At 35.7% G+C, this 106,350-nt stretch overlaps 2 protein-coding genes across 4 annotated transcripts; both read left to right on the forward strand.

Moving 5' to 3' along the window:
• Positions 1–21,392: 21,392 nt before the first annotated feature.
• On the forward strand, positions 21,393–54,100 carry LOC145681765 (endochitinase-like). Its single transcript, XM_081753377.1, has 9 exons — positions 21,393–21,504; positions 27,587–27,672; positions 29,609–29,793; positions 35,770–35,947; positions 36,552–36,774; positions 43,781–43,907; positions 46,968–47,129; positions 49,551–49,629; positions 53,868–54,100. The coding sequence occupies exons 2-9, from the start codon at positions 27,588–27,590 to the stop codon at positions 54,098–54,100; spliced, it is 1,272 nt and encodes a 423-aa protein (XP_081609503.1). The 5' UTR covers positions 21,393–21,504; position 27,587.
• A 22,955-nt stretch (positions 54,101–77,055) lies between these two features.
• LOC145680361 (endochitinase-like) lies at positions 77,056–103,937 on the forward strand. 3 transcript variants are annotated; one of them, XM_081750772.1, is made up of 10 exons: positions 77,056–77,160; positions 81,953–82,030; positions 84,990–85,174; positions 87,082–87,247; positions 92,116–92,335; positions 94,858–94,984; positions 95,267–95,437; positions 95,963–96,041; positions 99,979–100,178; positions 103,759–103,937. In XM_081750772.1, exons 2-10 carry the CDS (start codon positions 81,976–81,978, stop codon positions 103,765–103,767), a joined length of 1,212 nt encoding a protein of 403 aa, XP_081606898.1. In that variant the 5' UTR covers positions 77,056–77,160; positions 81,953–81,975; the 3' UTR covers positions 103,768–103,937. The 3 variants fall into 3 exon arrangements, with proteins under 3 accessions (XP_081606898.1, XP_081606900.1, XP_081606899.1); XM_081750774.1 differs by having other exon boundaries at positions 103,762–103,937; XM_081750773.1 differs by having other exon boundaries at positions 103,817–103,937.
• The last annotated feature ends 2,413 nt before the right edge of the window (positions 103,938–106,350 follow it).

Consider the following 106,350-nt stretch of genomic DNA (forward strand, 5'->3'; position numbering starts at 1 on the left):
GAAGCATATCCATAAATATTAACAAAGCTAAACATGTCAGAATTCTGAAAATAGTTTAAAACGCATGCATAATATTGAATACGATTCTGTGAAATAAAACATAGAAGCAAAGATGATAGGCAAAACGATTAATCGTCATCCTCCTCATCAGATTCCTCAGCCGATTGTGATTTTCTGCAAGAAATGTCATTACAGAAGGAGCAAAACTGGGAACAATTAAGGTTTGCAAGCTAACATTCATAGGTATCAACATTACAATCTTTACGAGTAGTTATTTTGGACTGGCAGGCAATCAAATTAAGTACTTCTTCAGGAGCTGGTGGAAGAATTATTGGAATAGGAGAGAATCTGTCTTCTTTGATGCACCATCCACATTCAGTTAGGTTCATTTTATTTCCCAACCCTGTTACACTTGCATATAAGCCCGAAGGGAATTTAAGAGGTAGCTGCACTGGTTGCTTATAAATTTGCAAGTTGAAAATTAGAAGAAAACTATTTCACAACTTGTACATGTCTCTCATGAGGATGCTTTAAAGTTATAACAAGAAAAAGTTCTCTAATTTCATTAATTCTGAGGTGTAAGATTGGTTTCATTAAGGCCAAAACAGAAGATCGTAGCTCACTATCCCTATTGAAGTAGCTTAAAGACAGCTTTCTTTCTTTTTCTGACGATCGCTGATAAAATATGATTTCAGCATGTTAATCAGTCGTGCCTTCTTAGAGTTCCATAAAATCTCAGATTGACCTGTTCTTGCTTCCATGTTTTCGAGATAGGCGATGGTTGCAAATATTTTCGACATTGTCCTCCTCTGTCTCTCAATACTCTTAGTACAGGTTTTAAAAGTATAGCCATATCGCATCTAGGTGTACGATTTGGTTCAAACCATTGCATGAAGAAAACATCTTTCTACTACAAGCACAAAATTTTACGGCCCTCTTACATACGGCTTAACAGTTTCAACTACAGAAAAGAGTGATTTAGAGCTCGTTCTCACTGACATCAAATAGAGATGGAGGCTTCGGTGCTAATTAATATTTGAGATGCTCGTGAAGATACTCTCGAATGTAACACTAGCGCAATTCTACTGAAGAGCTGCAACTAATTGATAGGTACATTTTGCTCTCGTATTCTTTGAAGCAGATAAAAGGAATAACTTTTTCTTAATTACCACTTTTACAGATCCAAGGTAAGCATCAACCATCTTGTTTAATGACGCTTCATCAGTCTTTCTTGCTTGATCACAGTTTGTCTAAGTGTCAGCAATTAAACCGTTGGCAATTATAACGACTCTATAGAAAAGCGTCGTCAACCTGGTCCGTCTGGTAAAATATAAGTTACGAAGCGATAATAACTTTTCTTTATGCAAGAATCAACTCAGATATTCAAAAGATCATTAGTCTCACCTTTATTGCTTGATATGTCTTAAATATTCTTTTTAAGACCGTAAAATACATAAATTCACTTGACTAGGTCAACACATAACATGTACATAGCCACAACTATCCCATAATAATCTCTTACATATATTAAAAACATTCTTCTTTTCTGTTAATTTAAAATGAACATTCTACTAAGTATATTACATATTTATGAGCACTTTTTGCCCACGGTACAGGTAAATATTATACAAACTAAAGTATTTCGTTATAGAAAATGTCGCCCGACAAAGGGACTGAATATAAAAGTCATGAGTAGGCTTGGCTTTTATATTCAAGAACCACTGGTCTGATTAGATTAATGTTCGTACATTACATATGTTCTTTATATTTTGATCACACCTCGTATATATCTTCATTACTTTTTGGTTAACCCTCATATATATATAAAATATTAGTTATTATCATTCACATGAATACATTTACAATAAATCTTTGATTTCATTAATATTTCTCTTTTATTACATTATTATTTATTCTTTATCATTAAAAACATCGTCGCTTAGAAATATAATTAACGAGGGTGAAACACAAATTATCAAGATTACTAGTTTCGATCATTATTACAAACGATGATGTGACAAATAATATTTATTCTTTTCGGGCGCATTGTATAACAAATAAGTTAGATGTTGCAATTGTAATGTATACATAGTAGCACTAAGATGTCATAAATAAAGAAGAATTTCATTCAAGGTAGTTATTGAATAATTGATTTTATAGAATGGATCTTATTCTTAACATAATCTTTGACAATTAAACACAAATCAATCTGATATAAAGTAATTTTTTTGCCTTTAACTAATTATAAATTGAATTATGATTCTTCACATTAATAAGAAAGAATAAAAATTATTTGAAAATTATCATTGATTAATGAGAATTAAAGAGAATTAAATTGAATAAAAATCATTTGAAAATCAATTTTCCAGTCTACTTAAAACTCTATTTAAGCATTTCATGTATTTTTAAGAATCGTTTTCATTATTGATATTAACACAAACTTTAAAACGAAAATTCACAAGAATCTATAACCAACATGGGTTTAACCTAATTTCGTTAACGGTAATCATGTTACATTCGCACTGGCATATGAATCTAATAAAGTGCATTGTACCGCACAATCGTGGTTAGGTTCTACATTAGGTTGTACATGTCTTTCATCGTGATTTGAATTTGGATACGAAGTACCATCTCGTGAACAATGATTATGTCTATACATAGGATTGATAGCATCTCTAGGATTTCGACATGTATTTCTATTATTTTTGTGTCTACTTCGGTTGATTAGGTTAGGCGGATTCCTTACATAGCCTTGTCTATTTTGTTCATTTTGATTGCTAGAGTATACTCGTCTTAGGTTCGGTTCATTATTATTCACACTTCGGATATTCAAATTCCGAACAGGGACCAAATGATCTGAATTATTCTTATTTTTACCCATTCCTGATTGTGTTAGATTCATAGCATGGTATTGAGTTTCGTAGCATTGTACAAGCATTAATAAATGACTGAAACTCATACACTGTGTGGAAAATAAGATCTGCTGTAATTTAAATGGAAGCAAATTGCGAATCGATGCAATTATTCTTGATTCCGATTGCAAGGGATTAACGACCTTTAATTCATTATAGACATTTACAACAAACTCTACAATAGATTTGTGCAATCGAGGATTGAAATGTTGATTTCTAAGAGTGGCATCTCTGTTTGCCAGCAAAAAGTCATTTTCGTAATTCGCGATCAATGCCGCTTTAAATTCCTCATATGTACTAATGTGATCACATATTGCCTTAAACCATAAGGAACAAGGTGGGAGTAATACATGGGGTATTAATTTCATGTATTGTGATCGGTCGATAGACATTATACTGCATTCGTCTTGGAACTTCTCTAAGAAAGAACTAGCATTTTCATTGCACTTACCACTAAATTTACTCATGGCTTTGATTTCGCTCATCTTGACACTTAACTTTACCTTTCTTTTCTCACTCCTTGTTCTTGTGGTGTGATTGTTCCGATCCGTAGCGTGCTGTGTCATGATACCATTTATATTTCGTTCATCAGTGATCTTCGGACAATTTTCCTCTAATATAATATCCTCCTCAGATTCCGGCGAAGGCGTATTTATATCCGGTGATTGGGGAAACTCGAAGCGATCACTGCCCAGATTATTGCGATAAATGGTGTCTCTAGCCTGTAACGTTTTAATTTCTTCCTGCATAGTAGCCAACTGGATCTTTTGATGTTTAACGGAAGATTCTATTAACGTTAAATCCTTTTTTATAGCACAGATTTCATGATTTTGATGATCGTGCTTTTCTTGACACTCATCGGCTAACCTTTTTAACTTCTCTTCAAACTGCGAGGATATGTCGTTCATCACCTGGACGATTGTTTGTTTCGTATCGTCTGATTTCAGTTCTATCCGTTCTATTCGTTTACTTAATTCTTCATACTGCTTGCTAGCTTCATTAAATTTCAGTTCTATCTTCTTTTCCATGGTCTGGTTAGCTTCATAGAACTTCAGTTCTATCTTCTGTTCCATGGTCTGGTTAGCTTCATAGAACTTCTGTTCTATCTTCTGTTCCATGGTCTTGTTAGCTTCATAGAACTTCTGTTCCATGGTCTGGTTAGCTTCATAGAACTTCTGTTCCATGTTTGTGTTAGATTCATTGAGCTTCTGTTCCATGGTTTGTTTTATCTCAGTCGTCATTTGCATAATTTGTCGCTGCACAGCTAACAAAAGTCGATCCTCAGATGACAAACTTGGTGTTGCACTAATTTCACCTGGATTACAGGTATTAGATTCCTGTTGCACTATTTCACTATCCATTTTTCTTTTGATGACCTTACCGCTTCGTAATACGGTTAAGTTCGTATTCATAAATGGTAATATCCAAGTAAATTCAGCCCTACTTTCCTTCTTCGGGAACTGAATTTTCAAAAGATCCCGGGTTTGGTAAACCAAATTTTTATAACGACTCTATAGAAAAGCGTCGTCAACCTGGTCCGTCTGGTAAAATATAAGTTACGAAGCGATAATAACTTTTCTTTATGCAAGAATCAACTCAGATATTCAAAAGATCATTAGTCTCACCTTTATTGCTTGATATGTCTTAAATATTCTTTTTAAGACCGTAAAATACATAAATTCACTTGACTAGGTCAACACATAACATGTACATAGCCACAACTATCCCATAATAATCTCTTACATATATTAAAAACATTCTTCTTTTCTGTTAATTTAAAATGAACATTCTACTAAGTATATTACATATTTATGAGCACTTTTTGCCCACGGTACAGGTAAATATTATACAAACTAAAGTATTTCGTTATACAATGTTCATGTTTTCAAAGTGATCATGAAGGGATAAATAGTCAGAGATCTTCTTTAGATCTTGATGATGTCGTGTCTGGCGGGAGGCTCTAAGCTCAACATGTTGTTTTGAAGACACAAAATGTTTTTAGCAAAAGGTTTCTAATTGTTCAATGACTTTCACGGTGCTGGGAAACAACAGGAGTCATCTAGCTAATATCGAGTCCGTTATTCCTCCACAATTGAGTTAAACCTCCAGAAAGTTTCATTGATTTGATTAAAGTTTGCTCAATGATGATGAAATATCCTTGTTCTCTAAATATACTGTACTTCTCAAGATTCATTTTCTCCTCCAAAGCTTCCGGATGACATCCAGAAGTCCTAAAGTGCAGAAGTCCTAAAAGGCACAAGTTCTAAAAATATGGGCATTAGACCTAAATTTTAGGACTTCTGCAATTTAGGACTTCTGCACTTTAGGACTTCTGCCTCGGTATGATTTTTAGGACTTCTGCCGTTTAGGACTTCTGCCTTTTAGGACTTCTGCCGCGATATGATTTTTAGGACTTCTGCCATTTAGGACTTCTGCCATTTAGGACTTCTGCCATTTAGGACTTGTGCCTTTTAGGACTTGTGCCTTTTTTATTCACTTGCTTTAGTTCTGAAATTCGCCACCACCACACGAAATTGGGACGATGCAGCAACTAGTTGGCAATAATGTTACGAACGTATCTAATTCCAATAGTAACAGCTATATTTGTACTACTAAGATTATTATTATCACTATTTGTTCTGCACTTATACATGAATTACATAATACAACCTATTTCATTCTAAGAATTAGTTACATAATTATTTAAGAAATTCGTTTCTTTCGAATGGAGATACGAGAATCCCAAGACAAATTCCTAAAACAAAAATAAATAAATAAATAATAAAAAAATGTTTAAAAAGCATATTTTACCAGTCTTCTGATACCAAGCAAACATTCAGAATTGCAATATATACTGTGCGGAGCGTATTTTATTAAGAGTAGGACAAAAATCCACCGAAGTTTACTTAATTAGGACAAAAGCTCACTAGACATTTCACGAGTGAACATTAAATACCAACTGTATACATAAAGAACGCAGTAAATTTAAAATTGAGCAAAGAACATTTATTATGCGATACAGTGGGTGACATTCACAAGTCTTAAACGGCACAAGTCCTAAAAATATAGGTACTAGACCTAAATTTTAGGTCCTGTGCCATTTTTGCAGAAATTACTACATAGTCATTTAGGGGTGTAGCCTGCAAATTTTTCTAGGGGAGCATGATTTTTATATATTAAAAGTAAATCAAAAGTTTATTTCCAGATTACGAAAGCTTCAATAAGACAATAAATTTATACATATTACACATGTACACAAATACATAATATTATTATATTTCCAGTTAGTTCCTTTTTGAAACCTGGACCTTGACAGAGCGTAAATTTAAAATCACAGCTTGTGGGAAATGTACGAATCAGGTAGTTATAAGAAATCGGAAACTGTTCATGGAAATCCATTTGTTTGACTGTATTTATCTTCTGTACTCTTATATAAAAGAGTAAATATGAGTAATTTTTTGGGCATACTACTACAAGTAGAGTCGTTAAATTTTAATTATAAAATATAATTTTCTTATGAAAGCAGGACATAAGAAAGAATTTTTGGAAATAAGTATCGTAAAAAGGGTGGGGCAAGATTTTTTTAAAGGGTAGTGTATCTCGCAAGTTTCTGAAGCTAGTAAAGTGAAACTTGGCATATAAACTTTCCTGTTTAAAAAAAAAAAATGAAAATTGAACACATAAAAAGGAAAGAGCAAAGGGAGCACTTTTTAATGTTCGAATTCCCCATTACTTACTCAGAAAATATGTAAATAAATTAAGGAAGGATTTGTTTAAGCTAGATGCGTGAAACTCGGTATTTGAACTTTTAACTAAAAGTAATAAAATACTATATGTTTCAGCATCTTGAAAATTACACTTCTAAGGGGAAGGAGGGTCAATTTCTATAATATTAAAATATCCCACTGCTTATAAGATTTGGGCAGAAAACTCTTTTCTTTAGGCCTCGGTTCATCCAGTTAAGCAAACGAGAGTACAAAGTGGCTAATTAATTAGGTTCTTTTAATTATTTTAACATGTTGACGTAGTTTAATTCTTTTAAAACTGTATTCTTTCACATTCTATTATAAACATCCTTCATTTGCTGTAATTATTAAACACGTTTAGTAAACATAAAACAGACTAACCCCCGGTCCCGGCCAGGAATGTGTTTTTGGTGTTAAGTCATCATTTGCCGTCCGTAACATAACCTTTGATTTTAACTTCACGTACTCTCAAGACTCAAGTCTCAGAAATGTAGCATATATGAAATATACTACTACTACTACTACCATTATTACTACTATTACTATACTACTACTACTACTACTACTACTACTACTACTACTACTAATAATAATAATAATAATAATAATAATAATAATAATAATAATAATAATAATAATATGCACTTCTGAAATACGTATGTATCTATGCGTTATTAATTCTTTCATAATCTTAGATCTGGATTTGTTTTTAGTTTGTAAAAATCAAGGCCCTCTAGAATAACTTGCTGGCTACTCCCTGAATGACTATGTATTGGTTTCTGTACACGTATTGTGTTATCACTTGCTAGTCTAGTGTTATTTGTAGAACAAGACAATGGTTCTTGTCTTGGAATATTACTAGTTTGGTGTGGTAGTACAGTGATAGAGTGAGAACTATAATTTAATTTCCCTGTAGGGTATGCTATCTGCAATGCAATAAACTGTATATGCTTCTTCTTCCTAACAAGGATGGGCGATAAGTCCCTGCAATTCCATTACAAATAAGGACGAAATTATTTTATAAACTACTTGGTGAACCTTTTTTAATATAACGCTATTAGTTCTTACAAACTTTTGTTAATCTTATTTAACAATTGCAAAGTGGAATAAGAGAGAAAATATATAATGATGATGATTGTTTATTTATATAAGATATACATACAACAAAAGGGAATCTGTTGGTCACTACTGCGTATCTGCTAAACCAGGGTCAAACTCTGTGTGTCACAAAAGTTAGTTTAACAGAGTTTAAAATAATATATATTTTGTTCCAAAGCAAAATAGGCTTTGGAACAGTGGGTGAGATCCAAAGCTATTGCTAAGAGGTATCAAAAAACTAAAAAAGATTGGCTCTGAGAAACAGAAACGCAACTTCTAGAGACTTAAACATTAAAATGGCTGAGTATGGTGTAGACATTTCGCCTGAAAATGTTCGAAGGGTTCTTTGTGTTAAGGGAATAAAAGCACTCAGGCCATGAAAGAAAGCAAAAATTACTCCAATCATTACAAAGAAGCGTCTCGAATGGGCACGTGGCAAAGAACATTGGACTGCTGATGATTGGAGAATAGGAGTTTCAGTGATGAATCATATCTTCGTGTCTGATGAATGTTCACAATATGTGCGACTAGTGTTGCAAAGGTATAGAAAAAACAAAAAGGAAATTTTGGGTAAAAAACAGTTTGTTACCGTTTTTCCCGAACCTGAAAAAAACGAAAAGATTGGGAAAAATTGTAATATTCGAATGTTTCACACATTATGCTTTTAAAATGAAAACTACACTATTTTATATTTACTGCTTTACAGTTAAGATCATTGAGTAGTTATGTTTCTTGTATTAGAATAGGGAAATTTAATGGCAATAAATATATTTACACCATTCCTTTAAAGTTAGCACCGTGATAGAATGGAGTTATGGCAACAAAAAATTGTGAAATATAATCGAAGTTAGATTAAATAATATAGACGCATTTAAATTATCTTAAGTAATCTTATAAAGCTACCGTTTCATGGCAGGGAAGTGTTAAAATAACAGGGCTGATGATGCTTATGTATAAAGGGGTGATATGTTTATGTACTTTATTTACAAAACACGCATATCACATCCACAGCTAATGAGCTGTATAATTAAACCCATTTTACTGATTCACCCAGATATCATGGAGGAACGAGAAATAAGACTTGACGAATATTTTAGATGTTACTTGCTTCAATTCTTATTTAAAGATACATGCGTTAATAATGATAAATATAACATGATTTGTTCATATGTTAATATAATGATTGATATAATACTTAAAGGTTAGTACAATGAATTACTTATCTTAACTTCTTTCCGCAGTAATTGTTGCTTGCTTGCTGCTAAACCACATGGTTGCTTGTTACACCATCATACTTCGTCTTCGATCACACATAAACTGAGTAGCACTCTAAAACACCGTTAAGAACATGTAAATCTTGTATATTAATGAACATGAGTGTTTCTCTAAAACCTATGAATAAATATGCTTTTCTGAAACTATTAATGAATATGCTTGCCTAGTTGCACTCCACGACACATTGTCGAATGCACAGACACAACTTGAATAGCACTGAAGGCACTGTTGCCAGCCAATGCCAACACAACTCACTAAAACTCACCAGAAAAATCACTAAAAGAATCACAAAGAATTCACTAAACCACTAAACTATATACAAAAAAAAAAAAAATAAAAATAAAATAAAATAAAAATGAAACTAATATGAATAAAAATAATGCACATATGCAAGCTTATCCAAGGGCCAGAATCATTTTAGTTAATACCAGTATGTTAAAATCAAATATCTATTTTATGGATACATGTATTTTCCTTGTGCTGTGTAAATTTTTGTAAATTTTGAACCCATTAGAAAAAATCTTTTGTTCGGAAATATTGGCAAACCCCGGATAATGTAATTTAAAAACTATTTATTCGCCTGATGCTAATCTTATTTGCTGTAACGTGTCTGCAGCATCTATACATACAACGTATTTCGCTAGCAGGAAAAATAGTTAAAGCAACATCTTTTAATTTTACTTTTTAGTTTTCTGATAAAAAATACCTCTTTATTATGTGTATACTTTTCGAAGAACTCAAAAAGAGAAAGGATTTTCTTTACATATACACACATACACCGCATAAGTGCGTAAATTTGAGCAGCGACAAATATATTAAAGAATTTAACATGTGAAACTTCCGTTCGTTATTCTTAAAGACTAGCAGAATACCCGTTCTTCATACGGGGAGAATAATTTCATTTTCGGTATAAGGAGCATCAAAACTGTCACCAGTGAACTTAGGGACCCCAAAACTATGAGTTTGACACTAGTATCAGTCATTTTCACTTACTATTACATGTCATCCTCTTCCTTTAGGAGTAATAATGGGGGCTGAATTTGGATTTAAACGGCATCGGAAGTGTCACTGTTCATCTCAGCCACCCAGAAAGATATGGATTCGACACTGATATCGACAATTTTCGACAATTTTTATATACCCACATCTTCTCCCGCCACAAGTTGCGGTGCTGAATTTGGATTTAAATGTCATCGGAAGTGTCACTGTTCATCTCCGGACCCCAAAAACCATGAATTCAACACTATATCGATCATTTTGGATCATATATATATATATCCGCCTCCAAGTTGCGGGGATGCATTTAGATTTAAAGTGCATCGGAAGTGTTACTGTTCATTTAACCGACTCTAAAAACTATGGATTCGACAGTAATATCGGTCATTTTCGATCATTTTTATATATCTCTCCACCTCCAAGTTGCGGAGATGAATTTGGATGTAAACGGCATCGGAAGTGTTACTGTTTATCAAAGCAACCCCAAAAACGATGTATTCGACTATAATATCGGTCACACACACACACACACACACACACACACACACACACATATATATATATATATATATATATATATATATATATATATATATATATATATATATATACCTTGTCCCCAGGTCACGGTGCTTAATTTGGGTTTAAACGGCATTAGAAGTGTCACTGCTCATATCAGCAACCCCAAAAACTATAGATTCAACACTAATATCAGTCATTTTCGATAATTTTCTATATATAACCCCCTTCCCCCTCCCTAAAATTTCGGCGTTGAATTTGGATTTAAACTGCATCGGAAATGTTACTGTTCATCTCAGTGGCCCTGAAAACTATGGATTCACACTAATATCGATTATTTTCCAACGTTTTAATATACCTCCCCTCGCTCAATTTTCGGGGACAAATTAAAATTTTTTAAACAGCATCGAAAGCGTCACTGTTCACCTCAGCGACCTCGAAAACTATGGATTCACACTAATATGGATTATTTTTCATAATTTTTATATACCTCCCTCAATTTGCGGGAGTAAATTTGAATTTAAACGGCATCGAAAGTGTAACTGTTCATCTCAGCTACCGCAAAAACTATGGATTCGACACTTATAGCGTTCATTTTAGATCATTTTATACATCTTCCTCTCCTTCCCCCAAGTTGCAGTGCTGAATTAGAATTTAAGCTTCATCGGAGATGTCAGTGTTCATCTCACAACCCCGAAAACTATGGGTTCGACACTAAGATCGATAATTTTTAATATATATCCGCACTTCCTTCCTCCAAGTTGCACCTTCAAAGTGAAATGATAAAACCATCTCAGGCCCGAACCTCATCTATGTTGAAAGTTTTTGTCGAGATCAGTCTAGTGGTTCAAGTGTTGTTAAGTTACAAATATATATAGTTACAAATATATATAATATATATAGTTACATTCCTTCATTTCTAGTCTAGTTAGTTACATTCTAGTATACTTTCATTTATATATATGTTTATAAAAAACTCAGCTATTGCTTCTGCACTATTTCAATGGTTCGTACTTTAATACATCCCTTCCTCAACCATGGTTGCGGAATTGATTAAATGTAATGTTCTTGTATTAAATAAATGTATTTTAAATATATATTTCTCATTAATTTCAATTAAGTTGCTTTTCAAAGATCCTCTAAAATTTCAGTGACGCACTATGGGCTATAAGCCATTAACTTCTATGGCCACCCTGCTACAAACTACAGACTTAAATATTCGATAAAGCATTTCAATACTAAGTAGTTGCCACAATACCAATATGAACGTACTTAATTCCAACGGTAACAACTATGTTAGTAACACTAAAATTATTATTAATAATGATAACGAGTAAGGGTTTAGGATGTTTCGGTGTAGGACGTTTCGGTGTAGGATGTTTCGCTGTAGGATGTTTCGGTGTAGGACGTTTCGGTGTACGGACGCTACGGTGTAAGAACGGTTCGATGTAAGGACACTTGCTGTAGAGGACGTTTCGTTGTATAGCCTAATATTTGATTGCATTAATCATATGCTTGTAATGAACAGGCATGAAGTGTCATAGTGTAGCCATCTGGAATAGTGTAAACTGATTAGCATTGTTATTGAGTCTCATTGTTATTGAGACAGGATGATAATACAACGCCAATCCATTCGCAACAATAATTTCTATTCAGAGATGTCCATAGGCGAGCTTTATAGAATAATAATAAAATTTACTGCAAAATATTCAGCATTATTTCTAAATTGAAATAAATATATTGTACAAAGTTCCTGAGACACAGTAATAATATATGCAAACTGAATAATACCTCAACGGAATTTTTGGCGTGGGAGACCCGGGTTCGATTTCCGGTGAGAGCTCATGTGGTTTGGATTCCACGTTAATCAGTATGTGGACGTCTCATATAGCCTCACTGCTGAACGGGACGTTAAACTCAAAATCAACTCATCTCAACTCAAAGGAATTTTGTTGAAAAAAATATAATTACATAGAATCACTCAACTAAGAATCTAAAATTGTTCACAATTCCTTTTAAGACTGTAATCACATCGTCAGATTTGTAATTTTCACAAACGTTGTTCAGTCTCTTCGTAACATCTGCGTACTTCTTTTTTTTCTGACTTCATATCCGCCAATTAACTTATTTTTTCCATTTGAACAGCACTAACAAGGAGACTTACGGAAGTGTAATTTACTGATTTGAATGAAACTTTGCATACTTGTAGAATATCAAAAAATAATCGTCACTTTTTTAAAAAATTTATTTTTGGCAATGGTGCGGGTTTAAGGGTAGAAACCACGCTTTGAACGTTAGAGGTGGCCTCCAAGCATAAACAGAAAGCAATCATTAAAATAGAAGATTAAATGATACGACCAGCTTACTGTCAAGGAGGTTTCAGGACAGGTGATTCAGAACCTGACGTTGAAATTACAAAATTCAAATTGGCGGATCCAATATGATGATTGCAATTACAAATAGTCTTCTGGTTTGAAATGTTCTGCAGTTAGCCAAGAACAATTATAATTGGCAGGGGCTACTGAGAGAAGGCGCAGACTGATTTGAAACCCCTTTTTGTACGTACTTATTTTAACAGGACGTTTGATTAAATCTATAGCCAAAAAGTTAGAAGCCAATGCCAATGCATTTGTCGCGAATGTGAAGCAACACATATTGGAAAATTAAATATTTATAACTCTGATCAATAGGTTTAATTTTTAAATGCAGACGGGACGTACTCTAGTGTTTACAGGGACACAAACAGTAGAAAGGGTGGTACAGTCAGTAAATTCTATGACTCGTAGCTACATCATACAGCCTTTAATTTCTGCAAATAGTGTTTTGTTATCAACACTTTTAATTGTTTTGTAGGAAAACAATGGAACATTTGGTCTTATAGTCCAACACAACCTCTTTAAATTTGAAGATATCCTTGTAAAAGCATCAAATCCGGAAAAATTAACATCAAGTCTTTTGAGATCATGGTTCCAAGAGATTTTTCTTCAAGCGTCTAATGCAAAGTCCATTTTGTTATTAGTTTCGTGGAGTGGTCACAATTCAACTTTGACCTATTTTAAGAACAAAAGAGTAACTCATAATAGAAACAATTTCTGCAGGAACAACTGGTAGGATTCAGCCTCTTGTTGTGTTCTTTAGGCCGTTAAAAATTTTCTTGAGACATTTTTTTGACACTGTCCTTCTCTACAACTATAACATGAATTTATATCTTCGTAATAATATAATTAAGATCTCATCACTGATTCATAATCAGTTTTCTTTTGATAGATTTGCTAATCTTATTGGGTATGCATGATATAAAAGCGGTTATTGGAAGAAAAACCACCTGTGTTTGAAAATTTTCTTTCAAAGATTGTGCAGCATTTTGCGATTTGTGCACAGTTATTGCCGTAATAAGGTGTGTGTGGTGTACACAATGTTTATGCATCACACACTTTTTTACTATATATCATTACCGTAAAACGTTTTCCCAATCAATTAATAATTATAACATTTGAGGATATAAGAAGTTCTGACATAGAGTGAAGCGAGGGGACTCACTATAAATAAGTAACCCTTGCCAATTACAGAAACATTAAATTTTTATTTTATTTATTAATTTATATATTCTACTTTATGAATTTATTTCTCCCTAACGAATAATTTTCATTTTGAAGAGTGGACGTTTCAGTGTAAACATTAGAACTTTTACACCGAACCAGCCTCACACCTAAACGTCCTTACACCGAACAATCCGTACACCGAAACGCCCTGCACCAAAACGTCATACACCGAAACAGCCGTATCCCAGGAGTAGTTAATTACGAGTATGACAATTATTTGCTACAGAAAGACTTCTGTACAAGAAATATATGTGTAAAAATAATTTACTTCAAAACAAGACAAGGAAAGCAAAATTTATGACGTACATAACTAAAACACAATATTATGTTACTAATACGAAGTCAATGGTGTGGAAATAGAGAAAAACAGACATTATGAAAGATCTGGGAATCACATTTGGTAGAAAGTTAAAATTTTGTCAACATAGAAATATATCATGGAAAGAGTAAGAAAGGACAATAGGCTTCATTTATTTATTTATTTATTATTTCAGAACGATAGAATATGTATTTATACAAATAACTTGTAAGAACTAAGGTTCTGTAATATGAAACAGTATATCTAAAACTTTGACTAACAGATTGACAGTATTCTTCTTACGGACGCGATGGTAGCGCCACAAGAGATTTTTAGGACTTCTGCACTTTAGGACTTCTGCACTTTAGGACTTCTGCCTTTTAGGACTTCTGCCTCGGTATGATTTTTAGGACTTCTGCCGTTTAGGACTTCTGCCTTTTAGGACTTCTGCCGTTTAGGACTTCTGCCGCGATATGATTTTTAGGACTTGTGCCTTTTAGGACTTGTGCCTTTTAGGACTTCTGCCATTTAGGACTTGTGCCGCGAAATAATTTTTAGGACTTGTGCATTTTAGGTCTAATGCCGTTTAGGACTTCTGCCGTTTAGGACTTCTGCCGCGTCCCCAGGCTTCCATCTGCTCAACATATACAGCACATTTAGCACAGAAGTGATGCTCAGATACATGGAAGTACGGCAGCATTGATATGATTGCATGCAAATGTAATTCCCAATCTCCAGTACGATCTGCTTGGATGTATAACAGTACAAGGTTGATTTGTCCCATGTATCGTAACCAGGGTTTTGAAGTACGGGATCATCCTTCTGTATTGATTATTTCAGACAGAGCAGCAATCAAAGGTTGAATATCTTCATTGTTTTCTCTTTTATAGACATTGCTTCGGAGAGCACTTCGTCAAAAGCATCTCGGATCTTGCCTTTCTTTGTCTCGTCTTGTTGCTTCGAATGTTTCTCTAACTGAACGTAGAGTGTTATGAGTGTTATGAGAGTCAATAAATGTGCTCTCAATGATCGTGAGAAAACATTACCACTCATCATTTTCACGACAGTGTTTTGGCCATACAACAAACTCCAAAGTTTTTGCAGACTACTACCTGTTATGTATTCGCCAGGAAGGATAAACAAAAATTATTTTAAGTGTTAAAAACAGTTTAACTCGTCAACGCCCAATGTCACCTACAGGTGACACTATTTTAAAGACGTCGTCTTGTTTACCAATGGTCCACAAGGGGGTCCTAGTGAACCACAGTAGCACCAGCTACTTACGTATATATGTTGAATCACCACACAAAAAAGTTTCGAAGTTGACATACTGTACCAGGAAGAAGACGCCTTTCAAATAGTGTCACCTGTACGTGGCACTGGGCGTTGACGGGTTAAAATAAAAAAATAACTAACAACAATAAAACCAATATATAATTGAATACAACCTGACGGATGCTAACACCCAACCTTTAGATAAATAACTATTAAAATAGTTTTTAATAACTACCTAGTCTAGCCATAAATATTGTCACAAACTTTTGGCTTTGACTGTAGAACCTGTTGTTCAGGTGGCAAGGTACAATTTAGCTCAAGGTCAGCCCTGGCCAGTGTGTGTCGAACAGGGAAAGAGAACGGGTGGATCTGCTTCGCTTAAGCATGGAATGGAGTGAGTACAAAAATAGAGTTGCAGTGTTTGCCTTGCATAAGGGTGGAAATTCACCAAGTGAGATTTTCAAACGGCTGAAACTTCTGAAAATCAGCAAAAGATTTGTTTACCGCACAATCCAGCAGTTTACTGAGACCGGCAGTGTACGTGGCCGGCGAAGGGATGGTCGTCCTCGCAGTGTGAGAACAGTGGCAGCTGTTAAAGTAGTGGCTACCCGTGTGCGGTGAAATCCACTCCGGAAGCAGAAGATTATGGCATGGGAGCTTAGCATGGCCCCAAGATCAATATCCAGGTTACTTTTTGAAGACCTGAAGGTCAGAGCTTATCGACGGAGCACGGAGCATTTCTTGACACTACAGCTGAAGCAGCAGAGGAAACTGAAGCAAGACAGCTCCTACAGCGGCACGCCAACAATGGACATCGGCAAATCCTCTTTGCCGACGAGAAAATCTTTACCATTGAAGAGAGCTTTAACCGCCAAAATGACAGGATATATGCAGCAAGCTCTCGAGAAGCTCGTGGGAGAGTTCCTAAGGTTCAGAGAGGTCATCACCCCTCCTCAGTCATGGTTTGGTGGGGGGTGAGCTATGAAGGCCACACCAGACTCACTTTTGTGAGCAAGGTGTAAAAACAAGTGCCAGGGTATATTTGGAAACTGTTCTGGAGCCTATTGTGAAGGACTTGAGTGACACCATGTTTAACAATGATCACTGGACCTTCCAGCAGGATTCTGCGCCAGCTCATAAGGCAAGGATGACACAACAGTGGTTGGAGGCCAATGTATCAGATTTCATCTCCAGTGCTGAGTGGCCTTCTGGTAGCCCCGATTTAAACCCTCTGGACTACAAACTGTGGGGAGTGTTAGAAGACATGGTCTGCAAGAAAAGACCCTTCACTTAAAAGTTTGAAGCGTTCCTTGGTGGCAGCAGTGGCGGATTTTCCGATTGATACTCTCCGTACTGTAATAGATGACTGGCCCAAGAGACTCAAAGCCTGTGTGCGAGCCAATGGTGGACATTTTGAAGTTTGATAGGTGCCAATTGTAAAGAATATATATGGTTATAACATATTAAAAGCAGATTGAAAAATCTCAAACCATATTTCATATATTCACAAAAAAGTGTGTGACAGAATTTATGGCTAGACTAGGTAAACAAAAAAAAAACAAATAAAAAAAGCTGAGTGGGAGCAGCAGGGTCATTTTACTTTTATTGTATTTTTTTATTTTGTTATTTTACTGCAAAGCGATTGAAAATTAAACCTTCTTGGAGCATGAAACTGGAGACAATAGTATAAGTTTTTTTTTATTTATGAGCTGTGGATTGGATAGCAAAATTGGTATTTTATGAGGGGATAATACATTTATTGGTTTTTACTATATTAAACAACCTGACATGATGTGACCTATTCTTCCTAGAAAAAATATAAGCAAGTGGAATCCTCCCAACAACGGAGTAAATATCTCGAAAAGTTATGATCCTATTTTGCAGATTGTTTCTTTAAATGCAGCTTTTGAAACACACAAACATGTTTTCACGATTTTCTAGTTGTTTAGGATCTTGAGTGTAACATTCTACATAATATCTTTCTGAAATGCCGAAATTATAAACTTTGATTACAAATAACCGTTTTGGCTGTGATTTTACTTAAATGATAATACACCAAATCAAAGTACAGTTTCTACAGAGTAAAATAGTGTCTTATAAATTAAAATATCTTTATTGGTTTGCCAAATACAGACTGAAATAGAAAACTAGACCCACATGGGATGGCGGCCATCTTTGATCGCCATTTTGAGGATGAAGCTCACATGGGATATTTTGGGACTTTTGAAGTTTCATAGTAATATTTGGCACAAAGAGGCAAATCCTGAAAAATTTCGGTTTTTTTAAGAATTATTTCAGCTCAAGTTTCTTTTTGGATCTTTATTTACTGTTCTGTTTTGTGTAAGTTTCTGAAAGTGAACCATGTCTCTTGTGGTGCTGACTACTTTATGTACAGCCAGTTCAAGTGATGACTCATGGGATGGAAAACAAACACATGAACACGTAATTACTTTTGCACAGCACCCTTGTATGTCACCTGTCCCATCTGTACAAATAACAAGTCGTTTTTGTAGCCCTTAAGAGGAAATATGTGTCTGTCAGACAAGTATGTTTTTTTTTGTTTGTATTGCATTGGCAACACTGATTCACTCAATGTATTGGTTTTCTCAGTATCTTTCCATTATTTAGTTGTACGTGTAACGCAGTAGTTCACTGTTGGTGTTAATGTCTGAGTGAACATTTATCGATGATTTTAGAAAACCTACGGTGTCTGGGAGGCACACATTTTCGTTATCGTCTATATTTTTGCGTGTTTGTTGGACACACATTTCCTGAAGAGAGAGTTTTTCTTTCAAAAGGTTTTTGTGGATGACTTTCTTTAACTATGAAATAGAAGCTATAGAAGCTATTTGATCATACTATTTTGTTTGTGAGATTTTATATATTTGCAAAATGAATAGACCTAGTACTTCAGGAAAGAAATGTAAAAAAGAAACTGTAAATACAGCACATCCTAATATTACGGCAAAAATTGCTGCAAGAAGAGGAGGATTTTATGTTATTGTCTTCAGTAGGTTCTAATTGAAACCCCTAATTTTTCCCTGAAAGTGAAGAATTACTTACTTACCGTGAGGGCGATACTAGTTCTGATAAAGTGCAAGGCGTGAGTTTAAGTACTAACAGAAGTGTCAATGTAAGCAGCCCTACTCAAGTTTGATGCGATAACGAAGGTCTTAGATACAGAGGTAAAGACAGGTTTGTTTAGAATTTAAATGAACCACCAAGAAACCGAAGGGTTCTTCATCAAAATATAGTAAGAGTGATGCCTGGTTTAACTTCCTGAAGAAATCTGGAGAAAATCCTAGCAAAGTTGATATTTGGTCTACCTTATGTGATGATATAATTCAAGAGATTTCAATATAAAGTTGGAAAAAGGTCGAAACAAATTTGAAGTAGAACAAAAATAAAACTACAGATCAAACTATCTGAAAATAAAGCCCTTATTGATCTTCTAATGTTGTGTTCTATTTGTAAATCAGGACACAAAGACATGTATTCACTAATTTCAAGACACTTTGGGACGACATCTATTTAGAGCTACCATGTCCGTCAAATGTTCCCAAGCTCTTTTGGACAAACAGCACATTTGGACAGGGTAGCTACATGTAGACAGATAGCACATTTGCAGGGTACTAATGTGCAGAATTATACTCTTAAAATGTGTCAGTTTTTTTTAAATATATACTATTTTTATTTAGATATTGCAATATTTTCCGAATTTATATTCCAATAGAACCGAATTAATCTATGTAATTCTTGTTTATGATATTTTGCTCAAAGTACAAAATACACCATGTGATCAAAAGTATCCGGACATCCCCAAAACATACGTTTTTCATATTAGGTGCATTGTGCTGCCACCTACTGCCAGGTACTCATTATCAGCGACCTCAGTAGTCATTAGACATCGTGAGAAACCAGAATAGGGCGCTCCGCGGAAGTCATGGACTTCGAACGTGGTCAGGTGATTGCGTGCACTTGTATCAGAAGTCTGTATGGGAGATTTCCACACTCCGAAACATCCCTAGGTCCACTGTGTCTGATGTGATAGTGAAGTGGAAACCTGAAGGGACACATACAGCAGAAAAGCGTACAGGCCGACGTCGTCTGTTGACTGACAGAGACTGCCGATAGTTGAAGAGGGTCGTGAAGTGTAATAGGCAGACATCTATCCAGACCATCACACAGGAATTCCAAACTGCATCAAGACCCACTCCAACTACTATGACAGTTACCCTATTATGACAGAAAACTTGAATTTCATGATCGAGCAGCTGCTCATAAGCCACACATCACGCAGGTAAATGCCAAACGACACCTCGCTTGGTGTATCAAGCGTAGACATTGGAGATTGAACAGTGTAAAAACGTGTGGAGTGACGAATCACGGTACACAATGTGGCGATCCGATGGCAGGGTGTGAGTATGGCGAATGCCCGGTGAATATCATCTGTAAGCGTGTGTACTGCCAACAGAAAAATCGGAGGTGGTGCTGTTATGGTGTGGTCGTGTTTTTCTTGGAGGGGGCTTGCACCCCTTGTTGTTTGCGTGGCACTCTCATAGCGCAGGTTTATATTGATGTTTTAAGCACTGCTTCCCACTGTTGAAGAGCAATTCGGGGATGGCGATTGCATCTTTCAACACGGTCGATCACTTGTTCATACTGCACGGCCTCTGGCGGAGTGGTTACACGACCATAACATCCCTGTAATGGACTGGCCTACACAGAGTCCTGACTCGATTCCTATAGAACACCTTTGGGATGTTTTGGAACGCCGACTTCGTGCCAGGCCTCACCGACCTACATCGATACATCTCCTCAGTTCAGCACTCCTTGAAGAATGGGCTGCCATTCCCCAAGAAAACTTCTAGCACCTGATTGAAAGTATGCCTGCGAGAGTGGAAGCTGTCATCAAGGCTAAGAGTGGGCCAACACCATATTGAATTCCAGCACTACCGATGGAGGGCGCCATGAGTGAAACTCGGGATTTGAACCATGGACTTTTGGTATATACAGTGTTCGTGATTATTCCCTGCTTCCACCTCAGACCGCTATAGTGTCCGGATACTTTTGATCATATAGTGTACAAAGTTTTATTATTCTACATTATACATACATTAAAAAAAAGATATTGTCTTACACGTGTCCGTGTCCCACAGACACGCATTTTCTGTAAGCGAAAAAAAAATTAACGTTTTCTTATTCTTCCAAGTCTGAGAATATAATCGTTAACCTATACCAGTTAAGAGGAAGCCAGAGGGAGAAAGTTTCCTGGCTTTTCCTCCTACAAATGAATCTACCTATTTCATATATAAATGTTTCAATATAAAAACTGTAGAACGAAATCTTTGAATTTAAGAAATGGGTGCAAGGAAGTTTATTGCGGTGGGCCACATCTTTTATATAAAGGAAGGAACAACATTTACAGTAACTTAGTATAAATTTAGTAGATGAATGAAACTGTTTTTCAGTTTCCACACTTTAAGTTTCCAATAAGACTCAGTATTCTGTTAGCCTTTTCAACAAGTTCTAGCTAACGTCATTTGGGCTTAGACACCTTTGCTCTAATATAAATTTAGATTAACTATCTAATAATTGACCTACTTTTATGTCAATTGTTTATCAAACTTCTAAGATAATAACTCTTGAAAAAATATAGTAAAGTAATATACACGACAATGGACAAACCCGTGCTTTTTTCGTTTTAATACTAACACAAGTAGCAGATAAGTACAACTCAGTGGTTGGGTACATTCTCATATCCTGGTTGATCAAGAAATAGGGTATGTACAAAAATTATCTTTATAAATTAACTTGTGTGAAGGTTTAACTTTTAAATTTACTTAAATTTCAAGCCACAGAGCATATTGGAATATTTAACAAATGAAATCTCTGAGTTTTACGTCCCACGATTATGCCGGTTAGGCTAAAGGAGACGGTGATGATGAGTGATGAATGAAATGGTGGAATGAAGAAAGTAGGAGGAAACGGGAGAACCCCGAGAAAACCCACGCACACGGTGTTTGCCCACCACAAAGTTCACTTGGCGCTGGCTGAGATCGAACCCGGGATCCCAAGCACCAGAGGTGAACGCTCTACCACTGAGCCACCGCGACCCCTGGAATATTTAACAATTGAGCAGTTTGATGTAATAATGGCGTAAGTGAGTTTATGCCCTTTTCATATCAAACGCATTTGTGGCTTTTGCCATGCTTGTTTAGCCTCCCGGTAAAATTTCAATTCAATATCGGAATAAAATGCTGCATATTATAGTGTTTTATGTAAGGAAAAAAAAAACACTACTTAAATTTTCAACATCGCTTTTCTCCAACTGCATGTTTCAGACTTATACTACGTTCTTATTGCATCAAACTCCTCAATTTAAACAGTAACAAAAATAACAAAAACAAGGCGGTCAGATACCTTGTATTAGGTACTTGAATTAATGTTCTCTATTGACAAATAGTGGTCGTTGTGCTATTTCAACTTAGCGGAAAGTGACACTAAACGTAGGTATAGCAGTGATGCCAACCCATGGGAAAAAATTCCATTTTGTGGGATATTTCTTGGACAATTTTCCGAATAGCAACAAAGGGAATTTTCGTCCAATTGGCAGCATATATGGGATTTTTCATATATTTATTTCATTGACGACAACAAAATTCTCTATGAGCGGGAAGGAAGCTAACGACGCTTGAAGAAACGTGAAATCAGTGCTGATTTGCTAAATTTGTTATTCGAAAGTACATGTTACGATGTTAGTCTGCAAGATATTTACGCAGAAACTTGTGAATCTAAAAAAAAAAAAAAAAAAAAAAAAAAAAAAAAAAAAAAAAAAAAAACCAAGGCACGTAAATTGTACTCTGAAGTTTTTTTTAATCAAGAGTGGAGAAAAGTAATTACCAAATAGTCAGTTTCTAAAACGTTCTACAAGAAATAACTGGAGAGTTAAATTTGCGTATAGTTTTATTACATTTAATAGAAGATTATGACACGAAAAATGTGATGGAAATACTAAATTCTGATAACAAAATAAACAAGTTTTCATCAGTGAATTCCATAGCGTCTTTTAATTAACGACAGTACTTATTAGGGGTTTACAAGATCAGAATTTACGAATAATTCACTCAAAGATTGAGGAAAGTAAGTGACATACAGCAGTTTCAACTTTCGTATTTTATAAAGAACCACAATTTTGTAACTAGTATAATGCGTGAGAAATTTAAGAGCAAAATGGAAATTTCTGCCTTTCGAGATGGGATTTTATAAGGTTCTAGGTTGGCATCACTGATATACAACAGTGATGCCAACCTGTGGGAAAAATCCCATATCGTGGGAGTTTTGACCTTATTTTCTCGGAAAGGGATAATAAACAGTATATATGGGATTTTTCGAGAAGATCGAAGTTTACGGCTTATTCATTTAGTTATTGTAAACAGCGACTAACATAGAGAAATTTAATTTTTAATATTATAGCATACTTTTAATTAGTATAATGTGGGAAATTCACACGTAAAATGGGATTTTCTGCCTCTCGACGTGGGATTTCATATTGTTTCAGGTTGGCATCACTGATATACAGATACGTAGCGTGAAGTTTAAAAATGGGCAAGCTCAAATACTTCTAGTAAAGTAATTCATGCAACATATTTTTGGTATTGACTATACAATACAAAAGAAAATAGAACAATGCTTCTGTTTCACATAAAGTAGAACAATGCTTCAAATAAGTTAAAACTGATTTTCATTCACTGTTCATAATTAAAACACAAACTCAAGTTATCCACTTCACGCATAATAACAATAACCGTGCTATTACAAAACATTACTATTACAAAATAGCGCATAATAAATTATATTACAAGGTGAGCTGAAGTGCCCGTTTTTCGTACAGAAAGGATAAAGTCAATGAATACAAAACTATGAATTTTGAATATTACAAAAATTTCTCTCTAGATGTGAAATTATCGAAAAACAATGAAACATTTGTTACAACATTTTTAATAGAAAGTTTAAATAGTGGATTCAAAGAAACGGAAAATTTAATGTTATATGAAATGCCTCTCTTTTTTTCCTCTGTAGACCAAGACACCTCGCATTTCCTTATTTTTGAAGAACTATTATACCGAATTGCATATCCTAAACTTAACCGAATTCTCACATTGGGATCTCTCTGAATAAAGAAACACGTATTTGGGTAATTATAGAAACTGCCCCCATTTTTCCTGTTAGCAGTGGAATTTAAAAATAACCTGAAACATGTATCTCGTTTCTTTTAATTAAATGCATTTACGCTCAGAGTTTTACACTTCTAACTTAAGCGAATTCTCACAGTTTGGCATGTTCTGAACAACGAGTCGGAAATTTTGATATTACCGAAATTGTACGGATTTTTCGCAAGCGTTGAAATGCGTGTTCTTTCTATTGAGAAGTTTATTGTACCAGTGACGACCCTAGAAGAAGGCAAGGGGGAGGGCGTACCCCGATGGCATCTTCTGGACTGTTGTAATTTAAATTAATTAATATAACACTACATGTTCACTAGCGTAATAGTCGACTTCGCATAATAGTTGGACCTTAAGTTTGAAGTAAAAATCTCTGCATAAAAGTCGTAGTCTACGGGGTGTTTGCCTTTGTAAACGAGACTTCCTTCGAAATTGTTTAGCTTGCGCAAATTCGTGTTTATTGACACGTAAAACGTGATCCTCCATTTTATGTTGACACAGTGCTGTATGTATCAACATTCGAAATCGTTTTGATCATAGCAATAATTGAATGGCACCTTTCCTCGCGTAATAGTCGCCGTTGGATTTTCACATTAAAAAATTGGTACAAGAAGTGCGACTATTATGCGAGTAAACACGGTATTATTTTCGATATACAAAAATTCCTGCTCCCGTCAAAAATGGATCTATCCCTCCGTATGCTTCCCAGAAAAAAAAATAATGCTGGTGTCGTTATTGTTATGTACCAAGTTTCATCTCTCTATCTTCAAGGATTCGTTAGATACTCTATTCTTGCCAAAACTATTGAACCTCTTTTAACTCCCCCTTAAACAGATATTTCAAAAAAAAAAAATACTTTTCATCCTTTGCTTTCGAGACAAAAAGAATTTTCTGTTATAATTTCACATTTCTACATAAAGTACTTTGGAATGGGTGTTAATTAAGAAGTACTTTACTCTTTTGTATAATAGTATACCTAGATATACTTTGACGGAAATAGCTACATTTATATTGACTATAATAAGAAATAAATGATAATACACTTGTAAATTAATAATATTCTTTTTCATTTTGTTTCTTTCCGTCAGTATTTAAAAGTTAGTCCTTTGTGTGTGTGTGTTTTTTTAAACTTTTTGTATCCCTCTCGCAACCCACAAAAATAGAGTAAAATTTCACCACTCCTCTTTGAAACGCTATGCTTTGACTGTCTCTTCTTCTTCTTCTTCTTCTTTCCTCAGCGAAGATTGCTTTCCCGGCAATTATAATCGATAATTTCAAAAGACAAAGATGAATGAACGAGTTAAATCTTTAGAGATTGTTATAAGATGCGAAATAAAGCAGATTGTTGTAAATAAAGATTTAAAAATAAGTAAAGATAAAGAAAAAAATAGAGAATCCATATTAAAAGAACCAGATCCAAGATATTTATCCAGTATTGAGAGAAAATGGAGGCAGCGTTGCTGGTAAAGAGGACAGGAGAAAATGAAATAATTGACGGTGTTAGCATCCTGACCACAATTACTAAGAGAATTAGTCTCTTTTGTTTATAGTAGAAATAAGTGTTGAGGAGCAGAAAGGATGTGAAGACTATTACGGATGGGGAAGAGAAGGAGGAAGGAAATGGCGAAAAGAGGAAGGGAAAAAAATGAAAATGAAATCTTTAGGCTTTACGTCCCACGTTTTTGCCGGTTAGGCTAAAGGAGACGGTGATTATGAGAAATGAATGAAATGGTGGAATGAAGAAAGTGGGAGGAAACGGGAGAACCCTGAGAAAACCCACGAGCACGGTGTTTGTGCACCAAGAGGGAGGGAAGTCGCATTGAATGAACCAAGATCGGAAACAGAGAGAACAAGAATGGTGCCAATACCAACAAATGTTGTACAGGAAGCATTATAAGTAGTCCAGCGTTGAATATGAAGGGCAGTGAGGAGCGGAAAAAAATCTAGTGGAGATGCCGAAAGATCAATGTAAGTTCCGTCAAAGGTTCCATATCGTGCGGCGCCATCAGCGATCGAGTTTTCAAGGATACCAGCATAACCATTTGGACCAAATTAGTAAGAAGTATAATTTAGGGAAGTACGACGATCAAGAAGTACAGTAAAACCCCTCTCGTCTGCCCTCGGTTGGTCCGCCACTCCGGTTGATCCGGCCGTGCTAGAGCCGAACTTGTCCCGACTCGTCGGTGACTCACTAGAAGGGCACCGTTTTCTCCGTAAATTTGGGGGGCCCATTCAGATGCAGGAGGTATACATATGAGAATTTTAAGACAAATTGCATTCAAATTATGCCAAATATTATATATTCATACATACAATAGGTTGTCCACTTGAGCTTTGGGGGGGCCCGGGCCCCCCGGCCTCCCAGGATCGGCGCCCTTGCTCACGAGGCCCATTGCCGTTTACTGCTGTACCGGCATTGTTGTTTACTTGCTGTTACCGCGTACCCACTCTAGTGCTCCGTCATTTACTGTAGGCCTTTCTTTCGTTGTGCATGTTTTCTGTACTGTAATGAATAGTTTTCAGTGTTTACTGTTCGTTTGTTTTTACTGTAGAGAACAATACAGTTATTTTTAATTCAGTGATTATTTATTTCACTGTAAATCCGTATTTTTCTGTATTTTCTGATAATGTGACCTTTTTGCGTTCCGACCATACCCCTAGTCCGAAAGTTGACAGATTAGAGAGGTTCTACTGTAGACTTATTTCAAAGATAATCTAAAAGAATTTCGAAGTTCAAGGGGAGTATTAAAGTAAATATTTAGAATCTGCGGCTATGTAGGTGAACGGATATTGATGCCGAAGAGTGTGAAGAAAAGTCGCAAAGAGGGCGTAAGCTTCAGTGAGAAATGTAAGATAATAGAAAGGATAATCTATGAAATCTTCTTTCCGGAGTATATATGCGATTGTACTAAACGTAGGATTTCAGTTGTTTTTTTTTTAACCAATACTACTTCCACCTTCCTCATGTGAGGGGGTTCCGGGAACCTCAAAGTTTGTTTAGGCCCCCGTATTTGTATTAATACTTAGCGATTACTTATAGACAATATTTGAAATGTGAATATTTGAATACGAATACCAACACATACCAATACCATACCAGGATGGAACCTCCCCAAAGTTATACAGAAATCAGCACCACTCCCTGTGTGTTTAAAGCCCCCTCCCGGGAAAAGTCTCTTGAAAAGAACAATTCCACAGACGTCTGCTAAATGGTTTAAGTTTATTTGCAAGCTTGTGTGGTATGATCTCAGCTTATTATTATTATTATTATTATTATTATTGAAAAATCCAATTTCCTTGTAATTGAAGCGAAAATTTACTTTCTGTACCTTTCCGACAAGATCCACACAATATCATTAATCATTTAATTCACCATGGGGGAATTTTCACAAGGCCCGCATTGTTTTAATGACGGCAGAGAAAGTTTACTTTCTACGTAATTAGTAATTTTAATTCTGAGTGCACGTTTCTTTCTACAATTTATAACATGATGTTGTGATTTTAGTTTATCCTAGTATGTTAATGCAGAAAGGACTTACACTTCTTCAGAAAAGACGACTTGCAATTTGACTCGTTTGAAGCTACCATCTAGTGAACAACTGCAAATATTTATTTTAGAAATGTATATATTTTGTTTCAGAATGAAGATGGCAAGATTTACCCTCAGTTATAGAGTAGGCGTAGCGGTTATTTTGCTCGCATATGGTATCAGCGGATATCCTAGAGGTAAGAAACAATAATTACTTGTATGTACATACGTTATATTTAGCATCCATATACTCTAGTAGCATACTTGGTTGATGATATGTAGGTTTAATGGTTGATATGGCTGGCAAGCGGTAAAAGAAAAGGTTCAAGAACACGTTCGTCCAACGTAGTTTCAAGTGTATGTTGGCTAACCAAAAATTTGTCACCATTTATTCAACAGCTTTTAAAGGGTGTCCTATAAAGAAGACAACTTTTGAATTCCCCGCCATTTCTGTTCTAGTAAGTTGGCAGCACTGAACGTTACATGATTTTCATCTGTTGTCTTTGTGGTTAATAGTAACGGAGTGCGGAATAGCGCATGGTCGTCATATGTTTTCTGTACGGGTAGGAATAGGGCGCTTCACGACATATGTAACAAGTTTTCACCATGACAACACACTGTCCATTGTGAAGCTCTCTATTTCTACCCGTACAAAAAAACAGATTATGATCATGCGCTATTCCGCGCTCCGTGACTATTAACTACAGACAACAGATGAAAATCGTGTAACGATCAGCGCTTCCAACTTAGTAAAACAGAAATGGCGGGCATTTCAAAAGTTAATTTCTTTATGGGATACTTTAACTTCACATTTTTAGTTACAATTTTACTTCTTTCATAGGATTTAACGTTAGCACTTGAGTTGGTTGGCAAATAGTCGGCAAAGCGATCAATAACGACATAGGACCAACGATGATAATGGTAGTTGGCTGGTCTACCGTTTTCCACTGTTGGGCATGCAGTCGGTGCTGTGAGGATAAATATTTACAAGTACTGCCCGATATTTAATGATGGAATGGACCATTTAGTTCGTGACCTGTGACCCGGATGACCCAGCAGTTACATCCATGGGCCAGTTTGACCCGAAAACGACGAAACATCGTTAGACACATAGGAAGTACGTGTGAGGCCGTTAATGTAACTCTAACAAATACGATTCTCCCCACTTTGTCATCTCACGTATCCTATAATTTTTATTCTAGCTTATTGTATGCTTCTGTGTATCAAAGAATTGCACTGAAATATAACTAAAAGATTTACCCAAACACGAACGCGTGAAAATCACAGAAAAAAGATAAACTGCTTCTTTTTCTCATGGAGGATCGTTAAAGTTTAATCGAGTGAACCTATAAAAACTTATTGTTCAGAATATAACGAAATGCCACTGAGCCCACTAGTAATACCGTTAGTAGAAACTATCTAGTCTCATGACATAATATGTGATACAGTCATGAACTCTAGAGCTCCTTTGTGGCTAAGCGGTTAGCGTACGTGCCTTGGAAGACCCGGAATCGATTCCCGGCGGGAGCTCATGTGGTTCGGACTCCACGTTAATCAGTAGGTCCTGTCTCATATAGCCTCGCTGCGGAAAGAAACTCAAAATCAACTCAATCATGAACTCTAATAAGAAGAACATAAAAAATGACTACTGGAAAAATACATAGATGGTATCTACTGGAAGAACTCAAAGAGGGATTTGATAACCAATATCAGAAAAGAGGTTTGCCGTTAGATAATCAACGCGTTAATAACTAATATTTGGCTAATAATCAACTTATGCGTATCCAAGGGCGCTCATCAGGGGGGAAAGGTGGGGCGCTTGCCCTCCTAAGAGGAAATTGTACTTGGGAATATCGTAAACCCAATAGAATTTTTACATTAGTTACAGCAAAATTTGAAACTATATTTGAAACGTCGCTTATACTTGCCCCCCTTAGAAACCACAACATGGGCGCCCCTGTGCGTATCCTGTACTTTTGGAATAATTTTTGCCCATGAATCATAAGTTCATATTTATTTTAATCATGTAATAGGTTGTAAAGCATTATTATTATTATTATTATTATTATTATTATTATTATTATTATTATTATTATTATTATTATTATTATTATTATTATTATTATTATTTAGATCTTTCTACTGAAGCTGGAGTACCTGCAAGGCGAGTATGTTACTATGGTGCAGGAGCAATGGAAAGGCCGGGTTCTGAAAAATATGACGTTACTGATATTCCAATTGATCTCTGTAATTACATTCTGTACGCCTTTTGTGGAGTCAACAACATCACATGGGAAGTCAACGTCAATGATCCAGAGGTAAGAAGTAACAAAGGTTTGTTATATGAGTACCTGATATGTCGAGAAAATAATTCGCATCGCCTTTGGATTATGTTAGAATACACTTATTTATTGTGTCTGCTTTCTTCATTAAAAAATTTCAAGCTACATATTTCAAAAAAAAAAAAAAAAAAAAATGTTTTATTTTTAAAAAATATATATGAGGAGCTTGTTTCCGAAAGATCCTATATCCATTTTTTTCAGAATTTGAAATTTTATTGGGAACAGAAAGGTTAGTGGTACTTCTACTTAAATATGATGATAATTTGTGCCTGAAGGCTCTGAAACCATGTTAAAAGACGAACTTTAGAAACACATTTGTTCCAATATGTACTATATCCAGAAATTATTTCTTTCAAAACATACTATATTCTTTCTTCATTCCATAATGTACTGTATCTAGTAATTGTCTGAATACGTATGTCTTCCTTTTCATGTCAAAATGTTCTGTATATCCAACTAAAACATCCAAACAGTTCTTTTAGGCTCCTTTTTTGGTATTCTGAGTGGGAAATATGACATTTCTCATTTATAAATTGTACTGAAAGGATTCATGCTTTCATTTGACAACATCGCATTTGGCAACGTCGTTACAACACTGCAGTAAACATTATTGTTAAGATCATTGTTAATGTCGCTCTTATTGGTAGCAGTGCTCCTTTTTAACTAGTTTTGTACATTAGTTGAGGTCAGTGATGCCAATTTAGCCTATTTTCGGCTAAAGCTAGCCAATTTGGAGAGGCATTTAGCCCAAGGTGACCAGAATTTTCACTTGCGAAAACGGGACGCATACGAATCGGCTACGGGGGGGGGGGCGATATCTGACTTCCAGATTGCGTTTCTGGACTCAGCAGTGTTCTCAATTTACAAAATACACAAGTAAGAGTGATAACACACCGTTTCTAACTTTACGTGTACCACACAACAAATAATGGTTCCCGATTGCAAGTTCTACCCAACAATTCTTTTAACTAGTTGAACACTCGGAATTCCCACTCAATTCCCACTTGAGCCACGAACACTCAATTCCCATTTGAAAATTCAGAAGTTCTAGACACGGCTGAACCTTGGCAACGAGTGTTGGTACGGAAGAGAGTAGAATTTGCATTGACAATTTATATTTTGAATAATAATTACGGGATACCTAGGTCATTTTTACCTAAAAACGGGACATTTAGGCGTCCCGTTCGAGAATCAGAAAAAAACGGGACAACGGTTGGAAAAAAGGGGCTGTCCCGGCTAAAGCGGGACATCTGGTCACCTTGATTTAGCCATACAAATCTACAAAATGTTTATAGCCTTAAATATAGCTTATTTTATGAAACTCTTTTGGCAGTTTTGGCTTTTTTATTAGCCGTTAAATTAATTCTATAGATACTTTTTCTTTGAAAATAAAGTGTAATTTTGAAATAATAACCTATTTGTTATTATATATTATCTTATTAATTGATTTCACTAGACAGAGGGCGTATTATTACGAAAGAAACACTTGTTTTTATTCTTCTTTTCTCTCTCCGTCCACAGATTTACGAGATTGTTCTTGTTTATTAAAGTAAGCAAATAGGATTATTAGTCTGAAAACTCTCAATGCAATCATGATTATTCATGTGCTGAAAATTGGGACAATGGCAATGTATACAAACAAAACCAATTCACAACCCAATGATGGTGCATCCAGTTCCAGTGCCACGGCTAGCTGCGTCTGCGACGTCATCGATGATAACTTATTTCAAGTCAACTGATAGTATGGCTGTTGACTTTTACAAATCAGATGAGTTGTTGATGGATTTTATTGCAATTTAAAGTCATGTATGTTGCTTGTTAGTCTTCAGCGAATAAAATCCAACAATCAAATTTTACTATAACTCACTTATAATCCTAGACACAAAAAAGGGATTTAAAATCTACAATGTGGGTTATATAGGTGTGCAGTTCAAAATTCAGTTATCTTTCAGTGCAGTTCAAAATTCTAGAAATTTTTTGCGTAAAATGCTTATTTCTGAAGGTCATCTAGCCTATTTTCTTCAGAGGTTGTTGGCAACACTGCAAACATTACACTTTTCGAGTTGTTTCCATAATATATTTGTTGTTTGAAGCTGGTTTAATAAATATCATAATGTTATCGAATGAAGAAGAAGAATATAATGACCAAGACGCATGGGATTAATGTGCTGAAACACCACCAAAGCATTCACTGAAACGACACAAATAGAGTGTGAACTTATATGCATTTATCTCATTTAATAAAAAAATAATGCCAGAATGTATGTTTTTAGTGTACTATTTACTAGGTAAGTATTTTAAAAATATAATCTTGTATTACTGTCTTCCGTAATTTTAGTTTCAAAACATACTATATCAATTTTACTTAGTACCAAAATATACTATATCCACATATAAACCCGAAAGGTACTATGTCCATAATTTCTAAAATTTTAAATATTTTATTAAAAATTACTAAGTACATGTATGCACAAATTATGTATCAATAAAATAAATTATAAAATATTCTACCTAAATAAAATTGAATTACCGTTGTACAGCAAAATTTAATGACCATATTTTGTTTTTTTCTATTTCCTGAAAAAATTCCAAGTATGATGTAGTACATTTTGGAAACAGGATCCTCATATAACATTCTGCTATATTCTAATATATCATTCTAATGTATGACAGATATAATGTAGATGATAAGGTTAACCAGTTTTTTCCCTTTGTTACTCCTGTTACTTTTAACGATTGATTTCCGCATTTTGTTTCATAAATAAGCTTACGTTTTAAAACTATTTCAATCGAGAAAAGCTTCATTAGTACTAGACCACAGAATATTGCTGACATGGGAAAATCAGTTTCTGAACAACCAATATAGTATTTGATCATCCAGAACAAGAAATCACTCAGTAAGTAGTTTCTGATCACTCAAAAGAAGAAATCGCTGAGTATGTAGTTAGTGATTGCTCATAAGAAGAAATCATGTAGCATGAAGTTTCTGATCGATCACAAGATGAAATCAGTTAGTATATAGTTTCTGGTCTCTCACAAGAGGAAATTACTTAGTATGTAGTTTGTGGTCACTCATAAGAAGAAAGTTAATATGTAGTTTCTAATTACTTACAAGGAGAAATCAGCTACTATGAAGTTTCTGGTCACTAATAAGGAGAAATCAGTTACTATGAAATTTCTGATCACTCACAAGGATAAATCACTGAGTATGTAGTTTCTGATCATTTATACGAAGAAATCATTCAGTATGTAGTTTCTGATCATTCTCAAGATAGAATCAGTCACTAAGTAGTTTCTGATCAATCACAATTAGAAATTACTCAGTATGTATTTTGTGATCACTCATAAAAAAAGTTAATATATAGTTTCTAATCACTTACTAGAAGAAATCTCTCAGTATGTAATTTCTGATCACTCACAAGATGAAATCAGTCAATATGAAGTTAAGAAGAAATCAGTGGATATGTAGTTTCTGACTACTTATAAGAGGAAATCATTCAGTATGTAGTTTGTGATCATTTACAAGAAGAAATCACTCAGTATGTAGTATCTGATCACTCACAACAAGTAATTACTACGTACGTAGTTGCTGACCATTTATGAGAAGAAATCACTCAGTATAATTTATAATCACACAATAATAAGCCGCTTAGGATTTAGAAACTACTTTGGAGTATCAGCATTGTTCCCTCTGTTTTTCATAAGAATGTATTTATAATACATTCACAGGAAATGCAATCTAAGACTTCTTTTGCTCAGAGCAACTTTTGTTGTACAAGGTCAAATTTATTTGTGGGAAACTATAGACAATTATTCAGTTTTGATTGACTTATCAAAGGACAGTCTTCAATGAATTCAGTAGTATTTTTTTATTCACCATTCTACTAAAGTGATCGATATTAGACCGAACCACACATAGAGAAAAACATTACAAATGTACTAACAAAACGCAATACAAAGTGGGCTGAATCCGTACAGCACACAAAACTTGCAGTTGTTTAGGTTATGCCCTCATGCTTCTATGAGTAACATTAGACCGCTTTGCCACGTTATATGAATCTTGTAGCTTTTATAAAAAAAATGTTGAAACCCTATGATATTTCTCCATGTAAACATAGTCTTGAAAGGGACATACATAATTTTTTTCATCTTGCAAGGAGTCAAACCATGTGCAACTTTCTGGGTCGTCTTGCTTGCTACCTGCTATCGCCCTCCCTCTGACATAAAGGAAAAACCAGTTTCGCCGCTTCCGACACAACGGATTCTTTTGTATAGGAAGGGGTAGCGCGCCAAAATACACGCTTTTAATGAGGTTCACTATTTGTCCACTAGAGTGCAGTGCTGTATGGGTGGAGATATCTTTCTTCCTTTCAGAAAGTTGCTTTCACTTAGGGATGCTTTCATCCCTATTTTCACTAAATAGATAGATCGGGTTGCAAGATTTTTTTATGAGAGCTACAAGATTCATGTAAAGTGACAACGCGGCTTTAAATACCATATTTCTTTTGCTTTCTTGCATGCTCCTGCTTTCATCTTCTTGCAAATCCGGATGTCTTAAGTACGTGAGGGATATTGCATAGATCTAACTGTATCCCTTAGAATCCTTTCCGCGCCTTTAGTTTCAACAGAGTCACGTATGAGTTTTAGACAGGATGACTATGATACTGATGTAGTGGGAATAGTTTCTTTCTCTCTGTTGAAGGGGTAGACTGAAAATTTAGGAATAGGAATAGAGGTACTATGTATACAAGAAGTATTTATGGGTTTATTTCATAGACAGTATATTAACTTGCATGTATGGGCTGAGCATCTGGAAGTGGGTCACTTGGAAGTGGCAACACTGCCAAACTGAAGCGCATGATGGCGCTAGTTGACATGCCATCTACGTCTCAGAGGACTGCTATTTAGTTTGCCATGAGTTGTTGGCCAGTGCACATACATGTTCACGCGGTAGAAGCCTTTGTTTACGAGAAGAGTATAGTTGTTATTCAGCGGAAGCTACGACGTTCGTAGGACTAGCATTTTAGTGTCCCAAACAGGAAAGCCATTGCCAGGCGGGAGAAACTGGTTCTGTCGTCGACAAGAATTATGAAGAACCTTCAAGGACAGACCAGAAAACATTGATTATATACGGCAGGCTTTGCAGTAAAGTTCGTAAAGATTAGCTCGTCGCTATGCACGAACACTGCACATGTAGCAAACATCAGTGCATCGCATTTTGAAAGAAGATATACACTATTATCCATACAAGGTACGGATTGTGCACCAGCTACGGCTGATTGACAATACTCTTAGAAAAGATTTTTGTGAACTGTTTTTAGACAAACTGAATCGAATGAAGACTTGCTGGAGAATCTTATAATGTTTGATGAGGCGAATTTCCACTTGAATGGATATGCCAATAAACAGAATTTTCGTCCTTGGTCGAACACAAATCCTCAAATTCTTCCTGAGACTCCTTACTACAACACTAAGGTTGTCATTTGGTGTGGTATCAGTATTGTTGTGGTATTGTTTCACCCACCTGGTAATTGCTTTCCTGTTTGGCACACTAAAATGTCGGTCCTACCCTCGTCACAGTTCCCGCTAAATAGCAATTATACTCTTCTCGCGAAGAAAGACGTCCACAGCTTGAACACTCAAGTGCACTGGCCAACGACTCATGGTAAACTAAATGGCAGACTTCTATGATGTATTCGGCATGGCAACTAGCGTCACCATTGTACAAAAAATTTGGCGTTGCCATTTTAAAGTGTCCCATTTCCCGTAGGTCACCCTCTATAATTAACATTCTTAAGACTTATTTAGTTTTTCAAAGGTCAAGAAGCCTATTCCTTGAAGTAACTACAAAGAGAATAAATCTGTATTATTTTACTGTTTGAAAAAATAATGAAGAATCATTCGCCAGAAGTACTAAGTAAAGCTTATGAAACTAACTCCATTTATCTGCAGAGAGATCTTGATCAAGACGGGAAACCTGGAGGCTATCGGAGGTTCACTGATCTGAAGAAGATACAACCAGGTCTGAAGGCAACACTGTCTCTCGGAGGGTGGGGAGAGGATGGTCGGAAATTCTCCGACCTCGTCTCACTCAAGGAACGGAGAGATACTTTCGTCGAAAGCGTTGTTAGTGAGTATAAGAAATAAAATATTTATTATGAAGTTTTGAAGAAATCTGTGTATTAAAAATGTCATCAATTTCTGTATGAAATGTACTAGACAATTTCGTAGTTGTTTTTGCTTGTATGATATTCATATGTTCCTAATATAATTTGCGTCTTTCCAGCAGTCAAGTAGGTATCGCGTAGCCCTTAGGTATATATGGTGCCGGTTCGATTCCCAATGGTAGATCAGATTGTACTTTTAAGCTCTAGTCACGTCCCATAGAGCATCGGGGCTTAAGAGGGACGTTCAACTTTAAAAGACATCATATAATTTCCAAAATAATAGACCATCAAAGTTCTTAACATAGACATGAGGATGAGATCTGGAAAGAAGGTCAGATGCCTCTTCTAATGATACATTTTCCTATACAATAACAAATTCTATTGAAGAACGCACAGTTTTAAACAGAATCGTTACTTTTCTTTCTGGATTTACTCAGTAAAAGATGTTTTATCCTTCCTCCCAGTCAGAAAGTATGAGCACGCTACTGCTCCGCATTCAACTTTGGTTATTTGTTTGTCTTCAATCTTTGCTTGTTATTATTAACCATTGTATTTTTTTACTTTAAGACTTGCTTGACGAATACAACTTTGACGGTTTGGACTTAGATTGGGAATATCCAGGAACAGAGAGTCGAGGTGGAAGACCAGAGGACAAAGAGAATTTTCTATTATTTGCTCAGGAGCTACGAGAAGCCTTTGATAAAGCAGGCAAAGGATGGGAACTCACTGCTGCTGTTCCAGTAGCCAAGTCAAACCTCGACGAAGGATACGCTGTCCAAGAGTTATGCAGGTTAGTAGTCGCTTTCAGTCAAACGATTCATGCCTGTGATCCCTGTTTCCATTCCCAACATGAAAACAGAAATTGTCAGTGTTGATCTGTCATTGTCAACAATTAGAGAGTTTTGGAAACTATCAGTAACGACCTCAGGTAATCTATCAATAACAGAAATAGCGGTGGCGGTTGATCATTACACACAATAACTAAAAGCTGTTGGTAATACCAGGAAGTTTATTTTTATAGTAAACTTTATTCTGGGCATTACCGGCATCTATGGCCTTAAGCCTGTTACATATGAGGGATGACGCCCCTTGCCGAGCACACTATCCGGGGAAGGGGGAAGGAAGGAAGCGTATGTTAGATACAATTCCGGCATTTAAATGGTGTAAATGAGGAGAAAACCTCACCCAGGATGGTTGGCTTGAAAAAGCTGTTATACCTTTACGACTGCATCCCTACTGGGTACTGCTCACATAAAAAATGAGAGTCTTAGCTACTGCGCTACGCTGGGCCACCAATAGCAATTTCTTAGGTAGGTCAAAATACATTTCATCAAGATTACACGTTATAAATATATGTGTAACATGTATCAAAATTTTCTACAGAGGTTCCGGACTGTATAAAGAAAAGAACAGATAATGAGGAATGAAGCCTATGTTTAGACGGAGAAAGTCATTAAGTGCTTACTGAACCAGAGCGTAGCGCCAATAGTAGCAATAAAAATGACTCTGTTCTTGTAAAATGACTCTGTTCTTGTAAAATGAATCTGCTTCTACCCTGACCACTAAGATCGTCTGATATAATCCCTTGTGGCTCCTCTGAGATTGCATAACAATTCTAACATATAAATCTATAACAGGTTGCATATCAGAGATTTGATGAAAAACCGTGACTGTAGTTGCTACCATTGAATCAACAGATACTAGGTAACGTGAGGAAGAGAAATTAGATTGCAAGATTGGCGTTTGCCGTGCTGCAAGCGAGGATATTGGAGCATCTACAATGCGAGGTTCCCCGGTTTTCTTTCACTTTATTCAGTCCACTATTATACAGCCATCTCATCACCGCCACCCTGCTTAACCTCAGTGCATAATCGTAAGACATCAATTATTTTTTTAAAAAAATGCATGTAATAGTGCGTTTCTTTTCCATTTGTTTGTATTTTCTTAAATAAAAATGAATTCATAAACCTCACAGAGAAGTGTTGTACACGCTATATTTATTAATATATAATATTCTTTTTTATGAAGTTATAGTCCGCGTTGCCCGAATTGGCGTGTGGCATCAACCAATAAGCTCGCAGTGCGCTGTTACTAAACCTTCAGGGAGGAATCTAATCATACATAATTGATTTTGTTCATATTTGTGGACAATTATGAATGATTAGATTCCTCCCTGAAGGTTTAGTAACAGCGCACTGTGAGCTTATTGGTTGATACCACATGCCAATTCGGGTGACACGTACTATAGTTTCCTTGCTAATGATTTCTTTTTTAATCGATCGACAAGCCTCTCTTGACCAAGAAAAATCAAACGAGTTATAGGTAAACTAGAAATAAATAATCCCCAACAATATGTAAACTTAACTTGCGTTAATCACTCAACTATTTTTGCCTTCTTAAACTTTTGCTTACATCATATTATTGAATTATTCTCTTGTCAAGCAGAAGATGTGTAGTTGGGAGTAGTGCATTTATGACTTCATAACTTACACAGAACTTTTCGCTCACTTACACGGAAGGGTTCCACAAGTTGTCGCTAAAATCTGATTGCCACATAGCACATCTAATAGAGCATCTTGAGAAATGAACACGAGCAAAATTTAAGGTGCTATGGACCAGAAGAATAGAAGCTACGGGGATTCAAAATTTGAATATCCAAAGAATTATACAGTGAAACCTGTCTATGTTGGCCACCATCGGTTCCATCGAAAAGTGGCCAACTTAGACAGGTGGCCAACTTACAGAAAATAAGTATGATTTGAGTATTTTTAGAATAGGATTTCTAGTATTACTTGATTGTAAAATTTTAATAAGCAGTTGCACGACAGCTACTTATAAATAATGTATATAGAGTAATCAAAAACATACAGTACTAGAAATATATTAGTATAGTATGTTTAATATATGTGCATACCTTTATCTTCCTGAAAACTAATCTGGTACATTGAATTATTCGGATTGAAAACACAATAACACAAACAACCATGAAATAGAAGAGTATGTACGCAGTTGATTGAAATTGATATTATAGCACACTGAGTTATTCAGTTTGAAAACAAGAAAAGCTAAGTTATAAATTGAGAAATTCATATGCTATTTATATGACTTCTTTTCAGTTGTTACTGAACAGTAGTTCATTCTAGACGTATTTGTTTTATTCTTTTTGGCAGATATGCACATTCTAATATTGTAGTTAACTATTACCTCTTGTTAATGAACTAGAAGCGTTTCCCTCGGAGCAAAAAAAGATGTTTTGAGAAAATCTTGTGGGAATTCATATCTCATAAACTCCGCTATCTTTTGACAAGCCGACAGGTGCCAATAATGGACAATTGAGATGGTTAGTTTCAACCTTGAGAATTTTCCGGCATTACTAAAGCTCCCCACTGGTGAGAGGAGTTGATATAGCTAATGGTTTTACCAAAACAGACAGGGTAAACAAATACGTACAACCATTTCCTGAATTCCTGTACGTGCTTTTTCTTATTCACATCTTCCTTCACCACTCCTTTATGAGGGTAGCGTTCTGGCCATTGACCTCCAAGAACAAATCGTGCAAATCTATGCTTTTTGTGTCCAGTCACAAATACAGAACATCTGCCTCTCATATGGGAATTCGAAAGAGTTAAGAAAAATAATAAAACTGTATTTTGCGTGGCCAAGATACGCAGGTAAACTTATCATTATCATCATAGGGTAAACATTGCTTCAGTGTGGCCAACTTCCAAGATAGACAGGTGACCAACTTATAGAGTAGTAAGTAACGAATGTCTTATGGGAAAATGCAGGTTCAAGACGAACTAGGCAAAGATAAGCAGATGGCCAACTTAGAGAGGTGGCCAAGTTGACAGGTTTCGCTGTATCATGGAATTTTGTACGTTTAAAGTAAATATCTTGAAAACCGTTAAAGCAATCAAAACAAAAGTTCCACAATATAATGAGAACAAAATGCCCTACCGAAAACCATAAACAGGGTTTCCATAGGTTAAGCAGTGTTGCCAACTCAGCATAAAATATTTTATTATAAATAGCACCATATACAATTGTGCACAGATTTAAAATGCACTATTATCACTAAACATAACAGTGAAGTGTACTGGTACAGTGTTGCACACAATTGGAGCTACGTGTGCTGAAAATGTACAATGGAGAAATCTGATATGTGGCAACAGATGATAATAAAGGAATCTGGATCTCATACTACGAATTTAGTTCAAATGCATAACACGGATAGTTTAACATAGCAAAATGTCAGGAGTGTCACAAAATATTAATGCATTTGAAAAACGAAATTGAGTGTTGCCATTTTTACTTCCTGTATCAGCTCCGAATCTATATAGGAGTGTAAGAGAATGATTATGTAAGTTATGTAAGTTATTTAAGTAATGTAAGTTATTTAATGTAAGTAATTTACAGAAGTCATGGTATGCAATTCATACAGAATTTGTAGGTTATGTACAGAATTAAAGCACACACAATAAAATTAAATCTAATAACTAATAACCAAAACAGCTGATACAAAAAGAGATACTAGTATATGAATTGCGAATGTCACATATTCATACATAGGGCTGTAAACTGGCCGGCTTTTCATTGACCTGGCCGGAAAAATTGCTGTTATTTTGATTAAAGCCGGTGACGGGTACAAACTTCTCACCAGCCCCTTTATAACCTTTTTTTTTTTTTTTTTTTTTCAAATTTGTATCTAGTTCGAAGTGTAGATATTGAAAAGTAGCTGTCATTCTGTAAACTCAAAACTGTTACCTTTCACCATCTATCAACGATTACCGGTAATATATTTTGTTCACCTGTTTAGAAAATTTTAGGGATGACAGGGACTGTATCAGGAAAAGTTTGAAATTTACTTTCAAGGAATTTTATACATTTATCAACAATTTCCTATAGTTGAAGTAGAGACTATATTTTAAAGAGTGAATTTCATTTTCCAAATACAAAATTGTCACGTAAAGATTATTATACTTTTGTTCATCTGTTTCGATAATTTTTTTAAAAAATGGTAGTTACTGGTAAATACAATAAATTGATCAATGCGGATTGATCAATTCCAGTTTCTCATTTATAGCACAATGTATCCAATAAGCTTATTAGTAAATGTTCTAAGGACATACAGAATATATGTGTTAATGCACTTTTGTTCACGATAGTACATTTCCTTTCCATGAATAGGTCCGAACAGAGATACTTCACGCTGAGACCTATATCATAGAGAATTTTGAGGAAGTGCCGTTTTTTTACAGAGTTGGCAACCCTATTTATATATCAACACACACACACACACACACATACACACACACATGTGCGTAAAGAAAAAAAAACTACATTCCAAATCATCCGTCTTGGTTGTTACGCAATGCACGATGAACATAATATACTTCCACATGAGGCGAAACAATGTTTATCAACGTTCTGGAAAGCAACCTTGAAACCCGCCAGATATAGGAACAACATGTTAGCTGGGAGGGGTCCAAAGTATTTGAGGAAAGTCCAATACGTCTACGTAATAACGAACCTGTCTTATACTGTACCCGAAAAGATAAGTAATTCTTAATTACTGTTACCTATATTTTTAGAAAAAATGATAGAACGATTATTTCTGTAAGAAAAGAAAAAGTACATGATGAGGCGTAAAATAAAATATTTAGCGTACATCAATCATTTCTCTGTTAAACAAGTATAGTTCGTTAGAAAAGTCTACAAATGTTAGTCACGTTTCGACATTTTTGGGAGGTCCGGACCCGGTGAACCCCCCTCGTGGTTACGCCTCTGAGCATTGCTAACTAGTCCCAAATTCAATGTGACTTCCCCACTATACAGTTTTATCAATAGCATAAAATATACTTATTTTATAAAAGAAATATGTATATACTAAAATACTATCCACAGATGGGGGGGGGGGGGGGATTCTGCATATTGACTTATTAATATTTGGTTCACAAATTACTGTAGAAGAAACCTTCATTATCTATATAAGCTAAGAATTAACTTGTAAATGCAGATCTACTTTCATTTGATTTGTGCTCTACTACATATATTCTTTCTTATTTTGTAATTCTGCTATCACTTTTTTAAAATTGTCATTATATTGATTTGCTTCTGTATAAGTACCGTGATTTAAAAATATGAATGCATAAAAACAAATTCCAGTTGTTAATTGCTAGTGAAATAAAATTCAAAAAGCTTATTTAGCGCGAAAAACCTTCTCATTCACTGGAAACCGTGCTGTGTTGCAGAAGCACTGCAACGACCAGTCCCTTTAACTTCTGAGATAGGGGAAAGGAGACTTAACATTCGCTCCAATTTTTGCGCTGAAGGAATCTGGTCGTTGTATGCTCTCTGCAACACAATATAAATTAGAGTCTCTGTGACGGATTATTTTTCGCTTTTTAAAACGGATTAACGAAACGGACAGTTACAGAAGTAAAAAATATGTTATTTCAAGCATATATGAGAGTATTAGAAAGTATTTTTCTGTTCTTTATTACTATTGCTAATAATATTTTTTCTTGAAATACTTTGGTCGTTGCTCAACGCTAACATTAGACGCCACTGTTTCCAATGTGAATATGGTAATATTACAGAGTACAGTAACATAATCATATGTAGGAAAGGAAGTAAAAGAATATGTCACTTAACACGAAAGATAGAAACCAAGAAAGTACTCTTCCAAATATTGATAAGATAATCGAGAGCCTGTTTACAGAATTAGAAAAGAAGTATTTCTTTCCTTGTGTGTATCATCTTGTTTTCGTGACTTGTCTGCTTATTCATCGGGGCTACAGGAGTATAATGCAAAATCCTCACTTGTTTTTAGTGCATTCCTTTATTACCCTCTGTTGCCACACATCAGATTTCTCTATTGTATATTTTCAGCACATGTAGCTCCAACAGTATTCAACACTGTACCACTACACTTCACTGTTATGTTTAGTAATAATAGTGCATTTTAAATCTGTGCAAGTTTGTAAATAGTGCTATTTCAAAAAAAAAAATTATGTTGAGTTGGCAAAACTGCTTTACCTATGACAACACTGTTTGTGGTTTTCGATAGGGCATTTGTTCTCATTATATTGTGCAACGTTTCTTTTGATTGCTGTAACGGTTTTCAAGATATTTACCTTAAACGTACATAATTCTATGACAATTTTTTAGATATTCAAATTTTGAAGCCCCCTAGCTCCTATCCTTCTGGTCCATAGCACCTTAAATTTTGGATATTTTCATTTCTCATGATTCTCTATCAGATGTGCTATGCGGCAATCAGATTTTAGCGACAACTTGTGGGACCCTTCCGTGTTAGAATACCGAAACTTGATGAAAGATGGGGCGCCACATTTGGACACACATGTGACAGATTAAATCTCAATAAAATTCTCCTCAGCTTATTGAAGTGCCCTCGTACAAAATTGCTTAAAAATAAAATGTTTGAGTTTAATGAAGCCCCCACGATTAGGCTATGGTAGACAATAATAAATGAAATGAATGGATGATGATGAAAGAAACTGTGGAATGCAGCAAGAGAGGGGAACGGAAGAAACCCGACAAAGCATACTTACATTATTTATTTGTCCATCCATTTAACCATCACAAATCCGATTTAACAAATTTGCTTAAAACATATGTTATGAAAAGAATATTTCCCTAGAATTCATGCAAGGCCGTTTTCGAGTCGTATGTTTTAAGGATATTAAATGGCTGAAGTTAATACACAGATACACACGATAAATCGGTTTTGTGTCGGTAACTATACCTATTAATATTTGTTTTATTCTTTTTAGTGTACTTGACGTTATACATTGCATGACTTATGACCTGAGAGGTCCTTGGGTGGGATACGCTGACGTTCACAGCCCTCTTTATCCTAGACCTGGTCTTGATGAAGGCGAATACCTCCAAATTAATGTGGTAAGTTTCTGAGCTATTTTAATGTGCTTTCTTTCTTTACTGGATTAAAACATCCAACACATTTCAATCAAAAATTTTCTTGTAGGCCTTTTGTCTGGAGAACTATATATAGTGTAGCCAGTGGCGTATTTACGATTTTGTTTCGGAGGGGGGGGCGGGGCTTTGCCTGAAAATGTGAAAATTCTGCAAGATATTTCATATACTTTACTAAAGTAAGCAAGATTTCGGGGGGGGGGCTTAAGCCCGGAAGCCCCCTAAATACGCCACTGCGTGTAGCCAAACCCAAACTATCAGTTAACTCAGTATGATTTGTCTATTTCGTAGAAAATACGAAAACTTGATCTGGGGGTCATTCAAAAATATGGCTCTTGCTCTAAAAACTAATTATTGACCAAGATTGCAATCTTTTGATCTATTTTTTGAATCATTCCTAAAATTTTTGGCTAAGATGACAATCTTTTGATCTATTTTTTGGATCATTCCTAAAATTCTTATTTTTCTTTGCAATAGGCATTGATTAACTTCATTTTTAAAGAGGTTGGTTTACCAAGAATTCCTTTATATATTTACTCCGCGTGTCAATGGATCCGTCCGGAAAACAAAAGCTCAAGAGAGCTCACTCGCGGCTTTGTGTACAAGCCTTTGGTATGGTAGACCCGATTCAATTTCCTATGTAAGCTCATGTGTTTTGGATTCCACATTAAGCTATAAGTCCACGTCTCATATTACCTCGCTGCTGAAACGGACGTTATACCCAGCACCAACAAACTAAAATTTCTCGGACAACTTTGATAGGTCACTACCAGTTTTGTCCAACAATGTAAAGAGTGAAAAGTTAGGAATCGAAATAATGTAAGTAAAAGGCTAATAGTCATCGCAAGAAACAAAGATTATCTCTAGGAAGTGCTTTCGAAGAACATCGCCTTCATCGTCAGCCTAGGCACACTTTAAAAATAACTTAAACCATAAAAAGAATTTTAAAAAAATGTGCAAAGTAAAAATATTCTTGTCACTATAACTAACTAACTAACTAACTAACTCTATGGCCTATGGAACCCGGAGGTTCAATGCCGCGTTCACAAAAGCTCTCCACTGATTTCTATCCTTAGCTAACTGCATCCAGTTTCTACTTTGTATTCCAATCTCAGCGAGATCCATCTTAACATTGTCTTCCCATCTGCGCCTAGGTCTTCCTAATGGTCGTTTTCCGATTGGTCTTCCAGTCAAGACTTTGAAAACGTTTCTATTTTCTTCCATTCTAGCTACATGACCCGCCCACCTAAGCCTCCTAGACTTGACGACCCTAACAATGTTGGGTAGACCATATAAATTATGTAGTTCCTCGTTATGAAGTTTCCGCCATTCCCCATTCCCGTTCCTCTTGGGTCCGAATATTCGTCTCAGGATCTTGTTCTCAAATACTTTCAGTCTATGTTCTTCCCTCAGAGTAAGTGACCATGTTTCTCAACCATACAGAACAACAGGCATGATTATCGTTTTGTATATTTTAAGCTTCAGATTCCTCGATAGAATTCGCGATGACAAGAGATTTTGAACTGAATAATAACACGAATTCCCTGCTTTTAGTCGACATTTAATTTCTTCGTGAATATTATTTTTTTCTGTTAATATTGATCCTAGATCACTATAATTAGACATAATTCACTTGTCACTGTTTACTGTTGTTTACTGTTTTTTTCTATTTTCATTATCTTCCAGACGGCGAAAATGAGCAGTAAAAACATTGCTCCAAATGGCACTTATGTCACCTTTATCTGAATTGAGCGCCGGTTTCTCCTTATAAATGTAATAAGCTTCTTTAATTTTCCGTTCAGTTGCTGTTTTTGCTTTTTCGATCAAACATGAATTAACAATGTTGTGGTTATTTTCTTTGAGATGTGATGCTAATCCAGATAACTGTTGTAAGCTACAAGATTTGGACGTGCGAATATGCTCAGCGATTCTGGTATAAATATTCCTTTTTGTTTGACCTATATATATATTTGATCACATTGAGATTTAACCCTATAGACGCCACTACTTTGTTGGAGATCAGTAAAAATGATTTAAAATTTCTAATATATTTTTCTATAGGTTTCGTTGATGTTATATTTATTCAATGCCTTCTTAATTGTTGCCGAAATATGTGGAACCAGAGGGACACCAATCCATTTGTCTTCTTTGGTATATGTTGTTGGCCGATTGTGGGTGCCGTGGATCTCCCGCTGTAGCTGCTTGTACCACTTCAGTAATAAAGACTTTTGATGGCCATTTCTCCGTAGGGTTGTCCAAACAAATTGAGAAATCAATATAAGAGAGAATAGTCTGTCTTATCTACAGTTCTCCTAATGTGTTTGGACAACCCTGTTATATGTTTCTAATTTAGTATGTGGTTTGATAATTGCTTCTGTTGGTTAGGGTTGAATTGGTCAAGAGTGAAGTAATGATATCTACTCCCGCGAAAACAAAAACTTTCACGGTGCATATTACCTTGAATTGTAACTTAAAGGTAATGCAATAGCTGAATGTGAATGATTCGTTTTAATTTTACTGTAAAAAAAACTTATAGTGCACCCTTTTGACCAAGGATGTTATAAATAGAGGATCTGCCCATATGTATCTTCATCATATGTATATGTATGTAAATCGATGAAGTCAAAAAACAACCGAGCATCGGCACGTCTGATTGGCTACTCTCGTTTCTGCCATCGTCTGATTGGCTACTTTCGTTTCCGCCATGATTGTTGCTCAAAACATTGCAATCCTATTGGACGGAGTGGGCAGAGTAGGGGTGGCGAAACTGTGACGTATGGCTTCAAGATTTTGTTGTAAGGGCAGATCCTCTATTTTATAAGATCCTTGCTTTTGACGTATTTTTTGTTTGCCACGTTTTGTTTCCTACTAAGAATTAAGAATTACATCATTCAAGCCAAAGAAATAAACTACTAACAAACTAACTAAATAAGATAATGTCACAGTCTATGAAATATTGTGGACGACCAGTTGGATAAATCAGAGATTACACGAATATTAATTTTCCTTTCTGGATATATTTTATAGCGTGATGGCCTTGCTTTATGGGAGGAACGTGGTTGTCCTGCAGAGAAACTGGTCGTTGGAGCGCCATATTATGGAAAAAGCTATGTTCTACAGGATCCGACTAAACACGACTTAGGAGCACCTATTGTTGGTGGAGGAAGCTTAGGTGGATCTTATCCAGAGGTAAGGAGAACTGTAATAAATATACCGAGTTATAACACGCTGGCAGGGGCGGATGAAGGTCCGGGCAACCCGGGCACCAACTGCAACTGCCTGGGGCGCCACAAATAGGGGCACCAAAACGAGCTACAAAAGTAAGTTCTACTGATATTTTTGGTTTTCTATCGATATTGTTATTTTATATTCTTGTTGAGTAGCGTCAGTTACATCATCTTTTTCCATTCCACCACGGAAGAAAAGATGATCGTAGTACTAGGGGAAGCTTATCGACAAATGGAGTCATGGCGTCTAAAAGAAAGAGTAGACCTATGTCATGTATTTGATTATTAATTTTTTCTTTTTGCAAAAATGGGTTTAAAATCACTGTAATACAATATAAAATATAGGCTAGGACTAAGGTGGGCGCCAAAAAGTCACTTTGCCCGGGTGAAAATTTTGCCTTAATCCGCCCCTGCACGCTGGATTTCGATGTGAGAGTTTTCAGCAGTGTTTCTTCCAGGGACCTCTTTGGAAATGCCTAACTGCCAACTCCTCACGAGCTAAGATTTATTAAATTGCAATTACAAGTAACTCTTGCGCAAATAGCATTTCAGTGCAGCTTTCGCACATTTTGATTTTGAACCTTCTCCGATAGCAATTCTATAAGAAAGTCTGATTCTAAGTATTCTATTCGCTTTCGGAGCTCACGACACCGAAGCCGAATATCGTAAATCTGATTTAAACCACTCGCTGAGCAAAATAATACGTTTATCGTAAAGCAAAACAATACATCTTAATTTTCGATTTATTTATTTATTTATTTATTTATTTATTTTTTACACAGAAGACACTTTATGTGAGTTTTCGTTTAAGTTGGAGGCGAGAAATTCGATATAGTCGTATAAACAATAATAATTAAAAATAAGTATAAACATGTGTTGCACCATTTTCGACAACTTTGCTTCTAAACCGAAGAAGAGAGACACTTTTTACAATATACAAATTTTTCAGCTTTATACTCCTATTCATTAATCTTTTTTCTTCCAGTGTGAACAGTGAGCATTTCTATTTCTTCTATTATAAACATTCGTCATTTGGTTTAGTAAACATGTTTAAATAAACATCTAGCAGTCGAACTCCGTTTGGTGAAGGGAAGGAAGTCATTTGGGGAGCAGGGCTCCGGTTTGCCCCTTTTCCCATGGATACATTCCTGGTATGATGGTACTTCGAAACACATTTGTGTAATGAATATTACATTTAGAAGGTTCAACTCGAATACTTATATCAAAAGTTGGGGACTCCGTTAAACTTACGTTTCTTGAAATTGAATAACTATAGTTCAAATTAATCTACAATTTATCTTACCTCCCACGCAGGGACGTACGCAAGATTTATTTCGAGGGATCAAAAGCTTTTCGCTGAGTTCAAATTCAATATAAGGATAAATTATATTAAAATTAGTAAAATTACCCCTAAAAATTGAATAAGTTTACAGGAAAGTCTGAATTTCGGGGGTGGATATCTGGACCCCTAGGATCCATTTCCTGCGCAAACCCCTGCTTCCATGAAGCTATAATTTTGAGTTAAATCTCCTCCACTATATCAGCATTAATTTCTACACGCCATTAGTGCATTATGGGAATGCGATTTTATAATTTCATTCTTGTCGGATGCTCTTTTATAGTACTTTCCGAGTTCTTAAAACAACGAAATTGACACTAGTACATGTTTCTTCACGAATTTCACGTTTTCGTAATAAAACCATTTCCAGAGTGTGGATTTATTGCTTTACCACCCTGTTTGTTCTTTAAACATTAACCACAACCAAGAAATCACAGGCATACATATACATTTGATATGTTCCTGCAGAGAGTTTTAAATGTGCTAGTAGGATAGATTCAGCGATCGTCAATTTGAAGTTATCTATACAATGGTTGTTTACACTCTCTGAACTTCAATAGACTATGTATCCCTGAAAGTATTTTTATTCAAACATTGTCATTTACCGCTCTTGTACATTCAAGAAACAAATAAATCTCATTATACTGCGCGGCAGACAAATTGGCGTGTAATGAGCATGCGATGCGTTATTAACAAACTTCCAGTGAGAATTTTGGTTTCACCGGGCGAGTATTGTGACGTGTTGACAAGGAGTATAATGGACTTCTGCATCAGAGCATTGGCAACAACTCGGATTGGTAAACTTCCAATGAGAAGTTTGGTTTCAGTGGGTGAGTATTGCGACGTGTTGACAAGGAGTGTAATAAACACCTGCACCAGAGCATTTACAACAACTCGGATTGGTTGACGTGAGAACAGTGTTCAAGATCAGACTCAAATTAAGCTGATGTGACAATAAGAATTCAGTATGGATAATTTTTAGTTTCAATACCAAACTTATTGCACTAAGAGGTCTAATATTTTGTTTTGTACGTTTTTTTAAAGCTATGTTCATACCTTCAGAGCGACGATGGTTGGACCAGGGCTTATGATGATGTAGGACAAGTTCCATATATGTACAGGGGTAAGAAAATTTGTTCATGTCTTTGGTTTGTATTATATCGTAATGATCAAATCTGGAAACACTAAATTCAAAGTTAGATTTCAGAATCAAAATGTCTCTTAGCTTTTCTTCATAAGCAAAATTATTCTCATTACAAATAATAGTTTGCAATACACTGTACTTTCTCTACTTTATTTCTTGCACACAATAGTAGTAAGCTAGTGAAACTGTCAGATTACTCAGAGCTCCTTGAGGGATCACCATCTGTTTTGGCCAGAATTTAGAAGATCAACATTTAGAAACGGATGGAGGTGATAGGGCCTATTTCAACATTTAGAAATGGATGGAGGTGATAGGGCCTATTTCAACATTTAGAAACGGATGGAGGTGATAGGGCCTATTTCAACATTTAGAAACGGATGGAGGTGATAGGGCCTATTTCAACATTTAGAAACGGATGGAGGTGATAGGGCCTATTTCAAATCGTTAATGTTAGAAATGAATCATTTCCAGTTTTAACGTTGATTACTATGGAGCAAAAGCGGAAATAGACAGGAGAAGCGGTTTCCTACAATTGATAAAGCGTTCTAAGAATACGCTTCCTCTCATCTTTAACTCTTTATTAAAACCGGAAGTGACAGACATCTACTGCGACTGCCAGTTTCAATACTAATCTATATAGAGGAAAAATGATAATGGATAGCTAGAAGTGTTTTTGGAAGAGATTTACCGTTTTAAGAATATGTACCATCTTTTCACTAAACCAGAAGTGACAAACATCAAACATTTCCGGTTTTAACATTGATCACTATATAGTAATAAGTGAGTTTTGTTTCCCAGTTTTTTTTGAAGGCATGATAGATTTCTGGGCTAAGCATATTCAGTATGGAAACAGACCTATACCTCCAGGATGTATTATAGCCACAGTGAGAGTTGAAACCTGTTAAATATTAAATTTCTACCACTTCTTGTCTTGCGTTCACCCGGGTTCGATCCCCGCCCCTGCCAAGTGAACTTTGTGGCGGACAAACACCATGTGCGTGGGTTTCCTCGGGATTCTCCCGTTTCCTCCCACTTTCTTCATTCCATCATTTCATTCATTACTCATCATCACCGTCTAACCGTCATAACCGTTGGACGTAAACCTCAAAGATTTCATTTTTTTAACCACTTACTGTCTTAATAGAAAGTTACAGAAAATGATGGAATCATTTCTTAAGAGATGCTGAATCGATTCGAAAAGAAACGCTTGAAGCTATGTGTTGTATGGTAATCAACGTTGAAAACGGAAGTGGTTGATTTCTACCACTTCCGGTTTAAATCGGTTCTGAAATAAACGCTTCCCGATATCTCTTACCGTTTCTGGTCTATTGAAGTTAATATTGAAACTGGAAATACTAGGAAATTTCTACCACTTTTGATATTAGTATGGTGTTACCGATAGTTGTGATGAATTTTCTTGAGACGCTGAGTCTATTCAAAAACAGCTGCTTTTCGATATTTCTTATCGTTTTTTTTTTCTTGTATGACGATCAACATTGAAACCGGAAATGGTTGGGTTCTACCACTTTCGGTTTGAGTAATACGTGAATAAAGAAGATTAAACCTATTCTTAGGATGCTGTATCGTATTTAAGAAAATATTTCTCGATATCTATTACCATTTTTGTTCTATGAAGACCAGTGTTGAAACAAGAAGTATTGGGAAATTTCAACCATTTCCAGGTTTAGTAGAGTGTTAATGAGCAAATATATAAATCTTTCTTTAGGAGTTGAATTGATTTTAAAGCTTGTCTCTAGCTATTACCTTGAAATATGGTGATCAACATTACAACCGGACGTAGTAGTAGTAAATTTTTTACCTCTTTCAGTTTTAGTAGAGTAATGCGGGTAAAGATATCTTTCTTCGAGACGTTGAACCTATTTCGAAAAGCCGCTTATCGTTATTATTACCGTTTTTGATTTATGCGATCAATTTCGAAAGTGTTGATTACTTAGGAATTAGATTTCTAAGCTTTCGACATTTGTGCCTATGTTCGTTCGTCATTCGTATGAGGGATGACATCCTTTGGCGATCACGCTATCCGAGAAAAGGAAGGGAAGAAAGCAGCCTGGGACCTTTATGTTAGATACCATCCCGGCATTTGCCTAGTATGAATGAGGAAAACCCACGACAACCTCACTCAGGATGCATGAATTGAAAAAAAAAACTTTCAAACTTTTTCGACCGAGTGTCCCTACCGAGAATCGAACCCGGAACCGCTCGCACCAAAGACGAGAGCATTAGTGACTACGCTACGCTGGGCCACAATAAGGGTGGAAATAGTACATTTTCTTCAGATATTGAATCGAATTCAGAAAACAACTTTTCGCTCAGTTATAGATTTTGTCCTATGACTATCATCGTTGAAATCGGAAAAGCTTGATTTTTTTTTACCATTTCCAGTTTTAATAGAGGATTATTCCAGGAGATGGAATTGATTCTTGAGATTTTGAATGGATTGAAAACAACACCTTCTCAATATCTCTTACCATTTTTGCTATATCGAAATCAATATTGAAACGAAAAGTATTAGTAAATTTGAACCATTTCCGGTTTCGATATAGTGTTACGTGTAGTTATGGTATGTTTCTTGCGACGCTAAAATCGACTCCAGAAAATCACTTGTCGTTATCTACTATTACCGTGTTTGTTCTATAGAGATCAATGTTGAACCGGAAATGATTAATTTCTACCACTTAATAGAGGATTAATGAAGGTGAAGAATACTATTCTTGGGAAGCTAAATCAACTGCAAAAAATATAATTCTCCATATATATCTTACAATTCTTGCTTTGATACATGTCAACGGAGAGACAGATGGATAGACAGACAGAGTAATATGTCCGTTGTTACTTCCGATATGTATACTATAGTGCTACCAAAATTTCTTGAGCGAAATGCGAACTAAAGCTCACACCATCGACATACCCATGCGTTGAGCCAATAAGGGTTCAGCTGTTGCTAAGCAGAGAGCTTTAGCGAAAGCAAGTGGGATTCTTTCAGCCGATAGCAGCGCCTTGAACAGAAGACTAGGTGTCAAGTCAATGTGGTATATCTTTAGCATAGTTTGGAAGTCTAAAAATGGTAATAGGTACCAAGAGGTGGTTTCCCAAAATCGATTTTGTGTCTCAAGAGTATATTCTATCTCCACTCTAATCTATCTCTACTAAAACTGGAAATGGTAGAAAGCTACTACTACTTCTGATTTGAATGTAAATTGCTTAAATATGACACCATACAAACCATCCTTGCCCACATGGTGCACACGCGATCCTGCTACTTCTACGTTGCTACGAACTTTAACCAAAGTACATCGCTAGAGCTCATTCAACACCCCTCCTCCGTATTTTGTATTCCTACAGGAACAATAAATTAATTAAAATATTGGGTTGTGTACAGTTATTGATGAAAGAGAATGACATCTTTTACATGAAAATAAATCACGGGAAAGCAACTGATGCGTTTGAAATGGATTTTGGAACGTAGTATCTACCTCAACCAGGAATTTAATCATGTCACTGACTAAAGAGCGTATTCTAAGGGGTAGGGATTCAAAATTTCTGCGAGAAGTAGAATATCTAATGGATTTTTATCATTACATTTTCATTGAAACAGATATCCTAAGGGGGTTTCAAATATTTTCAATACACCTATTGTTACAGTAAAAAGCACAGACATCTCAAATAGTATACTAAAAGGTGTCCAATAAAGAAAACAACTTTTGAAAAATGCCCGCCATTTCTGTTCTAGTAAATTGGCAGCACTGGACGATTACGCGATTTTCATCTGTTGTCCAGGGGCGTCATTTCAGACTTCGCTTGAGGGGCCAAGAGCACCATCGACATTGGACTTTCACGTTTTGTTCTAGTATATTAGTAGACATCGATTAAAGTATGTATATTCTTCAAATCCTTGGGAGGGGGGCAATTTCCCCCTCCTGGCCTCCCTAAATGACGCCGCTGCTGTTGTCTTTATATCTAGTAGTCACGGAGCTCCGAATATCGCATAAGCGTCATCGCCAAACAAACACCAATCTCTGCACAATATTCACCACATTAAATGGCGGACATTTCAAAACTTGTTTTCTTCATGGAACACCCTTTATATTGTTTTGTGGCAGACTGTAGAAACAACAATAAAATTTGTTATGTTCTTAAAGCACTATCTTACACATAGAAAAACTAAACATAAGTAAATTTTATTCTCTTAACTGCAGGTGATCAATGGATTGGCTACGAAGACCCAGACAGTCTCCGCTTAAAAATGCAGTTTGTGAAGGAGAAAGGCTACCTTGGAGGCATGAACTGGGCCATTGACTTGGATGACTGGCAAAACAAATGCGGAACAGGACCCAACCCAATGATGACTGTAATGTATGAAGAACTCAAAGATTATATAGTTCCACGAAATAATTTAAAAAATAAATGTGTTAATGATGTGAATAATTAAATAAAATAAGTTGATATGTAAATATTTTTTGTATTTCTTTCACATATTTAGTTCACCTAAGTTTGACCTCATATCAAGAGAGATCCATAAAAAAAATCTACTAAAAAATAAGTTCTGTGAATAGATATAATAAGTAAATTTGAGTCAATAGAACAGTCCATATTGTAGCGGAAGCGCAATTTGAATCAGGAATACAAAAGGTTATTTCAGGTTTATGGTAATGAATTCGATCGCTAGGTAGGAGCACGCGTCAACACCTCCGAAAAGTTTTGTGGATAGTACGGAACTAACGTGTGTTGACCAATGTTCGTAGTTTGAGGGAAATTTCCATAACCTAGAGAAATTTCGTAGGAAAATTTAGCAAAAAGGGACTTTTTCGATAAAACGTGAAAATCTAGAGAAATTCTGGCGCTGGTTGATTGACCAATATAAGTGCTTAAATTTTTCTTTGTTCTTCAGAAGTAAGTTAATGCAATAGCAATAGTTTGTGTATGTGTGTATGTGTGTGTGTCTGTCTGTTCAAAGTAGCATAATTTGCCCATTGTTGACTAAGGTAAAAGTGAAAAAAGATGAAGCAAAAAGCAAAAGGAATAAAACAAACGTGCTTGGCACTTCCTTTAATATAGCTAAAGTAATTTTATCACATAACTTCTGTCATAGAAATTGGACATTCAACAAACTAGGAAAATTTTGATTTAAAAAGGGAAAATTTTGTATCAGTCGAGGGAAATTTTCTTAAGGAAACTCATGAATACTGCTCTTGACTTGCAGGGAGTATGGCTATTGCATTGATTGAGAGTGATCAAGTGACCATATATCACCGAAAATTTCCCTTCTTTCGATAGGGCTACCTTTCTGACATATGTCATAGTTGTATAACTAAATAAGAAAACAGTGTGACAGAAATCTTTCATGTATTAAAGAAACGGACCAACGTTGTGTTGAAACGCTAAAAAACGAGGACCCCTGCTATCGCTGGATCCTCAAATATTGAGCATCGTACACTGAGAAATTAAGGACTAGGATTTCCTTGTGGATACATCGTATTTACGCGGGTAATGTAATGTAATTTCATGTATAAAAGTACAGCAGGTGGGAACACCATGCAAAGTCTGGAGTTCAGCGTCGAACTAGACTCGCTGTGATTGGATAAGTTTATACACATGATTGATTTCGTGTTAAAAACTATTACTCTCGTAAGGTAGTGAGTCACAGATTTAGAAAGAACCGAGAGGGGACACTAGTAGGAAGGTGGTAACAATATTATATACGTAACTTACCACCGTCGGAATGGGTATGGCGTTAATTCTAGATTTGACATGGTGGTCCCACAATACAAAATTTTCGCTGGACGGTGGTGTAGATCGTACTACGGATGAAACAACATTACTTAATGTGGTGACGTGCGTAACTTGGTAAAAACAACATTAACATGGCGACTAGATTATGCATTTTTCTCCGTGTAGATATCGAAGGTCCGAGTGTAACCTGACGTAATACAAAAAGTTTGTTCCGTACTGCGATGTGAAAACCACCGCCCAATGAATAATAACATGGGCAACACAACGTTCCAACGTGATCGTAAATTGCTTAATTGTCAAGGTTTACATCTGACAAAGACGCATAACGTTCGAGTGTCGTATTATACCATCATTATGTGACAGTGACACATCTCGCGGATATCACCACAACAAGGCACTCAGTCACAAGACGAAGTCAACGGCGATTTCATGGATCAGATGGCACGTGAAGCCAGTGGCGGCTAATGTTAGTGTTGCAGCGTTGCGCAACGACCAAGTATTTCAAGAAAAATATATTATTAGCAGTAGTAGTAAAGAACAGGAAACAATACTTTCTAATACTCCCATATACTTTAAATAACATATTTTTTAATTCTATAACTGTAAAATCCATTAATCCGTTTGAAAAAGTGGAAAACAATCCGTCACAGAGTCTTTAATTTGTATTGTGTTGCAGCAAGAATACAATGACCAGATTTCGACAGCGCGTCAATTGGAGCGAATGTTAAGTCTCCTTTCCCCTATCTCAGAAGTTGAATGCTCTGGTCTTCGCAGTGCTCCTGCAACGACGCGTCACGGTTTCCAGTGAACCAGAAGGTTTTTCACGCTAAATAAGATTTCCGAATTTTATTTCACTATCAATTAACAAATGGAATTTATTTTTATACATTCATATTTTTAAATTACAGGACTATACTTAAGCAAACCAATATTTTGAGAAAAAAAAAAGTGATCGCAAAATTACAAAATAAGAAAGAAAACATGAAATAGAGTAGAAAACAAATGAAAGTAACAAGCATTTCCAAGTTAATTCTTAGCTTACATAGACAATAAAGGCTTCTTGTACAGCAATTTGTGAACCTAATATTAATAAGTCCGTATATAGAATCTCCCTCCCTCTGTGGATAGTATTTTAGCATATACATAATTGTTTTATAAAACAAAGGTATTTTATACTCTTGATAACTTTTCACATAAAACTGTACGATGGGAAACGCCACATTGAATTTGATACTAGTTAGCAGTGCTCAGGAGCGCAGTCATAAAGATGGTCCACCAGGTCCGAACCTCCCAAAAATTTCGAAACTCGACTAACGTTTGTACACTTTCTTAACGAACTATACTTGTTTAATAGGGAAATGATTAATGTAGGCTAAATATTTTATTTTAAGCCTCATCATGTACTTTTATTATAAAAATAATAGTTCTATCATTTTTCTAGAAATATAGGTGTCAATAATTAATTACTTCTCGTCTTTTTTGGTGCAAAAGACAGGTTCGATATTACATAGACGTATTGGACCCCCGCAAATACTTTGTATCCCTCCCAGCAAATATTTCTGAGTGTAAAACTGGCAATGCTGTTTGTTTTGACGTTCTTTGACTTTTGGTTTCTGTTATATGCCGTATGACATTGATAAGCATTGTTTCCTCTCGTGTGGAAGTATCTTATGTTCATCGTGCATTGCTTACAACCAAGACGGATTATTTGGAATGTAGTTATCTTTTTACGCACATGTGTGGGTTGGTGTATATGTGACATATGCGATTCAGATACGTCTTTTGTATCAGCCGTTTTGGTTTTTAGTTATTAGATTTATTTGAGTTGTGAGTTGTCTAATTCTGTAAATAACCTACAGATTCTGAATGAGTTTTATACCATGACTTCTGTAAAAAACTACAAAAAAAAAAAAAAAACTCTCCACTGAGGAAAAACTTGCAATTAAGGCTTAGACAAAACAAGCAAAGGGCAATTCAGAAGTGTTCGAAAAAATCCGGTTTAAATTCACAGGACATTTTATGTGAATATGTTTGCCTTAGATATATTTCCACAATTTGTTTTAAATTTTTTTAGTTAAAACTGTCAATGAAGTGCATTCAATTTACGTTTATTATAACACTAATCTGAAACGAACTGTCTTCAGTCTACGCTGCAGAAGAATTTGGATCACTGTCAGAGACTGGATTTGCTAGAATGAATCGTTCGCACTAATCTAGAAAAAAATATTTAGTGAATCTACAAAGCTTATGAAAATAATATTAACTGTACCTATGACGTGAGCAAACGGAGACAGGCGTTTTTCCACATTGAAAAAAATTGACACTTTCAAGGAATTGAATGTTCCAAGAAAAGTTATCACCATTGCTTATGCTTTCCACTGAAAAAAGGCCTGATAATTGGAATACCAGAGTTCAACTAGCATGTATTAGACAAATTTACTCCAATCAAAGAGAGGAGAATGGACTTAGCCTATGGTCACAGTGCATCCGATTTTTCACTCTGGCGATTACGGCAAACTGGTCGGCCGACCGCGTCTGCCAACTGCTTGGTCACACTGCAACCGATCCGTCGTCAGTCTGGATTCTTGTGAGATACAATATGGGCGAAGAATTGCTGCTATTAGAAAATCCTGTGTTAAAAATATTACTTTTAGAGGAAGATAGCAGCGAATATGTAAATACTATTTTTCAAGAAAGAGAGAAATATAACGAGTTTCACACGCTATTTCCAAAGTTGATGGAGCAGCCACAGAAGTTTTGTACTTACTTGTACTCAGTGGCGTGTTTAAGGGTGTGACTTTCGGGCTTAAGCACTCCCTAGAAATTCAATAAACTATTTTAATGTAAATGGGATAACTTGCAGAATTTTGACATTTCCAGGAATAAAGTTAGCAAAGCCTCCCGAAACAAAATCGTAAATACGTCACTGCTAGTACTGTTTAATTCTTCGGCTACTTCTAACCACAGCCTTCTTGCTACGTTCCTGTTGTGGTAGCTCTTGTTCTGAATATCCCAAAGAGGTTTTCTGGTCATTCACTAAAGAAATCAATCTTTCAGGATCAACGATCGTGCATAAACAAGGGAAAGGGGAGTCTCAATACTTGCGATGAGTTGTGAACCACCCGCTAGTCTGGCGTAGTTTGACGACAAAAACAAAATAATTTGTTTCCGATCGGTGGTCGGTAGAAGCCGGCCGTAGTTGCCAGACCATTTCGGCGCCAGTTTGACCACGTACACTTCTCTCAATGCATTTGTTTATTTCACCGATGTCGACAGAATATGTCAGACTAAAAAATCGGTGAAAGTCGGATCCACTGTGACCATAGGCTTACTCATTAAATAAGATGACTAATCGGATAAAATGTTCTGCATTATTTTTTTTTATTTTTTAAAAAAAGAAACAGAATTTTATTTAATTTCACATGTCACATACCATTTGTATCTAAAGCTATGCTGATTAGTCAATGAGTCCATTTTATATCTTTTGTCTCCGATCATTGGTACTGCAACACCCGAAACTACAATCCACCGGCCGCCACTGCGTGAAGCAGAAATTCATGCAATTCGATACCGTGATGCATCTCCCATGGATGTTTGAGGTCTTATATTGTTAAAACGAGCATTGGATCATCTACAGCCGCACACACTGGAAGTCCTTGCAAAATCTGACAAGCGAAATGGAACAGACTTGATCAAATTCTATTTCAACATAGTCTCCTTCAGTGGAAGACGAGATGCAGGGTGATTGGTTAACGGACAGGGGTTACATATCGAACGTAGCGGTATTTCTTAGGTCACCAAATTCGTTACCATAAACATGAAATGACTGTCTGCATTTTTCAAAGATAAGAGAACCTCGCGGAGATCATATGGAATATTGGCCACTACAAGCTCGTGTGGTTTGGATTCAAATCAAATCATACTAAAAGACTTTCATGTTGTTATGTTACTACGATTGGTGAAAATAACAGTAAGTAAGTAAGACGTGTTCGACCCCTAGTAGTACAGACAAGAGGCCCAACAATGGGAAATATTTGGTTAACAAACAAAGGCCCTATGTTGTTATTGATGGCTTATTCTGAGCATTTGCTGGCAAAATTAACCTCTACAAAGGAACCAACATTGCGATTGTAACTAAAAGGAGCGAAACTGGTGGATAAATGACGACAAACTGTTGGTTGGCCAACATACCCTTAAAACTGCGTCGAGCCAATGTATTTTTCAACTTCGTTTTTCCAATTACCATGCCGACCATTAGCCTACGTAGGGCTTACCAAGTGAGTGTGTTGATAGTGGAGAGGATGAATGGGATGTTGAGTAACCCCACTACGGTCAGCGAAGGAGACACTCTGTGAAGCCCAAGCAGAGGCCTAATCCATGGTTATGAATTCAATAACTAATACTCACACACAATTCGTTTCGTGGTTAGAATTGTATTAAATGTAAAATAATCAACAAATGTGGAAATCATTATCTTAATTTGACTTGCCATACGCTCATTTTGATTTTCGTTTTGCTTGACCAGGTAAGTTTGCTGCAAGCTTGCTCGTTAATAAACACACCCGAAGATTATTGTAAGCTATTAATTTGTAACTCTGAATTGTAAATATAATGTAAATTTTTGTTTAATATGCAGCGTTGAAATAAGTAATAATGTCATGTTAATGGTATTTGAAAAAGTACAACTTTATGTTCGGCTGGTAACACACTGTTATTTTAGAAAATTTTGACTTCCTGGTGCCATAGGTTATGAAAAACCGTGATTGCTCAGGTGACTTAGATCAACTGAGTGATGAATGGTCAGCGCATTGCACCCCAATAGCGTTATTTCTGGCATTTGGTATTGGGATTCATTATACAGTATATTCTTCAATTATAATATCATGCTCGGTCAATAACAAAAATTCTGAGATCCGCGCTGGCTCAATGGGAGAGCACTCAGCTCTGCTGCGTAGAGTACCTGGTGCAATTCTGGCTTGTGCTAAGTGGACTTAATAGTGAACAAATTCCATGTGTGTTGATTTTCTTGGGATTCTCTGATTTCCTATAACTTTCTTAATTCCACCATTTTAATCATTATCTTTCTCGTATCGTCTCTATAGGCATTATAGCAAAATCGTCTACCGTAAAACTAAACTAAAATATCTTAACACGGACTCGGAATCAAACCATCACTGAGAAAAATCCGTTACCCAGACAGTGGTATATTGTACAAATATACGGAATATGTAAGTTTACTACGGAAATCTCTACGGAGCACATGATATCATATGCTACATACGTACTACAACCTGCTGAAATCTAGTATCCATTATTTGTATCATTTGTATAGAATTCAAACAAAGCACGAATTATAAATGAAATCATAATTACATTCAAAGTGAAAATAAACAATAATTAATTAAATAAGCCTTGACTGACGCCACTAGTTTAGCTTAAATTACATTGCCAAAGCGTTCGGTTAAGTTGCATTGTACTCTACAATCTTGTATACAGTTCTGCCTATTATTTGCTTCCACGGTACCTTGGTTTCTGAGAATTTCTGCCACCTATAAAATTGTTACGAAACTTATTTCTAGAAAAATTAGTTGTGCTGTTTGCCTGATTTCTAAACGCTGTATAGTTACTATTCCTGTTTCCTCTGTAATTATGTTTAGCTCTATTACCGGTATAATTGGATCTATCATTACTTCTTACATTAGGGTTACATTCCTCACGCACATTGATATTCCGGACGGGAATATAATTACCTTGACTTCAGTTATTATTACTTTGCACCATGGATTGATTTTCAAAATTTTACACTATCATAATCAAATAATTGAAATTAATGCATTGGGCAGAAATCAGTATTTGTTGTAACCTAAAAGGTAATAGTATCCGGATTGATGCTATAATTCATGATTCTTGTTGGTACGGATTAAATCATTTCAACTCATTGTATACAGAAATCAGAAAATCAGTTAGATTCTTATCAATTTTGGGATCAAACCGTCTGTTTCGAACCAAGGCGTCTCGGTTTGCCAACATCAAATCATTCTCAAGATTGGAAAATCTAAATGATTCCGTAAACTCCCCCTCATTGCTTTGAACCAAACAAAGCAGGGTGCTAGTAAAACATGAGGTAAAATTCTGAGAAATTTAGATTTGTCTATACCGATTAAGTCACATTCCTCTTCGAATTTTTCTAAAAATACGCTGGCAGGTCTTTCGACCTTCCACTAAATTTCGTTAAAGATCGAATTTCACTCAATTTAAAATGATATTACTATGAGACGGTTTCGTATGATTAGATGTAGCATCTGGCTTTCCTGCGATGTACTGAACGGGGTCTCCTTTTTTCCTTCCCGATGCTACAGTCACTTTCATCCCTATCCGAAGAACTTTCCGGTATGTCACTTTCTTCTATTGCTAATGTGGGTTCATTGGACGGTCCCTATTGATGATCGGGATATAGTATACATGAAGCTGCATCAGTTCCCGAAGGAGCAAGACGCTCATACTTTTAGGGATCATTCATTGAGTATGTACGAACTTACAAAGGGGGTAACAAAGCGACTTTTATTTACTTATCGACTGATACGAAAATAAAAAAGAACGTACCTGTACTTTATATTTGCATGTGTAGTGCCCTTGTACTTTATCTATGACTATGTGTGTGGGGGTGGGTGGGGGGAATTTAACTTATATCGCATGTCATGTGCACATGGATAGTTCTTACTATTGCACTACGTAGAAAATTTATGGCATTTCATTTAGAAGTGGTAATAGAACACAGAAGAAACGCTGACCAGGGGGTTCTCATGTATACTATTACCGATGATCGACTCAGTATTAATATTTATGGTGATGATCTTTTCCTTTATAGTGTCTATTTCTTCTTGTAATACTTTAATTTGGTTACTATGTTCACTAACCTGAGTTTCAACAACATCCACTGCACTTTAAACAATTGTAAATCTGTGCAACATTTGTTCCATTATACCGTCGGTTCGTTCTAATTTAGTATTTATTTGCTGTGTTGTTTGCTCTAATTTACTATCCATTCGCTGAGTCATAGCCTGAGTAATTTGTTCAAATGTAGTATCTATTTGCTGAAATTGAGTATCCATTTGCTGAAACTTTTGTTCAAATTTAATGTCCTTTTACTGAAACTTCTGTTCAAATTTTGTATCTATTTGCTGAAAACTAGTGTCCATTTGCTGAAACTTCTGTTCAAATTTATCTATTTGCTGAAAACTAGTGTCCATTTGCTGAAACTTCTGTTCAAATTTATCTATTTGCTGAAAACTAGTGTCCATTTGCTGAAACTTCTGTTCAAATTTAGTGTCCATTTGTTGCATTTGCTGCGACAAAGATTGACCTAACTGTTTTATAAGGTTAGCTACATTTGTTGATGTCTCCAAACCTGATGTTCCACCAGCTTCTTCATTATTACTTTCAACACCCATTTTAAGATTGCGATAGATTTTTCTATTACTTCTCAACAAGGTGTACTCCGTTTTGACGTCTTTTCGAGATTGCTTACTTTTCTTCACGCAACTCTCAAGGTATGTCCTGGGCGAGATAACACAATCTAAAAGGTAACGTTATATTTATATTTTAACTTGATACATTTATGTCCCACAGTTCGAATCACTAAATTGGTAAATACAATTAAACACCTTAATTGTTACCTATAATTTCACTATTTATTAAATACCTTGAAAATCAAACATATAAAATGTTTGACACAACTGACTTTTATTCTTCTTATTTCATGAATAATTTATTCTGTTGCCATAGCAACAACAGACAAATACCTATCTTCTTTTCAACAACTGACGTTACATGATTAACTAACTAACTAACTAACTTTATGGCCGATGGAACCCGGAGGTTCAATGCCGCGTTCACAAAAGCTCTTAACTGACTTCTATCCTTAGCCAATTGGATCCAGTTTCTACTTTGTATTCCTATCTCTGCGAGATCCATCTTAATATTGCCGTTCCATCTGCGCCTAGGTCTTCCTAATGGTCGTTTTCCGATTGGTTTCCCAGTCATAACTTTAAAAGCGTTTCTACTTTCTTCCATTCTAGCTACATGACTCGTCCACCTAAGCCTCCTAGACTTGACGACCCTAACAATGTTGGGTAAAACGTATAAATTATGTAGTGCCTCGTTATGAAGTTTCCGCCATTCCCCATTCCCGTTCATCTTGGGTCCGAATATTCGTCTCAGGATCTTGTTCTCAAATACTTTCAGTCTATGTTCTTCCCTCAGATTAAGCGACCGTGTTTCGCAACTACACAGAACAACAGGCATGATTATAGTTTTATATATTTTAAGCTTCAGATTCCTCGATAGAATTCGCAACGACAAGAGATTTTGAACTGAATAAGAACACGAATTCCCTGCTTTTAGTCGACATTTAATTTCTTCGTGAATATGATTTTCGTCTGTTAATGACTATCTATATAAAATCCCCCCTCCCACACACACCCATTTATATATATATTCTACATTTCTTTCTTCTTCTTATCAACAAATTGTTCACTTTTAAGCGCCGTTGCCCAAAATAACTATAAGAAAATTGAAGTAATTTATAGAGTAGATATACAATCTCGTTGTAGTACTGCCTTTTTTTTTTCGCTTAGATGTTATATCATGCAGCTCCAGAATATCTGACATCTCCCAGTCCTCCGTATATTACATACGTATACTTATGTTACATACTGTAAAGAAACCATCCTGCGGTCGTTGATGTAACTCCCATTCCCGGATGCTTCATTACAATATAAAGAGATAAAAATAAAAAAGGAAGAAAGAAATGTAAAATAAGATTGTCAGTATTTGGATAATATGTAAATGAAAGAAATGTTGAAAGAGTCTTCTAATCGTTTTATAAGGAAAAAGAAAAATGGTTAATATTTATCCTTTTAAAGAGGTGTTTTAAAAAAAAAAAAGTAAAAAATGAAGAGTGCCAATGTATGACTCAATTCGGTAGTTCTCGTGAGTCGCTATTAGCGCGGTTCCCTCCCCTCCAAGTCTTCCTCCTCGATACGCCAGCTGGTTGCTTGTCTTTACGTTTTGTTTCGTAACGTGAGAAGGTTCTCCGTTCTGTCTGTTCCTGATGGAGTTGTTGTGTCCAGCCTTGTTCTTCGTCGTAGAGAATGACTGTATAGTGGAGCAAGTGAGTATCGAGTAAAATTAGTTTGAATGCCGAAACTCATATTATTATTTTTTTTCTCTTTTGAAAATATGGTTAAAGGATTTTTTTTAAAGGCACGAATTCCGTAACTTTTTCCAAAGAAAGAACTAAGAAAGTTCTAAGAGGTTATGCCTCAAATGGGAAAGATAACTTATTATATTAATCAAGTTATTGGTAACGGAACTTATAGTCAGTATTTTATTGTACAAGAATGTACTACTAGTGAGTTGATGATTGAATGCTTATTCCTAATAAGCCTAATAGAACAGAGTTATAGTGCCTTTTAATATGTGTAGTTGGCCAGTTGGACTAAGTGTTGCTGGTATTTTCCTTTAAAGGTGACTAATAAAAAATAAGGGAAGTGCAGTAGTAGCATGCTAGTTCCTGTATTGTTCAGAGGAACAATCATAAGATTTATCTATGACAATAAGATCTGACTTAATGAGACAGTAGATATTTTTGGCCGCTATCTTATAAATATTATAGCTCACGTTCCCGAATCAGTAGTGGTTTGGTGGTAACATCCTTGGATTAATAAGGAAAGTAAACTGAGCCTAAATCTATGATTAAGTTATCTATAAACAGTAATAGAATTGTGAATAATCGGCAAATATTTTTCTTTAAAGAACTATCTTTTGTTCACCTTGGTTTTTTTGGTAGCATGCGAATGTGGGTGAATGGAGCATTCTTTGCGAAAGATGTATGCTATGTAACATTGACAAAAAAATTGTTCAGAGGCCGATTGGATAACAGTAGATAACGTCAAATATTATTTCTTTGAAGGTTCGCATCATAGCTCAGTGATTGCATGCTTTGGCGCTTTATTAAAAGCCAATTTGGATTATTGTAACTTGAAAAATAAGACGTTGGTCCTTTATGATCTAGTGGTTCCTTTGGTCAACTAAATTGCTAGGATCTTTTGGAGCTAATCCTTCTTGGGCTCTTGAGCTACGTGTGCAGCCCCCCCCAAAAAAGATTATAGTTGTTATAAGGCATTCAAACAATTTTCTCGATTCGTGTGAATGTTGAATGAAGTCAGACAACAACTTACGGATTTGGCTAAGCAGTAAAGAGGAGGTAAAGGGTGACAATAAGTAATTTTTTATAAGGTGAGTGAACATTTTTGTACTAGTTAATAGTGAGTAATACGTCCGTCTTTGTGTGTGTGAAAGATTGTTGGATAGATCGTTGTTCTGCTCCGCTTTGACTACAACATTTTTACCATTTTGCTTTTTGTTGACTTGTTCTCCTCCCACATTTTTATTCTATAGATATTTTTTTTTATTGGATTCCTACTTTGGATTTTTTTGTTTCCGATCCTCATTCTTTCGAATTCGGACCTTGAAAAATCGAAAATTTAGTTTTTTCCTCCTCCCACATTTTCATACTATATTTTTTTTATTGGATTCCTACTTTGGATTTTTGTTCCCGATCCTCATTCTTTCGAATTCGGACCTTGAAAAATCGAAATTTAGTTTTTTCCTCCTCCCACATTTTCATTCTATATTTTTTTATTGGATTCCTACTTTGGATTATTTTTGTTCACGATCCTAATCTTTCGAGTTCGGATTTTGTACAATCAAATATTTTTATTTACATTATCATTACAATATTTTTTTTGATAATCTGATTGGATTTATTTTTGAAATAATTCGACGACCCTGATCCAATACTTCTCTTGATGTATTGTTCATTATATTGTTTATTTATATGATTTATATTAATAAGAGGAAATATTTCGACCGATTGAGTTTCCTCAGTTTTAATTGAAATATACATTGGCAATCTCTTTATATATATTTTTTTTAATTAAAGAATGAAATTGAGAGTCAATTAAATTATAGAAATAATTGTGACTTATTATACAATGAGTTCTTGATGATTCCTATGTATAGGGTGTCCGAGTTATATACACGGATTATTGCATGGATTGAGAATTGTTCGATTGGAGAAGCCTTAAGAAAAAAAAATTCTGAATTAGTTTTGAAAGATTTTGAGCATTGAAATTAATTTTTATTAAACTAAGATTGATTAAATTATTTTGTGATTACAGAAATATAGCGTTGTATTAGAATTTGACTCAGAGCTTGGACTTTGATAGTTTGAAAGTCGAATGAAATTACAATTTAAATTCAAATTAGAGTCAATTAAGAGAGAATAGAATCGTTCCTTTATGAAATATTAAATTCATTATTCAGATTTTTATAGAAAATAAGATACATATATATTTATATTTATAGTCAGATTTCAGCATTGATGTCTTAAATGAGCACGGATATTCATATATATATAATTTTTTATTAATTATTTATTGTTGTTGGTCTATATGGTGTATATGCATCATTCAAACGTTTTGGTACATATACACTTCCCACTATTGAAATAAATTGTTATTCAAGATTGAAATTTGTCTCGTTATTTCTTATATATTTGAATATGTATATATATAGTTTTTCTTAAGAGAAGTATTGGATGATTTCATATGAGTAGTAACCAACTTGAATAGATAGAAGCGTTGGGATCCTTCATCACTAGTTCCGTCTTCTAGGGGATTACTGGGCGGAGCTCAGGATTAATTTATTTATATTTTATTTTTATTCTGAATTCTCTCCGGTTCTTGCCCGGGGGGGACAGGAGCGTTACAATTAGTAAGCAAAACGTAAAGACCATTTTTCAAAAAAAAAAAAAAAAAATAAAAAGGGAAAGCATCTTTATTTTGTGAAGTATCATTTGGTTATAATATATGAGAAAATTAAATAGGTTGATTGAATATTACCTATTTACCCTTTTGTGTATAATTTACTTCGGAGTTCTTAAATTATTATAAAGCAAAATAACTTACAAATTTTTTTTTCCAACTTCTTCCTGGATTTTGAATTTGATTGTCTGTGTCATGCGTTCGATCGATTTCCATTATTTGTGTAGTGTAGTGTAGTTAGAATTTAGTGTATTTATGAATTATTTTTTTTGTATATTGTTTCATATTTTTGCTTTGTTTGTTTGATTTAAATATGAGTTCTAATAGAGACTACATTAGTATTAACATACCAGAGATGGAATATGTGACTCTAGATGCAACCGGTCAGAGTGGTTCTGAAAGATTTTCAAATTTTGGTAACGTGAATATGAGTTTAACCCCTCCATGTAGGGAAAGTATTGATGTAAGGCATTTTCCGCAAAATTTTCCCAATCCTTCGGGCGAAGCTTCGCATGCTTCCAGTATTTCATATGGGTTTAGCCGAATGGCAAATGCGTCTAATGTTCAACCAATGATATCGGATCAGCATCATGTTTCTTTTGCGGAACCTTATCATAATAATAGATATTCAGGTGTTCCCCTTGAGCGAAATGTAAACCCTAATGAAAGAGTTGACAATAGATATATTAATTTAGGGAATTATTATCGTAGGGTTACCCAGATTAGAAATTCAACGCCTAGAGTTGATTGTAATAATTTATATAGGAGAGATGTCGGTGATCGTACTAATGTCAGAGATTCTAGTAGTAATAATGAAATGGTTTTAGATCCACATCGTTTTGAAAGAAACTTGGAACAAAAACTAATTGTAAAGTATACTTATGCGAGTTCGGTGAAATTTCTTGAGGAATTATTTTGTGATTTGAAGAAAATAGATGGTAAATGTAGTTTAAAGATTTTTGAACTTTTGTTTAAGATAGAAGAAACTTTGATGGATCATAGTTATTCCTTTGGGATGATTTTATCTATATTAATGACCAAGTGTGAAGGTTCTGTATTGAGAGTTGTGACCGATGCTATGAGCCAAAATTTAGATTGGGATACCTTTAGGCAAATTATGTTTAGTAAATTTGTAACGCCTATAACTGCTCATATGCTGATTAGCGAAAGGGTTTATAGAAAGCAAAGGCTGAATGAATATGTAGATAACTATGTGAAATCAACGATGATCGCGATGAAAATTTTGGGATTAACTTATGAGGAATCTCAATTAACCAAGATCATTTTAGATGGGCTTAACCCTAGTGTGAAATTTAAAATGCTGAACTATTATCTTCCTTCTACTAGAGTAGAACTTTTAAATATTTCTGAAAACTTTGTTCAAAGACATCGGGAGGAAGTAGAGTATCATAAATTAGTTGGAACTTCTAAGGGAAAACAAATTTCAGCATTGACCAGTAAGGGATCAGAACTTAAGAATGCCTTTAAAAATACTAAGGAATCAGGATATGTTAATCGTAATTGTAAATCGGGCTTAATGAGCGAGGCATGTAGGGACTCGTTATTTCCAAGGAGTAATTTTAAATCTAACGATCGTCCGGTTGAGAAAAATAAAAAACATTTCAAGAAAATTCCTTCGGAGTTGGACGGCATGGTGGCAACCTTTGTGTCCGGGAAAGTTAATGACGTTTTTGCTAACATCTGTGTCGATGGTGGTTCTAGTTTCAATCTAGTGGCGAAAGATTTGGTGCAACGCTGTAATGTGGAACAATTTATTCGGAAAGTTGATGAGAGGTTAGTGAATGCTACGTCGGGGCATGAATTCATTACGAACGAAGAAATAGTTTTGAACGTGAATTTATCTGGATTTTTCCAGGTAATAACTTTTCGAGTAGTGTCCAAGTTGCCGTGTGATTGCTTACTGGGAATGCCTTTTCTTCAATCCAATCAAGTAGTTTTGGACTATCATAACCGAATCATGATTTTGAATCAGGGTAAGAAGAGAGTTCGGCTTTTCTTTCAGCAATATTCTGTTGGAGGAAATGAAAGTAGATTAAGGTCTGGAGTTTGGGCTAACCAGCAAAGATCTCAGGACAAGAAATTAAGGATGAATCAGAATGACAAACGAGGTGAATTTGGACAAACATCGTTATATTTTCGAGCCGATATTAATTCGTCGGGATCTTCAAGTAAAGGAGTGCAATGTGACTTCGACTTAAATCAAATAGAGGATCAACTTTTAACGATTAATGTGCCTAGTTCAGAACAGCTTTTGGAACTTAAAAATCTAATTAAGTGTGCACCATCTAACAGTGATAGACGTAATTCCGCTCTTTCTTTCGAGAATCAAAATGAGACTTTGAATACTTCCGGTGTTCTATCCGAGATGGGGAAGAAGATAGATGATAAGGAACTTATTGTGAACAGTGGAAAATCTCAACCATCAGTAGACTTGGCCATGGTATCAGCAATCAACTTGGATTCCCTGGAGTCGAAGGATGATGTTAACGGTAGAAGTGATCCGGTACTGGGAGAAGAATTTGCTAAGTCTTCAACAAATAAACCGTTACCACAGAGGAAAAGAAAGAAGAAGAATAGAACCAAGAGGGCTACAAAGGATTGCAATATTGTCGGTGTTAAAGAAGATACTAACGATGAGGCTAAGACTTTAGAGAAGAAACAGCAAGAAGATGAAAAGAAGAAATCAATTATGAGTTGGGAAGGCAGTGAATCCGAAGCTTCCGACGTAGATATTGAATTAGCCGAGAAGTTTCATTCGTTGGTGAATAGGAACAAAAAGTATTTTAGTGAAACTATCCCTCAAAAACAAACCAAACCGAGACGATCAAAGCAGGTGAAAAACCAAGATGAAATACAGGTGAAAAACCATAATTTTGATGAAACTTGGAAATATCGAGACCCAAGTGTTATATCGTTCATAGACTCGATCACAAAGGAATATGATGATGTGATCTGTGAAAGGGTAGGATGCATAAAGGATTATTATGGTCATTTATATTTGTCAGAAGAAAAACCTTTCAAACAGACTCCTTTCCCAATACCAAGAAATAAGGAGAAAATTTTTGATGAGCAAATACAAGAGTTGATAACTCAGGGTATCCTAACAGAAGTCGATCATTCTAATTACGCGAGTAGTTGTTTCTTAGTTAGGAATAAAAATGACACCTATCGCATAGTTGGGAATTTTGTGAAAGCGAATGAGCTAATTGTTAATGATCCTTTTCCATCGCCTAATTTGGAAGAATTTCTAACTGGTTTAGCTGATAAACAATTTCATACGAAGCTGGATTTACGAAAAGCATATTTCCAAATCCAGTTAGATAAGAGCTCAAGGGACATCACTACGATCGTGACACCAAAGGGTCTATATCAATTTAATAGGGTTCCAGTAGGAATAAAGACTGGGAGCAATATACTTTCAAGGGTAATGAGTAAAATACTTGGAGATCTTGAAGTAGAGGGAGTTAAATGTTATTTTGATGACGTTTTAATCTCTTCATCAAATTTAGAAACTCACAAGGAAACTATCAGGAAAGTAATGGAACGTTTTCGTAAATATAATGTAACCATTTCTCCTGATAAGTGTATGTTTATTTATAAAAAGATTAAGTATTTAGGTTACATAATATCAGGAGATCAAATGGAGATCGATCCTTCTCGAGTTGCGGCAGTTAGAAACATTCCGCCTCCGAGAAATAGACGAGGCCTAATGAGGATTCTTGGATTCTTTAGTTATTACTCGAAGTTCGCATCAGAGATGCAGGAACTAATGGGTCCTCTGAGCGAGTTGAAGTCCACTAACTCGAAATTTGTATGGACTCAGGATCATCAAAGAATCCTGAATAAGCTTAAGGATATTTTGATTAATAACATCGTGTTGAAGGTTCCCGATCTCAACAAAAGGTTCACCGTTAACGTGGACGGTTCTGGGAAAAGTGTGGCCGGCTGTCTGTCTCAAATGAATAGTCTTGGGGATATGCAACCCGTAGCGTTCTACAACAGAAAACTGTCTGAGGCCGATAAACATCGAAGTATTTATGAGATCGAATTTATAAGTTTAGTAAAAACGATCTCGAGGTTTAGGAATTATCTGGTAAAAGAATTTGATGTATTAACTGACAACAAAGCTCTGACTTGGATTCTTAGCAATTCCAAGCGTTTGATGAAATATGGCCCGCTGGTCGAAACCCTGTGTCAGTTTGATTTCCAGATCAAACATGTAAGATCAGCCGATAACTTAGTGGCCGACGTATTGACCAGAGTTTACGACCCTTTTGAATTTAGTATTGTCGAGGGACCTTTGGGTTTAGCAGCCTTCAATAACAATTTGAGACTTGCGCATACTTGGAAGTTACCTTTAGTCCAAGGGACAATTGATGAGCTTCAGGACGAGGACCCAAATTTGAAGGCCATCAAGGATCGAATAAATAATGGAGAGAATATTCCTGGTCATATTCTCAATAAAAAGGTTCTTTTGAGAAAGACAAATTCGGTCCATAATCCTTATAAGATCGTTATACCAAGGAATCTAACAAAAGTCCTGATTGAATACTACCACCAGGACAAATTGGTGGGTGGTCATTCAGGGGTATACAGGACGTTAAAGAAGCTGATGAAATGCTTCACTTGGGAAAAAATGAAGGAGGAAGTGAAAGAATATGTCCAAACTTGCCATAGATGTCAGCTCAGCAAAGAAGACAATAAAAAGAAAATGGGTCAGCTTGTCTCTGAATATTGTAAAAGAATTGGAGCGCACTGGATGATAGATATAATTGGTATACTACCTAATTCCAAAGGTTTTAAGTATATCTTGATAGGGGTGGATAATGCCAGTAGGTTTACTGTATTAGAAAAGTTGCGTACTTTAACGTCTGCCTCTATCATTTCCAAATTAACCGAAATTTTCAGTCGAGTTGGTTTTCCGGAGGCTATCTCGACTGACAACGCCTCTGTGTTTGTTTCAGAAACGTTTAAGAAATACCTGTTTGGATTAGGCATAAAACATATCAGACTTAGTCCTTATCATCCAGGGGGAAATATTTCAGAGAGATTCATAAAAACCCTAAAATCATCGGTCAGGGCTTATTTCGCCAACAAGCAAAATATGTGGTCGACCCTCATTCCGGATCTCCAGTTTACACTTAATATTAGCGAGCACTCAGGTCTCAAGATGACTCCAATTGAAGCATTTTTCGGACGTCCCTTTTCTACCCCTTTAGAAGCTCGTTGGAACATTTTTGAGACAGATTTGGGTGGTAGATCTACGCAAGAGCTGTGGGTGAAAGCTCTGGAAAACATGGAGAAATCCTGGAGTAAGAGGAAGAAATTAATGTTACAGAGAAGGAGGGAAGTTTCCCTCGAAATCGGCAGTAAGGTCCTGATCAGGTCTCACGTAAAATCGTCCCTGAAAGACCAGGTAGCCAAGTCCCTCAGCGACAAGTGGTTTGGGCCTATGATTGTCCGGAAATTCTTAACTCCAAATACTATTTTGGTTTCAGACGAGCAAGACAGCCCTGGATCTTATCGTAAGAGCCACGTATCAGAAGTAAAAGTTTATCGAGAATCGCGGCATTGAGAGAAAAAATTAGGACTTGAAGAAGTTGGAAATAATATTAACAGAATGGGAAAAATTTGAAAATTAATTTAGTTTATTGTATTTAGTAAATTTCAATCGTATAATTCCTGGAAAAATTGTGTTTATTTGTAAATAATGTATTCATTTTCTTCATTACGAATATTTGGAAAAATTGTTTATACTTGTAAAATATAAATTCATGGCCATGAATTTTATAAAATTTCTCAATTAATAAATATTCAAAGTTAATTAAATTATGGATTTTTAAATAATATTTATTAGTATTGTTAATTGATAGTATATATAGTTATTCCTTTGAAATTTCTATAGGTGAAAATATTTGTAAATATTTATTATATATTGATGTTTATTATTTTCTTTATATTTTTAGATTTCCAGGATTTGAGAAAATTGCTGTGCAATTTTTTTTCGGCCGGTGGTGGTTGTAAAGAAACCATCCTGCGGTCGTTGATGTAACTCCCATTCCCGGATGCTTCATTACAATATAAAGAGATAAAAATAAAAAAGGAAGAAAGAAATGTAAAATAAGATTGTCAGTATTTGGATAATATGTAAATGAAAGAAATGTTGAAAGAGTCTTCTAATCGTTTTATAAGGAAAAAGAAAAATGGTTAATATTTATCCTTTTAAAGAGGTGTTTAAAAAAAAAAAAGTAAAAAATGAAGAGTGCCAATGTATGACTCAATTCGGTAGTTCTCGTGAGTCGCTATTAGCGCGGTTCCCTCCCCTCCAAGTCTTCCTCCTCGATACGCCAGCTGGTTGCTTGTCTTTACGTTTTGTTTCGTAACGTGAGAAGGTTCTCCGTTCTGTCTGTTCCTGGTGGAGTTGTTGTGTCCAGCCTTGTTCTTCGTCGTAGAGAATGACTGTATAGTGGAGCAAGTGAGTATCGAGTAAAATTAGTTTGAATGCCGAAACTCATATTATTATTTTTTTTCTCTTTTGAAAATATGGTTAAAGGATTTTTTTTAAAGGCACGAATTCCGTAACTTTTTCCAAAGAAAGAACTAAGAAAGTTCTAAGAGGTTATGCCTCAAATGGGAAAGATAACTTATTATATTAATCAAGTTATTGGTAACGGAACTTATAGTCAGTATTTTATTGTACAAGAATGTACTACTAGTGAGTTGATGATTGAATGCTTATTCCTAATAAGCCTAATAGAACAGAGTTATAGTGCCTTTTAATATGTGTAGTTGGCCAGTTGGACTAAGTGTTGCTGGTATTTTCCTTTAAAGGTGACTAATAAAAAATAAGGGAAGTGCAGTAGTAGCATGCTAGTTCCTGTATTGTTCAGAGGAACAATCATAAGATTTATCTATGACAATAAGATCTGACTTAATGAGACAGTAGATATTTTTGGCCGCTATCTTATAAATATTATAGCTCACGTTCCCGAATCAGTAGTGGTTTGGTGGTAACATCCTTGGATTAATAAGGAAAGTAAACTGAGCCTAAATCTATGATTAAGTTATCTATAAACAGTAATAGAATTGTGAATAATCGGCAAATATTTTTCTTTAAAGAACTATCTTTTGTTCACCTTGGTTTTTTTGGTAGCATGCGAATGTGGGTGAATGGAGCATTCTTTGCGAAAGATGTATGCTATGTAACATTGACAAAAAAATTGTTCAGAGGCCGATTGGATAACAGTAGATAACGTCAAATATTATTTCTTTGAAGGTTCGCATCATAGCTCAGTGATTGCATGCTTTGGCGCTTTATTAAAAGCCAATTTGGATTATTGTAACTTGAAAAATAAGACGTTGGTCCTTTATGATCTAGTGGTTCCTTTGGTCAACTAAATTGCTAGGATCTTTTGGAGCTAATCCTTCTTGGGCTCTTGAGCTACGTGTGCAGCCCCCCCCCAAAAAAGATTATAGTTGTTATAAGGCATTCAAACAATTTTCTCGATTCGTGTGAATGTTGAATGAAGTCAGACAACAACTTACGGATTTGGCTAAGCAGTAAAGAGGAGGTAAAGGGTGACAATAAGTAATTTTTTATAAGGTGAGTGAACATTTTTGTACTAGTTAATAGTGAGTAATACGTCCGTCTTTGTGTGTGTGAAAGATTGTTGGATAGATCGTTGTTCTGCTCCGCTTTGACTACAACATTTTTACCATTTTGCTTTTTGTTGACTTGTTCTCCTCCCACATTTTTATTCTATAGATATTTTTTTTATTGGATTCCTACTTTGGATTTTTTTGTTTCCGATCCTCATTCTTTCGAATTCGGACCTTGAAAAATCGAAAATTTAGTTTTTTCCTCCTCCCACATTTTCATTCTATATTTTTTTATTGGATTCCTACTTTGGATTTTTGTTCCCGATCCTCATTCTTTCGAATTCGGACCTTGAAAAATCGAAATTTAGTTTTTTCCTCCTCCCACATTTTCATTCTATATTTTTTTTATTGGATTCCTACTTTGGATTATTTTTGTTCACGATCCTAATCTTTCGAGTTCGGATTTTGTACAATCAAATATTTTTATTTACATTATCATTACAATATTTTTTTTGATAATCTGATTGGATTTATTTTTGAAATAATTCGACGACCCTGATCCAATACTTCTCTTGATGTATTGTTCATTATATTGTTTATTTATATGATTTATATTAATAAGAGGAAATATTTCGACCGATTGAGTTTCCTCAGTTTTAATTGAAATATACATTGGCAATCTCTTTATATATATTTTTTTTAATTAAAGAATGAAATTGAGAGTCAATTAAATTATAGAAATAATTGTGACTTATTATACAATGAGTTCTTGATGATTCCTATGTATAGGGTGTCCGAGTTATATACACGGATTATTGCATGGATTGAGAATTGTTCGATTGGAGAAGCCTTAAGAAAAAAAAATTCTGAATTAGTTTTGAAAGATTTTGAGCATTGAAATTAATTTTTATTAAACTAAGATTGATTAAATTATTTTGTGATTACAGAAATATAGCGTTGTATTAGAATTTGACTCAGAGCTTGGACTTTGATAGTTTGAAAGTCGAATGAAATTACAATTTAAATTCAAATTAGAGTCAATTAAGAGAGAATAGAATCGTTCCTTTATGAAATATTAAATTCATTATTCAGATTTTTATAGAAAATAAGATACATATATATTTATATTTATAGTCAGATTTCAGCATTGATGTCTTAAATGAGCACGGATATTCATATATATATAATTTTTTATTAATTATTTATTGTTGTTGGTCTATATGGTGTATATGCATCATTCAAACGTTTTGGTACATATACACTTCCCACTATTGAAATAAATTGTTATTCAAGATTGAAATTTGTCTCGTTATTTCTTATATATTTGAATATGTATATATATAGTTTTTCTTAAGAGAAGTATTGGATGATTTCATATGAGTAGTAACCAACTTGAATAGATAGAAGCGTTGGGATCCTTCATCACTAGTTCCGTCTTCTAGGGGATTACTGGGCGGAGCTCAGGATTAATTTATTTATATTTTATTTTTATTCTGAATTCTCTCCGGTTCTTGCCCGGGGGGGGACAGGAGCGTTACAATACGTCAGCTTTACGCTATATACGTCCATCAGTATGTGAAACCCTGGCCACTTATATACAATTGTTTGTTTCATACGGAAAGTACGTGTAGATGGAACACATATACGAAAAATATTATAAAACATACATTTTCAGTATATGTTTGCTGCAGGATCTTACGTTAAGTCCGAAAGGTTTAGGATTTACTAATGTAACCTACGTTTTTACGTACGCCACATACATTTTTTTTTGTGAGAGAGAATGTAAACAACACTGTATGAGAGAATATTCAATAGTTTTCCTTATCATTGAGGTGAACTAAGAACATTTGTACTATCTTTGTACAGTTCTATACTTCCATTGGTCTGTCTATGACATGATTATCTGATTTATTTTGTTATTGGAGAACACACACACACACACACACACACACACACACACACATATATATATATATATATATATATATATATATATATATATATATATATATATATATATATATATATATATATATACACAAAGATATACATCTATATTCTTAAAAGGAAATAATGAAGAGTTTACAATAGATTGCGAAAGCAGAAGTTGATTACAATGGTCAACAGAATTGGGTCAAACTAGAGCCTAAAACACTTGATAAGACATGTATTAATCAGTAATGGCTGTTACTAGATAAAAGACATAATCAAACCATTAGATGATTCATGTTGCTTTTGGTTTCTGATTAAGGTAAGTAAGTCTTCAAATAATCTTTATAATTGTGCAACATTAAGTTTACCAGAATTAAATGTCTTTCATTTTGGTATTTATGGCCGTTTACTAACATTCAGAATTACTCGAAAGAGTTAAATGTATATACAGGGTGTCTCACGAGGAAAGGGCAATGTTTTGGGAAATGGTAGTATGAGTGATTCTAACGTAAGCAATAGAGTTCATATGAACATAGGTCCTAATCTTAACGGTTTGAGAGTTACAGGTTGTGAACCATTTTTGACTTTGTTGCGTATTGTTCACCCTGTAACTATTTTACAGAGATAAGATATAGCGAATTTGGAACGTGATGGAATGACCAATCCAACGGTATTCAGCATGTGGCAGTGTTGTCTTTGGAAGGGAAGCTATTAAGAGAAATTTGAGAAAGTTAAGGTTTTTTAAAGAAATTGATGGGAACACGGATTCCAAAATATCCCTCAATAACTTCTCTTCCAAAAATACCAGTGCCACATATTACATATCGTTGAAAAGGTCATTCTATCAGCTTTCAAATCCGCTATGTACCACCTCTGTAGAATATGTACAGGGTGAACAATACGCAATATAACGTAAAAAAGGTTTACATCCTGTAGCTCACAAACCGTTGAGATTAGGACCTATGTTCATATAAACTTTTTTACTTAGAATCACTCATACTACCATTTCCCAAAATATTGCCCCTTCCTCCTGGGACACCCTGTATTTCAGTAAATTTGCCAAAAAGATATTATCAAAGAAAAGCAACATCATTGTGATTATTGCTTTTGAGCGTTGATCAGTGAAATTCGATCAAAATTTTAACTATTTACATGAAGTTCGATCACAAAAATTTTAACTTGGTGGTCACTATATTTTGAAAATATCATTTAAGAATGTTTCTTCCTCCGTATTTACGTATTTATACAAGCTAAGTTATTCAACTATTTTTAAAGGAATTTTCAAGAAGAGGAACTCATATATATATATATATATATATATATATATATATATATATATATATATATATATATATATATATATATATATATATATATATATATATATATATATATATATATATATATATATATATACTTAAACCGTACGAGTTACTGTAGACTAGCAAATGATGCTATAAAATACAGGATCTGTTCATCCTATTACTTCAATGAAACCAAGAAACAACTGAGCATCGACCCAATAACCGAATTTGATGGGCTCTTTTTGTCTCCGCTATAAACGTTAGCTCAAAACAATGTGATCTTATTGGGTGGAGCGGCAGAGTGGGGGGTGGCAAAACTGTGTCTTCACAATTTTGTTGTATAGCAGATCCTCTATTTTATAACATCCTTGAGTCTAGCTCTCTTGAGGGCGAGACAATGTGCTCGGAAACGCCCGAATTCTGAGGATAGATCTTGCATTAGAGTCTGTGCACTAATAAATGCACCGAATTCAATTTTCGATCAGTTGATTGACTGTTTGGAGTTTAGCATCAATTTTTAGCATCAAGACTATAAGTATCGAGAACCCACAGTTTATAGTGGAATCTGAACCTACGTAACGCGTTCAAATTTTAAGGGTCTCCCTTCGGAAACCGAACTAGGATCCCCATGCACCAAAGACGCGAGCGCTAGCCACTAGTACTGCTTCGGGAACCAAGCCCCGGTCGTGATTAGGAGCCCACATTAATAGTAGGTCATATTCTTTATAAACTCGGAGTTGCATAAGGTAAAACACAAAAACTTCAGCTCGATCTAAATCCAAATATAATTCCAGGCCTTGACCGTTAATTCGTACTAGATTTTTAACTTGGTTCACATGATATTCAGAATCGTGAAACAAAAACATGATAGTATATCAAACCGTATGTGACAATATTAACCGTACGAATTCACTTTATGGCCTATAGAACTTGAAGGTTCAATGCCGCATTTACAAGATTTCTATATTGATTGTCCATAGTCAACCGAATCCAGTTTCAACTGTGTGTTCCTATTTCTGCGAGATCTATCATGGTATGTTTCCAATTGGGTTTTCAGCTAAAACTTTGAAAGCGTTCCTACTTTCTTCCTTTGTGGCCAAATGCCCTGCCGACCTGATCTTCCCAGGCTTAATGAAAGTCATGTAAACGGCATAAAGTGCCATCATCAAAATCTACTACCATTTCAGATATGGTCAAGTGGAGACCTTTCGTTCTCTAGTTATTAGCCACAAAAGTTACAGTTTGGACATAGACAAATTTCCCACAAAATATTCGTTCAACACGATGAACGGAAATAATCTGATTCTTGACAAATTTTGGCATGGTAGTGATCTTTATGAGTTGGTACGCATTGAAATACTATTATTTACCAAGCTTTGATTCTGGAGTTATTTTCCATCAAAGTTTGGGTTTATTTGAGTCTAAACCTCAAACTTAATAGAAAAAATTCAAGGACCAAAAGCCTACTCACAACGACATTTAATACGCATGTTAAGTTGTTAAGGTATACCATTTCGAAAAAAAAAAAATGAAATCTTTGAGTTTTACGTCTCACAGCTATGCCGGTTAGGCTAAACGAGACGGTGATTATGAGAAATGAATGAAATGGTGGAATGAAGAAAGTGGGAGGAAACGGAAGAACCCCAAGAAAACCCACGATCACGGTGTTTGTCCACCACAAAGTTAACACGGCGCGAGCTGGCATCGAACCATGGACCCCAAGCACCGGAGGTGAACGCTCTACCACTGAGCCACTGCGCCCCCACCAACATTTCGAATTTGGTCAAGTGGAGTCCTTTGGTTCCCGAGTAATTGGACACCAAATATCGGGCTTGGACTTAACAAAGCTGTTAAGGGAAGTATTGTACAGAATGGAGCGTGTACTCGTATTTATAATCAATATATGCTAAAAGTCAATGAAGAACCTCTAAAGGGAAATTTACTGGTTTTTCTGAAGTGTCAATTTTGGTTTTAAAATGACATTGAAAATGTAATGTAAAATTAACCCTAACCCATAGGATCTAATCTTTTACCTCTCTTAAGTTTGGAAACTGTAACTTTGTCTAAATATCAAATACTATGATATCTAAATACTAATGCTGTGTTAAACAGTCAAACTTCCAACTTCCGCTAAACACTGGAAGTCCATTTTCTAAAAATGGAATATGATAACTTTTAATCAGTTTTGGAACATGTGCAAGAAAAATAAGAAACAATTTTCAATTGTTTTTCTGAAAGTGCTCCGTTTGTCTTGAAACAACATCAAAGTTGTAACGAGTACAGTTTGAAGTAAATAATTACTTTTCTATATCACTCTACGGGAAAAAAGGAACTTTGTTCGAAATATTTGCAGTCAAAGTTTGTTTCTCTTTCAAATCTGAAGCAAAAATCATAGCACTCGATTTGTTTCAACTTCTTATCTGTTGCGGAAGTTTAAAATTTCATAATTAGAGAATTCAGGCTTTAGTTATTAGTGTATTGACAATCTTAACCGTTCAGTAAGTTAACAATGGAGAGCAAGATACTGAAGGTTTCACATCTAGTGTGAATTTTCTCTGATTTTATTCAAAATCAAGTGAGTTTGTGATGGGTTACAGCGTACGTAGATTGTTTTTTCAGGTTCTCCCAATTCCCCAATTATTACCTGACTTCTGTAGTAGAGGCTGTGGAGATTTTCTGAATGTTATTCAGCTAGTATTACCATTCATTTCAGAAGAACCTTTGGAAAAGTTTAATTAGTTGACGTGAAGGAGGAGGTAAGAGCATGATTAGGGTTGTCATAATTTTTTGATACAAAATACGAACAAGCCTTAAAATACGAGCGTCGTTAGCGGGGGGAAGGGGTCGGGGGACGCTTCTAGGAATGCGCACGAGACGAGTCGAGACAGGATTTTCCTCACAAAATTCGATTCGAGACACGGCTCTTCCAATAGAAAAATATATATTTTTTCGAGTCGAGACATCACTTTTACAGCACATTTTCGAAATGAGACAGTCACAAATCTTGTCTCGTGAGCATCCCTAGACGCTTCTCCCCAGATTTTAGTCAAATATATAAATTTAAAGAAACAATACTGCTTTGTATATATAACTTTTGTAGGAAAAATGATTTTGATTTTGATTCATCCGACTTCCCCCCCAGATTTATAAGCTAACGACGCCAGCGCTTAAAATGACGACCCATCAAAGAACCAGAGAGTAAATATTTTGAAATTTCTTACCTAAAAAAAACAATATTTTAGGTATCACACAATTGTTTACTGTAATACTTCAAACAGTATTGGAAACTAACATGTTTTATAATTTTCTTTCATTAACACAAATGTAATAAATCATGCCATTAAATTACGTATACTAAACCTAACAAAAAGAACCCTGCAATGGAATAATGAGACATTTATTAAAAAACATGACCTACTTTATTAATAGTAACTAAAATATAAGGTATATGATGAAAACAATTCTTTCCGCGCGAGATTGTAGTGATTCCCGACTCGGAAGTTTTCGGGTAGCTTCAAAAGCTGTCAAATACGGACATTTTCCTATATCATGATTTGTACGATACGAACACGGACATGGAGCCAAAAATACAAACAGTTCGTACAAAATACGGACGTAGGCATGATTCATATTAATGGTTCTGAAATAAGCAAGCAAAACTTTGAAAGTGAAGTGATAATAGTGTCTTCTATTGTTGAAGGCTTTTCAAACGAGTAGAATTTGGAAAAGATTGTAGAGGACTTGAAATGTATTGTCTTCTATCCATTTAATTCCAAAGTTTATTTCATAATATTTCTCTTATTTCAGGCAAACAAAGTGGAAGTGTGAACATGAAGTTACAAAGACTATTCCTAATATCCATCATTGCGAGCGTGACCATTACAGGTATGATTCAATTCTCTTTTATGCTCTAAAATTAAGAAATCCTTGTAGATGTACAGTAATGTTCAAAAAAATGAATCCCAAGCATTATTCCTCTTTGAAAACCCATTAGCGAAAGCGAATCAAGCAGATGAGAATCTTTTTTCGCTATACATTTTTGTTTCACAGCAAAATACTAAACAGAACTCTTAAACAGAGCTGTGAGAATAGAACTCTTAAAGAGAGTTGAACTTTTTAAATGGGTCGACTTTTTAAACAAGACTGTACTTCAATGGAGCTACAATTTGGAAATTTTACATAACGAAATCAAAGACTCGAATCTAGAAACTAAAATACATAATCAAAACTTTAAAAAAAATTACATAGTTTAGAGGAGAGAGAGGTTAGTAGATATTAAAACCAAGATATTGTTTTATGTAAGCTAGATAATTTTGAAAGTATATAAATAGTTACGGAAATCGCCTTTGTACTGTATTCATTCTGTATGCTTAAAAAATCATTACTGTAAGAAGTAGTACTAAAGGTTTGGTGGCTCTATGCATAATAATAGAAACGAACTAAGTTGTACAAATTCATCTTACACGATGAATGGCAAGGTTTACAAGAAAATTGATTAACTTCAAGTAGGGTCTCCAATATCCGACTTAATTTTTAAAAAAAATCCTCCCTAAGAAAATGAGGAATATATTATTTGGAACGATTTACTTGACTTGAAAAACTTCATAAAAACGCGAATTTGCGCAGAAGATGCAGTCATCTATCAAGGACTTTCTTTTGAAACTAAAAACTTTAAGTTTTTTAAATCTTTTGTTTCTGTTTCCGAAGATAGGGCTACCCAAAGTGGGACTTTAAGAATTTTGAGCTCTAAACAGCCATAATCAATGCAATCATCCATTTAAGTATAGGGTACATAAGATACGAATGTGCTAGGTAGCTTTAAGTATTTGCAGTGAATATGTATAGTCCAATTTCTGTATAATGTTTCGCAAAATAAATAATGCACAATCCATTTTCGCTGAATGACATATCATGCTATACCATGTAGTTCTCTTTATACTAAAATGTTAGACTAAAAATAATTAAGCAAGTGTAAATATAAGGGAAGTTCCAGAATAATTTCCTTTGAATACTAATTTGATTGAATATTTGTTTAGAATATATAGTGAGAAGAGAGTACTTCACATTGAAGGTGGCATTTCTGTAGGGGATAAAAGGACCAAGTATATTAGGGTCGTTAATTATGTGATTGTTGATGTGCAATCTGGAACAAAAATTAAACGGAATGATGGAAAATTTTAGTAGAAGTTAAAAAGAATATTGGATGGATATAAGTATTAAGAAAAACAAAAAATAATAACTCGAGCGAGGGTATTGTACTGCTGAATTATACGAGAGGAATTTCTCACACTATGGTTTGGTAAACCTGCTAGTATCCAGCTCTGAATTAAAGCCTGTGACAAACATCTTGGCATTTCAGCTAAACGAATAAAACGTAAGCTCTGACGCGACGTTGCCAAGTGGTAAAGGGGTGTGGCTTTGGCTAAGCAGACAAACTACAGCGCGATTAGGTGACAGGAGATAGACATGGATGTGTACAAAATAAACGTGGCAATACCGCTGACCTCTCATTTGCTAGCAGAATTTAAAGGGAACTTGGAGCGCCGCCTTCAAATGCCAAGATGTTTGTCACGCCGTTTAGTGTCGTCTGTAACACTTCCATGCAACGTGTCACTCTTTAGTCGTTGGAGTGTAGCAGATTGTTCAACATGGCAGCTCTATTGTTGACCTGCACCAAGGAGGAAGTAAGGACAGTGATTCGGTTTTTGTTTGCGAGAGCTGTTAAACTTGCGGAAATTATTAGTCAAATGTAAGCTCAGTATGGTGACAGCTGTTTATAGTGAAGCAAGATCTACGAATGGATAAAGCGTTTTAAACAAGGAAGAACTTCTTTATGTGACGAGGAAAGATCGGGCAGACGTCAACGACTGAGAACAATTTGAAAGTCGTTGAGGGTATGGTGATGGAAAACTGATGAATCAAAGTGGACGAAATCGCCAATACTTTACATATCAGTCATGGTTCAAAATATTTCATCTTACATTGAAGGAAGCACTCAGGGGAAGAAAATTTGCAGCCCTTGCAGAAGTAATTGATGCGGTACAAAATTGGTTACAGATGCAACCGAAAAACTTTTTTTTTTTTTCGACGGAATCAAGAAACTTGTTAAACGTTGGGAAAATGCAGGGAGAGTATGCAAAAAAAATAATGTATGTTCAGTTTTCTATCATTAGAATATAAATGTACTTTTTCTCAAAAGTCCTTTTAATTTTTTGACTTCCCCTCGTATTAGTAGGAGACAGAGAAGAGAGCAGGTGACTAGATTCATGTTTGTAGTTACATTATTATTAAAGCCTGAACTGTGAACGAGAAATGAAAGGAAGGTTAGGAAAGACTAATAAAGAAGCCTAAAGGGAAACGAAAAAAATGTGTTTTGTAGGTCGTTGAACAAAGAGTTGCAAAAGAAGAATTATAAAACGGTGTGCCCTCTACAGCTCAAAAAATATGTAATGAAAAATGATTAGAAGTATATGGAAAGAAGGTATGAAGAAGAATTGACAAAGTAAGGTAGAAAGTCAATGGAGAAATATTGAAGAAACAAAAAGAGAAAACAATAATGTAAGAGATAATTAAAAGGAAAAAGAAAAATTGTTAAAAATGTAAAAGAAAATGTATGTTGTAAGAAACGTGAAATAAATTATAACAGAATGAGAAAATACGTAATACAGGAGAAATATAACAGATACAAGATGTTGGAGACAATAATTCTTATATCTAGACAAGAAGGTTAGTACAGCACAGTAGTTAATATAAATCTTGAGAAACAGAAGACTTACCATACTCTTAATAACAGAATTTTCATCATCAAGGTAATGACAACAATTTATTCTTGGCTTGATTTCAGTGTGTTTGGTTTCCTGTTCCCCTGCTCGTCTAGCTTGTTACTACGAAGGTTGGAGAATCTATAATCAAACAAATGAAACCAATTATGGCATCCAGCATATACCAACGCAAATGTGTAACTATTTAATATATTCATTTGTTGAGGTGAACAACAAAACATGGGAAATTAAAGTCAATTACCCAGAGGTAAGTCATTTTGACTTATATTTTGTTTGTAATGTTGTCAAGATAGACTTGAAAAAATATTTACATCCTTTTAACCCTTTAGGGACGGCTGTCAGTTTTTCTTCAGAGACGCAAAGAAATGGACACTCAAAAACATATCCAACTATATTGAATGACTTATTGACAAATTAAACGCAAATAAGGTTCTTAAACCACACCCATCCTCTTCGTCCAGATGTTCTTATTATATATTATACCCGTCCTCAATGGAACGATAGGTTGTGTGTTTATAAGCCGCACCTGTCTCTAAAGGGTTTATTGATGGCTATCAGTCTTTTTTCAGAGACGAAACATAGACGCCCTAAAAAGCCATCAATCCTATGATTAGGTATTAAATGATTTTATTTGATAAATTAAACACAAATAAGGGTTTTTAAAGTACACCCGTCCTTTCCATCCAGGTGTATTTATATATGACACCCGTCCCAAACAGAACAATCGGTTGCGTGTTTATAAGCCACACCCTTCTCTAAAGGATTTATTGACGGCTATCAGTCTTTTTTTTTCAGAAATTCAAAGAAAATGGATGTCCGGAAAGCCATTCAAACATATGATTGGGTATTGAATGACTTATTTGACAAATTAAACGTAAATAGGGCTTTTAAACCGCACCTATCCTGTCTGTCCAAATGTGTTTATAATGGACGGAAACGACCGTTCTTAATGAAATTATTTTATATGCCACACTCGTCCCTAAAGGGTTAAATGAAAATATTTGCCCTTGTTAAAGTAACGTATTCATTTAGACACATAGTGTATTCAATATAGAGCGTAGTAGCTGCTTGGATGATTGGATCAATCTTCTCCAGGATATGTTGCTGGACGTTCAACGTTTCTGAGTGAACAGCCTAAATCAGCCTTTATTGTTATAAGGGAATTTTAATTTCCACAAACTTAGCAGAACACGACGAGAGCATGCTAGCTTAGTGGCAGCAGTATCCCTGCGAATGAATAAGTTACACGACGGTGTAGAAAAAAAAAGATATCGGTAGTGGTATAGTCGAGTGATTATAGGCGCTCATGAGACAAAACTCATACGAGTGCCACTGAACGACAGGGTAACTTTCAACTGATTCGAACTCCTGCCGACTTTGATGAGTGTTCAAAGTGTAACAAAGAATTTAATTGAAAAACTGAAATATATTCCATAGGTTATATTTTGTAAATATCTAGCAGAAATGCCCCTTCTTCGCACACGGAAATTAGTTTACGGAAAATATTTGAATCCATATTCTCTTTAGAATACGTTTTTCAGTTAGAATGTAATGACAAAAGTCCATAATCTGACCATCTCTGTCCCACACTACCCCTCACCCTTCTGTCTATTCATGCGAATGGGGCTGAATTTGCACTTAAGCGGAATTTGCATTTCCACTATTCATCTCAGCGACCCCGAAAACTATGAATTGGACAGTAACATAGATTGTTCTCGATTATTTCTTCAAATATCGTCCCCTGTCACTCTGAACCTTCATTAATCATACTGATGGCGGATGAATTTGGACTTAAACAACTTCAGGAGTGTCACTATTCATCTCAGCGACAACCCTCAAAGCTATGGATAGAACACAAATATTAGTCGTTTTTTGATTATTTTTACATACCACCATTTCTTATTTCTTCCTCACCCACTACCAAAAGTTATTAATATAATATTATAGGGTCTTTGGGAGGTCTAAGATTCGCCAAATTTTTCGTTTTGAAAATTTTATTATATTGTTGACATCAGTGGATCTGGCGCCTTTCCTTGTCCATTGTCTTGTATGGAAGAAAATATATTTGTTTATTGTTTCTGCATGCACTGTGCCATTTCAAATAACCTACTATCTATATTCTTCCTATCATGATACATATTATTTTGTTTGCAGAGGGAGCTTGATCATGATGGACTTCCTGGTGATTTTAGAAGATTCACTGATCTGAAAAAGGAGGAGCCAGGTTTGAAGACCACTCTGTCTCTTGGAGCATGGGTTTATCCATCTGACATGCTCGCTGCTGAAGAGCGTAGACAGATTTTTATCAACTCTACTATTGGTACGTTAACTGCAACATATTTTTTTTAAAGTAATTAAACGTTGCGATTTACAATTCTTGATAAATCGCATTACAAAACTTGGAAGAAACGATGTGTTATAACGAACAATATCAATGGCAGCTCATAAGAATGGCACGTCAGTAAAGTGTTGACAAAAAGTTGGCACAAAAAGTCCCCAAATGGGAGATGAAATCACTCCAATTTTGGGCGAAAAGTTGCTATATATTGATATACATTCTGTCAAGAAAGTACCGGGAATTGTATATACATTTACAAATCCCAGTGAAACAGAGCGTCTAAATTATTCTTGTCTCAATGTTAGCACAACTGCCCTCTATGCTCACGCGGAGTTTGAGTTCCATCTGTTTGTTTGTTTACAGTGCTCCATTTGTCAGTTCATTACAAGTGGGCGTGTGTGGGCGATTTTTAAATAGATAAAAATATCGAACAAAGAATCTGTCTGAAATGTTGCATTGCAAATGGAATTTTGTGTCCCGAAGCGCTGAAAACATTACATAAGGCATACGGTGAATCGACTTTATGAGTGGTGCAGTGGATTCAAAGCGGTCTAGATATGGTGAAGATTTGTCTCGTTCTGGTCGATCATCAACCTCATCAACTGAACTTAACATCACTAAAGTATAAAAAAAAATGGTGACTGAAAATCGTCGTTTAAGTCTGAGAGAGATCGCTGCTAAAACTTGTGTGTCTCACGAATCAATTTGTATCATTTTAAACGGTTATTTGGGCATGAAACGTATTTCCGCTCGACTAGTGCCGACGTACCATCTGACAAAGCTATCACTGTGAACGAATTTCTGGCCAAAAACTCAACAAATCTTATCGAACAACCACTGTATTCCCCTGATCTGGCACCGGAAGACTTTTTTTTTCTCTTTTTCCGAAACTCAAACTACCACTTCGAGGCACCCATTTTCAGTCGACAGAAGACATCAAAGAGAATTCGCAGCGAGTACTGGAGTCGATTCCGGAAAATGTGTTTCAAAAATGTTTTGATGATTGGATTATTTGTTGGTATAAGTGTATTATTTCGGAAGGGACCTACTTGGAAGGCGATACAATAAATTTGGATGAAGAATGCATATCTTGTGTTTTTATTGACCAATTCCAGGTACTTTCTTGACAGAATGTATAGATATTGGTATAGTAGGTTGTGATCATAGACATACTGTATTTTCGGGCCATAGTCCTACGCACGCTACAGAAATGTAGAAGTAAACAATCAAATGAACCATACGTTACTAACAATAATAATATATCATTTAGATTATATACCTTAACAATAATTTCTTTACGGTGCAACATTTATATACACCCTCCATTCCAAAAGAAACCGAACTTTTGAAAACAAATAGTACCACTAGTGCCATCTGTTGTAATATTTTACCGGTAGATGGCGTAGTCCCTCATTGACAACTGGTATAAATGTCATGACATTTGGATGCACGGCAACAAAGTTATTGCGTTTCAACTGTCAGTGTGTTGTGTACATCGGTCGGAAAATGAGTTTCAAACAACGAGCTGCAATTGAGTTTTGTGTTAAACTGGGTAAAACTTTTAGTGAAACGCACCAAATGCTACAAAATGCATATGGTGATGAGTGTCTATCCCGTACGCAAGTTTACGAGTGGTTCAGGCGATTCAAATCGGGTAAAGAGACGCTGGATGATGACGAAAGATCAGGCCGTCCCAGAACCGGATTATCGGAAGAAAACATCGAAAAAGTGCGTGAATTCTTCAAACATAACAAAAAATCGTCAGTGAAAGTTATTGAAATGGAATTAGGCATTCCTCAAACAACCGCATACCGCATTTTGACCGAAGTTTTGGGCCTTAAGAAGGTTAATTCGCGGTTTGTACCACACAAACTCACCGAAGACCAAAAAGTTGATCGACTTGCGCATTGCAAAGACATCGTTAAAAGTGCTCAGCAGGATCGAAACTTCTTGAAATCGATTGTAACTGGTGACGAGACGTGGTGTTTTGAATATGAGCCCGAAACAAAGCGGCAAAGTGCTGAATGGAGAGCGCCGGATGAAGGAACACCCAAAAAAAGTCGCTTGGTGAAGTCAAAAGTTAAGGTGATGCTGATTTGTTTTTACGATTCAAAAGGAATTATCCACAAAAAATTTGTTCAGCCCGGTCAGACAGTCACTGGAGAGTTTTACTTGGGCGTCATGAAGCGTTTGCTGACAAGAATTCGTCGTATTCGGCCCGAATATCGCGAAATCGGCAGTTGGGCTCTTTTGGACGATAATGCACCATCACATCGTTCGCGACTTGTAACTGAATTTTTGGTCAAAAATCACATTATTCGGTTGCATCATCCGCCCTATTCACCAGATCTCGCTCCGTGCGATTTCTATCTGTTCCCGAAACTGCATTTGGCGATGAAAGGAAAGTGGCACGCATAGATTGATGCCATTGAGAAGGCGACGACCGCCGTCCTAAAGACCATTCCTTGTTGGAGCGTGCAAATATGTGTATCGATGCAGAAGGGAATACATTGACTAATAAAAATGATTTGTTCCAAAATGTACATTGCTTTTTTGTTTTTTTAAAACGTTCGGTTTCTTTTGGAATGGAGGGTGTATATAGTACTACATATTACTTTAGAATTATTTTTGCTTCGGTGAATTAAAAAATGAGATTAGAAAAAATATATGAGTTAAAAATCTACGAATAAAAAAAAAACATTCATTTCACTCACGCTTCTATCGATAATTTTGGATTAGCTCTTCTGCTCAACATAATCTCTGCAAACTTAAGGGGGCAAGTTAAGATCAAAATTATTCTCTGTTAGATGGCAAGGGTTAACCAAAAGCAAAGTGAGTTTCTGTAGAGGTAATCATACAGTGTATACTTGTCAAAGCCTCTGCGCTTGTTTTGATTTAAATAAACAAACTTACGTTAAAAGTGCTTCGAACTAACAGAGTTTTATTACAGAAGGACAAATTGCTCCCAGCACATAAGTAGCTAGATTTGTAAGGAAGTCACCAAATCGTCATTTAAAAGTCACCCAACAAAAAGTTATATTATTTGCCGCTATCCCGGAAGTCGAATTCTTTAAACTTAGTGAATTTTGCCGAAATTGGCAACACTGCGATCGATAAAAATTTTAATTTTGCCGCTACAAGCTAAGGGCAGGAAACTCACTATAGCTATAATGTGTTCTCCCTTAACTGGTAGCGATACAATTTCAAATTTTTACTGACGTAACCTCCCTCAACAGCCGCCACTTATATATTAGAAATAGACGAATAAACACGTCTGGATGCGATTTGTTGACGAACTGGAACAGTCAAATTTCGTCAGCGATATTAACAGCAATAAAAGTATTATACTTCCGTTAAAGGTCAAAGAAAATAGCATTACGCTGATGGGTTGTAAACAATAATAATAATAATAATAATAATAATAATAATAATAATAATAATAATAATAATAATAATAATAATAATAATAATAATAATAATAATAATTCCCTCTGTTACCGTATTTTTCTTGGGTGTACGCCCTTCACTTCTCCAAAAGTTATTAAACGTAAGAGTACAACTTATACACATGAATGATAAGCAATACATACTACATGCATTCAACTTAAAAGCATAGATTTTATATAAGGCATGCACCATGAAATCAGTGTTCGAAAGATTGTAAAGAGTGCTGATGGTGTGTACCCCGTGAGTGTACACGTTGGTGCAGCCAGACAAAATACAAGTATATTATTGAGAAAGAGTTGTCAAGCTTTAAGGGGAGGGATAAAATTAATAATAAGCATTGCGAATATTTTAAAATATGTCAACATTGAACATTCTTTTCTGAAAGGTTAGGTATCCCAGCAATTGTTCGTATTTCATTAGAACACATAGGAAGATCCTATAAAATCTCTTGATATCAAGCGCACATCCAACCATGACATAGCTCAAAGGGGCGAAGGGGGTGAGCTCCTTCAGATTGATATGTCTTCCCTCTCACTGCATAAAATAGTTATGTTTTATTAGGTCAAGTCTTACAGAAGTATCCTTTCTGGTATTAAAAAAAGAAGTTGCCCCGCAGGAGCTTCTCTCTGCCTCTTTACTTGCCCCATGCTAAGAGATTAAAGCTAGTGTTGACACTAGATTCAGCTGAAGAGATACTGATAAGTTAAGTAGTTTTTTTTTTAAAAAAAAAAGAAAGGATTTAGGATTTAGATTTCTGGGCTTTCGGCATTTATGGTCATTTAGCCCACCACGTATGATTGAGACGTCCCTCGACGAGCACACTATCCGAGGTAAGGGAAGGAAGTTGCCTAGGACCTACGTTAGGTACTATCCCGGCATTTGTCTGGTGTGAATGACGAGAAGTCAGGGAAATCTCACTAAGGATGGCTGTCCAGAAAAAGCTTTTTACAGTTTATTGACCGAGTGGCTTCACCGGGAATCGAATCTGGGACCGCTTGCACAAAAAAAGAAAGAAAATGACCTAGAACTACTCTGTGAGTTCACTCCAAAATCAACCCTAGTATACAATTATTACGTAATAAATATAGCATTAGTCATCCCTACTGGTTTAATGGCTAGCGAGTGTGCCTTTGTCGCATGTGGTACCGGGATCGATTCCCAGCGGGAGAAAATTAAGAAACTTGAATGCATTATGGTGGTTCAGATTTGACTTTGAACTGTAGGTCCGCATCTCATATGACCTTGATTCTAAAAAAAGAAAACGAATCTAATTTTCAAATATCGGTTCTACATTTTTATATCCAATATAATAATAATTATTAATTATAATTCTAGTAGTTATATAAGTACCATTATTAACATTATTTGGTTTAGAGATTACAAATTAATTAAAATACTTATAGATCTTTTGTTGGAGTATAACTTCGATGGAGTGGACATTGATTGGGACTATCCCGGAGATCCTTTCATGGGAGGACGTCCAGAAGACAAGGATAACTTCCAGGTGTTCCTCCAGGAGTTGAGGCAAGCACTGAGTGACGCTGGAAACTTTGAAATAAGCGTTGTTGTTCCTATGAACGAAACTCTCATTGATAATGGATATCACGTTGATGAACTTTGCAGGTAATTAGGCATTCTTAAAATAAACCGTAATAATTTGGTATAAATTAAACAAAACACGTAAAGATGTGCACATTGTCAATAATAGTGATGTTAGTTGGTATAAATTGTATCGTGATGCCACATTAGCCATGCCATAAAAAACCAGGTTCAAAACTAACTCTCTGCTAAAGATGCAAACTGGTAACATTAACACACAACCAGAAAGTAGGCTACCTCAGGATTTTTTGGGAGCACGGTTTCTCAGTGGTAGAGGCTTACCTCTGATGTCTGGGGTCCCTGGTTTGATCCTCTGTCAAGTAAGTTAGTGGTGGACAAAATTGTATCTGTGGTTTTTCTCAGGGTACTCTCGTGTCCTCCCACACTCTCATTCCATCGATCCTTCCATTTTCATTCACTTGCCTTAATCATACGTCTCCCTTAGCTGAAAATGCATAATCGTTGGACTTAACGTTGGACATAATTGTTGGACTGAAATATTTCATTTCCCGCAGAATGTTTTCCAAGGAGGGGGATCACCGATCATAGATGGCCATTTTCCACTGGGCTCGCTCCCGCTCGCGCTCACCTGTCTCAACTGGGCTCGCGCTCACTCGGGCTCGCACTCATCTCTTTTGGCTGGGCTCGCACTCACGCGGGCTCGCGCTCATCTCTTTTGACTGGGCTCGCACTCACTCGGGCTCGCGCTCACCTGTCTCAACTGGGCTCGCGCTCATCTCTCTTGACTGGGCTCGCACTCACTCGGGCTCGCACTCACTTCTTTCGATTGGGTTCGCGCTCACTGGGGCTCGTGCTCACTAATCTCAAGTGGGCTCGCGCTTACTCGGACTCGCACTCACTTCTCTCAACTGGGCTCGCACTCACTTGGGCTCGCGCTCATTTATTTCATTGAGCCCGAGCCCGGTTGAGCGGGAGTGCCGAGCTCGTGAGCGTCGGGCTCGCGAGTTTGGACACCTATGTCACCGACACACAAGCAAAATCACGAATACACATCCTTCATACACATAATATTTGATGCATTTATTGATGTACATTGGTTAACTTTACTAACCACAGTAAACATATTAAATACGATAGAGTGTATCAGTAAGCAAATCTGACCTGTTTTGACATGAATTTCGAATAAACGGAGCCTCTGTCGAAAATCAAGGAGGAAGGGGAACAATTGCCCACCGCTGCTGGCAGGCGTACACAGCTCTTTGTTCGTTGGGCAATCTAAAGCTAGAGTTTCGACGAAATGATGTATTTTTACAGTATTTACGGTATCATGTTTCTTTCTTAGTGTACACTCAGTAAACTTGAACTTTCGAAAGAGAATCTTAGTGTGGTACTACAGCTGAAACAGCATATTGACGGTTAAATTCACTTTGAACGATAACAAGTGTCACTTGTTAGCAGTGATGAAAAAAAAGTCTTACCTGCTTGAGGCTTTTTCCCCATAAGAACCCTTTTGGGGTGAAAACGGAAATTTTACTTTTTATGGCTTTCTTGTTTAGATACCACTCGCATCTCTATAGTGGATTCTAAAATTAAGAAGGTATGTTTACAATACTCAGTACTTGTTTGTCCTACGTTCAATTCGCAGCTGACAGCCTTGATTACTTTTCAAACTGATATTGCAGTTGTTTCCAGCAAGTGTACGTTATGCAACCATCATATCTCAAGTGTCGTTTTGGTTGCCTAACTATATTGTCAAGTTTCTTGGAAATTATGCATCTTATATATATATATACTTGGTTGCCTAAATGCGATCTAACAGGCAAGAATAAAGTACCATAAGCAGCAAGAAACAGATACAAATCTTTCTTTTTTAAAATAAAATTTTGTCTTGCTTTTTATCTCGTTCACTGTTCTGGAAACATTTTACCCTAAACTTCAGAGAGTTCAGGTTACAAAATTAAATGTATAAAGAGTTGTTTTGGGTATGATGTTAGTTTTAACATTGTTATTCACATAACTCTGCTTATTGTTTAACATAATTTTTATTGTTCAACGTTACTAATAGTTGTATAAGTAATTCGTTAGAATTAAAGTTCGTCCAACTATTTGCACTTTTTCTATTTTATCGAATGGCTGATTTTTTTCGATTCTTGTATTTTTCAGGATTCTCTCTTCAGAATGCGGTACTTATTTTTTGTGTGTGTGTGTTACAATGAGAAAACCAAAGTGGAACGTACCAAGTGGATTCGTCCATTAAATTTGAAATATTTTTAAAAGTCTAGAATTTCCCAAACATCAGAAAATTTCGTTTTTTTAAAGATATCTTTTATTCGAGTCGTTACATCTCTATTTGTTAGCAAAATGTTTTAATAGTGACGTCACGTTTCATTCGAGTACATGTGTTAAATGGAATTCGCTTTAAAGTTGGCGTAAGATGACGGATAGCTTAATGGGCATGGTTACCTCAGTCATCTTTCCCGTGGATGCGCCATTATCACTGACTCATTTTGAATATGTAAATGAAAACTTGTGTTATGAATTCTTACATTGCTACCAAATTGTTGTATTTATACTTTGATTTTTAGCATTGCAGATGCATTGTACACATACGCTTATGATCTGCGAGGTCCTTGGGATGGTTATGCTGATGTTCCTGCTCCTTTACACCCACGCCCAGAATTGGACGATCAGTCGCATGCCAATTTCACAGTGGTAAGTGTGATAAACTTTTCTGTATTGACATTGCAAATTCGTTTCTATGTTATTAATCTTGTACAATCATGAACTACTTGTTTAATTGCGGTTCTATTCAGCTTGAAAGGTTAACTTCACTGTCTTTGATGCAAGAAACTTTTGGGTCGATTGACCGTGGGAGATCTTGTAACTCAAGTTAAATCACAGGGCGTGTAATATTGTCTCAGCGCCGAAAACTGGTACTTTTCTGTTTTTTGTTCTTGAATAAATACACAAGTTTTTTTTATTGTTTATTTGCAGGAAGGAGGTTTAGCTTTGTGGGAAAGCTTGGGTTGTCCTAAAGAAAAGCTAGTGGTTGGTATTGCTGTATATGGACACAGATATCAACTAGCAGATCCCGACCAACATGAACTGGGAGCACCTACTATATACAATGAAAATGATCAATATTCAGAGAATCCATATGAAGAGGTAAGATTTCAAGACTATGATACTTGGTATAATTGAATTTAGAAATGAAGAGAACAATATAATTTATTAATGTTGCTATTTTGAGCAGGCTGGTAATTTTATGACGCATTAATTCGTTAGCTGGGCACAGCAGACTTCAAAAAGTTTTAGACGTTGTAGTAATAAATCATTTTTTGTTTTTTAAAAGAAATTTTTATTTGCTGCTTTTTAGAGCGTTTTTAAAATCAGTTAATTTTAAGTTTATTTTATTTTATTTTTCGGCAAAAATCATGAAAATCATATGAAGTTTTGCATTAAATCTTCCGAAGGTTAATCACTGTATATTAAAAATAATCCCGCCTCACTCAAGAGTAAAACTGGACTCGTAGACAAATACTTACGCCGATTTCGATATTAGAAGAACGAAGTTTTTAGTTTAAGCGGCTAACAGATGCGAAAAGCACATTCATTTAAAGCTTTTTTTCCTTGCTATTTGTAAATTCAACAGCTAAGTATTTTGCTGATTTAATTTAATTTCTTCTGCAGATCTGCACAGCTCTTGTAACGGAAGATGGCTGGACAAGAGAATGGGATAAGATCGGACTAGCACCTTATATTTACAAAGGTAGGACTATTGCATTGAACATATATTTCCTTGATATACGTTCTTGTGTGATTCATCATCTTAATCTATACCATTCCAGTAGCGATGCCAGAAATTTAGTTTTCAAGGGGGAGATTTCTTTGACTATTGGCGTGCACATATTAAGTAAAGGATTTAATATATTATTATACCCTATAACAAAACACAATGCCACGTTAGGAAATAAGTAATTAAAGATGTAACCCCACGGAAAGCTGAAGAAACTAGATTTAATTGTTACATTCAATAGATGAAAAAAATGAGTTTCGTTTCACAATGTGAAACTAGGATAGACTTCCTAACAATAGTAATTTAATTCTGAAATTGGAAGAAGTATAGACCAATGACTCCTGGTTACAATGGAGGGATAATATCAAAGGTAGAACCTTATTTGTACATCGGAGAGAAAATTCAAAAGGGTAAAGGTGGAAATGAAATTTACACTCGAGATAAAGAATAAATTTCAAAATACAAATTTTTCGGTATCTATTGCCGCCCATGTTCTATTATGAATAATGTGAAACCAAAAGTGATTAATTTCTATCATTTCCAGTGTAAATAGAGAATTTATTGAGTAAATAGAATCTATTCTTGGGATGTTGAGTTGATTTTTTTTAAAAAAGACAGTTTGTCGCTATATTTTAAAGTTTTTGTTCTATGGAGACCAATATTAAAACCGGAAACAGTAGAAAGTTTGTAACAGTTCCGTTTTTAGCAGAAAAAATATTTCAGTTTAACGTCCCACGATTATGCCCTTTATATTAAGGGAGACGAATTAAGGAAAGTGAATGATGATGGAATAATTGGTGGGATAAGGGTGTGGGAGGAAACGGGCGTACCCAGAGAAAACTCGCTGTCACGATGTAGTTGGCCGGAGATCGAACCAGGGACCCCACACACCTCAGGAAAGTGCTCTATCACTGACCCACCGTGCCCCCAAATTTTTAGTAGAAATTTAAGGGTAAAAATAATACCTTTTCTTCAGGGACTGGATCTTTTTTTGTTGTTGTTATTTTACCTTACTGTTTTTTGTGCTATAGTGAAACCGGAAATTGTTAATTCCCACAACTTCCGGTTTGAATACAGAGTGTAACGAATGTGATAGAAAATATTCTTTAGAGGCTGAATCAATTCCAAAACAACTGCTTCTCGATATTTCTTACCGTTTTTGGTCTTATACCTACCGACAGACGGATAGCCTGACACAGTCGTTCTATAAGACTTCTGATTGTTATGCATATCGTAGTTTAAAAAAAATCTCAAATGGTAGGCACATGAATACCATAAAGAACTACAGATTTCAAGTTAAATAATTGCCTCGTTAAAAAAAAAAGGATCTCCACATGTATGGGTCGTTCAGAGCATAAAGAATTAAATTCCAATTACCAAGATTGTGAGTAAAAGATGCATAAAATTTGTAAAACCTGTTTAAATGCGTATATAGACAAATCAACGCTGTTTTTTTTTTTTTTTTTTTAATATTACAAGCACTATCTATATTATAAAAGAGAACGTACAAATCCTTTGTTCCCTCATCACGCTAATACGGCTGAACCAATTTCTTTTATTTTTGGGGGGTTATTAGGATTTGGACCCTAGATGGTTTTTATCATATCACTTTAATTTTTAATTACCAGTGTCTTGAGATAATTGACCATTCAAGTGTCCATAACGTACAAATCCTTTGTTAGTTCATCATAGGTATAAAAATAAACGTATTTATATGCAACCCGCATGACCGTGTCACTCGGGGGGTTAACATAAATGACAGGCGCTATAATGTTAACATTTACTGCAATCTACTATGGTTTTTATCATATCACTTGAAAGCGAAAAAGTAAAAATTATCTAAGTAACAAAGTTTATTGCGTTCCGGGGTGACCGCAGCGAAACGGGGCGGGTTAACATAAATGACAGGCGATATAATGTTAACATTTACTGCAATCTTCTATGGTTTTTATCATATCACTTGAAAGCGAAAAAGTAAAAATTATCTAAGTAACAAAGTTTATTGCGTTCCGGGGTGACCGCAGCGAAGCGGGGTGAACGCTGCTAGTTTTCAATATCAGAAGACTTTTCTAAGCACCGGAAGAAGCTTCAGATAGAGATATGTAATATGTTCACAATCAAGGGCGCCGATTTCTCTGCAAATTTGGGGGGCATTCAAATGCAGAAAGCATATATGAGGATTTTTAAGACAAATTGCATTCAAATTATGCCAAATATAAATTTACAAATACAATGAGGGGACCAGGGTCGGCGCCCTTGTTCACAATGACCAAAAGTGGACTTGAGGGCCCTACCCATGTCCATTTATATAAGATACTAATTTGCAATATCAAGAATATAATACATAAGTTAGTTGAAATAGTATATCTTACGATATTAATAAACAAAATTGAATCTGTATAGAAATATATCGTAAGAGCATTATGTCGTTAAATAAACATTCAGAAAATTAAATGCACTGGAAAATTGTTTGGGATTACGAGGTGTGTTCAAAAAGAAACCGAATTTTTGAAATAGCGCACTAACCGATACAAGGAGCGCGTTGTGGCTACTGATCGTACCTAGCGAGAAGTTTAGACAACAAACTGGCATTTATCTCGTTTCTCTATGACCCTTAGCCGCCAAGCTACAGCTGTTGAAGTGAGCACGTGCAGAAAGCTGTTTCTCGCACTAATAATACAGTGACAATGGAAAAGTTTGAAGAAAACCGTATGTGTAAAAATTGTAGGGATGCGCACGAGACGAGTCGAGACAGGATTTTCTTGATAAAATTCGAATCGAGACACGGCTCTTCCAATAGAAAAATATACATTTTTCGAGTCGAGACATCACTTTTACAGTACATTTTCGAGACGAGACAGCCACAAATTTTGTCTCGTGCGCAACCCTAAAAATTTGGCTACAAATTTGACAAAACATTTACAGAGACATTTCAATTGCTTTTCAATTCCTTCAGGATCTTCTCGTCAAAAAAAAAAAAAAGCATGAGTTTGTCAAAGATCAAAGTGATGTTGGTTGTGTTTTATGATTGGAAAAGCATTGTCAGGGGCGTACGCAGGGGGGTCCTGGGAGTCCGGTCTCCCTCCGAAATCCCGAGTTTTTTGTAAATTTAGTCTACTTTTAGGGGCAATTTTAGAAATTTTCATATAATTTACCCTCAAATTGTATTTGGACCCCCCCCGAAACGCTTTAGACTCCTCCCAAAATAAATTCCTGCATACGTCCCTGGGCATTGACCATCAGGAATTCGTATCACGTAGTCAGACAGTAAACAAACAGTTTCACCAAGACATTTCAGCTCGGTTGAGGGATGTTTCGCGTAGGAAGATGCCTGAATTGTGGGAAAACCAGACTCGAATGGTACAGAGTGCTAATGCACCTACTCACACTTCGCTTCTCACCCGCAGTTATCTGACAAAACATCAGACTCCCATTGTGCCCCATCCATCCTATTTTTCATAAGCTTAAAAATGTTGTACGTACAATGAGCAGAAAAGATGTTATAGCAGAAGTTCGGTTTCTTTTTGAACACACTACATACAAACATTATTTGACAGAAGGAAGTTGAGGTGCTGAAAAATAATTTTTGACAATATTTATTACCTGAGTATGCATTGGTCTTGCTTTCTAAATATGAGTGTCACAGTTCCAACTTACAATGCAAGATATTAACCAAGTAGTTAACTGAACTGAATTTCTGCAATTTTTCTATTTTTTTTTACTTAATTTGGATCAATAACTAATATATGTAATAAAATTTAAATATTGATTAACTCTTGACTAAAATAATTACAGCTCTTAGGACCATATAAGGGACTCATCTGTAAACTTCTTTCTCTTGTATATCATTACTTATATCTATGAAAGTCTTTTTGTCACTTTACAATAATAACAAAAATATCTTTAACAGGAGAAACATGGATAGGCTATGATGATCCCCAAAGTGTAGGCTACAAAGTAGACTTCATCAAAGAGAATGGCTACGGTGGCGCCATGGTGTGGGCAGTGAATCAAGATGACTTTTTGGATAATTGTGGCGATGGAGAAAATCCTATTCTCACCACGGTACACGAAGGATTAAGGAATTATACGGTACCCAGCACCTTTAAAGTAAGTTGTTACAATTAGAGAGTAAATTTGTTTATTTATTGTAAGTTTAAATCCTTCGTAGCACGAGAATGACGTAGTGCATGGATCTGCCGGGTCTAATACATGGTTTTGTGTTCTATCTTTCGTGGGGGCATGACAAAGTGGTGGGAAAGGGCCTGTTCTGTTTGAGGTATATAATAGTCTGTACACCACCCAACTCAACAGGATTCAAGTCCCGGTGTGATTTGAAACTCACAGTAGGTCTCGTACTTCACAAAATCGATATTGTATCAGAAAATAAAGCAACAGTATCGACCAAAATATGGTATACATTGTTGTTAGGATTATATCCGACCGATTTAGCAACGTACCAGAAACATGCAACCCGAGTCATTATTAGTGTGCCCTCAGGTTCTATCATAATATGAAACTGGACGCGGCGATATGTGTTAATTCCTTTCATCACATTCTCGAAAGCTCTGAGCCCAGAACAATTAGTTTCTTCGCATTTGGACTAATATAACAATGTCTACAAGATTGCTCTCATTACTTAGTGAAAACCATAAAGGAGAAATGATGTGGAATTCTCTTGACTGTACTTCATTATAATTATTTGCAATGGGAATTGCGATGTCAGACGATAGTTCACAGTGTTGTAAGTCCAAAAGAATACCATTGGTAGTAGTGGCGATGTTTGTTTGTAGAGTCAGAATCCTTCAAACTTGTTTCGATATAAACCGAACAATCTTGCAACGGCACAAATCTGTCTTCAACATTGGGGGGACGGGTAAGATCGTTCCCATAATCTTGCTTTTTTTTAAGTGATGTTCAAAATATTTATGAAGTTGATAAACAATGCTGTGGAGAGTCAGGGGAGCATAGTTGTCTTCATCACTGGGAAGTTGACAGATTTGAGGCTTATTATGGGGAGGGGGAGATGAGACTAATATTACGGTAGACGAATCTGATTTCTGAGGTGAACCTGTTGTATAAAGTATACACGGTGTATATCAGGCGATATAGATGAACTAGTACTACATATCAGTGCCCTGAACACATTCTGAAATCTGAATACATGCATATTTATAATGGGTACGTTTCTTCTTAGGCAAGGTACCCATTTCAAATCGGATTATTGTGGAGGTGACAGTCCCCTTCCAGTGCCAAGATTGGGGGATATATCCTTCTCATCCTCCCGAGATTTGCGCCAGTGCAATTTTGTATACTATTACTAGAGACTAAGCAGTTGCTATTACAAGAATAAGAATGTTTACTCTTACGAGAGCCGTGTGAAGGTGTTGTTTGGTGCATATTAACCCTTAACGCACCAAGCCTAAATCGTCAAAGTTGTTTACAAAACTGGGGTCTTCCAGGGATCCCAAGTATTATTTTAATTTCTCAACTTATTTTTTTGCACTTTTTTTTTAACGAACGTATCATTGATCTAATATATCTCAAAAGGATGCAGGGCACATATAAAAATCGAGAATAAATTGGTTCTTATAGTTGCAACAGTATCATTAAATATCATCCTCTGGGGTCTCTAGAGGACCCCGCTTGGTGTATTAAGGGTTAAGACGAAGCCAGCAATCTAAACTCTTAAAATACCATTAAGATATGTGTAAAGGATCTTTGTGGAGTGTAAAGGATCTATGTGTAAAGTAAAGGATCTTTGCTTACATATAAATAAAATAAACAATCAGAAGGTAACGGGTGCTCTTTCTAAAATTTGTTTCATTTCTTATTAAGAGTATTTTAGAAATAGCTTGTGTGTTACTGTCAGGAGTATGTGTGGTATTGTTAGAAGACAATGAACTGTTACTTAACAGTGTTTATATATAAAATACATAAAGAATCTTTACAGTAAAGTATATATATATATATATATATATAGTGCTTTTTAGTGACATAAAGATTCGTTGTTCTCAATTTCTTCGAGGGGGCCGCGGTGGCTCAGTGGTAGAGCGTTCACCTCTGGTGCTTGGGGTCCCGCGTCCCGGGTTCGATCCCAGCCCCCGCCAAGTGAACTTTGTGGTGGACAAACACCGTGTGCGTGGGTTTTCTCGGGGTTCTCCCGTTTCCTCCCACTTTCTTCATTCCACCATTTCATTCATTACTGATCATCACCGTCTCCTTTAGCCTAACCGGCATAACCGTGGGACGTAAAGCTCAAAAATTTCATTTCATTTCAATTTCTTCTAGCACTACGCGTGAGTATGTACCCTATTTCTTTCATTTTTGTTTTTTAGCTCGATCTAGTATAGAGTGATTGATACCTTCACACTCTAAACATAAAAAAATGGAACTTAGCTTATTAACATGGCGTTGGACTACGTTTCCCCTACGCTACAACAACTTCAACTGTACGAATGGGTATATTATCACCCTGGAAAATGGCATCTTTGTCCGGTAACGTCGCCAGGACCATAGGATGCACATGGTCTTCTAAAATGGCGACATAATTAAGGGCAGTGACGTGAGAGGCAAGCGTCAACACAGAATACACTGAAGCAAGATATTTCGACATCCAGCATAACAGGACCGCCGCCATGTTTCCCGGTTGGGTGGAGATATTGCGGATCATACACTTCGTTAGACATCTGCTAAATATAAGCACGGCCCGTATCTTGAAATAAAGAAATCCGACCATATCACACGTTTTCAATCATCAGCTTTCTATGTTGAATGTTCGAGGTATCATTGGCCTCGTGCTAAAGTGTTATGGTCCCTTGTCAACGGTTTCGCTAGAGTACCCCGACCTTGTATTATCCATGTCATGTAATTCGTGACGGACCGTGATTGTCGACCAAGGCTGTTAGAAGCACTCCTTGAGTTGTACTACGGTCGCACGACGGTTCTGAGTGACAATCCGCTTAAAATACTCAGCAGGGCCTAACATTGGCAGTTTCTACCGACCACTCTTGCTCTTCGCCGATGTAGTTTTATCGAGAGTTTTGAGGGATGTCATCACTTTGGTGATTGTCCCTGGCGAAACACCAACATACTTGTTCCTTTTGTCAAGCTCGTAACACATAACCGATCTCCAACAATTTGCTCTCTTTGGGAATCAGCGAGGTTGCCGATTTTACACCGTGACCGTATGCTCAGTTCAATGCACACGATGGTTCTACTGCTCTTCACGTAGTACGGAATTTGTCCCAACATACATCACCAAAAGCCCGGAGGTGTGGTTTTTGTCTGACCGTTACCAAGCCAGACAACTTTAGTCTTTTCAATAGAGGTGAATTCATTAAATTGGTTAGTACCTTTATGTTCCATTTTTGGACATTTTAGTTAAATAATTACAGATCTCAGTAGCCATATTGTGTACTGTCGTTGTGCTAATGTTTAATAAGGAGGGTATTCTTCAACGTTAGCATTACCTTAATTCATCGGATGATTTTATTAAAGCATTACATTCTAAAGTTTACTAAAAATGATTTTTTCCCGATATTCTCGATAACTATGTATGGGGATTTGCCCTTACCCATGTAAAATAAGTACATGTTTCAATCTGAAACTTAGAAAAAAAGTTATTTTAAAGTAACTTGATGGTTTTAAAGTGGTTTTAAAGTAAGACCATATCTAATTTCTTTTTCAGCAGAGTTGATTGAGTTCTGATTTTAGCAAAGTTCTGATTTTTCATCTTCTTTCAACAGAAATAATCACAAGACATCTGTTTACTTGGGTGGAACCTGATCTTGGAGCAATCACAAACAGGAGAAGATTAAAAAGAATGTCAATATTTTGTAAATGCTAATAAAGTACCTATGGAATGGTGTTGTATTTGTATTTCTTTAAAACCCATTGACCTATTTAAATATGTGTTTAAAACCTAAGTTCAACACTTACATTTTTTTGGGGGGGGGGGTTAGCCGGAGGTTAACTCTCTTGCGAGGGTCATGTTCTCTATCCGGGGTGAGAGGTGAAAGGATTGGGGCAGAAAGGATATTAGAGTTGATTTAAACGTTATGTGGCAAAACTGGACAGCATTTATTTCAAGGAGCACTTTGTTATATTTCAGCCTAAACATTAAGATCTTGTGATCATGATCATCAGGGCAGAAAGAAATGACGATGTGGTGCACTTGACAGGACAAATACAAGCAAGTCATTAAAAACACGAATGCTTGTTATCTTCTTGTCCAGCGACTACTCTGAACAGTGATGTAGACGAGTGGAGCCCTATTAGTATAATGGGTTTACAGTCCAGCGTATGTGGCCGAAAGGCGATGGGGAAAATTGTCTCAAGAATAGGCAAAACCGACAAAGTGATCAGGCGGAAGAGTTTTGAGATAGAGGGAAAAGAGTAGAAATAGAGAACAAGTAATGAGGTTATAGCCCAGATCGTATTATTTGCTTTCATGACACTTACCATATACCTGTGTAGTCAAACAGTAAATGCACGTGAGTGTCAGCCGTGCCACTTTAATTCTGAGGGAAAATTGCAAGAAACCCTGCACCATACCATAAGTATTAGTTTGTATTTCACACCACAAATTATCTGAAACAAGCTACACTTCTAGCCCACTAAAATAATACAAGGAAGAATACATAATACTACTAGAAGATACTGACATTATCAGCTACGTAATTCCGCTGCGCATTAAAGGTATATGCCGTCCAGGCTTGTTTTTAACTGTCTTCTAGAAAAAGGAGCTTATCAAGTTGACGCGTATGTATATAATAGTATTGGAAATGCCTAATGTTCATCCATGTTAGTCTATATGGGCGTCTAAATAAATGTAACAAATTTGGTGAATGTTTGCATGTATGTTTGTTCATGTATTTATCAGAAACAACAAATTCGATTGTGATTATTCTTTTTGTAGTGGCTTTGGTATCTTTCAACTCAGGGAAGAGTGCAAGTTTCATTAAAATCACGTCATTACTTTAAAAGATGTGAACTGTTTACTGTTATCAGTATGGTAATGTTTTTTAAACCGATTTCTTTTAAAGAAATTAGATTCTCGGTTTAATCTGTATGCTATATTTTTAACAGTAACATAGAGTAAACATTTAAGAGGAATACCTTAAGTACTAGTATGAATTAAGAGCTTCAGTGTATGGATAGGCCATAAAGTAAATTATTAATATAATGAATAACAACTTTAATTACGTTCATAAAGTTTCCATAGGTACCTGCATTAACATATCTATTAATTACATTGAACTTAAAAAAAAAAAAAAACTTGATGGACCCAAGACATGTATATAATGAAACGTGTTTATGAGCTATGTTAAATCCAAGCTCTTGATCCATACAAGGAGTAATATACCATAGTAAAACAAGAAATGAGATAAAGAAATGGATCAAAAGATTGTGATCTTGGCCGATAAGTAGTTTTTGGATCAGGAGCCACAAAATTTTTGTACGGCCTCTAAATCGAGTTTTCGTTTTTTCTTGAACGGAATAAGCATATTATACTGAGCTAACTGATAGTTTGGATTTGGCTACACTACTTCTCCAGATTAAGGCTTACAAGAGAAATTTTCATTGAAATATATTGGATCTTTTGATCCAAAAATGGATGTATTAACTCAACATAAGCTCTATGTTATGCTAGAGAGATGAAGCTTCATACCCCTTATTAAAAGCCGCGTAGCGTAGTCGCTAACGCTCTCGCCTTCGGTGCAAGCGGTCCCGAGTTCGATTCCCTGTGGGGGCACTCGGTCGAAAAAGTGTAAAACACTTTTTCAGGCCAGCCACCCCGGAATGAGGTTTTCCTGGGTTTTCCTCATTCACACCAGGCAAATGCCGGGGTGATACCTAACTTATAGGTCCCAGGCCGCTTCCTTCCTTCCCTTTCCTCGGATTGTGTGCTCGCCGAGGGACGTCATCCCTCAAACGTGAAGGGCTAAATAGCCTTAGATGCTGAAATCCCTTCAATCTAAATCCTAAACCCTAATCCCTTATTAAAAGCTAGCAGACACTACGCAAGCGTTTGAAACTTCCATTTGTAAAGGGGAAAGGGGCAAATTCCATTTATTTACAAACAAAAATATCACAGACATTGTCACATTATCATGTGAAAAAGAGTTCAATCGTTTGAAAACTTTTGAATATAGTTAGGCTTTAGTTGGGGTTTTATTATTTCACTTTCATTAAAATGCGAACCCTAAGGGAAGTTTAAAAATTGAAAAAAAGAAAAAGTATCTCAGGAGCTTCTCATATCAGGAAGATGAAACTCGGT

Source organism: Thermobia domestica, chromosome 3 (genome assembly GCF_964235325.1).
Source record: "Thermobia domestica chromosome 3, izTheDome1.hap1.1, whole genome shotgun sequence".
Classification (NCBI taxonomy): domain Eukaryota; kingdom Metazoa; phylum Arthropoda; class Insecta; order Zygentoma; family Lepismatidae; genus Thermobia; species Thermobia domestica.

Coding starts and splice junctions, on each gene's coding strand:
- LOC145681765 (XM_081753377.1), top strand. CDS start 27,588: ATGAAGATGGCAAGATTTACCCTCAGTTATAGAGTAGGCGTAGCGGTT. Junction 27,673..29,608: donor TATCAGCGGATATCCTAGAG/GTAAGAAACAAT, acceptor ATTATTATTTAG/ATCTTTCTACTGAAGCTGGA. Junction 29,794..35,769: donor TCAACGTCAATGATCCAGAG/GTAAGAAGTAAC, acceptor ATTTATCTGCAG/AGAGATCTTGATCAAGACGG.
- LOC145680361 (XM_081750772.1), top strand. CDS start 81,976: ATGAAGTTACAAAGACTATTCCTAATATCCATCATTGCGAGCGTGACC. Junction 94,985..95,266: donor CGCATGCCAATTTCACAGTG/GTAAGTGTGATA, acceptor GTTTATTTGCAG/GAAGGAGGTTTAGCTTTGTG. Junction 95,438..95,962: donor CAGAGAATCCATATGAAGAG/GTAAGATTTCAA, acceptor TTTCTTCTGCAG/ATCTGCACAGCTCTTGTAAC.